Consider the following 144179-nt stretch of genomic DNA (forward strand, 5'->3'; position numbering starts at 1 on the left):
TCACAAAAAAATATAGATAATGCAGAAGTTACTTAAGGGTACATGTGGATTCCTGTAAATGTGCCAAAAAAAAAAAAAACAACAAAGTATGTTGAAAACTGCGAGGGCCTGAGTGCGATATATTTTTTTAAATATCGAGAAATTCTCTATCGTGTCACAGCCAAATCCCAAAATCGAATTTTTTTTTCACCAAAAGCAAGTCTCACCCTACCTTCACAGAACAATCATCAGCAAAATAATTTACATGTATTGCTACCTATACATTCTCAGTATGCATACACTGGCAACAAATGAGTGTAGGTTCACGAGTCACGTTCTTGTAGAAGCCAGTCGGGTGCCATAGTTACTGCAACTAGCCGGTGCGAACAAAACACAATTTCAGGAATAGCCATCGTCTCTGCATAACCTCTTGTACAGATGCATTCAACAAGCACTGCATAGGAACACGTTGCATGCGTGGCTTAGCAACATCCCCTTTGTGCTCAAGCCTCAATGGCCTTTTCCTGTCAGTTTCACTAATCTACGTCGTGTTGCGATCTCCACATCATATGGAATTGCAACTTACTTCAGGTGTGCCAACAAGATTTACTTTCAAAGTTGAAAGGTGCCCTATAAGAAGTCCTGTTTCTGTTGCCATGGCAAACTTAGTGATGGAGCACGTGAAAACATGCAGGCTGAGCTCACTAGCCTTGCAGGTGAAAATTTATCGTTGACACTTTTGTAACATTAAAAAAAAAAAACGAGTCTGGATGCTTTCTTCGTGATACTGAATAGTGCACACCACATCAGAAGGAAAGACAATATTGTGCCCTTTTTTTTGGACGTGCTTGTATGCAGGACCAATAATGACAGTGTGTAAACAAATATCTGCCTTTGTTAATAACGGCTGCATTCTGTTAAAGCAAGCAATTTTTACTATCATACATAGCAAATGTCAAACTGCTCATTGGTGACTCATAAAAAAAAGTTTCATAACCTATTCATTTCCGAACAAAACATGGCTTCGATAAAGCCTTAGCACCTCAGTGCAAAGGAATTTCGCGAAGATTTCGATTTTGCAAGCCACGATATAGTGTCAATGTTTTCAACCAACCACCTCGCTATTGCACATCCTTCAAGTAGATATGTGCCATGTCTGAAACTTGTAATTGTAACATGCTCACAATATCTAAGAATCTTCTTGAAAAACAAGCTAAACACTAGATAAAAATTAATGTTAAACCAGTATTGCAGTAATATAAAAATAAAACGAAAAAACTTTGTGTTACGGTATACGCTCTGAATCCCAAGTTTGTGTTCACCCCAAGTTTTCCTCCATGGTGTTCATTCAACAGTACACTGTATCCAGGTGGTCTGTTCATTTATATTTCTCCATGCTGTTGTAGCACCATAATGCGCATATTAGTTGTGAAACTCCCCCATATATCAAAACTCAAACAGGACATTGACCCCCAACACTAGGAATTAACAGGTTATTGCGTTACCTGTTAACAGAAAGATTTACTATTAAACGCATAATTTGTATAGTGTAAAGTGGTTTTCAGAGTTTCAGGTATGGCGAAGGTCAGCTAGCTACTAAAAAAGTTGAGCCGACTGCGTGTCCGGATTTTTGAACGCAGTTTTGCAACTCGTATAAAGAGCTACATGCGTTTCGTGTGCTTGGAAGTTGGAATAAGAAGTTTAGTTCGCAACAAACGCGGAGACTCTTGAAGTCGTACCACCTATTTATGTTGAGTGCAGCCGCAGAAAGCTATGTCGCAAACTCGCCTCATAAAGCGACGCAAGGTGTACCTGGATCGCGACCAGTTCTTTGAGGTTCTGGCGTCAAGCTTTTACAAACGAGTGAGGGACCACGCCGTAGCAACATCAAATGGTGCTAGCACAAGTCGCTGTAATGAAGACGACGACTCGGCAGACGCAACGGCGCCTAGTATTGTGCACAGTGACGACGATGGTGGCGGAGATGTGCCCGATTCCAGCGTACATAGTGATGACGACTGTGGCAGTGACAGCAGTGCGTACTCTACTAATGACGAAGGGCATGTATACAGCAGTTTCGTGGATGACGACAGGAAGGACAGACCAGAGGATGAGCAGGATTTTTTGTCTCAAATTTCCGGCTTCAGCCAGGAAACCGTGCCTGGCTCCCAAGTAACCAAAGCCGGTGCAATTGCAGCGGTCATGGCATATGCGGTTTCCCACGGACTGACTTGGACAGCACTCGGTGACCTGACTATGCTCATCAACTTTCTCTTTGGTGCCACTGTTTTACCGCGTAGTGATTACATGCTCCGGAAACTGTGGATGAGAGAAACAGAAGAAGTTTTGCAATACTTCTACGTCTGCGAAGCATGCAGCAATGAGATGACAACACAAGGCAAGGTGGCAAAGTGCGCTTTTTGCCAGCGCACTGGAAGCCTGCAGTCATTAAAAGAGCGAGGCTCTTTTTTCATAATCCTCAATCTGCACATGCAGCTCAGCTTTCTGCTCAAAAAAACAAAATCAGAGTTGGAACCAAATTCGGCAAAAGCGCGACAACCTCAGACAACAATAACTGACATCACAAATGTTCAGTGTTATCATGACCTACAAAAAGCAAGAAACATGGGGAATGATGATTTGGGCTACCATCATTAACTCTGATGGTAGCCCAGTGTTTAAATCCTCCAAGACATCTGTGTGGCCCCTACAATTCATTGTTAATGAGCTTCCACCACACCTGCGGCTGAATCATCCGGTCCTTGCAGGACTGTGGTTTGGGAAGACTCATCCAAATATGCAACTTTTTCTCGACTAGTTTGTTCGTGGAGTGAACAGTGCCAAGCCAGTCCAGTGGGTTCATAACAACAAGGTTCACTTGTCATGTCCATTTGCGTTGTGCTGCTCTGTGGAAGCGCCTGCGAGGGCAGGTGTTCAAAACATGGTGCCCTTCAACAGATACTTTGGATGCCCATGGTGCCTTATTATGGGTGAACATGTTGAAGGTGAGCACTGTATCGATTACTTCGTCTTTTGTAGAACTAACTGAGCAAAAAAAGTTTGGTGGAGGTGAAAAAATGGTAGAAGCCTGTGTACTGTGCGATGTTAGTACACTCTACAGAACACCAGATAGTCAAAAATTTCTGAAGCTTTTCACTAGGACGTCCCTCATAATGTAGTGGTTTTGGTACCTTGAATTCCAGGCATTATTTTTACTGAGGGAAAAAATAAACTCTTTGTTGGGGGCTGAAACGAACAGATAATGAAGAAAAAGAAGGTATATAGGATTATCCTGTTTTGGGGCACTCAGTTATAGTAACTACCATATATAGATGCGAAGAGGTGGAAAACGCAACTTGCAGCTAATAGGGACCAAACCTACAACGTTCAGCTACTGCGCCTGATGCTGTCACTGTGTCACTTACAGTAGTGGTCGTCATCCCATCCACTCTATTCGGCATTTCCTTGGATGTAATCGTGGGAGGGTAGCCAGCACTGCTCGTAGCCTTGACAGCAGGTGACTTTTTCTTGTCAGCGGCCATCACGTGCCATCTGATCTTTTTCAAATTCACAGTTAGCCTGTCATACTGCCTGGAGGCATCAAGTCTGCCCGAACTTTACCCCTAGCTGTGAATGAAAAAAGGAAGTGGAATTCAACTAGGGTTTCTTAACAGACAATAAAGCTGATGAAAGAGAATTGGCCCGTGATAAATTCCACTTTTGTTCATTCGGAGCCAACGTCTTGGGTGAGTAGACATGCCTTCTGGCAGTACGCAATGTATTGTTTGTCAGCTGCCAGTTTGTAATAAAACCATGCAATACATGGCGCCAGCGGACAAAGAAGAGCACATGTCATGGCTACACGCAGGGCAGGCTATTACTTGCATAGTTACATGAAAAAAAATACCCAGTAGAGTGAACAGGAAGACACCACCACTGTATCACATTTAGTACAGCATGCGGTGCAGTATTCATAGGTTGTAGGTTCAGTACCTACCAGCAGCAAGTTGTCGTTTCATACAAATGAATTTCACATTTATATCATAATCACCACATTACAGTTAACGACAAATAATGAACCTAAACTTTCAGTGGTCTCACTACCTATATGTTTCATTGTGTTTCATAACAAAGACATTGAGCCCTTGATCAATTCCTTTTTTGGTTTTGTTTTGGGAAGCTTGTTGACTTATGTAATGTTTCTCTTCATGTTTATTATTTTATAGGGAGCATGAGATATGTGACAAAGGAGCCTCCTGAAATGAGGACAACTGAGATTCTCAAGAGAGATATGAAACTGGCGCTTCATTACAAAGACATAATCAACAGCGTGAAGGGATCATCTGCATTGCTCAATTTGAAAGGTAATGAAAGGCTCAGTGTGAATTGTTTCTATGCTTAGCTACTGAACTGTCACAATTTGAAAAAAAAAAATTGTTGTAAAAAATATGTTGGAAATAAATATTATATCTCTTTTTGCGCCCTAATATGACCAGGATAGCTCCTTTTAAAGAGTACTTACATGAATTTAAAAAAATTCAGCTTTTTGCACTAGATGAAAGCTCAAGTGTCGAGAACCCAGAAAAGAGTGTTACAGTGCCTAGGGAATGCATTGCATATATTTTCAATACTGATTCCTTTACACCAGCAGTTTTGATTTGGAGAAGGCAGTTTCATAGTGATGTGTCAAGTGTGTCACGGGCAGATTTCAACCCATGAAATATGCACCTGCTGTCCTTTGATGTCAGTCAAACGTTGTTCATGATTAGTGCACTGTCGTGCAGTGCCTGGGACAATAATTTCTCTGATTTAGACTGCATGCAGGAACCAGATTTTGCAAACCAAGTGAGCTGGCTTGAAACGTCATAGGACTGTTCATGTAGTGAAGCTGCCTTGCAAACGCTGGGAGACGAAAGCTTTAAAAATCAAACTTAAATAATTATACGTGTTTTCCGGCTGCAGTGCGTGGAGAGAATTCACAATACATGCCAAGGAAACCAAAAGCATCCGTGTTACTGCACTTCAAAATTGTGTTAGTACTCCTTTATGCGAGCACTAAAAGCCATATAATTACAGTGGAGAAATCGTGTCCCCTGTCACTGTTGCAGCCTGGGATGGTAGTGTTCCACTACGACAATTATTACCATTTTGTTCACATTTGCTTACACTTGCTTTGATTCCTACATCATGGAGCACAGAGTATGGTGAATTTAGAATAAATATAACTGATAGATATGCTCTTAGATGCTGCCGAATGCATATTTTTGAATATACAAACTAAGAGGAAAGAAACTCCAGGAGTTTACATAATGTTTTGTACATTTTTAATTGATTAGTTATTATACTGAGTTGTATGTTTTCGATTCTGTATCAAGACTTTAACATGTCAGCCTTCTTGCATGTAATCTGCTTTTATCATTAAACTTTCATATTTATAGGTCATTAGGCACTCAGATTTCTTTGTATAAGTAACACAATGTTGAAAACTTGCTTTAAAGTCAATATGAAATTTGCTAATATATATGAAAGTTAATGAGTAGTCTTAGAATGTCTCTATCTTGTTAATTGGTTACTTGAACATCGTACAATGGCATATCAACTTTTTAATTTTCATATTAAATTTTAAATTTTTCTCATCATATGGCATTCCTCATATGATGAGGAAACAAAATATTTGAGTCAAATGCAAGCATGAAAAGTACTACAGTACTAAAGACAAGATGGCCAAACTGCAAGAGCTGCGAAAAATTGCATTTAGAAAAAAGAGCACGTTAACGATAAAATTGAAAGTTTTTGAAGCGACAAAGTTGTGATGAAGTCAGAAACTGTCTGGGGGCAGTGCCTTCCCAGAAGTTCTGATGGTTGTGTAGATATCATCAAAATGACTAGTTAAAGTGGGTGTTTTTCAATGTTTAAGCAAGTGCACCCCCCCCCCCCCCCTCCTCCTGAAAAAATGCCTGGCTGCACGTCTGCGGCAAATACATGCCATTCTTATTGGCTCTTGTTGCAGAGGAACTTGGGAACCATGGTTGTTTTGAGAACACAGATTTTTATGGCAAGCAATAGCATTTTGTTGACCAGGGGACTCTCGACAACGTGCACCTTCCAAAGTGGGACGTGGCATCTTCTAAAGGCGATTTCAACAAGCATACACTTTCAATTGAACTGTCAAGAAGCTGAATGTTAGTTCTCCAGTTCATGGTTTTTTAAATTCTTCAATCTTAAGTCACTCCTCTTTATTTTTCATGTTCAGGGTACTTGAAATACTGGATTAGAACTGTCTGCCCAGCAGGGACAATTTTTTTATACTGCACAAGACATTCAAAATGTTGAAGTTTTTTTGCTTTCTCGGGTCATGGCTATCATTAGATATTCCACCAACTTAACGACTACTCGACTTTTAATATTTCTTTATTTTTATTATACTGTCCATGTTTTTTTTGTTGTTGTTGATTCTGTTGTTAATTGTATCAAGTCGCACAATTTTTTTTTTCTAGGCTTGGACCTCGTGAGTTGTCAGAGTGTGGAGTACATGCATTGTGTTTTTCAAGGTGTTGCCAAACAGCTGACAAAGACCATCCTGTCTTCTTCAAACTCCCATGAGCGCTTCTATGTTGGTAATGTAGTACAATGAAGCAATATTTTTATCTGGCACTTTGAAGTAATATGCACTTTGTTTCTGTATGCTCATTCATTCAGGGACCATTTGGAAATCTGACTACATTGCTTGCAGTGCAACATCACTGCCAAAATTTCAGACCTTTTTTTAGTAGTCATGAAAAATGTGCAGTACGCAGTGATTACTTGTGGACAAAACAGAACACTGCTACAACGGCATGTAACTCTGAAGTTCCAATTTGTTTGGCACCGCTGCATCTTACCCATAGCTAGTCAGAAATACCTTTGTCTCGGTGCCCAAATGAACTATGAGGAGGATCAAAGGAACTCTGCATAATATTATTATTATTATTATTATTATATCATTGAAAAAGTGGTATATTCTACACTAAGCAAGCTCTTGAAATTAGAATAAAGGCACTATCATTGAATAAACAAAGGGAAAAAATGAGGTATTGTACTCACTAAAACTTATTATGTATTGAAGAATCGGTGCATATATATATGGGAGTAAGGTTAAGAAATCGAATACACATAACCCATAATGAGGTGATAATTAAAGTGACTGACAATAATCGTGTATTGGATCTTCTTATCTAGTAGTGTTAGAGGTGACATGTGCAATTCTCACCCCTTTAGCTGCTAACCAGAGCCCTTCATGGTTGTGCTAAAGGATGGGGATGTCACTGAAGGGTGGGTTGCTACTATTCACACATGATGTGATGAAGTTGCTTCCTGCTCTAGATTGCAATGAATAAACATACTGTGTAAGTGGATCGTTAGTGCAGCATCCTCTCTGGCCTATGCATACCCAGCCCTGTACAATGTTCAACAGTGTACAATAAGAATATTCCTGCCCCTTAGTTTGAGTAAGTATCCATAACACTAAGGGTGGTGCACAAATTAAGCATGGGTAAATTTTTCATTTGTTTCAATTTATTAAAGTTCTTGCCTTTGAAAGTACTCTGTGCTCTTTGAGAAACCCACAGCGCATTAGATATAACACACACACAACAAAGTTGTCTAATCCATGAATCCATGGAGAAAAAGAAGCCATGAGTGGTTTCCAACAAACGAAGATATTGTCAGTAATTTTATTGTCAATTCCCAGTCCACATTGTTCTTTCTGCCCTGTATGCTTTTTTTTTACATGAAACCATGAAGTGGTACATTGCTGTCTTGCCAGTACAATCACATGTATTTCAGCACAATGTTATAATCTTGGGACATGACTTTTTTACGAGCTTGTGGCAGAGGGGTGACATTTTGAGAGCTCTGCAGCAGCCTCTGAGCATGCTTTCCTTTAAAGTTTAACCTTGGATAAGGTCCCACTAGGTGGTCCAAATGGTGTAGAAGTACCCAGAATTGTGACTTGTTTTTTTATTGTAACACACAATGTGGTGATGTAGTTAAAAACTTAATTCACAGAGAAAGTTCACATCCAGCCATCTGCTACAATAGTATTACATGAAATCATGCTCACAATTAACCTTGATGTCAAGCTGGTATGTGCTGTCTACTTCAATGTAAGCACAATGTCTAGTCACATTTGGCAAATGCAGCTGCAGACAGGTAAATAGTAAATTAGTACCTTGTTACAACATGGTGTTCAGTCATTGTTTTTTTTTGTTGATTATTTACACCACTATATTTCTGTTTACAGGTGCACCTTCAATTTTGGCCAAGCTAGATTCACGTCTTCTTGCCATAAAGCCCCCACACTGCGTGACCAGGCTGCCACGACCACTGAAAGATCGTGGCCACTGGAAGGCATCTGAGTGGAGGCTATAGATATTATTCTATGCACTCCCTTGCCTTCACGGTATCCTGCAGCCTGAATATTGGAGGCACATGTCACAGTTCTCAGAAGCAATCCACATCCTTCTTTGTGAGAAATCAGGCCCTTGTGACATCGATAAAGCAGGTAATTTCGATTTGACTCTAACATTTGTAAATATTGCATTTACTTGAATATAGCTGGGGTGTTATCCTGTATGCAGTCTGTGATAGAATGCAATGGAAGGTCACAAGAGGAGGGGGGGGGGGGGGGGGGCAAATTGCCAACATGCGAAGGGCGAACCGAGCACCCTGAAAGAACACGACATCTTGGTCATCTGCTAAGAGAATGCAGACATGTACTGAATGCATGAATATACTAGAATTGTCTTGAGTGAACATCAATACTGGAGGGCATCGTTTTTCAAGGCTGGAAGCTGAATAGTATGCTGACTTTAAAAATTTATTTTTGTTCCTGGTTGATAAATTGCTATGTGCTTTCACAATCTCACGACACATTCGCTGGGAGCACCGCCGCATGAATCATTAGCACAGCACTGGAGTAAGCTAGACTAAAAGCTAGGTAATTTGATTCTGTGGCCCAAGTGCTCATGTTTAAATCTATTCGAAATCATTCATAGATCATTCTGTGTCTTCATTACTTTTGTGCCAATTCTTTGCCAAAATAATTGACAGCACTACTTCGTTCAATGTTGTGACGTCAGATCATTGTAGCCTCGACCAAACCCCTATGACGTGATGTTTGCTTCCTCGCGTCCTCTCATAGCATTTTATTCTGTTCTATCACAAATTTTGTGCAAGATAGCTTTCTTGATATCTTATAGTGTACTCTTGAACTTTGACAAAGTTGAGTTATAAAAAGCCTCGAGTAGGCAAAAATGTAGTGTTTTAAATTTGCAAACTACAGGCTTTTTGAGCCAATCTACTTATCTATCTAGCCACCTATGTCTAGGTTCTGTCGTGATCGCCTCTTTAACTTGTTGTAGACCAACGTTGGTATAAGTGGGTAAGAAAGTCTGACAACTGTCTGGTCATCGCACGAATATCATTAATATGTTGCTGCATACATCTTCAAACTTTTTCCTCTAGTCGCGTGTAGCGCATACCCTGTTTCGTTTTGCTGTTCAGAGGTTGAACTCCACACTGCCTCGGCTAGTCCTTATCAATAAGCTTTCCAGCGAAAAAAAAAAAAAATTATGCTGAATGGTACTCAAAAATGAAGTCTGAAAAAAAAACCATAATAGCACACTGAAACCAGTTGAAAAATCATGCCAATGTACAGTTTGCTTGCAGCAGTTCACACTCTCATAAAATGTTCACATGCCCACCTTCCTGTTTCTACTCTCAGTATATGCACTAGCATGTCATTTTATGTATGTCAACCTCTGGCTGTGTATCACAGGTGCTTATTCAGCCCGGTCTCTACTAAGAAGTCTGTCAGGAATATGTTCGCCTTTTTTCTTTAATGTGAGGGGCCGGCTGTCCAAACTTGCTAGTTTTTTCTTTACTTTTTCTCTTTCATTCGCATACTTTATGCACTTCAAAAGAATATGGCAAAAATTTTCTTCTGCATGAACACAATAGCATTCCGGTGAGTTGGATTGATGTATTTTGTGCAGGAAGCTGTGTATCCTACTTCCAGTCAAAGTCCGTGGATTAATGTCTCTAAATGTCGTGGGAGATCTGTCCCTATTGAAAATTTTCTGTGCAGTTCAACTTCATAAAGTACTGATTCCTTTGATTTAGGGCTCACAAACCACTTGTCTATAGAACAATGATTAGATCCTTGCATTATAAAATGTCGTATATCCATTCCAGACATAGGAATTGCTCAATCTCGTTTTTTGTTCAACGCTTTTTTTGGCAATGCTGTCAGCCTCTTCATTTCCCTTTATTCCTACCTGTATACCGTGGGCCGCGGTATGCAGGTATAGCCCGCAGGTGTTGACAGTTCTATATTTACCCAGGATTGGTGAGAAATGATATTAGTAACTTAAATGTGAGAGCGTCAGAATAAACTGATATTGGCTACGTTGAACCGTTGAATGTAAAGATAAAAAAAAAATCAGTATCTCAACAGGAATCGAACCAAAGCATTCTGCAAGGCACTCCAGTATGCTACCACGGAGCTACACCAGTTGTTGATACTGCATTAGGAAAAGCACTATGCAGGCACAAGTTTGGTGCAACTTCAATTGTGAGTGCAGTGCTGGTTATATAGTTTTCTAACAAAGGAATGAACATCACATATGTAAACCTATGAGACAAACACCATGTCCGGTTAACGTCACTTGTGGCTTCCGTGTTTGCTTCTCTTTTATAGCAATCTAATAAGCATTACATTTGTATTGCTATGATTCAGCTAGCTATATTCTTGCTCTACCCCGGGGGAGCATGCCATCGAATCTAACAAAAGTTACGTGAGTGCTGACGTTATGACGGACCCCAAGTTACTCAGTGTATTCACCAGTAGACCGCAATGTAGGTAGTTGACATTCCTAATAAATGCATGATGTGCACCCAGCTAGTGCCCTTAACGTCCATCCACCTAGTAACACTTGGCTCAAAGCGAAAAAAATGCAGCATAGACATTTATTTGCTTGCTAGCTGCTTCGCGTGAAACTGATTTCAATGAAAGGTGGATCTGCTGAATTTTTTGTCAGTGCCATCGTTTGTAGTTTACAGTGCAGCATGCTGGTGTGAAGCTTTATAACTCAGATTGATTGCAAACACATGGACTAAGGCCTATGAAACGTTTATCACAGAAGAACAATGGAGTATGCTTGTGCTTTTCCTCATGTTTGCCTCCTTTCAAAATGTTTCTGTCTTTTTCAGAGACACTCCTGGGTAATTTTGTTTCCCGCTGTGAGGCACTCTATGGTACGGCATTTATGACATTCAACGTGCACGCTTTGCAGCACTTAGGAAACTGCGTTCGATCACTTGGTCCACTTTGGGCACATACGGCCTTTGTCTTTGAGGGAGGAAATGGAGACATAGTGCGCCTACTATCTGCTGACCATGGACTGGCACAGCAGATTACTGAGCGCGTCATAATGATTCAAAAGCTGCATCAACGTATGAAAAGCCCTCTCCTTTTTTCCTCCGAGAAAGAACATTGCAAAACTCTTATTGGGTATCAACCACTGAAAAGTACACTAAATGTGTGTAATGTGACATTGCTGGGAAAAGGAGAAGAGCAAGCTCTTAATTCTCATGAGAGAGAGACACTTATGCACTCTTATAGTATCTGCATAACACAGGTCACAGAGTATGAGCGTTTCATCATGAGGAGACAAGTTTTCTATAGTACCACTTATAAGAGAGCATCAAAGTCGGACACCACATTTGTCAAGACAGAAAGTGGTTTTTATAAGCGTATTTAACGCATACTGTTTGTAAAAGAAGTAGACATGTGTGTTCTCTTCTGCCGGCCACCAATAATTGCTGATACAGCTGCAGTGCCTCCTCATGTGAAGGAATGCTTCCTGTCACCAGACAGAGATTTGGAGCTGTTGCTACCAGGAGAAGTGAGTGACTGTGTTCTGTACATAAATTTTTCACACGAAGAGAAGACCTTCATTTGCGACCTGCCTAACAAAATTGAAAGAGACTGAAAGACTTCACAAGTTTTTCACAGATGTTTAGCCTTTCGAGGAGTGAAGGTTGTGTCCCACAAAATTTTCTTTTCTTTGACAGTTTCAATAATAATAATTGTTCCAAATTAAGGTTCCAAAACCACAATTTCATTATTAGAGACACTGTATAGTGAAAGGATCTGGAAATTTTGACCATCCTGTGTTTTTTATGGTGCACCTAAATCAAACTACAAGAGCCTCAAGCCCATTTGCCTACATTGAATGCAGATGCTGTGGCCACAATGTGACCCCACGACCTGCGAATCAGTAGTCAAGCACCGTAACCACTAGACCAACGTGGCGGATATTTTGACAGTCTTGTTATTAGTGCCAAGGTCAATCTGGTCTGCGATCGAGGAATTTCAATAGTCTCTAAATTCCAAAGCTTGGCTGCGTAGTCAGTCATGTGCAAAACAATGTAGTACAGCAAATCAGCAAAGAAAGCAAATCATCACTAGTTTGTTGAAGATAACCGCTTCGATAGCTACTGCCTCAAGAAACGTCTGAAGCGGTAAATGTGTGAAGCCTGTTCTTTTATTTGAACACCACTGGATGATGCAATCACATCATCTCGGTTCTTTAGAAAAATAATGTACCTGTGTACGAAGTTGGTGTGTTTCGATTTTAAGTGTGTTGAACACAGCACTACTATTGGTGTATGTTTGTGTAAAAGTTCTTGGATATTCTCAAGGTTTCTCAGCAGTCCTCTGATGTTCCATTGTAGTATTAAACGTCTGAAGCAAGCGGTAAATGTGTGAAGGCTGTTCTTTTATTTGAACACCACTGGATGATGCAATCACATCATCTCGGTTCTTTAGAAAAATAATGTACCTGTGTACAAAGTTGGTGTGTTTCGATTTTAAGTGTGTTGAACACAGCACTACTATTGGTGTATGTTTGTGTAAAAGTTCTTGGATATTCTCAAGGTTTCTCAGCAGTCCTCTGATGTTCCATTGTAGTATTTGTGTCATTCTAAAGTTCTGTGGTGCTCTGTGTACAAGTGTTGCCTTAGGTGACGGGGCGTTTTGGGTGCCCTGTAATGAGGGGTTTTTCTTTTTTGGTGCGCTTCAAAGAGCTGTGCTTGTCCTTTGGCGTCTGAGGTGCCGGACGAGTGTGGCTTGTATTCATCACATCTCTGTGAAAGTGCCATCACAGGCAATTTCAGAGGTTTCGGACCTAGCCATGATTGCAGTGGTCCGTGGTCCGGCGGACTCCGAAGTCTGCTGGGCCTATTTGGCAGAGGGCAGAGTAGCACAGGTTACTTCAGCCTTGGGCGCAGATGGCGCGAATGTGCTCACACTGATGCGCTAGCCACAGATGCAGCAAAATGTGGCGCGGCGCCCTGACACGTCACATTGCTACAGTGTTAGAAACACTGCAGCACCAGAAAAGCTGTATTTACATGGTTGGTGCAATATGGTTAAGCTCGTGCACTGTAAGAGTAATGTTACCACTATTCAAGAATGCAAGTGCTTCTCTTGTTGTGCTCTGTGTATTGTACAAAGGCAAGCCTAAATTGATTTAAATATTGCTCATGTTACTGCAAGTACTACCACAAAAAGAAAATGTATCCCACTGTATGACCCATGTCACAAGGTGTAATGTGTATCAATAAATTCCGTGTGTCTCATGTAACCTTATATGAGAAAGTGAAGGGATTAGTTACCCTTTTATGGTTCGTCGAAAGAGCATTTTCCATAGATGGATCCAGAATTTTGGCCTGGGCATCAGGCTTCCATCTTAGGAGCAGGAAGGAGTAGGAATCTTCGTTGAATAGCTGTTTAATGGCTTTCTGTTCACATGCTGGAAGTTTAAAAGACATGCAATAGTTTTTTCTGAGGATAGTGCTTACGTAGGTTTACTTTTTTTTTTTCATTTGAACGGCAATCTTGCTATCTGGAATATCGGAGTTAAAAGAATGCTTAATAATCCATGCTTGTGCCTCTTTTTTTGTGATGTTGAGGTAACTTTTTCTTGCATAATGCTAGCACATATTTTAATGAATGTTGTATATACTGTAATTTTATTTGTTATACATCTTTCATTGTATGTTGCATATATACAGCGATTTCATTGTTATAGAATTATATAATTATATTTTCACTTGTGCTTTCAAGGTGTGTCTAAACATGCAACAATGTGTGTAACATTGTAATGTGTGATATCGTACTTTGTTCACAACGAGAAACAGTATCTCACTCCCTACTGCTGCTTAAGACATTGTTATAAATTCATTAGGAACATGAAGGTACATAAAAAACAAATTCAAACTGCCATGATGGCACAAAAAAATGCTAATGAAGTTGGTCATTAAGTTGGACTATGGGGGCTAAAATTGACAAGACTTCACTTAACAGGTGAACATTACAAAAGGGAACACATCTTCCTCTTAAACCATGCCTAGAACTGCAAGAGTTTGTGAGCTGTGACAGAGTTTGAGTGAAATACAGAATTATTAAAGCTATTCAACTGCTCCGTTATCCAAGTTTCCTGCTTCAAATAAAGTACTTGTCACCTAAAAAGTGTCTTTTTTAACTGTTCTGAATTCACAAAGTTTTCTTCTAAAACTGAGATTTATTTGCTGCGAGAGTTCGCGCAGCTGTTTCACCATTGGTATGGAAATTTGAAATGATTGACATGTGGGTTTTATCATCCCGAAACCACCATATGATTCTGAGAGACGTAGTTGTGGAGGGCTCCGGAAATTTTGAACACCTGTGGTTTTTTAATGTGCACCCAAATCTGAGCACATGGGCCTACAGAATTTTGCCTTCATCAAAAATGCAGCTGCCGCAGCCAGGATTTGGTCCCGTGACCTGCGCGTCAGCAGCCAAGTACCTTAGCCAATAGACCACTGAGAAAATTTTTAAATGAATGCTCGATTTCTTGAATACAGCATTATGTAGCTGTGTGGAGAGTGCTGAATAAAACTGCCTGGAAAACTTCACTTTGTGACAAACTGCTTCTTGGTGTAATAATCAATTTGCCAAGTGAGACAACCAATTTGTTGTTGGCTTTCTCTGCGCCTACTTGAAAGCATACCACAGCAGACACAAAGAAAAAGCAAGAACATTGGGTCAAATGTATCACAACTTTGTCATTCTAGATTTAAATATATGCTGAACACAATGTGCTTATTTGTTACTTATTGTTAACTCGTTTGCACATCCAGCGGTAAGTGGCAGCTTCAAGAAGCATTTTTAAATTGTTCACAAAATTTCGAAAATAAGTACAACAGAAGACTGCAATTGTGATGCAAATACAACATTGCAAAGTAGAATAAGTTTCACATGAGTAGCGATAATGGTTGTGAATTATTGTCGAGACATCAAGTTAAACATACATGTTGAAATCCTGGCAGTATTATATTTACCGAAAGCAACATCATTCATTTGAGCATTTTATTTCTCATTGAGTGCATGTGCAGGGATAAAAACAGCAAGGTATAAATTGGGTTGAAACAGCTGTCACGACTTAAGTATCAACCACACTACTTAATATTCTATAAGAATTGTCACCGAATATTTCCTTGGAAAATCTAGAGGAATATGTAAAGTACGATGAATGATATATATGTTTATGTGTGATATATGTGTATATACTCTGTGGGCCTAGGCACTTCATGCAAATTAAATATCTCCTCATGTCTGTCACATCAAACTATGTATATAAGGGCAAATTTTTAGCTTGAATGACCACCATATGCTATACATTCCAGCTGGGTATGCTATATGCCAGTCACTATAAGCCGTATCATCTGCTTAGTGCTTCCCAGCATTATCGCAATGGGGGCAGAGCTTCCCAGCTTGGTACACCATGTAGCCCAGTATAATGAGCAGCACCCACCATCTGCTTAGTGCTTCCCAGCATTATCACAATGGTGGGCAGAGCCTCCCATTATTGCCCACTATCTAGCTACTACTTTCCACCATCGTTTCCACTTTACCCATCTTCTGTACACCATGCCACCCAGTATGTTCCTGCATACCCACCATAATTTCCACTACGTCCCACAATACCCACCATAATTTCCACTATACCCACTATTATTTCCACTACGCCCACCAAGTTTTCCAGTATCCACCATGGCAGTTTTTCCGATAGGGAATTTTTATTACTTTATTTTTTCTTGTTCACGCATGTATTGGTTTAAAAATTTCGCCTCCTCATCGGCCTCCCACCGCCCGACTTGCTGCTGGTGGTGGTCCTGTCCACAGGCCCTTTATTACGGGATGTTTGATGACTCTCGCAGAATTGACTATATTTATTATGATAAATTGTTTTGTGAATTAGTGCTCGTAATCGAGGAGATGCAAAACGACGTGGCAAACTTAAATACAGTTGGCTGCATTGGTTTCTTCGGCACAGGTGTCAGGAATGTTGATTTTGACGGTTTATCAAAGTTTTGGTGACAGAAAGGTGCACTGCAACGTAGTCTCAGGGAACTTTTTTTTATGACACTCAGTGTACCATCACCTGACGAGGTAACAAGCAGGGCGCTTCAAAATACTGACGTGCCACCGCAATGGTCTAGGCGATCAGCACTTGATAAACGATGCCCAAGGGCAAGTGCCGACGGCGTTTTGCCCTGACGGCGTTAGCCCGTGTAACTACAAAACTGCTTGCCTGCCTTGCTGATAACACGCACGGCCTATGAAAGTACAGGAGCATTTACGTAGCAACGGACGAGAACAGCCGTATGTGTTCGCATTTAACAAAACAGCCGGCAATGCAGCAGCTTTGGCCTTCGGAGATCACAAGCTTCGTAAGAACACTACAATAAAGCTGTTTCTATTCATCGTAAGAACACTTCGCAGATGCACTGGGGTCCAATGCACGTGCGTCCAGTCACACGTGAACTGTGCAAAAGCATTTATATCATCGTCGACCTTGCCCTTCACGACAAGCAAAACTCGGCAACAAGGACACTTTCACCTCTTTGACAACAGCACGCTTGGCATTGCAATCTAGAAAATGCACTACGTCCAACAACAATAATCCACCCTTCATACTGAGAAGCTTTATGGCACACACACTCAGATGAAGCTGCGGCGCGGTGGACGGCCGCGCTAGCTCCAACCTCCAGGTTCAACTCGGCATCCAGCAATCACATGAAGCAGCGACGACAGAGTGTCTCCGGTCCTCCTTGAGGGCGGCCTAGGCCATGGCCACGATTTTGTCGGAGTTTTCACCACCACACATCGCAGGCAGCATGGCACGCAGCTACCATCTCACACTGTTTACCTTTAGCAGCCGCAGCGGTCATGCCGCCCCTGTTTTTAAAATATTTGTAATACGTGTTTAATTCACATATACTGGTTGATTGACTCGTTAAACACCTGCTTAGTAAAATTTTTGTCGGTTTAACGCACTATGCATTATTATTATTACATTTATATAGCTTTATGTTATAAATTTTAAAGTGACGTCACTTTCGTGCGGCGCAGGAGCCACTTCTGTGTGGGCACGGAGGAAGGAAAGGTGTGTGTGGGTCTTGCTGCAGCGCCGTGCGGTGCAGAAGACGCTGCGCATTTGAATGGACATCCCCCACAGAGGGTATGAGCCGCAAGTAAAGGGCAACAAGAACAAGACTTCCTATGAGTGGCAGGTTCAGTGAATTAGCCATATCTTATGATGATGTATTTCCTAACAATGCGAAATTACTACCTATAGTAATCTTCTGAATAGCATTTTGCAAGAGCACTTCAAGAGCACAAATCAAATTGGTTCCACGGATGTGATAGCAACTGATGTTTTGCAGTGTGAAGAAAAAGCCTGAGTAAGAATTTTTTTTCTACACAACTAGACTAGTCGTTTTCAGTTAGGCTTCCTGATTAGAGCCAAATAGTTTTGGCCGAGTTCTTAGCTGTTAAATTAGGTCTACGTAAAATTCCTTTAACCATCACTTCTGTGGCTATAGTTACAGATTCATTGTCGTTGTGTTCAGCACTAACTGCTTCAACAGATTCGGAAATTCTAAGATTATGGCGATTACTTGTTCCTCGTCATTTGCGAAACTTGCCATTAATTTGGGTGCCGAGACACAAAGGAATTGTAATTTTGAAGTTTCGGACTCTCTGGCGAGAGCTTCTCTGACAGGTACAGTTCTCTCTCTCCTTCCTGTTGTGGCGTTACTGCGGCAAGGTTCAGAACACGGGTTCAGAAAGTATGCATTACCTGTGTTTACTCAAAGTATAGATTCATCACTGCAGACTTCCTGCACCTACAGTTCTCTTGGAGGAGGATATGGAGAGCAGCAAGATAAGCTGAAGTTGCAATAACCAGAATGCGTTGTAGAATTCCAAAACTAAATTTTTACATGCACAGAGTGGGTTCGGCGGTCTCCCATTATTGCTCATATTGCAACGAACTCGAAACTATCGAACACTTGTTGTTGAGCTACCAACTTTTTTCCTTACACAGAAAACGTATCGAAATTATATTGCGGCAATGTGGTCTACCGGTTACGTCGGCCATTCTGCTATCATTTGGGGCCTTTGCGCTGGGGCAATAATATTCAAAGTTGTCGAAAGGTTAATATGCGACTCGAATAGATTTAGTAGGTGTATCAACTGCTAACAATTCTTTATTTAGTTTGAAGTTTATTTTACCACAGTGTTACACCATACAATGTGAGGAGTGGAATGAGGGAAAAAGGCTGCGATAAAAACGCAGCTTGACTAGCCCCGCATCCCATCAATACAAGGGAGAAAAAGTGACAGCATTCATAAAGTCCTGGAAACAACTAAACAGACGCATATACATAGTTTAAAGTGGCACGGATAAGAAATACTGCATACATAAAATTTTAAGAAATGTTGATAGAATCGCACTTTTTGAGAAAATACGAAAAAATAGAAATAAGCAGAACATAAAAACAAATCTTTGGAAATGGCTAAATCTCTCTTGCGTCATGAAAGTAAAAAAAAAATATTCGACATATCCTGTCGCGAAAGAAGGCGCAATCGTTCTAATGATAAATTGAATTTATTTATTTAGCCTTCCTAGTCAAAAGATCTTCAGTCTCTGCGAGAATACAGAAAATAGTACGACTTAAAATTAAAATTATTCCTAATTAACGTTACATTAAAAAATCGTTCCAAAATTATTTTAGCTCTTACTAAATAATAATCATAAATTCAGCTTGCATGATCCGCCCGACTGATGGCCGATTCCTCAGAGTGGGTAGATGCCAATGATCCAAGGAGCAGCATCATCATCGTCAAGACATCCTCGACCATAGCACGAATGGCAAATGAACAAGGGGGCCGATTCAAAAAGCTCGGACTGGAGCAAGCATGTCGGCGGGCGCTTGGAGACAGTCGGCATGTTGCGCTGACGCAACATACAGGGCTACAACCGGCGACCACGTCGCTTCTATGACCGTGTACGATACTGTTGACTGGTGGCGAGGTGAGTGTCCCAGGTTCGGCGAACCACGCGAGATCGCGAACTTCTCGCGAGTGGGCCGAGAGGGCCGTTACGTCGACAGTTCAGTGCAAAGGAAATACTTGATTGCTGAGATCCCCGTGGAGCCCTTGTGGGACCTGAACCACGGTTACGACACGGCAATACGACGAGACTGGACGCGGAAAAGAGTGGCTTACGGCCTATACCGCTCGGTTCTTCAAAACATTGATGTTCTAGCACAATCTCCTTCAAGCCAGACGAAATTCACCGAGGCAGCGTCGCATGGAGTGCACAGGTATGTGCTGCCTTTTAGAACTATAGCTGCCTATCGGCAACACGGTCTCTGCCGTTGAAAACTCCCCCGGTGGATAGGCGCTACCGGGATTAGTTCAAAAAAGGCGTGCAATCAATCAATCATTTATTCAATTTGTCGTTGAACAACCGTGAAGTCTTAGTGGAAGCGCACGCAAAAATTAAACTATGCAAATAAACGATGCAATACAGACACTATGCAGAAAAAATCATATAAAATGTGAAAGCACACAGTCAAAAAGAATTCGGCGTAATTGATGAAAAATAAAAAGACAAGACGAGAATCATAATATCAAAGTGAAAAATAAAGGGGAATATACACAACCTAGTAGAAACCTTCCTGAAGGACGGTAAAGCAAAAGAGTCTGCACATTGTGAAAAACTGTGTTAACACAGTACAGTGCTGAGATAAAAATGATGACAGTGGCGACAGAGATGAAATGATGACAGAGATAAAAATGATGACAGAGATAAAAATGATGACAGTGTCGAAAACAACAAAATCATGAAAGTTGAAACTTACTTTGTATTCTATGAACAGTAGAGTGATGAGGAAGTTAGCAGGTGTTTGGAATGGTCGATTCTTTCAGTTTAACTAACGCGGAATGCGAAAATTTACACAACTGAACATTAAAGGCAGAATTTCAAACCGTAAACTAGTTTTTACAGAGTATTTCTAGATTCGATCAGTGGCTTCACTGCCAGATTTAGCGATGCCATTCCAGATGACAGATGCATTATCAAGTTAAGGAAGACATATATTGCGTTTTACAATTTGTGGAAAACCGTAGGAGAAATGAATTCTCGAGAGATTCTGCAAACGCAGCCGAGGGAACTATTGCCTCAGAAAATTAGTGCACGGAAAGTCAAAGTATGAGTCCTCAAAATTCAAAACTCGAGCAGATGACATTATCTTTTGCATTTCACTGGCAGCATGTTAGGTGTGAGCAGAAAAATTTAGCATGCTATAAAAAAGAACACCAACTTCGCTGAATGCATAAACCTTACAGTGCCATAAAAACACTTTATACGCAAAAATGGTATGGACATGATATAGATATTGTGTAAAAATCACACGATAAATTTTTTGCGGGATAAACCCATCAATTTGATCTTTGAGGTATTCAGAGAAAGGTTGTTCTTGTCACACCATTCGGAGAAAGAACACAAATCTGACTGCAGCAAGCGAGAGTTGTTAACTGAATGAATTTTTCTGAATACCTTAACCCTTTCATTACCGCGCGAATTTGGTCATTTTCATGTGTCTCGGAAAAAGAGTTTTTCCCAGCTTGAAAAGTACTGCAGCACGCACTGCGCCGTACCACAGTTTGCACATATAATGCTCTTTCTAAAAAGTTATAATATATAGGAACAAAGATATTTTGGAATAAAGTTTGAAATCAAACGTGTAAATTTTTGTTCCCAGCTGGTCAACAGTGCCTTAAAACACTATATACGCATAAATATTCAAGACGAAGAAAATTCAGAATATAAATTACAAGGATAAATGACTCAGGAACTGTATAAAAATAGTAATTCTTGTACAAAATGTTTGTATTTACAGTGACAAAGAAAATCGGAACTGAGGCGTTGTTTTGTTTCTCGCGCCATGCGGTGAAGCATTGCTTGGTTTTTCGTGAGACACAAGTGAACTTTTCGTAAGGCACAAGTACTTTTTCGTGAGGCACAGGTACCTTTCTTGTTTTTCGCAATAAGAGTCTGCAGGTGACCAACATAAAAAAACACCCGTGATGTGAATAATTTTTCTATAACTCATATGTTCGCTGAATTTCACTATTTGCTCTACCTTCTTCTTTTTCATGAGCCATCTCACTTCGCATAGGTTGGCGTGTAAACATATGCATCACAGCATATTTCTTTCCGTATTGGCACATTGGATTAAAAATTAACAATATCATGCACAGTTCAAAAACGTTTCGTGCTGCTTCGTAGTGAGAGCCAAGATGTGCTTCGTGGTGATCTTCCTGTAGTGAGGAGAAGCTCTGCAGCCGGCACCAGCACACCGCGTCTCAACGACATATGGACCTTGCACGCAAGCATAGTAGCTATAAAATTGTGCGCAAAGGTCAGCAGCTACGCAATCACAGCAGAGGAGATGACGTTCGACCATGAATAAAACAAACGCATGAACGAGAGCTTCAGGCTCACGCAAAACATCGTCGCTACTAAACTTGAAGCTGAGTTGCTGTCATCATCGAACTCAAAGTTCGTCCTCCCTCAGTTCATGAGTGGTTGCAAAAATGTTTCGAGTTGTGCGTGACTTTCGCAGTGCAGGTGAGCACCCACACACACGTGCGACGACGATGCCATAGGAGCAACTAGTGACAAGTGGTGCAGTCCTGTGTCTGATATAACGATACGAGCCAAATAAAAGCTGCTGTAAAGTAGTTGGGAAGGTCATCTCTATACTTTATACATGGGCAGACCTTTGGGAATATTTTTTGTAGAATAAGTTTTTTCTGGCTCCAGCAACAGCTCTCTACTGAATGGCTGGCATAAATCATCATCATCATCATCATTTATTTTACCCTTAAGGGCCTCTCTCGGGGCATTACATAAGGGGGGGGGAACAATCCAAGTACAAATTTCAATGAAAATGCAGATTCATGGTTACAGTTCTTGAATTACTAAAACATACAGGTAGCAACAAAAAAAAAGAAAACAGAGCATGTCAAACGAAATATTCAACAGTAAATTCGCGGTCAAAAATATACAGGCGGCAGAGAACAAACAACAAAAAAAGACAAACAGCGATTAAGAGTCAAGGGTAGCTAGTAATAAGTCTCTAAATTTAACAGCAACTTGTTCGCTGACAATAGCATCCGTCAAACCGTTCCACTCATCGATAGCCGTAGGAAGAAATGATTTATTAAAAGCGTTAGTAGAACCGAACAGACGTTGGATACTCAGGGAATTAAATAGGCGACGAGATGTTACTCTAAACACTATATTACTGCATAATGTTACTGCTAAACACTATTAGATTGTGGAGGCAACCCCTTAGATTGATATTCGACTTGCAAATGTTCCTTTCAATACAGATCTGTGATGTTACTGTAGCATAACCATGAGGGGCACGCGTTTAGGTCAAATTCACCAGTCAACTGTTCTTTCGCAACAACACATGCACATTGGTACGCGCAAAACTTAGGAAACACCATCATGTTACCAAAAGGAGCTAACTCGAATTGATTCTGAAAGAAGAGGGGCTGTACTGAGGGGCTGTACTGACTACTAGGAAGTGCTGAGTGCACGAGAAACAATTTCGACATGATAAAATCGACGATTCAAAGCATCGATTACCGGTGATCGATTTGAATAGGCCCGGTAATGAAAGCGTTAATGTCATCAGCATACAAGAGAAAAAAAGAATAGAGAACTGCAAGAGAAGCATTGTTACCATAAATAAAATAAGAGTGGGCTTAACACCGACCCTTGAGGGATTCTACTAGTCGCTTCGTAAAGGAAGACGTTTGGTCATTTACGGCAACATAGCATGATCTATCAAAGGGGCCGTGTTGAAAGCTGTGGGACAGCCTCATTTAGCAGCGGAACCCGAGTAGCATTGATTTCGGAGACAAATTCAACAAATATTATAAAAGTTTGTGCACGGAAAGTCAAGTTATGAGTCCTCAAAATTCAAAACTCGAGCAGATGATGACAAGAAACGTTATTTTTCGCGTTTCGCTGGCCTGCTGACGTCAAAGACCACTTCTAATCACAGTGCGCGTCTCATTAAGGCATACCTGAAGTGTCACATAATGGTGGCCTTCCCACAATACTTCGCTGCCGCTCTTTTTGAAGGCGTCATGAGTATGGTTTCTACGAACCACGTGTGTCGTGTAGCAGATGCTCCCACGGTCCAACTCTTTAAGATGCACATACGCTTTGGGCGGGGTATCTTCTCGGCTTTCTTGCAAGACGCGTTCTATAGCAATGCCGGCACCCACCACGTGTGTACTTTTGGCTCGCTAAAAATGCGGCCTGTGTTTCCACATTCAGTTGCTGGCGTACCATTGCCTTGTTTGCCGACTATGTGTTGTGTTCAATGTTCTGAAAATACATAATTTAGAAGAAGGAATGACTTCTTTCAGATAAAGTGTAAAAAAAAGTTTGCTGTTTTTAGCATTCACTCCCATGGTGTAGATTCCACGTTATAAACATTGCAGGCTATTTGTCCCATCTAGCCAATAAATTGAATGGTTGTCCTTGTCGTCCCGTCACATGACATTACGTCACTTCCCATAACAAAAATAGCCGATGTGTGTCACCGTAGCCTGTGAGTTAAAATTATAACAACGTCGCTTTCGGCGTTGCTACTTGTGAATGATATCGGGGCATTCCACAGCTGTTGTGATGGCCTTAAGATACTTCAAGAGCCATCTATAATGCTGGAGTTTCAAGCTTTTCACTCACGATAATAGCCGGTAATCAGGTGTTCAAAATGGATTTTAAGATTAACGTTTGAAATCATGAAAATAGATGTTGCACACGGCATCAAAACATGCCACGAATGTCAGGCACAAAAAGCCAAATTCAAGCCGAGGGGAAATCATATGGTCGTGCCAACACACTCAAACGGTTCCTTTCATGTATTGCACCTCGACTTCTGCGAGATACAAAACAACAGCAAGTGCATTGGGAAAACGCAAGATTTTCTTGCGGCAGACGATGAGTGTACATGGTGTGTTCCTGCAAGGCTAGGATGCGAATTGTGTCAGTCGCTACTGGGAAGAAACATCTTCAAGATCGACAAAGCCGTATTTGCTGATAACGTACGAGCTTTCCGAAGCGACAAGCTCACTATGTTGGCCAGCAAACAGGTGTCGAGCTTCAATTTTCTGCGCCTTATCACGCCGAAGCCCACTCTTTCTCTGGGAGGGTGATACTGGGCCTGCAGACGGTCATTTCTCTCTACCCACAATTTAAGGAGGTTGGAAGTGCTCACTCGAGGTACTAGCCATGCATCACAATTGCTCCTACACAACCAGATTAGGTTGCAGTCCACATTTTGCGGCCTTTGGAACAAGTCAAATCCTTGGTGCTGATAAACAACTCGACATAGTCGAAAAGCGTCACTTCAAGAAATATTATTGCTAGCAGAAAAGCAGAGGAAGTACTGGTCAAAATTATGAAAAAACTATGGCAAGTGGTCTCTTCCAAGGATGCCGGATATCACACCTGCAGACATTGTCCTCTTGCGTAAAGGTCTGGATGTAGAGTTCTGCATTCATCGGTGCACACACAGTGCTTAAAATGGCAAAACAAGAAGAAGTCATGAAGACTGTGTACTGTCAAAGCCCGAGATGAAAAATTACTGCCATATCCACAAAGTGAATGATGTTAGAGGAGCTTGCTTGGAGTTGATCGGGTAACCTGGGAATCCACTGTATCGTTCCTGTACCACCATATAAAGATGTGGTGGGTATGCTTCTAAGTCAGCATATGCCTCATTTTTAGCATCTAATATGCCACAAAAAATAGTTGGGGAACCCTCAAGCTTCGCTGAACGCGACAGCAATATTCTGTTTCTGGTACGCGCACTTAGTGCGACAAGTATTTTCCAACTTGCTATGCGCCCACTACGCGGCCTCAAGGGTGCAGTAACGTGTGTGCCTTTTGTATTGGGTCACTGGCCTTAAACCATGAAGTCATTATGATAATCCAGTTTTCTGGCGCCTGATGGCAATGCACGCTTCTACTACGCATTATTACGGCAATAGTTCATCTTGTATTGTGAAGCCAGTTTTCTGGCGCCTGATGGCAATGCACGCTTCTACTACGCATTATTACGGCAATAGTTCATCTTGTATTGTGAAGCATGTAAAGAGGACGCATGCGTTTGTAATGCATGAAAGTTACTTTCACTGCATTTCTAAGCAGAGGAATGATGAGTGATTGATATGCGGGGTTTAACGTCCGAAAACCACCATATGATTATGAGAGACACAGTAGTGGAGTGCTCCGGAAACTACACCTACCGGAGTTCTTTAATGTGCACCCAAATCTGAGCACACGGGCCTACAGCATTTCCGCCTCCATCGTAAATGCAGCCGCCGCAGCCGGGATTAATCCCGCGACCTGTGGGTCAGCGGCCGAGTACCTTAGCCACTAGACCACCACGGTGGAGCTCTAAGCAGAAGGTATTTTCACTGTCGTCACTGTTCCCGGTCATTGTGCGAAAATTGCATCAGATGTTAGCAATGATTTTGAGGGGGTCTGACTGAGAAAGGGGCAGTTCCACAACTTTGTTCAGACAGGTGAAGAGTGGAGGCCTTGGGCTAGCACATCTGTTTATCAAGCAGTTAGTAAACAGGTTTTTCCTTTTTTGTGAGACAAGAAATTCTTTCCTGCTAAGAGTATGTCAAATAAGACTAGGCGGACTTTGGCCGAGTTTGCTGTGAGCACTCTAGTTATTACAGGTTCTCTGCAAGGTTACATCAAGGCAGTTCTGGATATCGTGCGGTTTTTGTGTGTCCGCTTTTCGACTGACTACTTGTGGTCTGCTGGAAAAAAAAAGTCAACAAAAATTTATGTGACACTGTGCTCTCTATCCCACTGTGCAGAGTGCTATATATAGCACCTGAGGGTCAGAATGTACTAATTGAAGTAAAATAATGCAGGTAGCCCCAAATACAAAAACATTCTTTGTTAAACTACACAATGAATTCCTCCCTGTAAGAACCTTCCTGTAGTAGCGTGGTTTTTATACGCATGGGGATCTGACTGTCTAATGTGTGACAGACCTTAAATAAGTGACCACGTTTTTCTACACTGTTGGGAAAGAGTAATTCTTTTGGGATCTATTTAGGAGGAAAATTGGAAAAGCATTTTCGTTATACCCTCATATCATCAGGCATTTAGCTGTTGGGAATGATAATGGATTACCTTCTTATTTAACCTTGATGACTTCTTTGCAGTGTATATGACGCTCTCTAATGGCTGGATTTCACTGTGACTCTGACAGGAGTCCAGCACGGCAGTATTTTAAAGAGAGTATCTGAAGGCTTCTCGGTGTAGAAAGAAAAGACGAATGTGTTCCTTTATGACTACAACGATTAAAAAATTTGAACCATGAACGAATATCAAGAAATCATATGCTTTAACAGTGCTTAATAGCCATAGTAATCATCCTGTCTTGTTTGTTGTCTATTGTGCCCGCAGGGGCGCCTGCGCAAGTAGGCGTTTGGTGTGTAGCGACACCACGGACCCGAGCTAACGGGGGAGTTTCTACTCCCTCCCACGCCTAGCCGTGCGTGGCTTTGCCGTGTCCGGGGAAAAGGGAATCCTGGGGGTTGAGCCGACGCTGGGTGATTGGACCTTTAAGGCCCCCGGCAGAGGCAACACACCCCTTTGGCCCCGGCTTCACGTAGACGGCACCCCTGGGCTGACCCACCCAGGGGAAATCGGCAGTCGCCTTTTCCTATCCCTCTCTCCCTACATCTTCGTCCTTATCTCTTACTATTTATCTGTCCTGTCTTCTACTCTTTTCCGTTTACTTCCAAACTTCCTGGCGGCTAGGGTTAACCCTGTGCAAATAGCCTATCTTGGCCTATGCGCATTGGGTTATAGCAGGGTTGTACGGCTGACGTCTGCAAGCTTTTAGCATCCGCAAACTTGCAGCGTCCCCTCGTTGGGCTCTGTGGTGGGTGGCCACCAACGCTGCTGAACAACATACAATTAGCATGCAGAAAGCATTTCCTTTACTTAGTGATCGTGCCTCCTCAAAGCGGGTACGCACCGAAGACATCAATTTTTTCATCCGGCCAAGACAAATGTTTCCTCGTTTCCACGTTATACACTGTGAAAAAACTAACAAGCAAGCCAGAACTGTATCCCCCTTCATAGTGGCTAGATGCTTAACCGAAACTCTCGGTGCTGGGTACAAGTTACCAAAATGGCCAGCGGAGATCTACTTCTTGAGATACGTGACAAAGACCAATTCGATAAGCTGAACACCCTCACAACGTTTGGAGACACACCCATCAGTATTACGCCACACAGGTCCATGAACTCATCTCGCGGGGTCGTATCGGACGTAGATTTGCTTGACCTGAACGAAGCTGAACTTCTGGAAGGATGGAAGAGCCAGAACGTGACAAACGTACAGCGTATTAAGATCAGAAGAGATCAAAAGGAAATCCCAACCAAACACTTAGTACTGACCTTTGCTTCGAGCGATTTGCCGGAAACTATTCAGACTGGGTACACAAAGACATCCGTGAGACCATATATTCCCAACCCCCGCCGTTGCTTCCAATGTCAGAGATATGGCCACGGCTCGCAAAGCTGTCGTGGCCGGAAAACTTGTGCTCTGTGTGGAGTTGTGGGCCATGCGTCCGACAACTGCGAAGCACCTGCACACTGTGTGAACTGTGGCGGTAATCATGCTGCGTACTCACGTTCCTGTTCTTTCTGGAAAAAAGAAAAAGAGATCATCACTTTAAAGATAAAAGAAAACATTACATTTAAAGAAGCAAGAAAAAGAGTCTCGCCATTTTATGGCCCCACATATGCTGATGCGGCGCGCCAGGGGGCAGTGTCGCACCAGCCCTCGCCACTCCTTCGGCCTGCACAGAGCGAGCCATTGGCTGTGGGGCCTGCCCGCAAGGCGGCAGTAGTTGAGTCTACTCCGCCTATTATTGAACAAAGACCAGAGACTCCAGGGTCCTCGGGTCTCAATGCCTCACCTCGCCAGGGGAGACCCAAGCTTCGAAAAACCAGCTCGCATGAGCGGACATCCAGTGCCTCCGAGGAGGCAATGGATACGGCGGCACCCCTTGTGCCAAAAGAACGGCACGGCTCTTTGGAGCGCGCCAAGAGAACTAAAAAGCTCATAACAGGGCCTGATAATAGCCCTGTTATTTGAGCTCGACCTTTCAGCTTAAACAAGTCACTCCCTTAATGTACACACAGCACTACTTTACTTCCAATATGGAAACACAAGTTATACAGTGGAACATCAGAGGACTGCTTAGGAACCTCGACGACGTCCAAGAGCTTTTATACAAACACTCACCTCAAGTGCTGTGTGTACAGGAAACACACCTAAAATCCTCCAATACAAATTTTTTACGTGCTTACGTCATATACCGAAAGGACCGAGATGATGCTGTTGCGTCATCCGGTGGCGTAGCCATTATTATTAACCAAGGAGTAGCGTGTACACGTTTACCACTCCAAACATCCCTTGAGGCAGTGGCTGTTCGAGCGGTACTTTTCAACAAACTCTTCACCATCTGCTCTTTGTATGTACCTCCCCATCACCGTCTTGAAAAACGTGAATTTCAGTCTTTAATAGACGAACTGCCTGAACCCTATTTGCTTCTTGGCGACCTAAATGCACATAGTGGACTCTGGGGCGATTCTCGCTGTGATGCACGAGGTCGTCTCATTGAACAATTTCTCTTCTCTTCCGGTGCCTGTTTGTTGAATAGGAAAGAGCCAACATACTATAACGTTGCCAACAAAACTTACTCGTCTATAGACCTCAGCATCGTATCACCTTCACTCCTACCCCTACTGAAATGGAAAATCATAAATAATCTATATGGAAGTGACCATTTTCCTGCAGTGTTGAGTTCACAAACAACATATGAATGTCCTCTACATGTTCCCAAATGGCTGATAAACAAAGCAGACTGGGAACAGTTCCACAACACTACACGTTTGAGTTGGGCAGACATATGTAGGTTAAACATAGATGAAGCTGTGAAGTACTTCACAGCTTTTCTAACTGACGCAGCAGCCAGGTGCATACCGCAAACATCTGGAATGCCCGGCAAACGACACGTCCCATGGTGGAACACGGAGTGTCGTAATGCGCGAAAGGAACAGAACAAAGCATGGAGATTGCTGCGCAACTCGCCAACAGCGGAAAATCTTGACACGTTCAAGAAAATAAAGTCTCAAGGAAGGAGAACGCGTCGGCAGGCCAGAAGAGAAAGCTGGCAGAAGTTTTTGTCAGGGATCAATTCATACACACAGGAGGCAAAAGTCTGGAACATGGTCGGTAGGATAGCAGGGAAACAAGTACACACACTTCCACTCGTAAACACTCAAGGTGATACCTTGGAAGATCAGGCAAACTTCCTCGGGGCACACTTTGAACGGGTATCCAGCTCGTCCCACTATACTGACACTTTCCAAAAATACAGGACAAGAATAGAAAAGCAGAAACTCGAACACAAATCCACTAGATACGAGGCATATAACCAAGCTTTCAGTCTAGCGGAGCTCCGAACATCTCTAAACTCCTGCAGCACTTCTGCCCCAGGTTCTGACCGTGTGGTGTATGAGATGCTAAAAAACCTACCAGCCGAAACACGAAAAACCCTACTTTGTTTGTACAATGCTATCTGGTTTTCTGGCACTATCCCTACCTCCTGGAAAGAGGCTATTATTATTCCCATTTTGAAAGAGGGCAAGGACCCTTCTTTAGCTTCAAGTTATAGGCCTATTGCACTTACAAGCTGCTTGTGCAAAGTATTCGAAAAAATTATAAACTGCCGACTTGTACATATCCTTGAAACAAACAATTTGCTCGACCCATTTCAGTGCGGGTTTCGAGAAAGTAGATCCACCACAGACCGCCTTGTTCGTATCGAGGCACAGATCAGAGACGCCTTCGTCCATAAACAATATTTTCTCTCTGTGTTCCTCGATATCGAAAAGGCGTATGATACAACATGGCGTTTCGGAATTCTAAGAGACCTGTCCCACCTTGGTGTGCGCGGAAGAATGTTTCATATTGCCACGTTCCATTTCCCAAGTTTTTGTTATCGTCCGAAAACACCGCACGATTCTCAGCGCAAACCGCGCCTGCAGTTTTCTAGAAGGTTCCGGACTGTAGTAGATCATTTCGATAAGATCACGCCCACTGTGCGAACGGTACAGATTGTTCTGGAAGCTACGCCACCGCCAGCGATAACGCTAGAACATTCGACGGCAAGAGTATAAATGCCGACGCGCTTCGCCGCTTGTCTGTTGTTGATCGAAGGCCGACGCTCCGTTCGCCGCTATCAGTCCGAGACTGCTATCTGTGCGAGACTGCTGCTGTAATTGGACTTTCAGTTTACCGGGCTCAGGTTCGCCCAAATAAACAGTTAAATCCTAACACGAAGTCTCCTGTCTTCGGCCACGTCACGACCCCGTGACATCTGGTGGAGGTGCTGCTTCGTTCATGTACCGGACGCCTCCGTCAAGCCGTGAACCCAGCCCACGTCGCGGAGAAGACACCGACACCAACCAGGAGCAGCGAACAAGCCGCCGACAGCAAGGGCTACCACCGGAGTACGGGCTTCTACCAGACAAGGCGCGGAAGACGAAGGCCACGACCGCGACTGCAGCGACAATGACAACCGCAGCGTCCCAGCCCACGATGGTCATGCATCAACCCAGGGAACCACCAATTTTCCATGGGTCATCGTTCGAAGACCCGGAGTCCTGGCTGAAGACATACGACCGTGTGGCCGCCCTCAACCACTGGGACCATGACGAAAAGCTGCGTCGTGTGTTCTTCTATTTGGAAGACACCGCAAGGACTTGGCTTGAAAATCGGGAGTCCACGCTCCGAACGTGGGATGTTTTCTGCGGCGCATTCCTTCAAACGTTCGCGAGCGTCGCTCGCAAAGAAAGGGCCGCTGCTTTATTAGAGACTCGGGTTCAGCTACCAAATGAAAATGTCGCCATTTTCACAGAAGAAATGACCCGACTATTCCGTCACGCTGATCCAGACATGCCTGAGGAGAAAAAAGTTCGTTTCCTCATGCGAGGGGTCAAACAGGAGCTCTTCGCGGGACTGATGAGAAACCCACCGATAACCGTCCAAGAATTTGTAGCAGAAGCGACCACTATCGAAAAGACCCTGGACATGCGCACCAGACAGTATAATCGTCGCCTGACTGCAGACTGCGCTGCTGCTCAAGCCAGTAACTCCGGAGACCTGCGTGAAACGATCCGAGCGATCGTGCGGGAAGAGCTGCGCAAGCTATTGCCTTCGGCCCAGCCTCAAGTGGATTCAATTGCCGACATTGTGCGAGAAGAAGTTCGGCAATCGCTTCAAATTCCCCACGGACCGCTGCCCGAGCCGGAAGCTATGAGCTACGCTGCTGCACTGCGCCACAATGCTCCTCCCCGTCCATGCCAAAACGCCGCCCCATCGCACTTCCGTCGACAGACGCCACCGCCGCCACCACCCCCACCGACGTCATACCGTTCGCCAGTGGCCCAGCGCAGTGCACCGAGGAAGACTGACGTCTGGCGCACCCCTGACCATCGCCCGCTCTGCTACCACTGCGGCGAGGCCGGACACACATACCGCCGTTGCCAGTACCGACAGATGGGACTGCGTGGCTTCGCCGTCAATGCACCGCGTCCACAGCCAGGAGAACGACCACGTGACATCGCCGACTACCTGACAGGAACTCGGTGGACACCACGAAGCCCTTCGCGTTCGCCGTCGCCCAGCCGCCGCACGTCACCGCGCCACCGGCAGTACTCTGGCCCAACGCGGGGCCGGTCTCCTAGCCCGTATCCGGGAAACTAAGGGCAGCAACCGCTGGAGGTGCGGTTGCTGTGCGACGAACTACCGAAGATCCTCCGACGACGACGACGCCGCGACGGAGCTTTCCGAACACAACGCCAGCCAGGCAAAGCCCTGACGGCGAAAGCTCATTTACCGAAGGTGGCCTGACGACGCAGCATGGAAGCAGCGGAACAAGCCGACGCAGCCGTGACCCGACGCCACGCCCTAACTGTAATGCGAGACGGCGAACTAGCGACCTCGACGTTCTTATCGACGGCCACAGTGTGACTGCTCTCGTCGATACTGGAGCCGACTATTCTGTCATCAGTGGGTCGTTCGCCGCGAAGTTAAAGAAAGTTAGGACAGCTTGGAAAGGCCCTGAAATCCGCACAGCCGGAGGTCATCTCGTAACGCCTGCAGGAATCTGCACAGCAAGAGTCACCATTAACGGGCGTATTTATCCTACAGACTTCGTAGTCCTACAGTGTTGCTCGAGAGATGTCATCCTTGGCATGGACTTCTTATGCCTCCATGGTGCTGTCATCAACCTAAAAACAAAGTCGATAACGTTATCACAGAAGAAGCACTACCGCCGCGCACGCCGTCAGGACACCATGCCTTGAATGTGCTGGAAGAACAAGTCACCATTCCGCCTCGCTCAAGCGTCATTATTGCAGTCGGTGCTCCTAAATCACGTGACTTGGAAGGCGTCGTTGAAGGCAGTCAGCATCTGTTGGTCACCCGAAATATTTGCGTCGCAAGAGGAATTGCAGAGCTGCGGGGAGGCAACGCAACGGTTTTGCTCACGAATTTCAGCAATGAGTACAAACATGTGAACAAAGGAACAACGGTCGCATACATCGAAGAAATTGTCGAAGCCACCAGTGCTTTCGCCCTCGCCGATTCTGCGGAACCTGCTCAGAGGAACCAAGCCCCTCCCATAGCTTTCGACGTCAATCCCAGACTTCCGAACGATAAGCAAGAACAGCTCAAGGCCCTGCTCCTGCAATACGAAGATTGCTTTTCGTCGTCATCGAAAATTCGGCAGACCCCAATCACGAAACATCGCATCATAACCGAAGAAAATGCCAGACCACTCCGTCAGAGTCCGTACAGGGTTTCGACGCGAGAACGTGAGGCCATGAAGAGACAAGTTGATGAAATGCTGCGGGATGACATTATCCAGCCGTCCAAGAGTCCATGGGCATCCCCCGTGGTGTTAGTGAAGAAAAAGGATGGGACCCTACGTTTCTGCGTCGATTATCGCCGCCTGAACAAAATCACAAAAAAGGACGTGTATCCCCTCCCACGAATAGACGACGCACTTGATCGGCTTCATAACGCCAAGTACTTTTCGTCAATGGACCTTAAGACTGGCTATTGGCAAATCGAAGTCGACGAAAGAGACCGAGAGAAGACGGCGTTCATAACACCGGACGGCCTCTTCGAGTTTAAGGTGATGCCCTTCGGCCTTTGCTCAGCGCCTGCAACGTTTCAACGCGTTATGGATACAGTACTGGCAGGATTGAAGTGGCAGACTTGCCTTGTGTACTTGGACGACGTCGTCGTGTTTTCCTCGAGTTTCGACGAGCATCTTCGGCGCCTTGAAGCTGTACTTCAAGCCATCAAGACTTCCGGACTCACACTGAAGCCAGAAAAGTGCAGATTTGCGTATGAGGAGCTCTTGTTTCTGGGGCACGTTATCAGCAAGTCTGGAGTTCGTCCCGATCCACGGAAAACAGCCGCCATCACCGACTTCCCGCCGCCCACTGACAAGAAAGCCGTGCGCCGATTTCTGGGCCTGTGTGCCTATTATAGGCGGTTCGTGAAAAACTTCGCCCGCATCGCTGATCCTCTCACTAACCTTACCAAGGCCGACGTGGAGTTTAAGTGGGAAACGCCGCAGGAACACGCTTTCCAGGAGCTTAAACATCGCCTCCAGACGCCTCCGTTACTTGCCCATTTCGACGAATTCGCCGAGACAGAAATACATACTGACGCAAGCAGCGTAGGTCTTGGCGCCGTTCTTGTGCAGAGGGCTGACGGACGTGAAAGGGTTATTAGTTACGCCAGCCGATCGCTATCTAAAGCAGAAGCAAATTATTCCACAACAGAAAAGGAGTGCCTCGCCATCATCTGGGCTACGTCGAAATTTCGCCCCTACCTCTACGGCAGGCCCTTCAAAGTTGTGAGCGACCACCACGCATTGTGTTGGCTAGCCACCTTGAAGGACCCCTCAGGTCGCCTCGCACGATGGAGCCTGAGACTTCAAGAATATGACATTACTGTCATTTACAAGTCCGGCAAAAAACACTCCGACGCCGACTGTCTCTCTCGTGCGCCTGTCGACCAACCGCTACCCGACGACCCGGATGACGACTACTTCTTAGGAACGATAACTACCGACGACTTCGCTGAACGACAGAGGGCCGACCCGGAACTTAAGGCCCTAATAGAATACCTCGAAGGCAGGACCGCCGAAGTCCCGAAGATATTCAAGCGCGCACTTGCGTCGTTCTTTCTACCAAACGGTCTTCTAGAAAAGAAAAACTTTTCACCGCTTCGAGCTAAGTACCTTCTTGTGGTGCCTTCAGCTCTGCGACCAGAACTCCTGCAGGCCCTTCACGACGATCCGACGGCAGGGCACCTCGGTGTTTCTCGCACGCTCGCGAGGATACAAGAAAGGTACTACTGGCCACGTCTTACCACCGACGTCACTCGTTATGTGAGAACATGCCGAGACTGTCAGCGACGCAAGACACCGCCGACAAGGCCAGCGGGACTTCTGCAGCCAATTGATCCACCTTGCCGACCTTTCCAGCAGATTGGTATGGACCTACTGGGGCCGTTCCCGACGTCGGCTTTCGGAAACAAGTGGATCGTGGTAGCTACCGACTACCTCACCCGCTACGCCGAGACAAAAGCCCTGCCAAAAGGCAGTGCATCCGAAGTAGCTAAATTCTTCGTCGAAAATATCGTCCTACGTCATGGCGCCCCAGAGGTCCTTATCACCGACAGAGGAACGGCATTCACTGCCGACCTAACTCAAGCAATCTTGGCATACAGCCAAACAAACCACCGCCGGACGACAGCGTACCACCCACAGACCAACGGCCTCACCGAGCGGCTTAACAAGACGATCGCCGACATGCTGTCAATGTACGTCGATGTCGAACACAAGACGTGGGACGCCATTCTTCCGTATGTGACCTTCGCATACAACACGGCGGTGCAGGAGACGACGCAGATATCGCCATACAAATTGGTCTACGGAAGGAGCCCGGCAACGACACTCGATGCCATGTTACCCAACATCACCGACGAAGCAAACCTCGATGTGAGCGAGTACCTTCAACGCGCCGAAGAAGCCCGACAACTTGCGCGTCTCCGTATCAAGAATCAACAGACGACCGACAGCCACCGTTACAACCTTCGACGACGCTTCGTGGAATACCAGCCCGGTGAACGTGTTTGGGTGTGGACGCCGATACGCCGACGTGGACTAAGTGAAAAGCTTCTGCGACGGTACTTCGGACCGTACAGGGTGGTTCGACGGCTCGGCCCACTTGATTACGAGGTTGTCCCCGACGGCATCACGAACTCTCAACGACGCCGGTCGCGACCTGAAGTCGTCCATGTCGCGCGCCTCAAGCCGTTTCATGCGCGTTAACAAACTGAACTAGTGTTTTTTTTTTGTGTTATTGTTGTATCGTAATTTATTCATTGTACTTTCTTGCATTATTATTGTACTTTCATCTTTAGTTAAAGCATCGGGACGATGCCTTTTTTCAGAGGGGGGCAATGCCACGTTCCATTTCCCAAGTTTTTGTTATCGTCCGAAAACACCGCACGATTCTCAGCGCAAACCGCGCCTGCAGTTTTCTAGAAGGTTCCGGACTGTAGTAGATCATTTCGATAAGATCACGCCCACTGTGCGAACGGTACAGATTGTTCTGGAAGCTACGCCACCGCCAGCGATAACGCTAGAACATTCGACGGCAAGAGTATAAATGCCGACGCGCTTCGCCGCTTGTCTGTTGTTGATCGAAGGCCGACGCTCCGTTCGCCGCTATCAGTCCGAGACTGCTATCTGTGCGAGACTGCTGCTGTAATTGGACTTTCAGTTTACCGGGCACAGGTTCGCCCAAATAAACAGTTAAATCCTAACACGAAGTCTCCTGTCTTCGGCCACGTCACGACCCCGTGACAATATAATCGAAAGTTACCTGTCAAACCGGACATTCCGTGTCCGTCTGGGCAGTGTGCTCTCTCAAACATTTGTCCAGGAAACAGGCGTGCCACAAGGTGGCGTGCTTAGTTGCACACTTTTTATTATCAAAATGAATTCTTTGCACTTGTCCATTCCCCGCAATATGTTCTATTGTACATATGTCGACGACGTTCAGCTTGGCTTCAAGTCATGCAACTTGGCCATGTGTGAGCGGTAGGTTCAGCTGGGTTTAAATAAGGTCTCCAAATGGGCAAATGAAAATGGATTTCGCCTGAACCCACAAAAAAGCACGTGTGTCTTGTTCTCTCGAAAGAGAGGCATGCACTCGGAACCTGACGTTCGACTGAACGGGCAACGTCTGTCCGTCAAAGCCGAGTATAAATTCTTAGGCTTAATCTTGGACAACAAGTTAACCTTCGTACCGTACATCAAGTATTTAAAAACAAAATGTTTAAAAGCCATGAATGTTATAAAAGTGTTGTCACGTACTACGTAGGGTAGTGATAGGCAATGCCTCATGAACCTCTATAAAAGCCTCATTCGCACCCGCTTAGATTATGGGGCCGTTGTCTATCAGTCTGCTACTCAAAGTGCCTTGAAGATGCTGGACCTTGTGCACCATTTGGGCATCCGCCTTTCTACGGGTGCGTTTCGCACCAGCCCCGTAGAAAGCCTTTATGTTGAGTCAAATGAGTGGTCTCGCTTCATCTGCAAAGAACCTACATGTCCTTTGTATACTTTCTTAAGGTGAAAGCAGACAAGAGGCACCCCTCATACTCTACTATTAATGACTTGTCGAGCTCCATTCTTTTTCAAAACAGGCCTTCAATGAGGCAGCCCTTCTCAGTTCGCCTGAAGGGTCTAGCTGAGGACACTGGAGTGTCACTCGAACACAGTTTAATGGCTCCTGTAGCATACCCACCACCGTGGCAGCGGCAGACTATAGACTGCGATGTGTCTTTTCTAGAAGTTTCAAAACATGCGCCCATTGCCCATATCCGAACATATTTCCTGGAACTTCTACACAAGTACACACGTCCTGAGTTTTTTACAGATGCCTCTAAGTCTAACTCCTCTGTGTCCTACGCTGCTGTTGGCCCTGCCTTTTCGGATGCTGGCCCTCTACATCCAGGCACAAGTATCTTCACAGCAGAAGCTTACGCGATACTTGTGGCAGCTAAACACATTAAACAATTACAAATACAAAAAGCAGTAATTTATACAGACTCCCTCAGTGTGGTAACGGCTCTGCACAGTCTTAAAAAACAAAAAAAGCCTGTCCTTGTCTCATTTTACTCCATATTTTGCACACTCTACACACTCAACCAACATGTTGTGGTGTGCTGGGTGCCAGGGCACTGTGAGATCCAAGGCAACGTGAGGGTGGATCAGCTCGCTGCGTCCGTCCACAAAAACACTGCCCCTACACCCATATCAATCCCGGTCCGTGATCTGAAGCCGTCTCTCAAACGAAACCTCAGGGACTACTGGCAGAGCAAGTGGGATAAACACACACAAAACAAACTACACGTTATCAAGCCACACCTTGGCCATTGGCCACCAGTATCAAAATCTCGTCTAAGAGAGGTAACACTAACAAGACTCAGGATAGGACACACATACACGACACACACACATCTTTTGTCCGGTGGTGATCCACCACTGTGTGACAATTGTGGTGAGGCATTTACAGTTCTTCACGTTTTAATCCAATGTAAACAGTTAGACACTCTAAGAAGACAACACTTTCCATTACCCTACCGACAACATATACCGTTACACCCCGCAATGTTTGTCGGTAGGGAACCACTTTTCACCCATAAATCATTGTTAGCTTTTTTAAGAGATTTAATTTTTACCACGTAATATACCCAGGCATTGCGTAGCGTGACCTCTCAAGAGAGGTTGCTGCTGCAGTGATTACGTTTAAAAGCACTTGCCTCGCAGCCCTTGGACACAAGGGCGCTGATGAGGCACGTGTGCTAGTGCCAAATATTTTTACATGTTTTTATTATCAAAATCTTTGTCACCCCTTTTAATATGCATATCACGCCACTGTCATGATCTTAATACTTATGTTTTTACCCTCATTATCGCGAGGAATTTTAAGGCCCCTATACAGCCACGCAACATATCATTGTCTCATCTCTACTCATCGAAATGGCGCTCTTTGGCCATCAACTGGCCCTTGCGCCACAAAGCACCACACATCATCATCATTGTTGTCTATTGTAATGTACTGTTTTGTCCCCGTGTGTAAATAAGCTGAACAATAAATAGAGAAAAGAGGCGTGGCTGTGTGATAGAACACCCGCTTGCCACGTAAAGTACGTGGGTAAGATTTCTTCTCAGACCCAGAATTTTTTATTATTTATTTTATTTACATCTCACTCAATTTTTTGGTCCCGCAAGATCAATATTTCGCTCACAACGAACAATGCGTATTCCAGAATTAATGCCAAACGACCTCTTGGACCAAAGTGTTCTTATTCTGATTTAACACTCACCTAAATAAGGTGGCCGGGTCTTTTAATAAATATTTTGCAACGATAAGAAAGAAGCTGGGCACAAGTACAAACAAAAAACGTAACTCTCTATTCCCTTCTATTTATGAGGATAGGTACTTTTTTAAAAGTACCGAAGCTGAAATTATTGCAGTTGTACATCAGATGTCATCACATAAGGCCATGGGACATGATAGAGTACCAGTTGAAATATTGAAGGACAATATCGAAACCTTAACGACGCGTCTAGCTGTTATTTTCAACCTGCCCTTCAAGACAGGCGTGTACCTTGAGCAGAGTAAGGTAGGGAGGTGGCACCAATCCACAAAGCCGAAAGCTCGGACAACATAGCAAATTACCACCTTATAACAATTCTATCACGTGTGAACACTCTTTTTGAGAAGCTTGTGGCCAAAAGAATGCTGGACTTTACTACGAAATACAACATTCTAACTCCTAGTTAGCATGGATGTAGAAAAATACACAGTACGGCTACTGTGGTAAGGTTTGTGGTGGAAATATTAAACTGCGTGAATCGATAACCAATTTTTCCTCGGCCTCTTCCATGACATGAAAAAAAAGAAGCTTTTGAGTCATTGGACCACAATATATTGTTTAGAAAACTTGAACGCTAATAATTTATAGGAATATCTTCAAAGTTCTTTTGTAGTTATTTGTCCAAACAGTCGCCCCGCCCCGGTGGTCTAGTGGCTAAGGTACTCGGCTGCTGACCCGCAGGTCCCGGGTTGAAATCCCGGCTGCGGCGGCTGCATTTCCGATTGAGGTGGAAATGCTGTAGGCCCGTGTGCTCAGATTTGGGTGCACGTTAAAGAACCCCAGGTGGTCGAAATTTCCGGAGCCCTCCACTGCGGCGTCTCTCATAATCATATGGTGGTTTTGCAACATTACACCCCACAAATCAATCAATCAATTGTTCAAACGGTCTCGGTATGCACAAATACTTGGTAACAAACTAAACAGGAAGCTTGTTGAAACTGGTGTGCTGCAAGGTTCGGTACGTGGACCAATTTCGTTCTCCATGTTCATTATTGATTTTCCTCTCTCCTTAAACCATGTGCAAGCAGCTCTGTATGCAGATGACACTGCTTTACTCATAGCTCTCTTCAGAAAGCCACATCACTAGCCAATGAGGAGCTGCAAATGACTTCTCAGTGGTTTAAATAAAACTACATATTAATAAATTAAAAACAATTACATTGTTTTCACGTCTAACCGAAAAGTGGTATCTGACATAAGTGGTGTGTTCACCGGGGGAAACTCCCATTAATAAAGAAAATGCATATATTTATTTCTTGATTTACTTGTTTATTTATTTCTATACCCTAAAGGCCCAATTGGGCATTTTATAGGGGGGGATGTAAGTGAATACATACGTTTCAAGCAATACGAACAGAAAACAGATTAATTACCAAAGAGTAAACCATAAAAAGGAAACAGTGAGTAAATCGAATCATAGCATCAAGTCAAATACATTTACCAACACTAATCGAATACATATTCATTAGTACAATAATAATGAAAACACCTATGAAAATTACATGGAAGAACACTAAGTATTGGGAGCGAAAACAGCAGACGAAGCGAGGGCAATCAGACACAGGTCAGCCATGTTCTTCTCTATGCAAATAGCCCTGAAGCATAGAGTTAAATATGAAAGGATCTGTTATTTCTGCGATGTTAGGTGGAAGAGAATTCCATTAGATTATGCGTAATGATAATGGCAAATTTTGAAACATTTTGTTCCTAGCAAAAATGGGGGCCACTTTGTGTGCATGATCGAGGCGGGTTGAAGTATGAGGCGTTGGAAAGATATGAGACTGGGCTAAGGATGAATTGCTGTGATAAAGTGAGTGAAAAAACCATAGTCGAGTATGTTGCCTGCGCATGGCAAGTGTGGCAAGGCTAAGGTCCGTTTTCAATAAAAACTTATGTAACGTGAGTAGGATGATGAGATGAACCGAGCAGCTTTATTCTGCACCATTTCGAGCATGTTAAAAAGACCGATTTGGTGCGAAAACTTTTTCTATCGGAGAGCTACCAGTTGCCAAATAATTATTATTGAAATGTATGTATATGTTGCATAATTTGTATTTTTTTCTATTATGACCGTATTTGATTTTGTGATCTGTGATGGAAGTAAATGTGTAAAGATTCTACTTGCTAATTAAACCACAACATGCCTTGTCTATAACGGATCCTTATCTAGCCACGTTGGCTACGGATCCAGATGTTTTCACAGAAATGCGTTGTAAATAATTTTGAAAAGTAAAGCATTCTACTTCATTTAAAAAAATCTTTGATAGTGTTGTGAACTTCAGCACTAGAAGCCGAAGATTCATCATGATTCAGACTAAACTGAACATTCCCACACAAAAACAATAGCAGCGAGAAAAAATGTCCACACAAGGCTTCGGGGCATGCAAGCAGTTTTCTGCTTCCATGCCCCGAAGGCAGTTGCAAGGTAGTTGGTACTGATCACTAACCTGCAGAGTGAAGAACATCAGCGTGAGCCCTAAATTGTTAACGCGATAACAGTAAAGAGCTCATTTCGCAGAAATTCCAACGTCAGTGTCAGCGTCGTTGGTTGGCCCCGCCGCAGTGGTCTAGTGGCTAAGGTACTCGGCTGCTGACCCGCAGGTCGCGGGTTCGAATCCCGGCTGCGGCAGCTGCATTTCCGATGGCGGCGGAAATGTTGTAGGCCCGTGTACTCAGATTTGGGTGCACGTTAAAGAACCCCAGGTGGTCGAAATTTCTGGAGCCCTCCACTACGGCGTCTCTCATAATGGTTTTGGGACGTTAAACCCCACATATCAATCAATCAAGCGTCGTTGGTTGTGAGCGAAAAATTGTCTTTTTTGCTTCATCGAAAAATTGAGCATCGGTGCATGACAAAAAAAAATCGGGAAAGATGCAAATAAGAAAATTTTGTGTGCCAGGAGAGATCTATCTTGAATCGGGTGGTTTCTAGTGGGGATTGAACCAGGGTCATTTGCATGGCTAGCGGATGTTCTAACACCAAGCCATACGTCCGTTTTTTTTGTAATATTTAAAGCCACTTGTCTGCTTGAGAATGCAGGGAAAATAACTTCCCCGGCTTAGTAATACGATGAAAGTAACTTTGATGCTTTAGAAACACACATGTCCTGTATCAGTGCTTCACGATATGACATGAAATATTGCTGTAATAATGGATAGTACAAGAAGCAGAGTCCTTCAATACTTTACTGGTCGTGAAGCTTTGCCGTAACTCGATGGGAGAGCTTTGTGTGCTCTGAGCGGCGGCCGCGGGGGGTTGCTGCGTCACCGCGCGGTGTATCGGGCAGATCGGAGGGACGCTGGCTGCTCGTGCCGCTATGGGGTCAATGCATAATGCTACGCGTGGCAAGCCATCACAAAGTTTTTCACCGTATGATTACTATTGTGCCTAATGTCCTGTACCTGATGATTGGGAAGGGTGCCATATACCTACTGGGTACCTGGTTGTCGATCCGGTTACCTAATAAATATGACGAAAAAGTCTCAGAGTTCTCGCTGCGTACAGTGATCGGCGGAAAAAGTGGACGCGTGCAATGCCACGACAGTGAACTGGTGGTTTCACATTTGTTTCCCTGAATGTGTGTGTGGCGTGTGCGAAAGGCACTTCTATGAGAGTGGCATCATTCGCGTGGACCAGTGGCTTATCGGAGACATTGTTGTCAAGTCACCAAGCGACGTTCCGAAACTTTTGACAACTCTGTGTCAAGAATTTACCACAGCCTCACAGCGTATTTGTATAGTGGAAAAAGATGCAGAGCTTGCCTACCTACCAAGCGTCAATGGGAATCGACAGCGAGCTGGAGAGTTTTGAGGCTGCATCGAACTGTGCGTGAGCTCTCTTGACATAGCTGCAATGAATAATGACGCATTTAATGAAGTTGAGCATACCGGCCGCCTCTTCTTCTTGTCTATGTCTGTAGGTAATACAGAAGCCCGATGACTGAAATGCTCACCGTTTTTGTTTACACAGGCACTGAAATGTCCAAAAGAGGTGATATGCCAAACAGGTCGAGCTACATGCAGCTCTTCACAGCTTGAAAAAATCAATGCAACAGAGACTTCAGCGCTACCAATAGATGTTTGCTAGGGTGGCGGCGCAAGAGCGGTTGCACCTCAACAATGCTGTACGAAACTTGCACAAGCTGTAAAAGCGGGCAGAGTTAATTTTCGATATCAATGCATCATGAGCACGAGAAGATAAGTTTTTGCGTCACATGGTGACGCCTCTGGTGTGGGACCCAGTCGGTAAATTTTCACGTTTCAGGAGTGATGTAAGACATTCTTCTCTACACTCTTTATTGTGAGGTATGAAAAAAAAGCTCAGCCTGCACCATAACCATACCAATCATGCCAATCAAAAAGAAAAATTAGTAGGGTAAAGCCAAGTGAAATTTAGAGGGGGAAGCATGTGCAGACGAAGCGGACTGCGCTCCCAGTCGAACCAGACAAAAAAAGCTCTTTGTTTGGTTTAAAATGTTGTTCTTGCTGTTTTTACTGCTAACATGTTTGGCGGAGCTTAATCTTCAGTGGTGAATTCTTGTGGTGCGCATCTTAATGGGGCTGTCTTGAAGTTCTTGCTTTTCTTGTTTGCTGCGAGAGTAGGAGTGTCCTGTTGATTTAAACTTCTCTTCCAAAATGGGTGCTCTGTAAAACTAAAATACTTTTGATTACTGCCACCCCCTCCCCCCACCCCATTAGTGTCAAGTCGGTTTGCGTACTAGTTTCTTTACTTTTTCCTAGTAGTAGATGTGGAGTAGGTAGAGTGGAGATGTGGAGTAGGCGTAGAGTTGGATTTATTCTTGAATTTTTGTTTATTTTGATATGTAATGATAATTAGGGGATTTAATGTGCAACAAAATGTCGAGTTTCTTAAAATATTAGTGGTTGACTTGTAAGTATTCATTACACTTTTTTCTAAACTTCAGAGACATAATTGCATGATTATATTTCAGAGGAAGAAAATTTTGAATCGTGTCAGATGGTCCTCGATAGTAAGAATATGACCCTTTGTGAGGGCAATGCATAGAGTTCTCAGCACTTTTGCTTCAACTTCCTTTTCTTTCTTTCTTTCTTTCTTTCTTTCGCTCTCTCTTTTTCTCTTTCTTTTTCAAGCCTTTTTTTCATGTCTTGATGTTTTTCTTTTTTTTCTGTTCTCGCTCTGTTGTCTTTTTTTCTTTCATAAAGCAAAAATCTTGTCGGGTTTTTTGTTTTCTCCTTATTTTCTTTTTACTTCTTCTCCCTCTTTTCTTTTCCTGTTATCGCTCTCTCTTTTTCTCTTTCTTTTTCAAGCCTTTTTTTCATGTCTTGATGTTTTTCTTTTTTTTCTGTTCTCGCTCTGTTGTCTTTTTTTCTTTCATAAAGCAAAAATCTTGTCGGGTTTTTTGTTTTCTCCTTATTTTCTTTTTACTTCTTCTCCCTCTTTTCTTTTCCTGTGCTTTTTTTTTTTCAAGCATTGTTTTTTTTAACATGTTTTTTTTTCTTTTACATTTATTTGAGCAGTTTCAGTTTGATAGTACCTAGGATAGACAATCAACTCCTATTAGTAAGAATTTTTTCTTGTAGAATATGTTAGGAGAATCGCCTTTACAGTAAAAACAATAAAGAAGTACAGGAAAGACACTGCATGAGTAAACTACACAGCAGAGTAAAGGACAGAGAAACTACACTGCATGGCCAACCAAACTTAGAACTTGCTATGGCACCATAGTGATAAATATAATGCAGAACAAAAACAGAAACACGAAATAAAAAAAAATTTCATATGAAGTATTACTTGACCATCATTATGTGCTAAATTAAAAGCACTGACTTATTCGCGGTGGCCGTTGGTTTAGTAAGTGCGAGGCAATCTTAAAATATGTATCTTCATATATAGCCTAGAAGGTTGGATAAGCGCTGTCAAAAGTTGCAACCACTACACTTCCGTGACGCGTCAAAAACCACCAGAGCCATTGATGAACTCTGGATTGTACACAAATGTTCACTAGATGCATCAGGGAAAAAAATAAGCATGTTTTTATGGAGGTAGCATATCTAACAATAGAATCTGCGTGCCGTCAAGTTTCTAGCTTCAAGAATTCATTTGACGCTGAATTTCACTGCATTAGAGCTTTCTCAAATTTCCTGACATCTCTATGAAGACGTATTAATGATTCACAGCTCCGGTGCGAGCCGTACAGTTACAGCGCCGTGGCCGCTCCAATGTCACACACTGGGTGAGGGTGCCCCTAGTGGTTGCTCCTGTCTGTCAAACTTTCGCCGAAGCTTCATGACCAGTAAAAGTAATAATTGACTCTATTACAAGTGTACATTGCCATCGGGCATCAGAAAATTCGATGTCATAATGACTTCATGGTTTAAAACCAGTCACCCACTACTGAAGGCATGCATGTTACATTGCACCATCAAGGCCGCATAGTGGGTGCATAGCAAGTTCGGGGTCATACGATAGGTCTTTGAAGTACGCACAAAGAACAGAATATTCTAATCGCTTACAACTCCTAGAGGTAAAGCTTAAGGGTCCCCTGATTGTTGATGTGCTTCGATCGCCGTTAATTGGCAACTGCAGAGTGCTTGGTTTTATACGGTATTTAGTGGGGCTGTCGATGCTCCTACAGCTACCAAAATTGAGGCAAAGCAAGACAGGGCAGGAAACCTTGAAACTAATCATAAAGGCAATGCCTGCTGTAGTTTTTTCACTGCTAGCGCAAACGCTCGCTCCACTCCGCCTTAGTTTAGGAAATGGTCGTGATGTGACATGACGTAAAGAGTGTGGCTGCTACCGTCACACTACGTCTGAGTTCTTTCGCAAGGAGATGCGATAGATGTGCCCTCCCTCGCTGATAGCATTCATATGTCAAATTTCTTCTTTTGTGCTCCTGTTTAAGGGGACAGGGTAAGCAAAATTATTGAAAAAAAGCATGTTCTCATATTGTGTTATTTAAATTCTATAGTCTGTTCTATCCAGAATTAGTCGTTAGCTTGTCTCAGTTGTTTTTTTTTTCTCTAAAAGTGACAAATTTCAAAACTTGAGCGGTGACCTGTCATGCCCCAATTTTTACACACCAAGAGCTTCCTTGTATTCCAGGTGTCATCGTCCTATGGAAAAGTTCCAGTTTGCAAGCTCGAGTGCATTTGGCACACCCAGAAAAGAATAGGCCCAAAGCTGAAAAACAAAAAAAAGTACATAGTGGCATCAAAATTTCTTTTTATGAATTTATATTTGACTGGAAACGTCTTAGTAGTGTCAGAATTAGTAAGAAATAGATCTATTATAATTTGGCCTATATATTTTCATGAAGTCAGCTTGAACGACATGCACAAAGATGTGTGGACCACATCTTCTCACATGGCATCAATTGATATTAACATTGCCCCGCCACGGTGGTCTAGTGGTTAAGGTACTCGGCTGCTGACCCGCAGGTCGCGGGATCAAATCCCGGCTGTGGCGGCTGCATTTCCGATGAAGGCGGAAATGTTGTAGGCCCGTGTGCTCAGATTTGGGTGCACGTTAAAGAACCCCAGGTGGTCGAAATTTCCGGAGCCCTCCACTACGGCGTCTCTCATAATCATATGTTGGTTTTGGGACGTTAAACGCCACAAATTAATCATTGATATCAACTCATCCCACGACCTGTGCTTGAAGGAAGCTGAAAGTTGGTGCGATTTAAACAAAACCCAGTTTAAAGGTGAACGATTCGTTCGTAAAGAGCACCTTCTCGCATCAGTTATTAAGGCAGGTAAACTATATTATCCGGAACTAGCTCATCCCGAATTACTTGCTAAATGTATCTATGGGAAAACTAGAAACCCTAATGAGTCCTTGAATATTTGTGTGTGTTGGGGGGCGTTAAATCCCACATGTCCATCAATCAATAAAATTTTTGTGTTGTAGCACACTCAAAAAAAAAAAAACGTTTTTCTCGGACACTGAAAAATGAAAATATGCACTCTTGATGCTGTGCACCCTTTTAAAGATGACAGTATAGCCTTTGTGAATGCGCTGAACTTTTTTGGAATTTTGCCAGGGCACTGCCTGGTGAGAGACCTAGGCACCCTTGAGCTGCGTCAACAGTCATTAGTTGACAGGTCTGCACAGCAGGTGATAAGGAAGGGTCACCAGGCAAGACGTATAAACATAAAAAAATGACATTGGTGATGTGTATCTGGCTGGTGCGTATTGAACAGGCCCGTCAATTTGCTGTCATCTCGTGCTACTTTTAAATTATAGGTCCTTTTTAACTTGATATGCAATTATTCGAAAACATGCTTTTTTTGTTCGTGTTCTATTATCTCAGCAGCCACAATATCTAGAATCAAAATGTGGCTAGTATTTACATATAGTAACAGGCTATATGGTAAAGCAGAATTATTATGTTGTGAGGAAGCGCTCTTTTTAAACACACCTATTTTTTTTATTGAGCGATAATTATGTATCCGAAGTATATACTTACAAAAAGTAGCATTACAATTTTCACCGCCAAATCTGCTTCAATGAAAAGAGGAATGGCTTATGATCTCAATGATAGAAAAATATTTACTGTAACTTTTAAGAGTATCGAGTGAAAGGTACATAAACTTTGCCTAAAATGCATGGCTTTAGTGCTCACTCTGTTCCCTTAATGCTCGAAGCGATGCCAACATCGCGTCACAGTGCCCACATGGCAGCTTCTAAAGGGAACGCATTCGGCAGTGTCACAGTGGCGAGTCTCCGTTGGTTTCGCGCTTGGCGCCAGGAACAGACACGCTATATCTCGAAACAAAATGCTTTAGAGCCAGTGGGATTGCGAAGATAATGATCAGGAGGAATGCAAAACGCCACCCTATGAATCTCTACACAAGTGAACAAAAGATTACTTTATCTGATTTTCGGTGTTAGACACCACAAAAAGGGTTCTCTCCATATGAACACGAAGTACACGCAAATGCAATGCCATGGGCTTGAGGAAGACAGGTCTGGAGGATAAGGTGGTGAATGGTCTGATCAGACGCATCTGGCTGGTATTGAAAAAATAGAGCAGGCGTTGCAACAGCAATTGAGCCACTATAGGCACCCGGCAATGCAGTTTACGAGATCTGATGGTAGCGCCAGAACACACAGTGTAGCGAGTAGACGTAGCAAACCTGAGTCTTCCGATGCGTAGCCTAGCGAGCAGACGCAGCAAAACCGAACTTGCATGTGCACATCATTTGCTTTTTTAGTTGTGAGCAAGGGGGTCACGGCTGATTATGTAAGCGCCCAGGAAGCGTTCTTTAAAAACGTGCCAAAAAGGACACTGACACTTCAGCGTGTCACTGTGTTCAGCGAGCGTTCCATTTTCTTAGTATCCCTGGCGGTTGGTACCAACACTGCTGAGGTGGCCCAAAGAGCTTCGTCGCGCCCTCTGATATCAATGTCGGGTGTCTATAATCCAGGCGAAGTGAAACCGCGGACACATCCGGGAACACAGCTCTAACATATTTACATGGGCGGCCTGGGTCACGAATTTGGCTGAAACAACCTCCTCGTGGTTAACGCTCCTTAACTATATACTATTCCTCCTAGGGACGGTAGTAAAACCTCAATCTAGAGCTCAGAACTGGACTTGGCTTTCAAAAATGAAAGATTCCTCAATCTCTCGCTCTCCGGGGCTGTAGGTCTACTGGCAAACGCAGCTGCTCAAGGCAGTTGCGAGCATTTTCCGCAGCCAACTGCACCGAAGATGAAATGCATGTGTGTTGTTACGCCTGCGAGTCCACACCGAACTTCAATGCCTCTGCAAAGGCAATCTCTGTCAAGGCCAGCAGTCGAGTCCGCTTGATGCGATCAACCCTGCGACATCACGAAGCGGCGGCGCCGGTCTGTCACGCAACGCACAGAGAGCTCCCTCAGCCCACGAGCCCGGTGAAGCAATCGGCGCCTTCCAGTCTGGCGAGTCTTACGTAATGCGTTGTGACGTCACTCGTCCTTGGGTGCAACGACGCGCAGCAGCTCCGGATTTGATGAGCAAGACGCGGCCCAGCGATGGGCCCCATTAGGGGATTCTGACATCACGGCCAGCGGCGGTTCTGGTTGGACGTTGGTGACTTCAAAGGATCCACCCGGTGCCTATGTCGCCGGCAGTAGACCTATGTCTCAGAGAAGCCTCTCGTTCTTCGAGCACTTTTCGCAGTCGGCGTGCCCAGTGTCCTTGGCAGCAGCGAGTTTCGTGGCACCCATTGTGACCTCGTCGAGGATATGCTTCGTAACAGAGAGAGAGGCGGACGGATGCATGCGAGAGAAGACATCTCGGCTCTTTGAGTCTCTAAGCTGTCAGCCCCAGTGCCGAATTTGTAACGCTTCTATTTCTGTGCTGTACGTAAACCTTCCCTTAACTCACCGTTGTTTCGTCCGCTCGTCTATCACCTCTGCGCCGAAGCAGTCGCGAGCTGAGTAACACATGCTAACAAACGGCTGGAGACCTTGGCGGTGGAATTCGGAGCAATGACGCCTTTGGGACCGTGTTGGCGTCTCGCTTTCGTAACAATGTCAGCCTCTGTCACTATTGTGTTTCCATTCCCATTCATACTGCAATGAAATTGGTGCCATCTGGCGCTCCAATTAAATATAAAATGTGGCTAAGTCAAAAGCAAATTAATAGTCATTTTAGATGGCAGAAGTTATTTTTTCATTTTTCTTTTAAGACACAAACATAACATTTATCATTCCCTTTGGTGGCGATGAATAATTTCATTGAAGGAGCTGCCATTTGAAGAGAACTGAAAATGCGAAGACATTCGGAATAGTCAGAAAATCAGATTTCGTTTGCGTGTTGTATACGTTGTGTAGGACTTAGAGGAAGTACAATCATATTTCTTATTTTATAGTCAGCATCTTACTAATATTTTGAAGTTTTGATATGGGTCAAATATTGTTTCGTATTCCGAACGCTATCTAAAGGGCCAGTTACGAAGGTAGTATGATAAATATATTTAGGTCAAAGTCTTGGGTGTCTCAGGCAGTGCGAAAAAAATTATCAGAATCATGCGTCGATATCACAGGCCTTCAAAGTTGTCGCATTAGTATGACCTCAGCAGGACATGACGAGACGTTACATGATTAGATAATCAGGTGACATCGTCGGCTGGCCAAAGGTACGCCGATCCTGGAGACCTTGCAAAACCATTCGAATAAAGGTTCTACGGCCTCCAGTCTTGGTGGCAGTGCATAACCACATTATATGCAGAAACATTTCTCGAGGTAGATCGGTGCAATCGAATATGATGTGCAACTTAGGCTGGGGTCGTCTTAGGCAAATGCGTGAGAGCTTTATTTTATTTTTGTGGTGACAGCACAAACAGGGCTTCAAAGCCAGGAACCCAAATCTATACGCATGCAGTTCTTATTACACTTTGTGCACAATTACACTTGCACAGTGAATGCTCTATTTAGCTGTCATCACAATGTTGCTATGTGCAAGCACATACCCGGAGTGACACTAACCAAAACGTAGATCGTAATGTATTTACTGTTCCAGACATCTGGCTTGAATAAAGTCAGTTGTCATGGATGGGGATGACTGGTTACCCCAAGAAACAGCCAACTAAAGGGCTGCTGTTCACTGCCTCTACTATCTTCACTTTTCCTCGCACCTTGTGTTATCGGTTGTCAGGCTTGCTCAATCCCTGATGCACATATTCGCCCGGATTTGTGTGAATGCCACTGGATTGACCTCGAGCTTAATACAGCTTCATTGTTGAATGGCGTCTTTTGCGGTTCATACTCGGCTTGCACGTTGGGCAAACTTGGCGTGGTGGCTGCATGTATTGTCTCTGTCTGTGGGCGCAGTTCAAAAGCAACGCCTTATGAGCAATGGCGCAGACAGGCGTTTGCGCACACGCGACATTTTACGTCGAGCTTTAGCAGCTTCGAACATGAAACATAGATTATTGTCACTCTAAACACCTTGATCAAATCAACATGTTCATTTTCGCAACAATTTTGTTTGGGCCAGGTCGGAACGAGCCGGGCAAACTTCTGCTGGCATAGTGAACACGTGAGTCTTATTCTCAGTAAATAGGCCTACCTTGAGTGGTGTAACTTTGAGTCGCATGCACTGGCTGACACTCACGTACCACAACATGCTCTATTTGTCACTGCTTTGCTAGCCCTGTTTCATGGAATAACGTTAAACATGCTACCTTGCTTGGCAGCTCCAATTAAGAACCGCGCTAAATAAGCTGAATTCAATAGTATGAATCACAATATAAATGTAGTCACTGCCTTCTTTTTAGTTGCAGAACAGCAACTACTGAAATAGTATAGATACTGTTGCATTAGCAAAGGAGTTAATTTATGTACAACTTGTGCTTCTTACTGTGAATGCGATTTACGAGACTATAAAAATTCTACCAACATTGCAATTGTTGTCAAACAAGCTAGACTTTCCTAAATGTGGTGTCGGTGTGTGCAGCCCACTCCTGGACTTTGTGATCTGTCGGTCTTCTTCAGTGGCGCAACTTCTGAGGACGCCATTCAGCGAGAGTGCTTGGGAGTTTATGGCTTGCCGTTTCCGGGGCGCTGTCCACCTTCAGGAAATGATGACGCAGAAATGGCGCGAGGATCGCTATCGCCAGATGATGGATTCTCGTGAAGACCGCACCACTTACTGGGGCATGAAGTTCCCGCAGTACATGGCCAGCTGTGAGTGTTCACACTGCCGATTTTCTGTTTCTAGTATTCTACACGTCGATGCATTTACCATCTCTGTTTTTGTTAACCGTATTGTTCGTCATATGTTTGAATAGTACTCTGCCAAACTTGACAGTTGACGGTCAATAGTTGCGGGTCTTACTAGAAGCAGAGAGCTAGCAGTACTTGCTCACTCAGGTCTGATTCTGTTTGAGTAGAGTCCACGATTTCTAATGACCGGCGATTTAGCCTCGTTTTATATATGCTGTCCTCTAACACTGGCACCATCTCCTAGGGTACCCTAGCCTAGCACTTCTGCCCTCTAGCTGGCAATATTGATTAACTGGCTTGTTGATTGATTGATATAAAAATTAATCGTGAACTGGAAGACCATAAAGAGCAGGTCCTACTTTCTGTTTAGTCTCTGTATTTCGTCGCACTTATTTATCATGAATCGATGGTTGAACTCTGCTCAGGGGCGTAGACAAAGATATTTTCTGGGTTCAAAGAGGAAAAGTGTACCTCCATGATTTGAAGTGCAGACAGGACAAGGAAATGGTCATTTTGCACCATATATGCCATGATGAAAGCAGAGAGGCCAGTGCGATACCAGAAGTTTGAAAATCAAGAATTCTGCCTCATTTCTTTTTAGAAATAAATGTTCGTAACCCCTGAACCTCAATGATACCTTGTCAGCCTCTATATTAACTGTATTGTGATCGTACGCTTATTTCCTGTACTTTTTATAACACTCATAAGTGAGGTTCTACTTACTACAAGCTTGCTTTCTGTCGCCAAGCCTTTTGACAAGGTAGCTCCCCAAGAATCTACATTAGGAGTGCGGCTATGTCTAATGTCATTTCCGACTAACATAGGTGAATTCATAGATAACACAAACTGCTGCACAATTTAGAAAGAATTTCTAAGATATATATTGTAAACATGAAGAGAGAAGGATAAAGCGTGCTCCTGTCTCATATACACCTCACGCGCGAATTCACTGACTCGTCTTGGCCCTACGTCACCACTGTCACTGTTATTCACGCATATTGCCCCACGCATGCTGTGCAGTCGAACCCGGCACCACCCCTGACGTGCAAGCAGTGCTGAACGAGATGGAGGAGTACAAGGTTGTTGTGCGCAACTGCTTTGGGTCTCACGCGCTAGTGATGAGTGCCACGATGAAGGCGGTGGACCCTAGATACGAACCGGGCTCCACACAAGGATACGTCGTGTTCCGGACGAACCAAGTGCTTTCTACACATAGGCAGCACATTAGGTTTGGGTGAGTTCTGTATACATTATGACACCTAAAGCAACAGCTTAACTCTCATAGTACAGAATCCACCTAAACAGTGACGTACAAAGGAAATTGCACTTGGCAAGAGCGCCCAACGGGCCAGATTAGCTGCCGTTTCCTGCTGAAATAATCAAGAGCCGACGCTTTAGTCATGCCTAACAAGTTGTGTCGGACGCTAAGTCCTTGTGCTGTAATTTAGGCCCGTTGTTAACGTCAGGTCGCAGCTGCAGAAAATAGCAGCATGCACAGCCACGTGCTCCACTGCTTTATACAAATGTAATTTAGTACGCACACTACTAATATTTTCGCGACCATTGACGACTACGATCATCATGAGAATTTCGAAGAAACTATGTTATGCCGACTGTGCTTGTCATCAACAAAATAAATCGCAACGTATCCATGGAGAAATGATGATAAGAGGTCAAAGCGTCCGTATGTTCGTCTGTTCTTCTGTCGATTCATTCGCCTGTCTGTCTCGCCATCCATCAGTACAATCGTCAACTGTACGAAACTGTCAACCATACGGGAACAACTAACGCCATCGAGTGATAATATTTCCAAGGGCAAATAGACACGTCATCTAGTCAGCAATTCCTGAATATAACGAGGTGTGGTTGCATGCTACTGCTGCTGCTGCTGCCGTTGCCACCGAACAACAACAACAGAAAAGGGAGAGACCCATGGCCCAAGGACCTTCGCTTCTAAAAATGCTCGCCGTGTAGCGAGAAAGAGTGAGTGGCAGTAAACGGCAGCGAAGGGAAGGCATGCTCACGCAGGCATGGTCCGAAAGTGAGTTTCTTGATTGAAAAAATTGGACGCGTATCTGCGTGTTTGCTGCAAACGCCTCTGAAAGACGATAGTCGTCTGCCTGCCTTTTTTCGTGCAAAGCGTCGCATTTTCAGTGCCGCCTAAAGAACACTAGAGTCTTCAGAATTGCTTATCCACATAGCATGTAGTCTATAAATTAGTTTTTATATTACAGGAGGATTACAAGGAGGGTTCAATTTAAGTTGAAAACGACACAGCAAGCAATGGAATGGTAAATGATAGAGGAAATCTTAAGGGACAAGAAGAGGGCGGAGTGAGTCTGGAAACAAGTGTGCGTTAGAGATATCATAGCCTAAATTAAGAAAAAGAAATGGACATGGGTAGGCTACATAGCTTGAAGACAGAATCACCATTGTTCCAATAATAAGAATCACAGACTGAATTTCTAGAGGAGGCTTGCGGGTGAAGAAGAGACAAAAAGTTAGGTGAGCTGATCAGATTAAGTAGTTTGTGGGTATAAATTGACAGCAGCAAGCACAGAACAAAGCTGATTGGCGAAACATGGGGAGGCTTTTGTCCTACAGTGGGCGTAGTGAGGCTGTTATAATAATGCTGATGATATTTTCTAGTCGACGAACACACCACCTAATGCATACGATTCGATGTTGCGCCTCATATATGCGTGATTTTTGGTTTTTGATCAACAGTGATGGCTAGTATCAACGCAGCCACCAATTCAAGATGACCTGGCATTCAGCAAGTGCCTAAACTTTGGACGAGTAGCTGAGTCATGTGCGTCATACCAACCGAGGGTAAGACAGACAATTTAAACCAAAGCGTGGGCGAAGCCCCGGAGGTACATCAATAAACGGTGAATCCTCCATAGGTTCTGACTACTTGGTTATCAAAGACGTGATGCTTTATATGTTCGTCCATCTCTCTGCCTGTCTGTCTTTATGTCGGTCGTCCTGTCTGTCGGTGAGTTCATTCTACCGTCTGACTCTCTGCCTTTATGTATGTCTGTACGTCTGTACATTGGTTGGTCTGTCTTTCTGTCTGTCTGTCTGCCCATCATTCTGTTTGTCTGTCCATCCGTCCATCTCCATACCACTAATGGTGAATTCCAACCTCCCTGTCCTTCCTCATTTATTCCTCCTGCTCCTCCTCCTCCTCCATTGGGAGAGCAGAAGCACTCAAAAGCACACTGAAAGTGCTGTCTTTAGAGCCGGCGTGTTTCAGTGGTTGAACAGGTGGAATAGCACTGTCATCCATTGGCAGAGCGAAAGTGCTTTTGCTGCGTCGAGGGCAGCCGGAAGCAGTTTGTAGTGCTCTCACGTAAAAAGCGAAGTAGGTGCAGTACGACGAGCCATGTGTCACTGGAACGACACAATAACCGCGTTTTTCTTCAGCCGGCGAGTGCGGCGACAATGGTGGCAGCCATGCGTAGTTTCAAACCATGGTTTCACTGTCTTGTACGGGTGGCGACGATGACAGCTGGATGCCTCCCAAATGCGTCATTGCACAAACATACTAGGTAGTAGGAGAATGAAGAACATGTGGCCAACCAATTTCACAGGTATTTTGTCGCTGCCCTAGAGAGAATATGCGGCAGCTTGGAATGTTTCGATCACATGGTTTTCCGCTTTTCACCCTCTCACCTGCTCTCCGGGAGCGTGCTGCATTCCAGGGGCAGATCGAGTGGCCCTGCTCTCAGTATTCTGCCCCCCACTCCTCACTGCCCTGCCCCTCTTCTCCTGTTCTCTCAATGAAAATCGCCGTAAAGCACACCTCTTTTATGCATCGGAGTGAAGCAAGCACCGCAGCGCCATCTAGTGGCACTCCAGGTACTAGGAATGGCTACAATGGAAGACCAGAGACTAGCCTACGCTCTAAGGAGCTCTGCCCTTAAAACCGCGTGTTGGTTACGACATATTGGACTGAAACAGCACGAAGGACAAAAGACCAGACAGAGAAGGACTTATGCCACAGCGCAGGCTTACATCAGAAGTTCATTCGTCAAACGGTGCCTTATATACCTGTTCACTACCACTGAGCTACACCAGTGCTTGTGCCTTGTCAAACTTGCTTTAGGCTGGCTTGATGTCGGGAAAGCAATCGCGTTATTACGACTTATAAAGCGTTTTACAACAGCGAAACAACATCCAAATCGCAAAAATTAGCGTAACGAGTGGGCCGTGCGATTATCCAAACCATCACAAAAGTTTGTTCTTGTGCCCCTATTAACTGTGGCACATACCTACTTCAGCCATAACTGCTCATCGTAGTCAGCTGCTGCATAAACAATTGGCACAATATTCCCTGCAACTGTTTAGCAGATGCCACGCTTCTCAGAAGAATGACTGAAAATAGCATAGCGAATGCCGGCCTACTACCCAAAAGTTTATTATTATAGCCCTAGTGGGTACCAAGCAAGTGTGCTTGCAGTAGTTACCCAATGAGTGTTCTAAATAGGCTCTGAAAAGCCGCTCTTCTAGCTTTCGCTGTGGTTGTGCTGCGCCTATCACACAGGCCTTGTGTTTTTTATTCTTAAATAATGCACAAGAAAAATGTTCCATCAAAACCATTCTGGAATTCAAAATCCCGCGCCTATATATACGTGGTGGCCAGTGAGTGGCAATGCAGCGCGATCAGTCGTTTTTTTTTTTTCTATCAAGAAATTCGCTATCAGACGCTGCTTGCTTCGGCGTTGCGAGGCGAGGTAGAAGTGGAAGCGTTAGAGAGGAGAGTGAGGGGTCGAGTGTGTATTTGCGCAATGTGGGCATGATCATGCAGGGAGAAATTCCTAGAAGAGAGTGAGGGAAAGCGAGCAGAAGCCTGCAGACGCTGTTTTCCGACGTTGCCATGCGAAGAAGCGCAGTAAGTGTGGTCACGCTGGACACCGGATTGAACTAAACCATAAGATGCTTCACTTCTAGAACAACATCGACATAATGCGTACCGGTTATTCTCTTCAAGTTATCGGCGACGCCGTGAATTCAAGGAATGATGGCATACTTTCTTTTTCCTGGGCTATTTTCATGAGTCAGAGTGGGCATCTCTGGAGTCATTATTTTATTCCTTGAACAGACGCGCAGCCACTGCCATCATTATGTAAGATTGATAATCAGAATCGCTGAGGCGATAAGATAACTTGCCACTGGCATAACCTGCCTGGGGCAAGTTATCTTTTAGTCCACTTTACTTTCTTCGTATTTACATTACAATTGTATCGAATACCTGGCAGAAAGAAAGAAGTATAAACTGAAGCAAATAAGCCCTTCAGTTTATACTTCTTTCTTTCTGCCAGCTATAATGCAGCACTATCACTTCGCTGAAAAGAACAAACATTCAGGAAAGTTTTAAAAACCAAGCCTAAGCTTATTCACATAAGCAGCCATTTCTAAGCTCAGGCAGGACACCATCTTTATAGATGTTTAGTTGGGGCACGTTTCACATATATTACTTCTAGAATACACCGGAATAACTTTACGAACAGGTTTCACATTGGTTTTCTAGCGTTGATGTTGCTAATATCTTTCGGACAAAATTTGGAAAATATATTTTGAATAAAGTGTTAGATGCCGCAGTGCAAGGCTGCGGCATCTGGCAATCGCTACTGGGTCGCCATGCAGAATTTTCTGAGCTTGGGGAAACCGAATCCTGCTGAGCTCTGGGGACACCCTTTTTGAAAGAGCCGACAGTACGAAAAAGTAAAATCTACCTCTTAGCACGCGTTACGATCTGTTAGGATGGAACGCGACTTTATTTCAAGGACGGTTGACGTGGTATGGTGGTTTTCTCAAAGCAGAGGCATCTTCTTTCATTGCTTTTTTTTTCTTTCCACGGAGTGCTGAAGGGCACTCATGCACTAAATGCTGCAACTTTTCCTGATGATATCTTCTTAAAGGCGTGGGCTGTTTCCGCTCACTTTTAAACTTTTCGTGGCTGCTCTAAGTATTGCTTACAGTAATCAACACGGTGGCTCCTGATAATAGTTCAGGCTGAGCGCCCTAAAACATCGCGACCACAGCCGAACCCTCGAGGCCACATGTATAATCGTCATAATCAGTTTGTACAGTGTCATTTTTTATTAAAGGGAACACGGGAGCGCGTGGCCTGCGCACTGCGGCGGCTGCAGGCAGCGTGTTCAAGTGAAAGCGAGAGCAACCACAGTCTCTTTTCGCGTCATCTCGCGGCAAGCGAAAGAATCATTCGTTGCTGATATGGAACCAGCGGCAACATTGCGACCATATCAGCAACAAGATTGCGACCATATCAGCAGCGAATGGTTGTTTTGCTCACCACGACATGACACGAAAGGAGACTGTGCTTGCTCTCGTTCCTGCATGAACGCGCTGCCAGCACCCGCCGAAGCGCGCAGGCCACGCGTCGTCGTGTTTCCTTTCATAAAACTTGACACTGTACATGGTGGCGCGCTGCTCGACCGGCATGTGTCATTGTCGTCCTATTCATCAACCACCAGCTCCACGAGCACTTGTGGCTGGTTGATTCGTTGACTGGCTGGGCAGCATACTTGGCTAGTTAGGATGGCCAAGCTAAGTAATCTATGTCATGTGGAGACTGATGTAAGTAAACCTTATCTTTTAAGACAATGCTAATGAAGTCACGTAAATCTAAGACCGTGCAAAGTCCGTAATAATCAACGTGACATAGGTACGAGCCCGCTAATTAATGCAAGTTAGACCTTACTCACTACTACGATGCCTATAGGAATGAGCTCATTAGGATTATTTTGATGACCTCGATACTAGCCCCGCCGCGGTGGTCTAGTGGCTAAAATATTCACTCGGCTGCTGGCCCGCAGGTCGCAGGGTCGGATCTCGCTTGCAGCGGCTGCATTTTCGATGGAGGCGAAAATGTAGTAGGCCTGTGTGCTCAGATTTGGGTGCACAATTAAGAAACCCAGGTGGTCAAAATTTTCGGAGCTATTCATTACGGTGTCTCACATAATAATATGGTGGTGTTCGAATGTTAAACCCCGCATATCAATCAATCAATGATTAGCTAGATACTAATCATAACATTGATATTTTAACTTGAGGCAATTGTTGCCATCGTAATAAACCCATACAAATGAGGAAAAATCTGTTCGATATTGACATTAATATTAGGTCCGAGCTAGTGTGCTCTTAACTTCAAGGTAACCGAGACGATTGAACACACGACCGACACAAAGAATAGGTGGATAGCAAAATCGTGGCTCAGGCAATGGATTGTGGTCCACAGAGCCGATCTGCACCAGCTTCCGGTTCGAGGCGCCGTAATGCCATGCGGGCATTCTTGCCAGTAGCGGCGTTTTTTTTTTTTGCGTGTTTCACTTTGCACTCATGATGCCCTTCTCTTACAAATTGCTGCGTACGACTTCGGAGTGCTGTGCAGCGTAATCGAATGACTATTGCTTTCACTACAAGACAGTTATAATCGTGTGAGAGGTGACTTTTTCATTGAAGTGGCTTGCATCTCCGCACACATGCTTGTTGTTTTGCAGCGAAGGTTATATCGTGCATATTTTGTCACATGAAAACATTTTCTGCGCATCATGAAATCGCGAAATATTCGTTAACTTGTTTTCCCGTTGCTCATGTACCCGTAAAATGGTTTATCAGCTTTTGGGTTGCAAAAATACCATTATTAATGTGTTTTGAACGCTATAAATGAAACATGCTCCTAGTTCTCTGACTTTTTTGACGCCTCTGAATGTCTCTTTAAATAAGGTGTCATCCCTCACAGGCTCGAACAATGCTTTTAATGCATGCAAAATTATCCACAATCAGCGTACAGTTGTGCGAGATATAGCCTTTAAGGCTATGAATCAGAGTATAACATGACCTCTCCGCACTTCACGCTTGCAAGTCTCATACAACAGAGACGCTATATCATGCTACTCGTTGTTTCAAAGGCGACTTCGATCGTGTCGCGTCGCACGATACCATTATTTGAGTGCCCATTTCGTTCTGTGGGATTTTTACGCACTCACCTGTTTCAATCACTTTAACAGAGATTTAGCAATGTAGATTATACAACAAAAATAAACTATATCCGCATAATTGATCGCGCAAACTACGGGTACATAGGTAGACATCGTACGTATATTCCCATGTGACAGCATGTGAACATATGTGTGAGTGACATTAAAGTGTTCTCGGTAAGTGTATGCGCTCGAAAATATTAAATCGGGGTGACTCTGCAAAAGATTACTGCGTGTTTCAAAGCATATCCGCTCGCTGTGCTCATAACCCATCTCTCAACGTTCCTCGTTTTTCCCATGTCCACGTCTCGCTTTGTTCCCTAAAATGTGTGAAATATCATCTATCTGTTCGCGAATAAAATTGAAGAACGCAATCATTTGACAAGCGGCTGCAAAAGCGTCACAGTATAGCACGTTATTCCAACCCGATTACACTGCGCAGCAGGCACCTTGAATCACAGAAGAGATGGGCTTCGAACCGGAAGCTCCATAGCAGACGACATGCCGTTTTGCTATCCACCTATTGGTCGCATGTCTGCGTGCTTTGCAGCGAATGTCGAAATATAATAGTCTTCTGTCTGGAGGCATTGCCTGAGATACTGATGTCATCTGGTAGTATTGTCTGGAAATGAAAGCTTGTGTAAAACACAGAGCCACTGCTAGGTGGCAGCAGCGTATTGTCTCAGCGAAGAGTAGGAAACACCCTCTTTTTCTTTCATAACGTCGAATTTTCAGCGCAGTGTAAGAAACACTAGGTTCCTCAGAATGACGTCTATGCATTATGAATTGTGTCTATGCATTATCTTATAAAAGAAATGTACCACCTAATACTTACGTATGGATGTTGTGCCTCAGATATACGTAATATTTTATTCTTGATCGACAATGTACGAAAGTATGAATGCAGCAACCAGATCAATCTGGCTGGGCGTTGAGGGATTGCTTAAACTTTGGCTTAGTGGTTGAATCATTTTGAGCGACAGACAGACAACCAAAAAAACAGGCAAGCAAAAACTTTTGAATTGAAGTGTCCCGAAAAACACTGTCACCTTTAAAACTAGGTGATCACAAGCTCCTCTAAGGCTTCTTTCTTGCACAGGTAATGCATGCTGATCAAATTATTTTATATACAAAAGAAGCTGCTACTTAGCATTCCCTGCAAAAAACGTTTAACAGTCAAACTAGCATCATGGCAGTGACGAGTCAACTTGAGGCCTTTTCAGTATCAGCAGCTTTGTAGCCGAGTTGACGACGCATCAGTATGCTTCATGGATAGACGTTCGTGGCGGAGATCGGCTCCGCCCACCGCATTTGCTCTTAACAAGAAGCAGTGTTCACGCTTCTATGCGAGTGAGGGCCCCATTCGTCTATCACCCTCATCTTTTAGACTATGCACACAAACGCAGAAGTAAAAAGTGAATCGTCACATGGCTACCGTGTCTCACATTCAATTTCACCCCACTCAGGACGCAACACTCAAAGCCACGCTGCAACCATGATGCTAGCGCTCCTAGTGATAAGCTGACTGTTTATTTATGCGCAATGTTTGACGGAAGCGAAACGAACTGCCCAATATTGCAGCGTGTGCACCCTTGCTGCATCCGAGAGTGGGAATCTTCCTGCTGCTAGTGGAATGAAATAAGCCTGCCCGACTTGGGACAAGTACCCACGAGCATGCCTGTGGAAGGGGTGGTGTTGAGTTAAAGAGATGGCAGGAATCGCGCTGACGCAGCTGCATTGTTAAAATGTTAACAAAGAGGCTGCGCTGACGTGGTCGCATGCAGTGTTTCTTTGGTAACCACCGCAAATGCCCCTCATGCGTTTCAATGCTACGCTTGTTCTTGTAGTTTTTTTTATCAACGCTGTTATGCACTTCGCACTGTCTTCGCCCACGAACGGGGCAGTGGGATCTTTGAGCTAACTTTTGTATATAGAAGCTCGAACCATCTTGCACAGCATGCAAGGTCTGTCTAATAACGAATGCAGTGGTTCACATTCTGCCTTTCTTGCCCCTTGCGCAGGAACAAGCTGCTGGAGTGGTGGTCCGTTTCGGTACCTATTGGCGTCCCACGCATATTGGCCGGCTTCCGCAATAAAGGTGGGATCGTGCAGAGCGTCGAGGAGTTTCAAGTGCACGAGATACCCGCAAAAGCAAAGGTCAGTTGTGTGTCCGTTTTAAGGAGCTGCTTACTCATTTGGCTACTTCCAAGTAGTTAGCAGAAGACTATACGAAAACCACGACGCTTCGCTTGTGCCATGAAATCGTGGCATACCCTACGTTTCCTTACCACGCGCCTGTATATAGCCTATGATCAATTTCTGTGTGAAATGTTCACATTTATTTTGTGGTCATACCTGGAACCAGCATTGCTGCTACAACGTGATGAGCTTCTAGCGAGAACTGTGTAATCGCGTTCCATCCTTTTAGCTACGGTTGCGTTGGAGCAGGGCAGCATGGCAAACCGGCAGATCCGTGATTTAAGTGCTGCTGATAGAGTGAAGCTAGTTGAACAATCATGAAACCTTTATTAGATAATATTGACGGTGCCAAGTGGCCCCCGGGATGCACCAACAGACGTCGGTCACGCCGGTACCACTTAGCTTTGTATTCTACAGCACTTGCGCTTTGCTCATTAAGCGTCGTGCTCAGCGTGTCCACTCATGCAAGGAAGAAGACAGATGCATCATGTTCCAATCAGACTGACCCCATCTCGTGGCCACAGGCACTCGTTGAACACACTTTGGAAATCAGGATGTGGCAGACAGATGCATGGACGGACGAACAGATTCATGGATGAATGCACGAATAGACGGACGAGCAGACGCATGCACGCACGGATTCATGGACCGACAGATGCACGGGAAAGTATGGGCGAATCTACGTTTTCGCATGTTTCACTTTTTGATAGGACTGGACAGAGACGATGAAAGAGATGGAGGAAGACAATTAAGAGAGGGGTAAGAACGGTGATGCCGCGGGTAGCTTTGACGGCGGCTACGGCGATAGTGGGGTGCAAGTCTAAAAAGCTTCGCTTTCGAAAAAATTGGGGATCCTTAAGCCTCACCTTACGAGTTGAACGCGATAACGATAATTTGTTCTTAGAGTGCATTTCAATCACTTATTGTGATAATTTGTCTGAATAGTGCATTTCAAACACTTAGTGCGTGAAGTTTAAATTATCGATTACAAGAATGTAATCGATAAAGTTGACATTGGCTTGTGCCAGTGAAGCTATATCATATGGCTTTGTTATGATTAATATGCAGCATGTTTTAAACCACAGACAATGTGCTCGTGAATTCTTTTCGAACTTGCTATGTATTGACTACGTGACCTTAAAGAATAGGCGCTATAGTGACTGTATAATTTGTAGTGGGCGGGCTGCTTTAAACCACGAATTGATTATGATGTTCACTCTTTCTGACGCCGGATGGCCATGTACCCTTGTACCACGCAATATTACTGCAATAATACTGTAATAATACTGCAATATTACAAGTTTTACTGTAAAGTATGTCGACTGGACATGCGTGTTCATGAACCAAGAAAATTACTTTCACTACGTTTCCAAGCTGAAAAAAGTTTTCACTGTAGTACCAAGCTGACGCGTGGCTGTAATGTATTAAAAAAAAGACGTGAGGTTCTGTGGTAAAACACCTGCTTGTCATGCCAACTACCTAGATTAAATTCTTACTAGGAACAGATTTTTTTTATAACCTATTTTATTTTCATCTTTTGAATATCGTGGTAATTGACAACATGATGATCCTTCGCTCAGAACCAACCACGCCGATGCTGGAATTTTCGTAAAATGAGCTCTTTAGCGCTAGTACGCTAAAAACTTTATTCAACTTTGCTTAGCGTACAGTGATGCGAAAGTGAAGCTTGTGCCTCGCAGTGGGTTTGAGTCAAGTGGTAATGACGTGGCGCGGAGTGGATGACTGAATTGTAAGGAGTGGTGGAATTAGTATTTGGCGTCGGGGTGAGTTGTGGGAGTAGTGAGTTACGAGAGGTGTCAGGAGGGGCACCTACCCGTTTATATTCTTATCTATAAGGAACCTCAGACATGAAAGCCTCGACCAAGAGCCGTTTCACTGTTGAAAAATTCAACCACCTTCGCTTGGCGTACACTGTAATAGCTTTCAAAGAACCCGTCGTTTCGCAAATTAATATAGCTGCTTTAATGCAGTGGGATTTGGATGCAGTTCAACTAAGCCAATGTTTCGTTAACCTCCCTTCATTTCCTCTACGCTTCTTTCAAGCAGTTCGCCTTACTTCTACTGTACGAGAAGTATCATGCAAGACTACCCACGTCAACACTGACGGCTCCGTCCTGCCGAGCAGCTCAACAGCGCTAGTCGTGATTCCAACCCGTGCCACAACCATCAGATTGAGGACAGATCATGCAACAGCATCAACGACAGCATAGCTTTCAGCATCTGTTGCTGCGCTGCTTATTATTAACAACAAGAGGATGCAGCGGTGGACGATGTTCTGCGACTGTAAGGTGGCACTGCAGTCACTTCTGTCAAGTATACGCCGCGGTCCGCACGAACAGTTGGTTTTTGAGACCGCAGGAATTCGGCAACACATGACAGAGAAAGGGCACTATAATATATTTCAAAGCCAATTCACTGTGAAATAATCAGTAATAAACGGGGCGATCCAGCTGCCAGTTCAGCTCACACAGTAGACCTTAACCTATCATTACCTCTCTTGAAACAACAGGGCTGGGAAGCTCTGCATCTTTGCTCACCGATGCGCCATGTTGCATTAGAATGAGTCTCATTTTACGCATGCAAGATTACGCATCCTTGATTCGACAATAAGCTTACGACTTCCATTGAGACTCCGACAAGGTGATGCAACTGTTCTGGGCAGACTATGGTTGGGCATCGCATTTACCCGTCTGTACGCCTTCCGCATAGGGATGACCGACACTGCCGCCTGCGCACACTGCGCACACGTCCTGTGCGACTGAGTGGAATATAGCACACAGAGGCAGCTTGTGTCAGAGCAAAGTATATGATGAGATCGTCTAAACTCATCTTTGCAGAAAAAGGCCTCGCTAGCGCTACTGGGCTTCTTTTTAACTACTGGCCTATCTGAACGACTCTGTATGGATCGATTTCGCGTCTGCGAGTTTGTGTCCGTGTTGTGTTCTTATTTTTTTTTATCTCTATTTTTTTACCCACTGTTCCTCAACACCAGTGCAGGGTAGCATACCAGAGCCTAGCATCTGCTTACCTCCCTGCCTTCCTTTTTCTTCTTTTCTCTCTGTCTATCTTCTCTCTCTGGACGGAGTGGGCTTGAATAAAGTAAAATAAAGCGTGAATGAAGAGGAGTGTGGATGAAGTGGTAAGGATTGCGGAAGCAGTAGTAAGCATTAATGGTGAGTAGCGGGATCTCTGAAAAGTGCGAATAATGGGAGGAGGGGCACATAATTGTAGTGTGATTTCCACACTTTCTTGGAAACATACCCGCTTATAATCTACGGTGGCTCCCGTACATGAAAGGCTCTACTCAATACAGCTTTGCTCTTAAAAAATAGGTTGCGCCTCCATCATTTAGGACTCGCAACCTAATGGACTGCGCCAAGTATTTTTTTTTTTTGTTTTGATGCTTAGGTCGTGTGTGAGGTTGTTCTTTTTATTGCAAAAATATTTCGATGCAGTCACAAACTTTTACATCGAGAGAGGCAATGATAACACTGAAAAGTTCTTGGAACATCTCACGTTTGTTACTGTGTGCGAACTAACCGAACAAGTGTGCACACTGAATGACAACTGCATTCTAAGAACAAACTTCATGTTCTCTCTTGCGCATGCACACCACTTGGCTGACAATATATCAACTGGGATCTCTGGTGCAGAGCCAGACTCGAAATTAATTTCACTGCTTTCCAGAGTGCCACACAGCCTGCGCACTGTCACTGCACAGAAGGTCACTTTGACTTTTTGTCCTGGCTACACTGAAATTCATCGTGCGGCCGCACTTGATATGTCTGCTGCGAGCAGGGATCAATGAAATTAAAGAGTGTAACCATAGTGTCGCTGCTGATGAGTTCGCTCTGTCTAATGTTCTTACAACAAGCTCACTAAGCACACATGTCTAGGCAGATGGAAGTTTCCCTTCACAAATAAGATATCAACGTGCAGCCAGTCGGTCACTTTACGCTTGCTTCAGACGAGCTTCTAGCACCTGCGCATGAAGCACTTCGATCCGTGTGCGTCGACCTTCTTCATGCGCTGGTGGTATACAATGGTCATGTGCGTGAACTGTACAGTGAACGTATAGCCTTGAACCATATGCTATGCGGTTGTGCCTTGTGTTATGTTTATGCCACAAGGAACATTAGTATAGAGTGTTCAAAAAGTGTTTCACTACAAAATGACTTGGTGCTACAAAATGGTCTTCGGCGTGCAGCCTCGAGCTCTGCATCCTCACGAGAGGCGCCTTCTGCGCCTTGCACCTAGCCGACTTTCCCTCAAGACCCCTTCTTTGGGAAATAAAGCTGATGTCCACTACTTGTCGTCGGGAAGGCGCTTAAGCCACGTTGTTTTAAGAACTTCAAAAGCCTTCCTGTCGAGTACACAGCGAACAGGAAGGCATGGTTGACATCGAACACTTTCGCGGCTGGCTGCAGCAGTTGGACCAGCACTTCATGTCGAAGGACCGCAAGATAGTTATGGTTGTTGACAACTGCAGTGCCCATAACTGTACAGTCGAACTGAAGAGCATCAAAGTAGTTTTTTTGCCGCCCAACACTACGTCTGCTCTTCAGCCGATGGACCAGGGTATCATTCACTACGTGAAGTCGAATTACCGCAAGCACCTGCTAGAGCGAATAATCCTATGCTCAGAAGCTGGAAAGTTGTATCAAGTGGACTTACTCGGCGCAGTGCACATCATCGCCCACGTGTGAAAAAACACTCCGCTGCAAGTCATCGCCAACTGTCTTCAGCACAGCGGTTTTGTGAGGCCCAACATGCAGCTGTAGCTGACGATGGCATCGAGGAGGTGTCAGCCGAGTCCAGCGACGATGACTGCCCGACTTTCGATGCTGTCCTTCCCACAGATGTGACCTTTCAGGACTACGTCGCGATTGATCTTGGTGTCGCCACGAGTGGTATCCTGACCGATCAAGAGATTATTATTGATGTCACGGGCGCCCATGAAGACCACGATTCCGACGAAGAATCATGCGAGGAGATACAGCCGCGACCTCATCGCACCTCACGGGAAGTCTCGGAGGCGCTGTTAATATTAGAGGACGCTTGCCTGAACACTTCTGACAGCTTGCGTGCTGTTGGCCATTTGGAACAGTTAAGAAAAATTGTGATGTCAGCCGGAATCTGCGCGAAAACGCAGACGACAATTACAAAATACTTCAACAAATAAAGGTATGCTTCTGCAGCTTGATTTTAAATGGTTGTTTTTCCTGTTCATTTGTTAATTTGGCATTCGGTTAATTTGGACAGTTTTTCCGGCCCCGTGAAATCCAAATTAACGAGCTTTTACTGTAATAAGCTGGGGCACTCTTCATTTCGTGATACGACCAACCAAGTGAAAGGGCTGATAAACATTATGAAGTTGGCTTCCACGACATAAGTGCGCCTTTCTTAAATAACTGGCAGATGGACTATCATAGATATCTTTCTATGGCCCGGTTGTTTATGTATTTTCAACATTCACATTCATTAGAGGTACTAGAATAAGCAGAAAAAATGTCTTAGAAGAAATTTCGGCATTGTTTTTATGGCCACATTAGACTTTCACCACCTCAAACGTGGTTACTCTACGCTGTGCTAAATTACTTTAGGTGCCGTCTGTCTACTATTTAGACTATATTTAAGTGTGCCAAATGCATTTTCTGCTTTGTCTCTTGGCCCAAATGACAGGAATGTTGCCATTCCCCTGAGGAGTTGATTAAAGAATGAGACAAATTAGGATCGTATAATTGTTTTATATTCGTTTCTTTTTAATTATTTGCTGTTATTTATTACTTTGTTTTTCCAACTGTTCACCTCAATATTTATATCTGCACTTTTTATTCATCTGTTTTTATTATCATTTTTGATACATTCTTGTTTCTTTCATGTTTAAATAGACATCTAAACTAATACTTAAGACTTTTCTTTAACAACAACCCAGTTCTTGCCCAATCTCCAGCGTGCGTGTGTGCCCTGGTTCAAAGATCCTACTCTACTCTACTCACACTGCTTGCGATATACGAGACCATATATGTAAAACAAGACAATTGTATGTCCCACCACACAGCTCACTTGAAGTGGGCGAAGCTTGCAGCCTTAGATAAATTCAGGTTAACACCTATCCAAATTAGAAGAAGCTGCCATCACATAATGCCTAAAGTATATAAGATCAATGGCCGGATGAGGAACGACTAAGCGGCACAAACATGGGGATACTGGAATGAACCTATGGAGGTGAAATCGCCTCTCATGCTTACGATGTTGAGGATCATCAAGAGACCATCCTGGCCCACACTGACCTGGAGGCACAAAGGGCTCACCACCAAGCTGGATGAGCAGCGGCAGCCACTATTGTTATGAAATAGAGAACGCATGCCTGATATTTTCTCTTCAGTTCTTCTTCAACAGCGAAAATGTGCCGAATGTCGTTCCTTGTCTTGTATGACGACCCAAGAAACTCAGTCAGGTATGCGCTACAGCAGCTCAGAAGACCCGCCACCAAGCAAAAGCGAAATCAACTTTCCTCGCGAGCAGGTACACTCTAAATCACCTAAAAACTAACATTTTCATGAGCATGACAACTCAGTTCCAACGCGGTTGCTTTCTCTTCATCCTCGGCTTGCCTCTGAAAACGAGTATGTTACATTACAGAGCATGGGCTGCACTGACTCGAATGCACAAGAAAACGATTACAGAGGCGAGGCAGAAAGAGAGAAAGTCAGAGATATAAATTAAGAGAAACAGTGGAGTATAGAAAAATGAAAACATAAATATTCAAAAGACACATAAAAGAAATTGAGAAGAGAAAGCTATAAAAAAACAGACACGAAGTACAGAGAGTAAAACAAAGAGAAATACAAAGAAAGCGAATGAGAAAACACAGGAAGAGAGGGAAAAGATATAAAGAACGAGAAGGAGAAATCAAGCGTGGTAGAAAGAAATAGAAAATATCTGTGCTAGACACTTAAGACAGTAATAAATTGAAAAAAAAAACAGAAAGAGAAAAAGTAAATAGGGACAATCAAGGCAGCCCATCTCCGCTATTCCTTCAGGCTTGGCATCAGTAGTGCATAGCTGCTCTAAGGTTTTTAAAGGGCGAAGGTCCTAAAGCCGTGGGCTTGTTCTTCTTCTGTGACCGGTTCGTGACCGCCTAGCTTATGAATGACTCAGCAGGTGGCGCTAGTGTGAGTGACAGACAGAGACGGACGTACAGATAAATCGAGAGACAGACAGACTGATGAACGTAGAGACAGACAGACAGTTGAATTGTTGGACGGACAGACAGACGAATGTGCAGACAGACAGATGGAGGACGGATATACAGACAAACAGACAGAAGGATGGACGGACAGACAGAAGGACAGATGAATGGATAGACAGACAGATTCACATTACCGATAAAACTCTCCGAAGCTTTGCACCACATCATCACTCACTCCGTGGTATGCTGTGATATTTAAATATCTTCAACAGCTTCGCTGTTAAGGGAGCCTTAATTTGTGCAAACTCTCGAGTTTATGCCATAGAAATTTTGTACATCCCAGAACTCTCCCCTGGCCGACCACAATTGAAGAGAACAGCTATAGCCTAACAGACGAGTATGTGCCACATTGATTTTGGCGGCCTATCAGAAAACTGTCGTCAGCATATACAGTTGACTCGTTAATTAAAACTTCAAGGGACCTCACAATTTTGTTTGAAGTATCTAGAAGTATGAATTATCAGAAGTTCTCAATTGATGACTCGGGGGGAAGTCACACCACACATTATGTTTAGGCATTGATTTTAGCATTTGTAAATATTTTGTCAAGTACTTCTAAGCCCTAACTGCATGCTGTGCACAGAAAGCAGAGTTCCGAAGTCCACAAGTTTATTACACATTTACGGCTGATCACAACTCTTCAAGAAATAGCGAATTGCCAACAGCTTCATAGCTGTAGGTTTGTGCCTTCAGCACAAAGCTTTCTATACCAGTTGAGAAGCATTGCAGTTCACCATGCGTGTCTTTTGTTTCAAATATTTCTTTACTTGCAAAGCCTTTTTTATTGAAAGCCTCGCGTGCTTATTTATCATTTTTAGACATTTATGAATATATAAGGGCTCAAATTTTAAATGGTAGCAGGGAAGCAGCTGATATTTTTTGGTATGGACCTGCAAAAAGTATAAATTAAGCAAGTGATGGAGTTTAAAATAAGAGGCTTCCAAATACATTAAAAATTGAGAACCAATAAAAAAATATCATTTTGCTTGAACTAACCGAAAGTATGAATTACCAGAGTTTGAATTATCGTGAGTCTACTGTATGTTTCATGCTAATCCGGTAAGTCCCTTTAGTTATCAGTGCTACACTAAAATGTAAGTGGGCAAGCTTAAGCCCAACATTATAGGCAACGGAAAAGACAACACCAAATGCGAGTGGGCCTCGAAGCAATTGAAAACCCACGGCAACAACTACCTGTCCAAATCTATGAGATCTACTAGCATTCAGCTCTACGCTGAACACCGTCCACTCTCCGAATGACTAACCTTGACTGATTAGGGTCCCAGATTTCACTGACGTACTTTATTGCGTGGGCCGTTGTTAGGTTAAATAAGCGGATGGTTTCAGTTATTGCGAGGCTAAATGCAATTTTCTTCGTAGGAGCCAAAAATATTTTCTGCACTTTCACATACTTCTGTAGCGTGGATGGACCATTTTATTATCTTGGATACACTTAAGTATCCCAGCATATGAAATGTGGAAAATACTGGTCAGTTCACTGCATATATGAGGTCAAAGACAAGATTAACATTACTGGTTACGCATAATAAAACTGTTTAATTCTAAATCATTTTCATTTTTCATTTGTCGCATCATTTCGCATCATTTCCATTTGTCGCACCTATGCCTAATAGTGCTGCCGTGCCCTAGGCAGTTTTGTGCCCTATGGAGTGACATGTGTGCCTGTATCAAGGAATTACTGTTGCTCAGTGGCGACATTGAAACAAACCCGGGACCCGATATGAACAAGATCATGAAACAGCTTCAAGTAATTGCAGATGACATAAAAGAAATAAAAGAAGAACGTTTAAAATCTATTGAAGCAAAACTTGAACAAGTAACGTTACTGGAAAACAAGATCACGTCCTGTGTCTCCCAAGTAATTAATCTTCAAAAAACTGTTCAATACTTGGAGTTCAAAATAGACGACTTAGAAAACCGGTCTAGAAGGTCAAACTTACTTGTGTATGGCGTACCGGAGGAGGCAGACGAACACCCCGAAACCCTCGAACAAACTATAAGTGAGCAGATACTTAAGAACATACTAAAGATCAAACCCGTTCCAATAGAAGAATCCATAGGATAGGAAAACAAAACGCTTAAAAACCTAGACCAGTGATGCTGAAACTCCTCGACTTCCGAGACAAAGTAACCATTCTTAGAAACTGCACGAAACTAAAGAGCACCACTTTCTCTGTTAGAGAGGACTTCTCAAATAGAATAAATACATCAGAAAAAAGCTTTGGTAAATTGCAAAAACCAAAAAAGAAGCCGGAGACAAAGTATTTCTGGTCTATGACAAGTTAAAAATGAATGAAGATCTGTACCGATGGGATGACGATACAAATGATATTGTGCTCGTAAGCGCTGGCCGTCACACCATTAACCATGAAAAAAAAACGACGAAGCGGAAGCATCAGGCGAGCCACAACGCCGCAGCCAACGAAAGAAATAACATTTCTTACCATAAACACCGGCAGCATGCTTCAAAAATTAGTATCGCTTGAATCCTTACTTCTTGGAATTGAACCTGACTTCGTAGCTTTGACAGAAACGTGGCTGACAAATGAAATAAAGGATTTTGAGGTAACACCCCCCAACTACGTCATCTTTCGTAAAGATAGGCAGACACGCGGTGGAGGTGTGGCCATCCTACTTGAAAAAGAGCTTTCCTTTGAAATACCTCCTGAGGTTATCGGAGTCGAGGCAATATTTTGCAAGCTTCTCTTCCCTTCTCGCCCAGTATTTGTTGGCTGCGTTTATCGCAGCCCATCTTCAGACAAGGATAGCTTGCAGGCATTGCACACGTATATGCATCGGTATGTTCTCGGAGCCAGGCTAATTTTGCTCGGCGACTTTAACTTACCCGATATAAACTGGCGAACAATGCAACACAACAGCGCATGCACGGATGCACTCATTCACATCATGTTGACATTTAATCTGTCCCAAATCGTAAAACAGCCTACCGGTATCCAAGGGTGCTGTTCTAATATACTCGACTTGGTGTTCTTAAGCGATCATTTTCCTGCAGATAATGCACAGGTTGAAATTCTTGAGGGCATATCAGACCACGAAGTTATTCAGGGCTCCGTTTCTATAGCTGACATCCCTATACCGTCCAACTCCTTTTCTGCCTATCTTGACTTTAACCATGCCGATGACACCAGTATACTTGATCATCTTTTCCATGAACTTGCTTCATTTGAACTACTTGCGAATGATTCAAACACAAATGTGGAAATACTATGGGCAAGCTTCAAATCAGTCGTAACACATTGCATTCTTAACTATGTGCCATCTAAAACAAAGAAAACACGAAAACATAATCCCTGGATAACGCATGAAATTATTCATTGCAAGCGTAAAGTAAAGCGCCTCAGAAAAACTTTGAAGGCAAAACCTTCTCCACAAATTCGGAACAAGTTGAGTCAAACTATTACTAAGATGAAATCCCAAATAATCCAAAGCAAACTATTTTACAAGTACGCTACCCAACTTTTTGAAAACGTCTCCCCAGAAGTTCTGGAACTACCTTAATCTCAAAAACCGTATTAGGCCCGCGGCCCTGGAAGAAAGCAAAGATAAAGCAAACTCACTAAATAACTATTTCCAATCTGTTTTCACGATTGATGATGGAAATGTGCCTGATGTTGACATTTGCAACACCCGACATATTGAACCACTTGTGACAGAGTCCGGAGTGCTTAATTTGTTGTTAAAATTAGATACTAAGAAGGGTGCCGGTCCCGATAACTTGTCAAATGAATTTCTTAGGCGATATGCTGAATGGGTAGCCAAATACTTGTGTATACTTTTCAATAAGTTCTTATCAACCTGTTCCCTCCCCCAAGAATGGAAAATCGCTAAAGTAGCTGCTGTTCATAAATCTGGTAGCGAAGCTGACCCTTCAAATTTCAGACCCATTTCACTAACCAGCACAACTTGCAAACTACTGGAACACATTATTCTTAAACATCTAACGTTGTACCTTGACCAGAATCACATCTTATCGCCACTACAACACGGTTTTTGCAAAGGACTATCTACAGTTATCCAACTGGTTGAACTAATTCACGACATCTCCCTCAATGTAGACTGTACAAAACAAACTGATTTAATTCTATTAGATTTCTCAAAGACGTTTGATCGGGTGCCACACAAAAAACTTATAAAAAAATTAGAAGCAACGATAGGCGCAGGCCCACTTACTGACTGGATCAACAATTATCTGAGTAACCGAACACAGTATGTGCAAGTCAATCGCGAAAGTTCTACCATAGCCAACGTTACGTCAGGTGTACCGCAGGGCAGTGTTTTGGCCCCCATTTTATTTTTGATCTTCATTAATGATTTACCTGCTGGCATTGGTGCTAATGTGAAGCTTTTCGCCGATGATTGTATACTTTACCAGGAAATTAACGCTTCAGGAGATCATGTAAAACTGAACAATGTCTTGCAGTTCATATCTAAGTGGTGTGCTCTTTGGCAAATGACCCTGAATGTTAAAAAATCTGCTCTCTTGAGGATAACAAGAAAAAAGCAAGTATCTGAATTTGTTTACGTTATAAATAACTCTCCACTTCCGGTAGTGACTGAACACAAATATCTAGGTTTAACTTTAACGCAAGATTTTAGATGGGATATCCACGTTAGTCATGTCACATCAGCTGCATTAAAACGGCTGTTTTTCCTTCGTAGAAGTCTCGCTTCTGCGCCACCTGAAACGAAACTCCTAGCCTACAAAGCATTCGTCAGACCTGTCTTAGAATATGCAAACGTCGCGTGGTTTCCCTTTACAAACAATCTCATAAATGCCCTTGAACGAAAAACAACGAAAAGCGATAAGATTTGTCTATAACAAGTACAGAATAACTGACTCACCCACAGAACTTTTAAAAAAAACAGGTCTCTTAACAATAAAAAACCGCACTCAACTGGCACGTCAGAAATTCCTATATCAGTTAGTTCACCAACAGCTAAACATAGACAGTTCAAAGTACATGTCATTTAAAGAAACAAGGCCAACACGACAAAAGCATTCTCAGACACTGAATGAATATCAGTGCCGGACGGACTGTCTGAAATATTCTTTTTTTCCACTAGCAATTCGCGAGTGGAATAACTTGCCAATCATTATAACAAACAGTCAATCATTGGAAACTTTCTCATCCCTGCTCGAATGTTATTTATTGTCTTCAGAATTGACAAACTCTGTTTTTTTCTTGTCCACTGTTTGAAGTGCTCACTATTCTTTTTTTCAGTACTAGTTGGAATTGATGTCCTATGCTACTGAAGGTATTTTAGTGGTACTGATGTAGTCATCAAATGTATTTCTGTTGGCTTTGTCTCACTCGTTATTATAATAATTCAGTGAGTACCCTCTGTATAAATCTTGCCCTTTCACAATGTATGTGCCCTTCCTGCAATAATCGCTAATTGGGATTGGCAGTATATGTAAATAAATAAATAAATTTCTCTGCTGTCTGAAGAGCATCACTGAAACAAATGTTAATCTAATCTTTTGTACGATTTGTTTCTTTCTACAGTAAAAAATTCGCGGTGAAAAGTCATACCATGAGGCTGCCATTTATTTCAGAGGCGATTTTATTGATATACTCCAAGAATACCACAGGGCCCGACACTGACCCCTATGGGACGCCACGTTTAAGAGCCCTGATTTAATATGGTTCACTTCTACGTATTGCGTTCTGTCATGAGGGTGCATGGTTATCCATTTCACTACTTTCTCCTTGATTCTCATCACTGTCAGCTTCACGAGCAACTATGTATGAAGCACTTTGTCGAATGCTTTCCACAGATCAAGATAAATGACATCTGTTTCTTTTTGTTGAAAGTCATGGCAAAGCCACTAACCATTTCAAAAAGCTGCGATATTGTGGAAAGGCAGTATCGAAATTCATGATGGTTGGCGATATTGTGTTTCATTTTTAATGTAAACGCGAGTTGAATGAGATACAACACATTCTAAAAGGTTGCAGCATACGTAAGTAAGCGATATCGGACGAAAAATTTCATTTACCTGCCTATCACCAGATTTTTGCGCAGGTATATCTCTTGCCTTAAGCCTATCATCTGGAATGCAGTATTCTGTGCATGATTCGACAAATAAAATCCTTATCTAATGGCTAAACCATTCCTCGTATCCGCGGAGAAATGCGTTATCTATCTTACCTGGCCCTACTGAGTTTTTAGGTTAGTATATATCAGTAGGAGCACAATTTCTTTTTGTGGGACTTCATCTACTGGCATCTTTGCCGAGTGAGAAAGTCTAGACAAAGTGAATTGTGCCTTAGATTGTGCCGGGGTACCAATCAATTTCATTAGTAATATAAGCAACCACTGCCGGGTCAGTAAGCAAAAATTTAACCACTACATTGCTGAGGGACTCTTTATCTTTTTTCGTCGCAAGACACCAAAATTTGTCATGAGACGTCGTCATAATTGTTGACATAGTTTAATGGTAACATTTGTTTCTGGCTTCAGAAATCATAGATCGTAGGTGCGCAGACAAATCGCAAGGTCTTTAGTTACTTTCCGGCTGTGATGCTTATTCGGCACTTCCGTTAAATCATTTACTTAGTTAACAAAGGGTTTCGCTTAGCGTTCCTTTTTTTATTTTTGCATAGTTTGGGCTTCTTTATACAATGTAAGACAATGTCAGTGTTCTATTGTAATATCTGTTTTTGGTTTGAGCTTTCATAGAACATAGGTGCGCAGACAAACTAAAAACTTTTGTGTGGTCTTAAGTCACTTTCCGGCTGTGGCGCTTATTTGGCACTTTAGTTAGATGATCTCCTTTCTTATTCAAGGGTTAGGTTTAGCATTCCTTTTTTTGGGATGTACAGTACACTCTCATTCAACTGAACCTGAAGGGACTAGTAAAATGTGTTCCGTTTAACAGGAGTTCCGTTTACTGAAAGATTAACAAGGCCACACAATTCAAGAACGAAACCAATCTTGCCAGAAGTATTTGTTGCATTTAAGCAGCAGCTCTTTTAAACAGATTTCTGTTTACTGAGAGTCTACTGTAGTAGGAACCATCTTATACAATGGAAGACAACTAGCTTAAACAATTCCCTCATTGGCGTGACGACACCTTGAGAATAAAAACTCTTGAGAATAAATTATTAGTAAACAATGATACTTGTGTCATCGGCAGCAAAAAAGTTGGGAAGAATCGTGAGTGATGCTATGAACTAAGAAATAACTCTGTGATGACCTGAAGTATAATGACATTGGCTGATTTGAGCATAGTGCGTTCGGGAGTTACACGTCACAGACATCCCGACATTACTGAGTGAAGACTCGGGACGGCTCTGAAAAGCCACCTGTTCACAGTAAAAAAAGTTCTCAAGGACACAACACACGCATAACGTTTATTCTTTCCTCGTGCAATCTATCAATGCCTAGCTTTTAGTACTTTTGTCGGGACAAGAAAAGTGACTAGGCGCTTGTAGTGTGCGGCAAATCTTTGTGACTAAACTGGTACTAGACCGATTTGAAAAGTTATTGCGGTGGTCGATCCGTGAAAAAAAAAAAAAAAAAAAAAAATGTGCTTCACTTATTTTATTTCATGGCTACTTCAAAATATGTTGCAGAGCTCGTTTAAAAGAACCATGAAAACAATACTGCACGGGATGCTGACCATGGTAAAAGCATCTTCGACGACCTCTCTAAAGGAAGTTCTTATTAATGGCTTCCGCGGCACCTTCAATGATTGGGTGAAGCATTGACAAAGATCTTATAAACTAAGGGATCAGTGCTTTGAAAAGTATTGAAAACATTTTAAACTGACATTGAAAAAATAATTTCTAAAGTTGTAATTGCAGAAACTTCTCAGACGTACCCTGTATGTGGTATCTTAAATATTGCAAATATGTTATTCACCTTTTGCTTTATGCAGGGCATGTGGTCGGACGACGTGTGCTTGGGATTCCTCGACCAATTTCTGTGCTTCCTTAAAGATCAAGTCCGAGAGGATGACGGGAAGTAAGTGCCAGGCGTTGAGGCCACATAGCGTCCACTGTTCCAGACATGCGCTCCGCTCCCCGAGCCGCAGCACAATTTGCACCGCCCATTAGATAAAGTAACTCTCTCTCCATGTGGAAAAAGTTGAAATGGTTGGAAAAATTATTTCAAGAAGCATTGCACGTCGCCTGGTGCGTTCACAACAGCATAGAGTAGTGTTTTGAAAAGAACCACGTGTTCAATACGCCATTTTAGACAGAATTTTCGTAGCTTACAATGAGATGCTCACTTGCGTTTACTCACATAACAACAGCGTTATATTTCATAAGTTTTACAATATGCCTTAGACACTGCATTGCGAGTGTGTCAACGTGCACGTACTTTGTATAATTATATGCTAACTAAGCGTACGCCGAAGGCGAAACCACATGGGCCAAGTTTTTCAGTCATTTTGATGCTGCTGTTCATTGAGTGCTTTTAGCTGTACACAGTATTTTTGTAACATTGGTGCCTACTGACTTGCAGGACGGTGTACCACTTCGAGTACCAGCCGCATTTGCGTAAAGTTATCTGCACCCGCCTTCCAGGCACCGACGAGTGTGCCATCCTGCCCAGCTGGTACCTTCAGGCACACGACAGGAAGGAACTCTACAGTACGAGAACACAAGACGAACCCCTTCTCTAGCTTTTAATCGCATGTCTAGTCTATAGCGAACTGCTACGAATGTATCCCAATGAGTCTCAGAATCAAAATTACTGGTTAGGAGTGTCTGACAACACAGCCTTCTGTTCACTTCTAACTCTCTATCAACTCTAAGAATGAGAGAGACAAATTTGGCACCAGTTATATTGTTCCAAAGTGCACTAGTAACGTTCCCATATTTCTAAGCGTTCGACAGCTGAGCTGGTTCGTTAATGCTACTTCTGGAAACGACAGCAGTACTACGGAACTTGAGGAAGAAGACTAATGTACATAACTCCAGTGGTGTGGCCGTCCAGCATTGCCTGCGTCTGCTTTTTTTGTGGTGCCCAGTGTGTTTTCACTGGGGTTTCTTCGAGCTACAATATTCACTACACAAAAGACTTGCGTGCCTTCGGATACTACCCGACTTTTGAAATTCAATGTTTTGTATAAGTGTTATCACATGACCTCTTCGAGACGGTCGATCACGTCGTACAGTCTTGTGTCTAGGAGTTGTTATCTCTTTTTTTTCACATTTGAACTACTGCACGTTAGTGTGGGCGACAATGACTAAAACTGATTTATGAACAATTTGATCTCTTCATAAAAATATGCTCCATATAATATATAACCTTCCTCGCAGACAGACAACAAGCCAGTTATTCATCTAACATAAAATCATAAATATTCACAACGTATACTTTTACAGGTTTTTACTCCACTCTTAGGTCGAACAAAAAGGTTTATCTTTGATCACAGTTTTCGCTTCCATGAAACGTCAATCAAAACACCTACCGTCATCAGCAACCTTGGATGCTTTCTCATGCAAGAACTAAGTTTAGCAAACAAAATATTTCTGATGAGCTACCCTTGCAGGTAAACAGACTCTATTTATCATGGGTTATCACAGCAGATATCACCCTTTCTCAAATTCTTAATAACAGTTCTGACAATTAGGATGTTATCTTCAAAATTTGTTGCTAACAATTAGTAAAAACAATAAACAGAAACAAAAGGGATGAAAATGCAATCGCCACTTTACGTAAATGATGTTTAGTGTATTTGTGATTTACATATTGTAACTTTTGATATACATTTATATCTATTGTTGTGACACTGTGTGTGTATGTTTTAGTTTTTATCACCGCAACCATCTGCAGTGAGTTTGAAAGCTTTAGAGTTCCTAATTTGGTTAATGTTTGTACTTTTGTCAGCTGTGGCGTTTTCTTGCCACCATCGCCACTGCTTTATGTATATAGGGCGTCGAGAACTTAGTAAAGCATATAGTCACATTTATTTTCACCACCTCCATCAACTCTGTATTGGGGCAAGTAAAAACATTATTATTATTATATTGTTGTTGTTGTTATCTTGAATCTTTGTGCACAAGTATGTCTTCGTGAACGTATAAACCTTTACATCACAAATTACCAATTGTATTGTAAGCCTCCAGCGTTATGATATTTTGGCAGTGAAGTTAGCTTTTATGAAGTCGCATGATTGATTGAGTGCCTTTTGGAAGATACGTAACTCTCGAATAGACTACTGATGTGTCACTTTTTTTGTATTTCTGGGTTAGGTATGCTGCACGGGGATGATGATGAGTTAAGGGCACCAGTGTCCTGCATAGTTTGAAGTGGTTGCTTTTCTGTTCGAAGTTCTTCAATATACTTGCCTGCATAAGCTACATGCTTCATCTTACTCATGGTTTAAGCCCTGACATCACGAAACACATCTACAGGTTTGATCAACCCTTTCAATGTGCTGACGAGATCCCGACGAGATCCAGCTATAGGGGGCAGCATTGTGGGAGGGTGGATAGGCAGTTGGAAGCGCGTCTACTAAAGTACGCAGCAGCGCTTTGCTGCCGGTGGTTTCATTCTATTGTCAGCAAATGAAGCACGTTGTTTGCTGTGTAAATGCGATATACACGACCTTCACTATATCAATATGCACGAATTTGGGCTAACATTCCTATTATCATCAAAATCACTAGCCTGACTACGTCCACTGCAGGACAAAGGCCTCTCCCATGTTCCGTCAGTTCACTCAGTCCTGTTCTTGCTGCTGTCAATTTATACCCGCAAACTTCTTAATCTCATTTGCCCGCCTAACAGTCTGTCTCCCTCTAACCTGCTTGCATTCTCTGGGAATCCAGTTAGTTACCCTTAATGAGCAGCAATTATCCTGTTGACGCGCTACATGCCCGGCCCATGTCTGTTTCCTCTTCTTGATTTCAACTATGATATCCTTAACCCCCGTTTGTTCCCTAATCCAGTCTTCTCTTTTCTTGTCTCTTAAGGTTACACCTACCATTTTTCTATTCATTGCTCGCTGCGTTGTCTTCAATTTGAGCTGAACCGTCCTTGTAAGTCTCCATGTTTCTGCTCCGTAGCTAAGTACTGGCAGGATACAGCTGTTATAAACCTTTCTCTTTAGGGATAGTGGTAATCTACCTGTCATAATTTGAGAGTGCTTCGCAAATGTGCTCCACCTTATTCATATTCTTCTAGTTACTTCAATATCGTGATTCGGCTCCACGGTTATTACCTGCCCTAAGTAGACATAGCGTTTTACAACTTCAAGTGGACTATTACCAATCTCAAAGTGCTGCCCTCTTACGAGGTTGTTGTACATTACTTTCGTTTTCTGCAGATTAATTTTAAGGCCCATTTATCTGCTCTCCATGTCTAACTCTGTAATCATGAGTTGCAATTGTTGGAAATTCAATGTCTGCGTCGAAGAGCAGGTTACTAAGGTACTCTCCATTAACACTTATCCCTAACCGTTTCTATTCTAGACCTCTGAAGACCTCCTGCAAGCACGCGGTAAATAGCATTGGGAAGATTGTATCCCCCTGCCCTGCACCCTTCTTGATTGGTATTCTGTTGCTTTCTTTATAAATCACTATGGTAGCAGTTGATTCCCTGTAGATATCTTCCAGGATGTTTATATATGCTTCATTGACGTCCCGATTCCGCAGTGTGTGCATGACTGCTGTGAGAGAGAGAGAATTTATTTACAGAAAGGTAGAGAGGTCGGCCTGAGCTATAGTTTGCTCTGGCCTGCTACTCTACACTGGGGAAGGGTAACTGGGGAGTGAAAGAGTGATGAATGATGATGGTAAGGTAGAGAGATGAGATGTTCTTATTAGGCTGGGTAACTCTACAGACGTGCATCCAGTTCAGTGGCTTCGTATAACCACATGTGTGCTGCTGGCGTCAGGCCAAGGACCTAACACAACCTCATCGGTTAATGGTCGACTAATATATCGGCCAATCGAAGATATCAGTTGCTGACGTTCGCTTGCATATGCTGGACAGTCGCAAAATATATGTTCGAGCGTTTCTGGCAACCGACAGTGACCACAATTGGGACCTGTGTCATTACAGCCAATCAAGTGGGTGTAACGCCTCTTGTAAGCCACACCGAGGCAAATATTGTGGATAACGAATGAGATGCTTCGCTTTAACTTGTTAGGCATACGGAACTTCATTTCCGGGTCCCATTTGTGCAGCCGCTTGTGCTGGTGTTCTGGTTTCTGCCAGTGCTCTAAGATGGAGTTGCGCATTACGCGTCGAAGTAGGATGTTAGTGTCTTGTCGAGAAAATGCGATGCACACTTCCAGGGCACTATTTAAAGCTCTCTTAGCTTTAGCGTCCGCCGCTTCATTGCCCATTATGCCACAATGAGCAGGTATCCATTGAAATGTTACATCATGTCCATTTTTTGCAGCAATGCCAAGAAGCTCTGCTATTTCAATCGATAAAGTATGATATGGACCTTGTCTCATGAAGCCATCGATGGTTTGAAGAGCAGCTTTGGCATCGCACAGTATCGTCCCTTTTATGAGCGGGTTCTGTCGACATGAAACGTATTGCCTCCCGAAGAGCAACAAGTTCCGCGGCTGTTGATGTGGTCTTGTGATCTATCTTGAAACATCGAGCTATCTTCATCTCCGGGATGACAAAGGCTGCGGTGGAGGTACGCGACGTGGAAGATCCATCAGTATATACGTGTGCCACAGCGTCATACATAGTGTAGCGGAAGCTGCTAAGCACCACCGCATTCTTTTCTATCCCGTCTGCAGCCGGCCGTCGACAGCGCGCCTACTCGCGGCGCCAGCTCCTCCTCCTCCGTGTTCGGGGAACAACGTGTTGTCGGGGCCGGCTCCGGGGATTAGACCGGCTGCATGCTACGTCTGCTCGCTCGGTGGCCCCCTTTTCCTCTTTCTTGTAGAAGAACGCGGGGGTGCCTCATTCTCTCCCTCGTCGAGGGGAGCTCTCGTCACTCGCACGGAGTGGAAATAAACAGTCTTGCCCTGCAACTCCAAACCTGCTTCACGTCTCCTTTCTCGGCTGCCTCCGGCAGCCGACATTTCCGGCCGCTACAAAATTGGTGACCCGAACGCTTCAACGAACACGCCGCGATGAGCTCCGACGACAACGCTGCTGCCTCCACGCCTGCGGTCATCGCCACAGAACTGAAGCTACCAAATTTTTGGCCGAAAAATCCAAGAGTTTGGTTCAGCCAAGTGGAGGCCCGTTTTCAACTCCGGCACATCACCTCGCAGTCGACAAAATACCTTCACGTCGTCGCAGCCCTGCCCCCCGAAATCGCCGACGCTGTCGACGACATTTTGGTTTCACCCCCCGCGCAAGAAGAATATGACACCCTCAAAAAGACGGTGCTGGACTGCCTCGAGGCGCCTGAAGAAAGCAGACTGCAGCAGCTCTTGTGTCGCGAAGAGCTGGGCGACCAACGACCTTCCCAACTGCTGCACCGTATGCGACAACTACTCGGTGGGCACGCGCGTCAGGACGGCCAGCTCCCACTTCTTCGTGAACTTTTCCTGCAACGGCTCCCCCAGTCGGTGCGCGTGGTTCTCGCGGGTTCAAATGAGACGTCCCTTGATCGACTAGCGCAACTTGCCGATCGCATCACGGAATACTCAACTCCAACCTTTGCGCCCATAGCTGCTGCAAGAACACATGAGCAACCAGATCGACTGTCGCGCCTTGAGGAGAAACTGCAACACCTTACCGAGACCATGCAGAAACTTGTGCTATCTGGCGCTCCCCAACAGGACGAGCAACGACGCAACCGATCTCCTTCAAGACACCCAAGCTCTTCCCAGAGAAGCCATGCACGAGATACACAGGACGGAGTTTGCTGGTACCACCGTCGTTTCGGCACGGGTGCTAGCCGCTGCACTCAACCTTGCTCGTTTCCGGGAAACGCTCCGGCCAGTCGTTAACGGCGGCTTACGACATCGGCCCTCCACCCAGCCGCCTGTTTTTCGTAGTCGACCGCGTAAGCAACTCGCGCCTGCTAGTCAACACGGGAGCCGAAATCTCTATTGTCCCGGCAACCCCCGAGGATCGCCGACGTAGCAAGAACACATCGTCGCTGCAGGCAGTGAACAACACTGCCATCGCTACGTACGGCTTCCGCTCGCTGACAATAGACGTCGGACTCAGGCGCCTGTTTCGCTGGGTCTTCGTGGTGGCGGATGTTAATTTCGCCATACTCGGAGCAGATTTTCTCAGCCACTTCAACCTGGATGTGAGCGTACGTGACCGTTGCCTCAAGGATAACAACACATCCCTCAAAGTACGTGGTTTGGAGTCAAACATCTGCTCATCTGGCATCTGCGCCTTCCAGCCAGTATCAGCCTACCACCACGTCCTGGCCGAATTCCCCTCGCTCACCAAGCCCCGCAACACGGAACAGCCGGTGAAACATAACGTGACTCACCACATCGTCACCACCGGGCCGCCAGTCACCGCCCGGCCACGACGGCTGTCCAGCAAAAGGCTTCAAGCTGCACGCAGGGCGTTCGAGCATATGCTGCAGCTGGGAATTGTTCGCCCTTCGTCTAGCAACCATTCATCGCCGCTACACATGGTGCCCAAGGACGACGATTGGCGCCCGTGTGGTGATTACAGAGCATTGAACGCATCGACAACGCCGGACCAGTATCCTCTGCCACACATTCACGATTTCAGCGCGCGGCTGGCAGGTACGAAAATATACAGCAAGATCGACCTTGTAGCGGCATACCACCAAATCCCCGTCGAACCGCAGGACATACCAAAAACAGCCATAACAACTCCGTTCGGCCTGTTTGAGTTTGTCCGCATGCCCTACGGCTTGAAAAATGCCGCACAGACCTTTCAAAGGTTCATGGATGAGGTCACCCGGGGTCTTCCTTTCATCTTTGTCTACCTGGATGACATTTTGGTGGCCAGCAGAACGCCTGCGGAGCACGAAGAGCACCTCCGCCAGCTCTTTCAGCGTTTGGATGAGCACGGTCTGGTGTTGAAACCTCAAAAGTGCGTGTTTGGAGTAGAGGCGCTCAACTTCCTCGGCCACCACATCACTGCTGAAGGCATTATGCCATTGGAATCGAGGGTGGAATCCGTCAAGAAGTTTCCAGCTCCAACATCTTTTCGCAAGCTGAGGGAGTTCCTCGGGCTCTTAAACTTCCACCGGCGCTTCATTCCGTCTTGTGCTCGAGTGCTCCAGCCATTGACCGACCTGCTGCGCCGAGACGACCAAAAGGCACCAGAATTTTGTTGGTCTGACGAACACCAGAACGCTTTCCAGAAAGCTAAGGACGAGCTAGCCGCGGCTACCCTTCTCATTCATCCACGGCCTGAAGCTCCTACACGCCTCATGGTGGACGCTTCCTCCACATCGGTCGGAGCAGTGCTGCAGCAACAGGAGGGCGCCCAGTGGAAGCCACTGGGCTTCTTTTCGAAACGTCTGAAGCCTGCAGAAGCACGGTACAGCACTTTTGGAAGGGAGATGCTCGCAATATATTGTTCCATTAAGCATTTCCGCTACTTCCTCGAAGGCCGTGAGTTCTACATCTTGACAGACCACAAGCCCCTCACCTACGTATTCAAAAACAACAGTTCCTCCTACTCAGAACGAGAGATCCGTCAGCTCTCATTCATCTCCGAGTTTTCTACAGACATCCGCCACGTTCCCGGGGTCGAAAACGAAGCAGCTGACGCCTTGTCTCGCGTCAATGCTTCCAGCACAGAAGTCCTGGACTTCGAAGCTATGGCCGCAGCTCAGCGGGACGACCCCGAGTTGACAAGACTGAAGGGAGGGGGATCTTCACTCGTGCTCTCGGAGGTTGCACTTCCCTACGTCCAGAGCACGATAACCTGCGATACCTCCCAGGCAGCACCACGACCTTTTGTCCCACTGAACTTTCGCCGAGTGGTATTCAACACTTTCCACTCCATCAGCCACCCAGGTGTCCGTGCCACCCAGCGGCTGATAACACAACGCTTCGTTTGGCCCGGAGTCAACGCGGACGTGCGACGATGGGCTCGGACATGTGAAACGTGTCAGCAAGTGAAAGTGACTCGCCACAATCGGGCTGCACTACAGGAATTTCGGACTCCTGAGTCGCGGTTTGACCACGTTCACCTTGACCTCGTGGGACCACTACCGCCCTGCCAAGGATTTAGGTACCTGCTCACATGCATCGACAGGTACAGCCGGTGGCCCGAAGCTATACCAATTGCGGACATATCAGCTGAGACCGTCGCGCAGGCCTTCATTCAAACATGGGTGTCCCGCTTTGGCTGCCCCGCCCGCATAACAACTGACCGGGGACGGCAATTCCAGAGCAACCTCTTTTCCGCACTTTCAACGATCCTCGGCACGAAGCTGCAGCATACAACCCCCTACCACCCCGCCAGCAACGGAATGGTTGAGCGCTTCCACCGGCAACTCAAAGCCGCACTGGCAGCGAAACTCGACCGCCAGCACTGGGTGCAGAAGCTCCCGCTCGTTCTTCTTGGCCTACGCTCAACGGTGAAGGAAGACCTCGGCTTCAGCGCAGCGGAAATGGTCTACGGCTCAACAGTGCGCCTCCCGGGAGAATTCTTCTCCGACCAGACACCTTCCGCCCCAACAGCCTCCGATCACATCGAGAAGCTGCGCGCATGGCTCGCGCAACTCAGGCCAACAGCACCTCGCATCGCCCGCAACAGGAAAGTTTTCACTTTTCCTGACATGGACTCTGCTACCCATGTGTTCGTGCGACACGACGCAACGAAGCCGCCCCTTACTCCGCCGTACGATGGCCCATTCAAAGTTTTGGGACGTACTAACAAAACCATCGCAATCGACGTGCGGGGGAAACGAGAAGTCGTCGCCGTTGACCGCGCCAAGCCTGCTCATATTGAAGTTTCCATTCAAGCAGCCTCTCACGTACGATTTCAGTGCTAACCATTGGACTGTGACCTTTCACTATTCAGCCCGTAACTGCTGTCCTTTAAAAGCTCCGCAATCTAGGGGGGGAGCCTTTGTAGCGGAAGCTGCTAAGCACCACCGCATTCTTTTCTATCCCGTCTGCAGCCGGCCGTCGACAGCGCGCCTACTCGCGGCGCCAGCTCCTCCTCCTCCGTGTTCGGGGAACAACGTGTTGTCGGGGCCGGCTCCGGGGATTAGACCGGCTGCATGCTACGTCTGCTCGCTCGGTGGCCCCCTTTTCCTCTTTCTTGTAGAAGAACGCGGGGGTGCCTCATTCTCTCCCTCGTCGAGGGGAGCTCTCGTCACTCGCACGGAGTGGAAATAAACAGTCTTGCCCTGCAACTCCAAACCTGCTTCACGTCTCCTTTCTCGGCTGCCTCCGGCAGCCGACATTTCCGGCCGCTACAATAGTATAAATGTGCTGCAGTGTAAGTTGCTTTAGGCCGATCGATGATACAAGGGACTTCTTCATAATCCCATTAATCTGAAGTATGACAAGTGGTGTATTTCTACTGAAGCAAGTGCCTTCTCGTAATCTATGAAGGCTATGTATAGTGGTTCACTATATTCAGAGCATTTTTCTATTACCTGGTTGATAGTATGATTGTGGTCGATTGTTGAGTAGCCTGTTCAAAATCCTGCTGGTTCCTTTGGTTGATTGAATTCCAATGTTTTCCTAACTTTGTTAGCAATTACCTTTGTGAATACCTTGTATACTATGGAGAACAAGCTGTTCGGCCTGTAATTCTTCAAGTCCTTGTCATCTCCATTCTTATGTAATAAGATGATGTTAGCATTCTTCCAAGACTGTGGTACTCTTCCCGTCAGGAGACACCTCGTAAACAGGGTGGCTAGTTTTTCTAACAGAGTCTGTCCTCCATCTTTCAGCGGATGTGATGTTACCTGATCCTCACCAGCAGCTCGGCCTCTTTGCATGCTGTCCAAGGCTTTTCTGACTTCTTCTATCATTACTAGTGGGGGTCATCTGGGTTACTGCTAGTTCTTATAGTATTAAGGTCGTGGTTTTCCCATCTATTCTACAGCTCTCTGTTAAACTCTTCTATTTTAACTACCCTATCCACATTGGTAGTTATTTTGCCTTCTTTGTCCCCTAGTGCATACATCCGATTTTTGCCTATCCCATGTTTCCTTATCACTGCTTTGACGCTTCCTCCGTTTTTCAGAGCGAGTTCAATACTCTCCATGTTATACCTTCTTACATCGGATACCTTACGCCTATTAATCAACTTCGAAAGCTCTGCCAGTTCTATTTTGTCTGCTTTACTTGAGACTTTCAAGCTTTGACGCTTCCTAATGACATTCTTCATTTCCTGGGAAAGCTTGCTAGTTTCCGGTCTAACTACCATGCCTCCAACTTCCACTGCACACTCCGTAATGATACTCGTCAGATTATCATTCATTGTATTTACGCTAAAGTTGACTTCCTCAATAAGAGCCGAGTATCTGCTCTGAAGCGAGACTCTGAATTCCTGTACTTTCCCTCAGTGCTAGCCCACTGATTGGCTTCTTGCGTATCAGTTTCTGTCATTCCTTCTTCAAGTCTAAGGGAATTCGAGACCATACCAATCTATGGTCACTGCGTCGTACCTTGCCAACTACTTCCACAACCTTCACGACGCCTGGGTGTGCACTCGTTATAAAGTCTATTTAGTTCTTATTTTCGCCATTAGAGCTCCTTCGTGTCCACTTGCAGTTTTCTCGTTTTCGGTAGAAGGTATTCAAAATTCGTAAATTATTGCGTTCTGCGAATTCTACTAGTAGCTCTCCTCTGGCGTTTCTAGTACCGATGCCATAATCTCCTACTGCCTGGTCTCCAGCCTGCTTCTTCCCTACCTTTGCATTAAAGTCGCCCATCACTATAGTATACTGTGTTTTTACCTTACTCATTGCCGATTCCACGTCTTCATAGAAGCTTTCAACTGAAGCGTCATCATGGCTGGACGTAGGCACGCAAGCCTGTACTACCTTGATCTTGTATCTCTCATTGAGTTTAATTACAATACCTATCACCCTTTCATTAATGTTATAGCATTCTTCTATGTTGCCATTTATGTTTCTGTGAATTAGGAACCCCACTCCCAATTCTCTTCTGTCAGCCAAGCACCGATAGCAAAGGACATGCCCATTCTGTAGCACCGTATAGGCTCATCTGTCCTCCTAACCTCACTGAGCCTTATTATATCCCATTTAGCACGTGTAAGTGGGCCTGCAGTCCGGTGATGAATAACGTTTATTGTGGTTGAAACGAAGTAGATATAGGCAAGAGTGGTGACGTAACAGGTCACGTGATTTTGACGAAATGGCCGGTGACGTCGAAGTCACTCAGCCATGCTACATCTCCCTTTTCTTAGGGAAGCAAATAATTACACTAGTCTTTCTGTTTGTGGGTAGCGGCAGGGCTCCCGGCGTGGCCTTGCGCTTCTCCGTAGCTCTTGAGCAGGCTGGGCGTCGTCTAGTAGTTCGGACCCGTCACGGGGTCTCTCTTCGGCATGTGTAGGTGCGTCTCGCAGATGCCCGCGTGTGCGTCTAATTTTTTGGCCCTCTTCCGTCTTCACCACCACAGAGCGCGGCGTCTCAGCTGGCCTTAGAACGACCGCAGGTGTCCAGGTCTTTTCGTGGGTATCGTATGTAGTTGCCCTCTGGCCAGGTGATAGAGGTGGCAGGTGCCTGGAGCGGCGATTGTAGTAAATCCTCTGGCGTTGGCGGATTTCCTGGAGAGGGGTATGGACGACTCGGTTGGGCACAGTTTCCGGCACCAGATGGCTTGATGGTACGGGCAGCTGGGTCCTCGTCTGCCTTCCCATCAGTGACTGCACAGGGGATTTCAAAACAGAATCTCGCGGTGTATTACGCCATTCAAGCAGAGCCATGTGGAAATCAGGCGTTCTAAGAGAGCACTTCTTTATAGCTTTTTTACTTCTTGCACGGCCCTCTCTGTCATACTATATGAGCGTGGATGATATGGGCTTGACATTACGTGGGTAATGCCGAGCCCATATAAAAAGTCTTTGAATTCTTTGCTGTTAAATGGCGGCCCATTATCGCTGCACAGTTAAGCGGTAATCCATGAACCGAATAAAGTTCTGTGCACCAAGACTTCAGCTGATTAGCCGTGGTATGGCGAAATTCCTTTATTTCAAAAAAGAAGAAATAGAAATCAACAATAATGGCAAACTGTCAGACCCCGTAAAAGAATGGCTCCATTCCTACAGCTTTTCAGGGCAAGTTTGATTGATTGATTTGTGGGGGTTAACGTCCCAAAACCACTATATGATTATTAGAGACGCCGTAGTGGAGGGCTCCGGAAATTTCGACCACCTGGGGTTCTTTAACGTGCACTCAAATCTGAGCACACGAGCCTACAGCATTTCCGCCTCCATCGGAAATGCAGCCGCCACAGCCAGGATTCGATCCCGCGACCTGGGGGTCAGCAGCTGACGGGGCAAGTTTGGAACCTTGTGGCTCAAAAGCGGCATCTTTGCGTTTTGGGGCTGATGCTTTTGGCACATTTTGCAGTTTCTGCGAAATTGCTCTATGTCGCTTGCCAGGCAGGGCCAGAACATGATGCTTCATGCCTGCGCCTTCATCTTATCCGCTCCGGGGTGTGCGACGTGCAAAAGAGCCAATATTTCTGCTTTCATCGAACTTGGTATGATCACCTTGTTGCTGTGAAGTAGGAGCCCGTCTTGTGCGTGTATTTCCTCCTGATAAGACCAGTATGGGCGGATGGCTTCTGGAACCTCTTACTTCTTGTCAGGCCAGTTGGTCAGCGCATATTCTCGCAGCTTGGGGAGAACGGTATCATTGTTGGTTTCTGCGAGAGTACTTTTTAGGCGGGGTTCCGAGGCTGAAACAAATTCCAGCACATCTACTTGAAATTGCGCAGTTTCCTCGTACTTGCTCACTGTGCTCGGAAAACGCAACAAAAAACATCAGCGAGAAAAAGATATGTGCCTGGCTTACAAACCAGTTTAATCGGATAGCGCTGCAAGGTCAGCCTAATGCGTTGCAAGCGAAGGGAACACTGATGCAGCGGCTTGTTAAGTATTGGTACTAAAGGCCTCTGGTCGGTCTCTACAATCGCTTCTGCCTGACCAAAAACGTAGCCATGGAACTTCGTGCAACCATGCCCCGTCGCCAACATTTCCTTCTCAATTTGTGCATAGTTTTGTTGCGCCTCTGTGAGGTATCGGGACGAAAAAGCGATGGGGCGGCTGTTTTGCATGAGAACTGCGCCGACTCCTAATTGACTTGCGTCAACCTAGAGAATGAAAGGCTTTTTAGGGTTGAAGAAAGCCAAAACGGGTGCTTTCGTCAAGGATTGACGCAAGGTCTCAAAATTCTTTTGCTGCGCCTCCGCCCAAACCCATGCAATGTCTGTACGCAACAGTGTTTCAAGCGGAGCGGTTACCTCTGACATGTTGGGAATGAATCGCTGCACGAAATTCATCGTACCAAGAAATACTTGCAGTTCTTTCTTGTTCATCAGTTCCGGTATTCCAAGTATGTCTTGTACTCTCTCCGGATCAAGGCGTAGGCCTTCTGTAGTGAGTATGTGTCCCAGATACCGGACCTCCAGCTGCAGAAACGCACTCTTCTTGGGGTTAAGTCGGAGGTTGTGCTGTTGACACCGGGATAACACAAGTTTTAAGCTGCAGTCGTGCTCTTCTTTAGTTCTGCCCCATACTAATACGTCATCCATCACAACCACCACCAAGGACAAGCCTTCCAAAACGTGGTGCATTGCTGCTTGGAATATTTCTGGGGTCGAAGCTATTCCGAACGGCATGCGAAGGAACCGATAGCGACCATATGGAGTGCTGATGGTGCAAAGCTTGGAGCTCGACTCGCTAAGCCGAATTTTCCAAAACCCTGACGCTGCATCAAGCGTGGAAAAGAATCTTGCTCCGGCAAGCCTAGGAGCGACATCCTCTAACGTTGGCATGGGATAGTTTTCACGGAGTATGGCTTGATTGAGCGATGTTGGATGCAGGCAAATTCGAACTTTGTTTCCTTTAACAACGGCAACCATAAGGCTGGATCATTCTGTAGGCTGTTACCTTTGTTATGACGCCCTCATCCTCCATACGCCAAGTTCCCCTCTAGTCTTGTCCTACAGGGCCACGGCGACTCTTCAAGCTGGTACGACGACGCCCACGGCGCCGGGCTTGAGTTTTATTTCGTACTCGTAGTCCTTGAGCTCACCCAGTCCTGTGAAGACATCTGCGAAAGGTTGGGCTGGCTGGTAAAGTTTATTGTCATCAATGTTCTGTACACGGCGGATAAATTCAAGGCGTTCGGCTGCTGAACCACTCAGAGTCACTGGTACACTTTGCTCTATGATGTAGAATGTTTCCTGGACCACCCTCTCATTGGCTGAAAGCCGCAGCTGCACTCTTGCTTGGGTGGTTGCCTTGTGGCCGAAAAATGCTGTTAGCGCGACCCGGCAAGCTTGCTCTGGAAGATCCGGTAGCTTTGCAACGTCCCTCCTTGAAATGACGCAACAATTAGCCCCCGCATCTAATTTGCAAGTCATTGGTTGGCCTTCAATGTCCACCGTCGCGCTTCAGTGGTCTGTGTTGATTGTGTTCACCGTGAATGTTTGCAGAAAAAAATCGCCGTCTTCTGCGCATAGTTCCCGTAGTTCTTTCTTCTTGTGAGGAAAGGTTCGCGCAGGAGTTGCTGATTTGCATGCTCGGGCAAAGTGGTTGAATCCTCCGCACTTATTGCATGTTCTACCGGTAGCGGGGCATTTTTCGCCGCGGTGTGCGCAATAGCCGCGGCTGCGGCAGGCATCCCATTTCTTTGCGACTGCGTTAACTGCCGTGTCTTCCGCTGTCTCCGCGGTTTCACTGATTTCACGAAACTGCTGTTTCCTTTGCTCTTGCGTACGACAGATATCGATAGTCTTCTTGTACGAAGGGTTTTCCGCAATCACTTTCTGCTGCTAGTTCTTGTCACGAATATCCAGAATAATACGACTGCGCAGCATCCGGACTTCCATTACCCCAAATTCACAGTTTGTGGCTAACATTCGTAGCTCCGTCAGCCACTCATTGAAAGGTTCGCCTTCCCTTTGGTTTCTGGACCCAAATAGAAATTCATGATAGGTCAAGTTCGTTTCTGGCTTTTAGAACTCTTCAAACTTGGCAATTAAGACGTCTACGTTATTTTTGTCCTTTTCAGCCTCAAACGTGAAGGTGCTGTATACCTTCCTTGCCTCTGCACCGATAATCACTAGCAACGTGGCTGCTTGCACTTCTTTCCGCTTGTTTTGTCAACTGGGTAGCAGTGAAAAATAGCGTGAACTCACTCTGCCAAATTTTCCATGCGAGCCAGGTGTTGCCCGATCTGTCCAGCGGCTTTGGCAGCAGCAAGATTGTTGAGGGCGAAATCGCTGGCGGCGTGGCCATTTCAGCTAGGCACCGCTGCCACCATGTAAGCGGGCCTGCAGTAGGGTGATGAACAACGTTTATTGTGGTTGAAACGAAGTAGATATAGGCAAGAGTGGTGACGTAACAGGTCACGTGATTTTAACGAAATGGCCGGTGACGTCGGAGTGACTCAGCCATGCTACAACACGCTGTAGCTCCTCGAACAGTACAGCTAGACTTGCTCGCTAGATAAGATTCTAGCGTTAAACGTTGCCAAGTTCAGGTTCCAATGGCAGCCTCTCAGGATCCAGATTCTTAGCACCCTATGCTGCGTTGCAGATCTTACCGCCGCCGTGTTCATTTGCTTCGCAGCTTCTGGGGACTGAGGGCCGTGAGGTAATCGAGGTATGCACGTGGGAAGTTCCTATTATGTGCGAGAGAAACGGAAACTGCCAATCACTGAGTCGTTGGCCGTCGGTCACAGTCGAGTTCAGCAAGGTGCTCAATGTGTTCTCTTGCTCTGTTTGTACATTTTAAAATTTTGCCAACTTTTCAAAGTAAGTTTAATAGCATTGCGCTAGAATTACGTATATATTTTTTTTATTCACAGCACGCACATAAAAAAGAAGTCTGTATTTCTGCGTAATAACACAATAAATAACTTGGTGGACTCCGCTGATGGCTTGAATATTTGTGCCGCTATAGAAATGCATGGCTTAAGGTCTTTTTTATCGCTAAACGGTTTTTGCAGACGCTCATCCTTTGGAGTCTCAAGAGTATTTAGAAATGGCGAAAACCAGACGAGATTGTGTCGCTGAAATTCAGCATTAACACCAATTAATTTAGTACTTTTTTTGTTTAGGGCAATGGCAGATGCACTATGTGATGTGCTTTAGCAACAAAGTGGCACGCACATTGAAAAGATTTTATGTAATTTTCGGTACCATGATTACACAAGGCGTAGTTCTGACACGTGCATGCACTCATTTATTAGAGTATGTAGAGGTCTTAAAAGTTGGTATTCAATCATCACTGATAAATCAGTTATAAAATACAGTGTAGACATGTAAGGAACACAGTTGGAAAAAAGACAAATAATGCCTCACAAGGTGCCTTCATCTATCCCAGTCAATAAGGCGCTCAAGGAGCAGTAATGAACACAGGGTAAAACAGTATAAAAAAAAAAGAAGTATCCGCACTCACGGACACCAATGACACTGCGCCACGAAATCGACATGGTAGGGCTGTCTAAGAACCGCTGCAGACAGCAACATAACTTTCTTGCAGCATTACCTAAAAAAATAAATTGGTCAAACTGACGACTTGCGACATGACCACTTCCCAAACTGCCCGTCAATCCAATACGCCACCAGAACAGCTAGACGGTGGCGTGTAAAGCGACTGCAGATTTGCGGCAACGAGCTCCCTCGTTATCACCATTACACTACGGTGACGAGACTCCTCACAGTAGGCATTGCTTTACGGCACGGAGGAAGGAAAAAGGTAAGGAGAGGGCATGCCCAGCTGGCGCAGGGCGTAAAAAATGTGGCGGAAATGACATCATGGCGGCCATATTCAGTAGGCGCAATGGCGGCGTTGTTATGGTTACGTGTTGCGCAGTGAAGCTGGTCTAGCAGTGAGCGGCCGCGGCTGGCGGCGGAATGTGTGCCTCCGCTGGTCTCGTGCTGAGCCGTGGCGGACAATATCTGTGCTCGGCGCCGCGTTATTGGTTACGCAGTGTTCGTCTGGCTGTTACATTACTCTTAGCAACGTTTACAAATCTCTTTGTCCATCACGGGTTTTCAACAGTGCGTAGAACAAGTGCATATCCATGTGTCGTGCAGCGGATGACGCGGATGAAGCAGTTAGTGTTCAGCGAAATGGCGTTGGGCACCATGACGAAGCTGAATGACGACGAACGCCTTGCAGGTCAGTGACGGTTGAGCAGTGCTCCTGCTTGTGACAACGGACGACGCTGTTGAGCCCAGCAAGACGCCGTGAGGACCATGTGCACATACGTAGTTTCGTGTTGTGTGTGTACAGTAACAACTTGCATGTGCGTATTAAAACACCTTTTCTGTTCCGCTTGGTACACTCTCCACCAGCATTGCATGTAATCTCAACGTAACAGCAACCATGTTCAACTGTCACTAGCACCGTGCTCAAAGTCACCACGGTCGCAGAATGCTGACGCAGGTGAGTTTCACGCGAAACACGGACACAGTGGCAGGACGCTGCGTCAGTCGCGTGGCGGAATGCAACCGTAGAAGGCGCACGACCGATCGTGTTGTCTGTACAGTTGCTCAATTAATGACGTGAAAGCACTCGCCGTTGTCAGTGCATCTAGCGCGCGTTCTTTCGTAGTTGCATCGTTATCAGCGAGCTGTTACTCTTTGTTATTACTCGGACGAAGCAATTTCGCTGAAGGTGTCCCGCTGGCTCTGAGTGATGAGCCCAGTTCCATTAGTTTAGGATCGTCACGACACACGCGCTGCGCAGCCCACGTGCTTTCCGAGCAGGAGAGGGAGTCGCGCCTTCTGCTTCGCATTCATATGTAAACAAGAGAGGAGAATTCGCCTACTCAATATGGCCGACTTCCGGCTTCATCGCGGCTTCACAACGAGTGACGTCAGGGCCTCTCCTTACCTTTTCCTTCCTCCGTGCTTTACGGTGACGGGACCCCGTCGCTATAGCTACATCGCTATTTTGACGGCCCCGGCACTGTTGAGATTTCACTACGGTGACTCACTTTAGCGATAGTACTGCGCTGACTGGCCGCGTCACTGTAGTTCCGATTACACTTCGCTGACGAGCCTCCTCACTCTTCTGAGTTCACGGGTCCCACCACCATAGTCACTGACGCTGTTTAAATTGCTCCTTTGGCAGTCAATCGACCGTTTGTGGCATCTGCGAGATATGCAAAGAAGCATAAAACTACCAAATTTGAGATAATCGTGCTCCAATTGCAGCTATGGGTGACGGCAGGGGAGCAAGCCTGTGTTGTATCACAGTAAGAGGAAGGAGTTTTGAGAGGCAGATACTGGTGTGACTCGGGTAGCTGGTAAGTTCCACCTTATGGCACCCCCCGATTGATGCAAATGACTGCAGTCTGTCTCAGCAATGTTTGTTCAGTGATAGGGGCATCACGAAGTACTTCATAATATTACCGCACAGGGCTCTCGATTCGGTATCAGAATATGACAAATAGTTATAGCTGATTATATATCTCGGGCACAAGACCACCAAGATTAACGTGGCAAAGGCAAGATGGGTGAGCTTGCATTAACGCACGTAGAATAACGAAAAGAGAAAAGAGCTCCGCTTAAAATGTCTGCATTGCCTTAGGTGGCAACCTATAGTGAATGCGCACTAAACAGCTACAGCAGGTTCCACTTAAAAATGTATGGTAAGCAGTGCGCTGTAAGCACACGCTTGTCTTGGTGAGTAAACTACGTATATATGTACGTACACCAACCAAATAAAGCCGTAGTCTCGGATCTTCTGCGCCGCTCAGCTACACTCACGAGGCACGCCTACCCGAGGCGATCAGGAGGCCACGTCGTTGGCTCCCTGTCTAGGGGCCTTTTCAGGGCTCCCTGTATAGGAGTTTTGGGACGGCATCTCACCTAAGGTAAGTCGACTACACCTGTAGCCTGCGTGCAATGGCTGAAGTAGTGGCGAGGCGCTGAAATATGGTTGCGAGCTTACCGAAGAGGAGCGCGTTGCGTAGGCGTGCGCAGAGTTTTCGCTGATGGGGCGGGGGGGGGGGGGCAGCGAACGTTCATCGCAGTGCCCTCAACCTCTCCTAAGTCAACGTATTCATCAGATCTTGTGCCCCATCTCTTAATTACTAAGAAGACGCACTGTGCCCTAATGAATGTTTGAAGCAGATTTTGCGCCCCCCTCATAGGTGACTAAATGGGGGTGGCTGCCCCCCTCGTGCGCACCCCTATGGCGTGTTGGACGGGTATCAAAAGTCCCTGTCAGAGAAGTGCTTGCTGCACACGGTCGATGAAAGCGTGGGGCGCTTTCCCTTTCTGAGTTTGACTGCCCACCTCTACCTCAGTTTCAGGAAGAGTAGGACAGAATAGAATAGGATAGAGTAGAATAGAACCCCACTATTGCACAGCACTCGCCGTGGAGAATATCGGCTGCAGTTTTGAGAAACAAAGCGCTGTGCTTTTAGAATGAGCATTGAAAATGGACACCCACGGTTGTTAGAACAGCGTTGGTAGCCACCACACACAAGATAACATATTGAACTGGGTCTTTGTCCAGTTTTACCACGACGGGGTTTTTTACACTGCGCAGTGCATCGAAAGCACGCGAATCCTCGAAGTGACTTCATACAATCGCTGTTCGCAGCGCCTCCATTGGTCGCACCCAAGGCCATATTTAACTCACGTGTTCCTGGGAGCATAAACTACTAATCGGGTGCGTTTTCTGAACACGCTAAAAATGTGTTGCAGGGCCCCTTTAAACTGGGCCTGACCTGGAAAACTTTCTCAAGTAACCATGGATTGGATTTACTAAAAGAGCCTATTGGCTCACGAATTGAACGCCATGAAAACTTTAGAAATCCGTCCAGTGCAAACAGAGTTACTAAGATTTGTTGCCTGCTGCAATCGCGTTCTCTCTTCTCTTCTGCACAAGTGTTGCGGTTTGTGCTAAATTTGGAGCAAGTCACAACCTAAAATTTTCTGGCAGTGCGACATCTCGCTGCCCTAACTATAACGGCGAACACTTGGCAACGGACAAAGCATGTCCCACGCTAAAGAAAGAAAAATGGAAGGTCCTGAAAGAGGATTCTTAAGAAATGGCATTACGAGAAAATACGCCTAGTCATAGCACCCATCAAGTAGCTGGCAACGGCACAAGAAAAGATGCACCTGTACGTCCGAATAGTACAGTCAGAGTGAATCGAAGCGACGGAGGGAGTTGCAATTTCAGCATTTCGGCAACATCGTGGCCGGCGCTTCTATCAAAGCCGTCCGACACAACCTCCTCAAAGGTCGCGCCTCAGAAAATTTCGGAACCAGCTTCCGCCAAGGTCATGTCTGCAGTAGAAAATACTGTAAACGGGGCGCCAGAAACGGCTCCAGCCAACGATGATGCCCATCTTGTCACCATGCCTAAGATGCTTGTTAACGTCGTCAAATCTCTCACAGCTGGTCAACAAACGCCAGCAGCATTGGCCGCACAAGAGCTTTTGGCGGCTCTCGTTCCAGTTCTCGACAATCCTCACTTAAAGCAACATGAACATCCGTCGCAAGCCCCGTCCCTATGTGCTGCAATGGAACGCCAAGTATCTACGACCGCGCTAAGCTGGCCTCGTTCTCAGGCTCCTTGCAATGAAGAATCCATTGGATCTTATAGCTCTCCAAGCAGCCAATGTTCCCGGTTACGTAGGCGTTCACAGCAATACCTGATGCATGGTGATGGCGTGTGCAGCTTTCCAGTATACAGAGACCACGCATCTACGAAATGCTTCGAAAGCGTCATTGCACATACGATCTCATGTTTGTTTCGTAGTGATTAACGCACGTGACCTCTGCGAAGCCGACTTTAAATGTGTAGCAGTTGATATTAGTCTGAAGAACACAACTATGACTGTGGCAAGCATATTTTTTCAGCCAGCGCATTCTTCGGTCATCACATTGCTGGAGAGCCTGGTATCTCGGTGTGGTTCGTCATTTCTTCTGTGTGGAGATTTCAATGCCCCTCATCCTCGTTGGTGTTGTCGTCCATAAGACAATCGTGGAGTGAAAATTAATGAACTTAAACATGATCTGCTTAATGAAGGCTCATTCACGTTTGTCGGCAGAGGAAAGGAACAAACCACCGTTGATCTTGCCGTATCAACGAGAGATGCGCGTCTTTCTTGGTCAAGTGAAGCTGACCCATGGGGTTCAGATCATCTGCCAATATGGCTGGTTCCAGAAAATTCTTCTAGCAGCCAAATGCTGCCACCACAGTGACAAATCGGGACAAGTTCCATCAGCTGATTGCAGGGGCGCCATCACATGATAACTTGTTCAAACTAGTGAGTGAGTGTCTATAGCAAGCTACAGTACGACAACTGCGAAGCAAATAGAAGCCAAACTCTGACGTAAAGCTCTCGAGACAACGCGCTTGTCGACGCCGTGGTTACAGGAGGGCACAGCGTTCCAAAACAAGCTCTGATTAGATATTTTATAACCAATTAGATGCAGCCATCAGGTGGCACACAGAACAAATTCGTCGAAGTAGGAGGGCCGCATGTGTAGCACGTTGCATATGGCGAGCAGTTTTGGGTGTGTATGGCGCATATTGAAGGCCCCCGAACACCTAATGTCTGCAAGAACCCATCTACAGCATTGTGCATCATGACTGGACGGTCTCCTAAAATTCTTGCGGAAGATTTTGCCAATATTTTCACCTGTCCTATGTCAAGAGACAATGCCAGTCATAATTCTGTAACAATTTTATATGGACGTCCATGCGAGATGGGGGAGACACAATTTACTCTAGTCGAGCTGCGTCATGCACTTAGCCTCTGTTACGTTCGCACTACCTAAGGCCAAGATGGTGTCACGTACCAAGCATTGCGAAACGTCGATGAGGTCTTTCATCGAAGTATCGTGGGTGAATACAACTATGTGTGGCGAACGAATCTGATCCCTGCTGAATGGAAATCATCTGAGGTGAAACCTATTATAAAGCCTGGTCGCCCTGAACAACACCTGAAATCATACCGGCCAATATTACTAACTTTTAATGTTATGAAGCTGATGCAACGTATGGTACTGTTTCGTCTGCACGCCAGATTACAGGAGCTCACTTTTTTCGCTGTTGTCATAAGCGGATTTAGTCGGCACCGTTCAGCCCCCGACCGCATAGCAGATCATATGACATCGCTTGGATCTCCTCGAGTAAACAAAATTTAGCGTATGTTCTATTTCCTGACATACAGCAAGCGTCATGCGGCAACAAATACAAAAGCAGTACGGGGTTCAGCCGAAATACGCCACTTAAAGTGCGTGAGTGCTCTTGCAGCTCTTTTTTTTTTTCATTTTTGCAGCCCAAATACACGTGGTGTGATGTGTGCGCAATCTCAAGCAAACTCTTAAATTCAAGCATGTCAGGAGGTTCATATGGGGGGATGTGAGGGGGTGCACACTGCGGTCTCAGCAGAGACAGTCTTTTTAGTGTAAACCATTGCCTGACTATCAATTCGTGGTGTGTTGCAATTACGACTTTCGAAGTGCGAAAGCGGGAAGGTTGTACAGAAGTCATGTATACCTTAGTGTATACATGCTTTAGGGAGACCTCAGTGACACAACAAACAATGCGGCTTTAGGAGCACTGGGTGTATTTGTCACGTTTTACAAGGGCAAGCTTATCACGGTGAGGCATTGCCGCTTAGCCTTCGTTGACAATCAGAGGGGTTCAGCATACAAAGTGAAGTTCCACGCAGTAAATTTCGGTAACCAGACGTGACATTTGGAGAATATTGCCCAGTGACGACTCAGAAAAAAGTCGCCTGTTTTGAAATTGACTTTGCAGTGAGGGCGTAGGCGTTGGGAGGGAAGGAAATTCAGTTATTTGTATCCACATGGGTGCGAGTACAGGGTTCATGCGCTTCAAAGCGCCCTTTCTGTAGGTTCACTGAAAGGGTTAACTGGTGGAGAAGGGAGCACGCGAAAAGGCCGGGTTGTGCAAATCTAGAAACTGGAATGCGGGGTGACTGCCCTGATTGTGTGTATATAGGTCGCGTGAGGCGCGCCTTCAGTGCTTGAGTAGGAGGGGAGGGGGTAATAGGATGGCTCGCACATATAACTTTACCCTTGCATTCTGTCTCTTTATGGCCCATAACGACACGTTCCGTGGCTTGCGTGGCTGCAGGTGTGGTGAGGAATGCTGGTGGCCAAGTTTTTTACGCGTACATAGACTTCCGTAGCTATAGGGTAATATAATATGGATGTTAACGGTGGTAGCTGTAGACAGAGAGTGGGAACAGTCGTCAATGTGACGGAGCGACGCAACTCTGGGTTTGAAGTCGGTCCTTACATTCGCAGAGGTGACGCTTGAACTTGCTATTGCAGCACGGTGGAACGAAAAACCTTAAAATATGGATGCATAGGTGGAACGAAAAACCTTAAATAATGGATGCATAGGTCCCACGAGATATCAATGGCACCTAAGCTCCGTTGATTGTTCATGGAGTTTCAAATACAGTACGATGTTTTTGCTTGAAACATTTAGCTCAGCAATTGCAAACCAAGCCATATATACCCCAATAGTTTTGTCTTGCGAACATCTTAGACGTACAAGAGTTCAATATCTGGCGTGGAATTTCTCGCATGCTCCGGGAAACATATCTTTCATTCATTTTCTTTTATGTTACGAAATGTCATCTGAGCTATTGCGAACATGGGAGTAGCGAAGGGGGATGGTTCAGACCCCTTTCTAGAATTTTTCAATTCCGTTTGCTTACAAAAGCAATGCCTCTATACAAACACACGCAAAAACTTTCATAAATATAATCAACCCCCCTCCCGCCTTCGAAAAAAAAGTGTGGCTACTTTTCGGAGTGCGGGCTAGCCTTGGCTCCATATTTCGTCGGGGGTCATTTTTGAGTATTGGTTAGCATACCGTACCATTGAAGTAGCTCAACTCGCAACATGGTAGCGAAGTTTCTAATGTGTAAGCTTCTTTTCTTGACAACCGTGATCAGTTTTCCACTAAGCCAATTAGGCCACCTTTGCGCACAACTTAAAATTGATGGTGGCTAGCCTACTTACGCACATACAATTTTATGAGACAGTCTCTACCTATGCGGGTTTCTTTTCGTTTATAGTGGTTGTTCATATACGTTATTAACGCACCCACAAACAAATGCAGAATAAAAACTGGTATCATGATAGTACTATACACAAAGTATCTCGGAGATGCTAGAGGTGTGAAAACATACTTGCTGATTCTTCCCAATGTTGCAATATCACCGCTGTGATACTCGAAGAACTTGTAGTTGTACGATGAATTCAGCAAAAGGCACTGCTTTCTGCAAATAGAACTTCAGTGTCTAAGGTTTGAAGGTACAGCTTCGAAGTCAATCGGTGCGCCCAGAATGAGGTGGGGATGGCGGGCGCGGAGCTAATATTGCCACTGGGAGTACTTTGACAGCTGGCAAACACTTCTAGAAGTGCAAACACGCCTACGATATGAAGCTAGCGATGACCCACTCTCAGCATGTGATCCACCCAGAAGGAAATGAAGGGAAAGAGAAGTGAACCTTTGGCGTTTCCACTCGATAGAAGGGCTCTGAGCCCCCATCAGGACGCATCCCCAGAAATCGACGGGGATCAGACTGGCAGCCGGTACTGATCTCACAAAAAGGCTAGCGAGCACGAAGATCCCTATTTTTGTTGCATCTCGACGACTCGTATGAATCACCAAGGCCATCGTTTTTTTAATATTAGGCGTAGGTATACCCTGGAAGCACGTATTCTGCGTAGCTGTCCATTCGATCAACGTCGTATGCCCTGCGAATTCTCGTACGTTCTTGCTTGTATTTCTCTGAACTGTTCATATGAAATGCTTCTTCTAGTAAAGTGGCAAACTAATTGTATAATTAAACTTCTACATGTAAGTGTAAAACCTCTTCATGGCGCTATCTGCAATACGATTTGTGGTCATCATTATAAATACAAGCCTCCTCTTTGTTTGAAGTTTGTATGAGGTGATAAAAATGCATGCACATGCAGAATTGAAGGGTCTCAAGTATTGCCTCGTGTATCACGCCATGTTGTACACAGGGTCATAGAGTTTCCTAAATATACACCAGAGGAAACTCTGGCGCTAGTATATATGGGAGTTCTGGGTATGATATGGATTTGTCTTGCCTTCGTACTTTACGTTCCTTCTGGGTTAGCGTGGCTTGAAGTTGCTTTGTCATGAAACAATTGGCAAATGTTCGGCAGTTACGCTTCACAACCTTACTATTTTAGGCTTACCACTTCGAATCGGGTCACGAAGTGAAAGACGGTTTGTTCTTTCGTTTGGAAGAAACTAAAACGCAGCAATAAACGAAGCCACAAGTGTGTTCGCCACCCGAAAGCACGAAGACTAAATCCATGTCATACCCGCAATTCCCATGGTCGCTGAACAATCGCAGTGCCAGTGTCTCCTCTGGTTGATTTTAGGAAACTTTATGCACAGGGCGATTGCGTTTATTCATTGATGCACTGAGAAGAATCCTCGCACGCCCACGCTCTAGGCATTGTGCTTGAAAGTTCGCTGCTTTCATGTTTACACAGTCAAGACAGCCAAAATCTTCGCAATGTTACTTCGTGAGGCAACGAGCACTCATCTCTTTCTATCACCAGCTGGTAGTAAAAGGTGAACGTCATCATTTTTGCCTACGCTTTCAACCCGTTGCCAGAATAGTGGGCAAAGCGGAACTATACCACGCCACATCAGGAAGGAGCTTGGTGCCAGTCCTGATTGCTTTTCACGCGTAAATATCCTAAGCACTAGTTTTGTTTGCAGCCGGACATTTTGCAGCAAGCACTTGGCAGACTTCTGGCAGATCTAGTGGGAAGAAATATGGCTGTGGTGAAATTCGCAATGCTACATGCCCGCTTAGAGCAGTCACTAAGATTCATTGCCTTATCCTGAATAATTGAGCTGCTATAAAGAATAATTATCAAAAACCTTGCTTCGTTCTTTACAGAATAGCTCTCGGCAATGCCAGGCTTCACGTATACGTCCCCTTGCTGAATTCTAAGGAATGCATAAAATTCCAGATTTGTAACGAGTGGACGTCTGTGGCTTTTCTATGCCAAAGACATATGCCCCAATCAATCGTAATCATGGAAGCAGCCTTCTATTCGCAATGGCTAAGCTGCAAAGAGGCGTGCATGCTGGCATTTGGTTGCAGTATCGTTATAACGCGCGAGAACGTGCCTTTGCATTTTGGTTATTTCAGAGTGCATCAAACATAGCCTACCAATACGAGTGGCTCCGCAACGATTTATCGTCATCAGCATTAACGTCAGCAGCGGTTGCTACCCCGAGTATTCACCTGCACAGCTTCCTGTATGTACACTGGTTGCATTTTTAGTACGATTGAGCCCATGGTAGACACATACGTATGTGGGTCATTTCTGGACGAAAATAAAGCTTTTATCATAATCATCATAACGGATAAGTTTCATAGACTTGTCAGCCAAGCACAAAGGGCTCAGTCTCAATTGCTCATTTTGGTTTTGAGCAAACCATTTTCTTTTCACCCCGACATTTCAAAAAAGAAATACAAGCCCCAACATAAAGTCAGAATTGCGTACTTTTTCCTTCTATGTCAAATCAGGGGTAAGTTATGTGGTGGTGGGGAGGGGGGTATGCATTCAAGAATGGTTTGTACTCTAGGGTAAGCATTTCACAACCTAGGTCAGTTAGGACGTCCGCTACCCAAAGCCGTTATCCTGTCTGAAGACCTTCGGTACAACGTTAAGGCTTGGGTAAAACTATCTCTCCACTGACTTACTGCATCTCATTAGTTCTCACAGTACATGGGGCCTGTGTGGGGCCAGTGACAGTACATTGGGCCTGGGAATAACACAGCAATCTAGTCACTTCATTATTTTATCGATAAAGATTTCAATTTATCATCAGCTATTGAGCTCGTCTGAAAAACGCACAAGTGCAGCTGCCTTGCGCATATACTCGGGAATGCCATGCGTTTTATTTTGTTTGTGTTATTTTGATTCTGCGGTAGCTGCTAGTGATGATAGTGATAGATTTATTTAAACCACTTAAATGTTAGGTTAACTGAGTAGCGCGAAAAAAATTTGAAGCACGAAAGGAAGACAATTATTACAGTCTGTCTGCTCTTCTAGTCATCTTCTTTCAGCGCACGTGTTCTTGTAATCGCTTATATGTGTATACTTTCTCGAATAAAGTTTCAGTTGTTAGTACGTGCTGTGTCCAGGTGTCTTCTGTTTGTACTTCAATTTTTTTCGTGCCACTAAGTTAACAAAAATCACCAAATGGCTGAGCAGTCCGTGCTTCTCCTTGTATGCTAGCGGTGTTTTTCGTTACTGTTACTACGGGAGTCGTGAGCCCCCGATCACTGAATACCATCTGGACTTCTTAAGGCAATACGGTGCTAGGCTCCCATCGTTACGTGTGTCGTCAAGGATGTGATCTCTCATCACTTATGACGAACGTAACTCTTTACCAGATACATTAACTCGGTCTCGCTCCGTCGAAAAGTAAATGTTTGCTCCCCGTCCTCCACATATAAACACATACGATGACATCTACCAGCGGCCTCAATCCTCATACCCCAGGAGAGCGACTACACCACTTATCCGAAAGGGGCAAGAAGAAAATAAAAAGACTGAGACAAACACAGCTCGAAAAGCATTGAGAATAAGTAGCAGTTGTATGTTGCAATCCTGAGAATCGCGGCCCACGCGGAGGAAATAAAATTCAACAAACCGCGGAAACCAAGCATAAACGTTAGGAAAGACTAGAAGTCGCGCCAATACAGCGGTATAGTTGTTTTCCTCTGCCGCGCACTGGAGCTGAATGTTATACGGCTGTTTCTTCGTGAACGAAGCAGCGGTGAATCAATAAATAATGCTCAAACTTGCAGTAGATGTATAACAGCTGGAGTGGTTTCCACTCGGTGGATTGCTCGCGATACAACCAGGCATTGTTTTGCGCCTGGAGGCCAGCCTCGCTTTATTGGGCGGATTGTTCTTCCGACGGAGCTAGCGCCTTGCGATCAGTCTGCGTTGTGTATCCTTTAACATCTGTGCAGAGTTCCTGTGGTGTATCTGGCCACTTAGATGGGTTGTAACATTGCCTCGGGAGTAAACAAGTGATATACACATCAGCATGAAAAAGAAAGAGAAAGAAATTGTTCGTCAAAAGGGGTGGTTGGTCGGCACTTTTGATCGTTTGCGGATCATGAAGTGCTAAGGCTGGTACGCCTTCTTTTTTTCCCTACTGCAATTTTTGTTTTAGTGAGCAGTGATTTACACTCCTGATTGCGCTTTTAACGCTGGCAGTCTCAAGCAGCGGCGCCTACTCAATTTTGCTTGTTTCATCTTTCGACGAAAGGTTTGTGGTAAGGAGTCTGCATTTTGTTCTTCCTGGGCTGGCGCTATAAGCAAACATGGAAAGGGTACAGGTAAATATATTTCATATAATTTCGTTTTACTTCATCACATAAAGCAATTTACGAATTATGAATGTTCGGTAATGTACGTGAGCAAGAGGCCAGATAATCATTAGTGCACCTACTAAAAATGAAGTGCAAATACGAATTGGTTTTGTAAAAATTTGAGCACAAAGACACTATACTTATCAATATTACATAGTATAGCTACTTCAACGTTTTTTTTTTCATATTTCTCCGGAAACCACTTATGCTGTAAGTGCACATGCTTGTTTCATATTGCTGTGTATTATGCGGCAAACACAGGGACAAAATCTTTCATTACAAAAAGAAAAAGACGTGTACCATCTTTTTACACAATTTTCGTTGTGGAAAAATCACAGTTGTGAAAATTAGTTTAGCCACATCATTGGGTATCCGCACAAAAGCTTTGTGTACCTAGCTTTAGCGGTTAAAGTATTGAGTAGTAATGAGTAGTACCAGAAACGTAATTTCAACGCAAATAATTACAATAGCAATCGGGGCAGTAAACCAACAGAGGTTATTACAATCCCTGAAATCAAAGAGGCTGCTACCAGAAACTGAACCAGAAGCTTTTAGCACTAGTGCTTCATCAAACGAAGCTAGACTATTAGTTTACTGAGGCTCTGTAAAACTTTAACTAACAATTTATGACCCGGAGCTGGACATCTTGTACGTGATGTCTTGTATGGGTGCACGTGATGGCGGCCGTCAGGTCTCCTTCTTTCTTGAATTACTGCAACGGAGGGCACTGCCAGAGCATGTGACTCAAAAGTGAAATTCAGCTAGACATAACGGGCAAAGGGTATCATTGTCGGGGTGGTGCATGCTCAGAAATCCCCTAGAGGGGCAGGACCCCATCTGGAGCATGTCTATAGCATGCTTGCTTAGTATCTGTTGAGCTTTTAGAAGGGGAATATGAAACTGTTTCTCAGCTCTGTAAAATATGTGATCTCGCGAAAAGTAGCAAGATGATCACTGTGGGCGAGCTCTCTCGAGCTCAATCGAGATACCATCCCATAGCGACATATCAAACTTCGCTGCATATTATCTTGCTAAAAAGGTTCCATGCCTTTTCCGTGATAGGAACGATTCGGCCACGAATATCACTGGACTAACTAACGAAAATTGTTGTCATCAAATTTTGCAGTGTGTTTTCCCGAGGTTGTTTTCCCATTGCAATACAACAACTTATTTCAAGAATTTACCTGCATTATTCTCGTGATTTATCCTTGTGCGGTCTCCCGTGTACTTCCGCTGTTTGGAGAGCAAGCCAGCAAACGTTTTCGTGCGACATTTCCTGAATTTGAGTTGGCGATGCCCCAGGTCTCACTTGGTAGACTACTTCTCCTTCTAGCAGCATTAGCGAATCATTCGGTCCTACCCCTCAATATATGGTGGTTTCTATTCTACGAAAACTGGCATGTTCACTGGAATGAGATGAGATTGATAAGAATCATTCTAAAAATTGATTGATTTGTGGGGTTTAACGTCCCAAAACCACCATTTGAGTATGAGAGACGCCGTAGTGGAGGGCTCCGGAAACTTTGACCACCTGGGGTTCTTTAACGTGCACCCAAATCAGAGTACACGGGCCTACAACATTTACGCCTCCACCGGAAATGCAGCCGCCGCAGCCGGGAATCGAACCCGCGACCTACGGGTCAGCAGCCGAGTACTTTAGTCACTAGACCACCGCGGCGGGGCAAATCATTCTAGAAACATGACTGCATATCAATGAACTGAATGCTGATGAAGGAGCGAAGCTCCATTGATGGATTGGTAAACAAACGATATAAAACAATGTTCGTGAGAATGTTTCACACCAAATGAGCAATGTGTACGCGCTAGGCGCCCTGTGGCGAGCCTCGATGGCACTGGTCGAACATCGTGAGGGTCTAAAGAACGTCGCTCTTAAAAATAACGTACCGCATGGCATGCGCTTATGTTTCTTTCAACACGAAACAGAGATTGTACTAGATTGAAAAAAAAAACTACAGGAAATGGCTCGCCAAGGGGACCGATATGCATATAGTGTGACACCACATGACATATAATGGTAATGAAAAGTCGAAGACCTTACAAGAGAAATATTACTGTAGAAAAACAAAGAACTGTTGCTGACGTTGCATAGAAGTTGCCATAGGTTCCAGATAAGTTCCTTTTAAATTATCTAACTAATTCTTTTCAAAAAACTTCGGTGACGACCACACAACAGCGGTTACTATTTTTTAGGCTTTCATGAGGTCGCGCAGTTGTTTATTTCAAGATATTTTTTTCTCCTATGTCCCATATATGTATCAAACTTGCCAATGTACGAGTATATGTCACATAGTTCACCCTGAGTGGTTGCCTGCCTTTCGCGCAAAAAGCTTGTTCCCGGTCACCTCATCGCTGCTACTGCACTCAGTGTATATATTCCTGTCAATAAATAGCGCCGGTAAATTGTGTTATGATTTTTTCTTGTCAAACATCATTATTTTATTAGTAACAAGTTCATTCGCTCCAAAAGCATACGCTACAATGCGCCGGAGGTCTTCCAACCGGTTTTTTAGGGGAGCACTTACAGGCGGCAACTTTGTTTGAAGCATGTCGGCGTTATTCAGTACCTAGCACTCAATAAAGGCATCGATAAAAGAGAGAGACTCCGCATGTTCTCGCCCTATGTATACGAAAAGTAAGAACAGGTAAGCACTACGTAACATGCGCATAAAATAAGTGGCCAACACGAGTGGTTCAGAGCCTATTTGTGAGGCCACATTCTGCATCGACGTGCCTTAATTCACATTTCTGCGCTTGTTGGAAAGGTGAGCTATAGTCTTGTATTGTCGACCGTTAGTCTGTCGTGCGCGCCGGGCGTGGTGATCATCAATATCGGCCTTAATGATTGACAACGATTATCTAGAATCACGCAAACCTTTATTGATTACAAAAAACGGGTATTCCTAAACTATGGCCTCGACATCGCTGTGAAAACAAATTCATCCAGCTGAATATTTACAAAAAATAAGTATGTTTTGTTGGTCACTTTGGTACAACTTTATTAGCGGCAGAGTATTTTCGCCTCGACATATATAGTTCCTTACATAACAGCCCGACCTAGATAGAACTTTCAGGAGTGATCTGCACTGTTTAACAAAACAGCCTGTCTTCCTAGTACGAGGTATGTGTCTTGATACCAGAGCTGCCTTTTATGTCTACTACAGATATAATGTGAAATTTTACGTTTGAGAAGAGGCAGATGTTACATAATCTTGTGACTTTTACTCGAATAACACTGGTTCACCCACAAATTTTCTCGTTTGTCCAGCGTCTGCCAGAACTTCCATTTCCTGCTACAGGTTGCTACGAGAGCTTCAGTGTGCCAGCTACGCTTCCATTTGCTGAAAGTGGTCGCTTGAAATACCGACGTATTTAGTGATAGAAGCGGGTTTTCCATTGGCTTGACTGAGTACCGCGTCCCTTGCCGAATGGGACACACTAGGGCGATGAAAGCATCTGTCAATCACAACGTCGTGGTAAGGACCCTCTGCCTGCGCTTTCCGGCACTGCCTGCCTGAGCCACTAAAAGCTTGACGAATAAAAGAGAGAGACGAACGTTTCCTTTGTGCCCCATCCACTTCACCCTCTGAATCCAAGCGCATCGGCAAGCATTAAAGTTGCACAAGCTGCGCGCCGGCTGCTGTAGTTTTTCTTTTGTGCATCTTTCCTTTTCTTGCTCCTAGTTAACGTCTCATTGTGGCATGGTGCTTGGAAACAGCCGATCACGGAATGTGTACACATTAAGTGTTTCTAGCAATTTACTTCCTTTCGCGTCCCAGTCTCCCGAGGGCGGTAAGCCTTCTGTACCGAAGAGAGCCCCGTACGTCTTCGAGTACGGTTCTCTATGGTCCATACCTTCGGCACGTTTTCGATTTTTTTATAGTAATGTACCAATGAATATGTTTGTTTCTTTAAAAAGGAAACGCTTCGCCATGAAACACAATTAGCGGGAACTCCCCAGAGGTAACGTGAGCTCACGCATGCTAAATCGCTCCACGTGATTTATGTAATTCTTTGAACCTTGTTCACTTGAACCTAAACTAGGATGAACTAATAAGAAAACTTGGTTTATTCTGAATTGCGAGGAGACCGTTATTTATTTGCCGGCAAACTTAAATTGCAGGCAAGAGTAACCGGGAAAATAACTCTTATGCTTCCTGAGGTGGTTATGTCTTGTACTGTTTTGATGGATACCATAAGAGCAAGTCTTCGCTGATAAGCACATTCTGCGCCTATATGTGACTGCATGTCACGAGCTGTCGATTAATGAAGGCAATAATTTGGCTGATAACGTGTACTTATGGGACTATTTTGACGCTTTTAGCAAAAACCTCGCAATAATTTCATGATATTGCACGTAGTGAGACAACATAAATTACACAGAGGAACAATGGGAGGCACTGCTGTGCAGTTCAGTCATTGCTGATCAGCGCTGGCTGGTCCAACGGGCAGAGATGATGGCTAGGGCCAGCGGAGCCCTGAAATAGGGGCTTGACCTATTGGAATGCTCCGCGTTACGTGCAAATAAAGTTATCTCTCTCTCTCTCTTTGCACGTGGTGAGAACCGTGAGGCAACAGCAAGTTGGAAAAGTTGCTTAGGTTATAGCGGTAGTTGTTCTACGCCAACAAAGCTGGCTGTGTACGAAGCATCGCTTTTTTAAATTATAATACGCTGCTGAGGTTTCTGCAGCAATAACAAGTAACATCCACGAAATGTTCTGGATAATTATTCAGGTAATCTTGTTGAACTGGTGATCGCATGACAATCTAAGGAAATTTACGTTAAGTCATTAAAAGGAAACTTTATGCAGGAACCAACGAGGATATACTAACGTTCTCTCACCACTTTTCTTCTCTTGGACGTCACAAAAGCGAGTTGCCATTTTTCGAGCTCCTATGCGTTTTTGGTGTTTGCTTAATCAGTTCTGTAGCAGTCCCTGCCGACAGGCTAAATGTTGTGGGTGCCCCGATCTTGCACCCCGAGGGAGTCGCAGCGCGAGAAAAATGACAAATGTTACACGAACGCAGAGAGGGAAAGGACGGAAGCACAACCCCGCACACAAACCACGCTTTGCTTATTCACCGCTCGGTCATTCACTCCTGCAGCAACCATCTTATAAAAAGTGTGGAAGCGACTTTTCCGCAGCGAAATGAAAGGATGAATAAATGCAACTAATTAGAGTTCAATACTTACACGAAAGAACTTTATATATTCAATCTACACCAAATGTGTTCAAAAGTAAGTTTGAAATTAATAGTGGAATAGGAGCAAAGGTACTGTATTGCAAAAAAGGAAGAATAAGACATTATCTAGCCCAGCTGTCCAGCCTGTCTTGGCTGCGTTAAGACAGTGGAGCTGCTTCAAATTTGTTACGTTTCACGGACCAGATGTATAGGCCTAAAATGCATGCTACGCGTAAAATGCTGGGAGCGGCTGTTGCGGCGTTGAGACATTTTCGGCTGCTGCCACGTCTGAGCGGCTTTTGTGTTTCTTGTTTTTTTTTTGGTCCAAAATCTTGATGGGAGCCGACAGATCGATTTTTTTTCAAAGGACGGTCCTCCTATCGAAACGTCGGCCAGCCAGTCTGCGACACTCCCACTGCTCATTTCATGAATACCCCACTTGTTTTTTTGTGTTTGTATTGTGTTTCTTTTCTTTTATTCTTCTTTTTTTCTTTTTTCTCCTTATCTAACGTTTTGTTGAAAAAACTCGTAGCAAGTAGAGCTTTATGTTTGGCCAGTGCGTGGATTCCACGTCCACCCGTTGCGAAAGGTGTGCCACCAAATCATTATCATCATATTCGGCTGAGTGCCTAACGCGGCATGAAAGATACGTAATGACTAAAGGTAACAGGAATGCAGATGTAATAAAAAATAGGTCACTGTGGAACTATAATAGGTATGACGTGGGAGAGGGATTTGAAAATGTGTCCTGATTCCGGGTTTGACGTTCGGTAATGCGGCCGTGTGTATGAGATCAGAGGTTCAAGCAAGATTGGAAATTAAACAATGTGGCATAGATAGACTTGCGTTGGGAGCACACGGGAACACCTCAAATCAGGAAGTAGAGGGTGACGTGGGATGGACATCGTTCGAGTGCAGGGAAGCAAGCAGCAAGATAGATTTTAGGAGCAGTAGGGAAAAATGGAGAGGATTGTCGGGCTGGGAAATTTTTAGCTACTTGTACATGAAGAATGTTGATACTATATGGAACAAGCGAACTTGTAAATTGTCAAACAAATATTTAGGAAACTGCAGAACACCAAGCCTCAAGGAAACATTAGCTAAGAAAAAGGTGAAGGAAACAAAGGAGGATTGGTTGCTTACTAAATCATCACTGGAGACAACCAAACCTTCAAGCAGGAAATTGCAAAAGAAAAGAACTACGATGATTCTCGGGGTAGTTCCCCGCTGTTCGAGGCCAGAACGGGAGTATTGAGTACCAAGACGTACTGAGCCGAATACGAAAGCACAAAAACAGCATGTAGTGCGCGTGGAGAGAAGGAGGAAACGGCTGAACATTTGATAATGTTCTGTAAAGGGCTCCACTCTATAGTTGCTAAGACTGGCGTGGAACTTTCGGAAGCATTGGGGTTTAGGCACAGTGAACGCAAACTAGACTTTAAACACGTGGAAATAACCAGGAGGAGGCTATACTGATTGATGGCTACAATAAAGGCGCGAGTGAAATTCAATCCTTAAACACATAATAAGGGTACTTAATTTGATGACTAGGTGACGTGAGCCACTGCCTGATCTCAAGACCACAGCTGGTTCCATCCATCCATCCATCCATCCATCCATCCATCCATCCATCCATCCATCCATCCATCCATCCATCCATCCATCCATCCATCCATCCATCCATCCATCCATCCGTCCGTCCGCCCATCCATCCGTCCGTCCGTCCGTCCGTCCATCCATCCTTCCATCCATCCATCCATCCATCCATCCATCCATCCATCCATCCATCCATCCATCCATCCATCCATCCATCCATCCATCCATCCATCCATCCATCCATCCATCCATCCATCCATCCATCCATCCATCCATCCATCCATTTATCCATCCATCTATCCATTCATCCATTCATCTGTCGGTTTGTCAATTGATGAGTGTTACTCACAAGTAGCAATATTCTCCAAAAACCCCTTAACCCGCCTGCTCTCAACACCGTTGAAGAACGCCCAATAGCTCCGTGTCTGCAATTCATGACCGTTATGCACTTGACTCATGGCAGCGGCCAGTGACGCATAATAGGGCAGGTGGTTAACGCATACTGATCGATGTGGCCAACATCTCGCAGTGCCAGCTGTGGAACGTGCTCAAGAACGCTGCCTTCAAATTACACATCATGAGCCAGCTCGTTAACAAGCCTTCATGTAGCAAAGGTCTCTCCAAGAAAGACCCCATGCACTTCAGAGCAAGCTCCTCTAGCATCGTTCACTTTGTGGATACGGTGGGGATTTTCGCCTACTCACCACAGTGTGATATCGCTGATGAACTAATATGCTATGGCGATTATTTTGTTCAGTAAATTTTAAAAGTAAATACCAGTCGTAGTAGATTGGCTTTCTCAAACTGTCTTCAAGTGGCATGAAATCTGGTCTTTTTAGTGACAACTTGCCATGTTACGTACAAGCTTGGTGTTGGCGCGTATCTCAAGTGAGCGACGAATAAGCAAAACCAAGGCGCCCGTTTTCTAATTCACACACCTCAGCTGCGCTTTCTCATCTGGAGACGAATCTCCCTATGTCGAAGTCCTAGGCTTCCAATGTAAACAAAAAAAAATTAACAGATAGAAAAGTATGCTGCCAGAAAAAATCATGTAGTATAATTACATTTAAAAAAAGAAGAATTGTGAAAAATAGAGCATAGATACACAAAGGAAGCGACCAGAGTACCGGACACGATGCACCAAATAAATGTTTTCAGCTCCTGAACCTCCCTACTCCGGTTGGGCAGTCGGGGCATAAGACACGTATGTAGACACAAAACTAACGCGGGGCCGCTTAGAGAAAGGGCGATGACGCCGAAAACGGCTTTTCATGGGGGTTCCGTCGGAGGTGAGCAATCTGAGTCTCATTGTTGGCCTCGGCTCATCGGAACGCTTGAGCACGCGCCGATCTATTCAAGTCCCACAGCGATGATTCGTTTCCCACCCCCCACCCCCACCCCGGTCTGCTATTACCACACTCCCTGCATTGGCGGAAGAAGCTTGTCACACTGTGGGCGGAAAGCTGATGCGAGTGGGGGAAATGGATAGGGGCGAGTTCATATTTATTCCTCAGCTCGGGAGGGGAGCAACTATTCCGACCGAGCAACAGGCTGGACACCGGTCTCTCGTTATAACGGCACACGATACTCCCTCTACCATGACGTCATCTTCACACGTTTCGCAACACTGGGGAGTCTTTCTTTAGGAATTCCCCTATAAGCAGTAAAAATCAAACTCCGGGATATTTTTGTGCCTACTTTCCTGTGTTTTCAACACAGACCTCCACCCAACGTGCTCTAGATCAGCCAGACTTTGTGCTTCATACTTTGGAATTTTGCTGCATCACTTTACGCGAATTCCCATTTAAGGCGAAAGTCTTCAATGCGGCATCAAACTGACAATCTGCTTCATCAACTCGAGTGTTGTGAAAAATTATCATCACGAATTAACGTGCAGTCATGGTCTTAAGAAAACAAAGATAACGCGTTTCCTGTGCTCTGGGAACCTGCAGTTGCAATATCACCCACACAATTCAACTACGAATATATGTTATTGCATGCAACTTTTGTGACTTATAAAGAAATGGGCATGGGATAACTTTGCGCGTGCTAGAACTGTCTATTACAAATGAACGCCCTGAAGGTAATCATTCAAAAGCGTATCAACGATGTATTCTTAGTAAGGAAGCGCCCTGAGAGGCCTAAATGACGCCATTGTTTGCCTCGCCGTTATCAAGCGTAGATCTACCTACTTCATTTTGCGGCAGCGCTTTCCTGTCGTATCGCAGCTAATCGACGCTCGTGTATCCACCTCCCGCGCTTCGAGAAAACAGTACCGTCATTGAAGGCGTTTTCTGAGTGAATGTTCCATGCGCTGTTCGGTGCGTCAGTTTCAATTTCGCTGGCTAAATTAGCCAGATTTCATCTCCCCACGGGGATTACCAGTGGCTGGCTGCCTTACAGAAATTTCAGAGGTGATATAGACAATTCGCAAGAAGGGCTTGAATTCACCCCTTAATGTTGACCGCTTCTTTCCACTGGTTAATAGATTACTGGGTTATTGTTTTATAATTACTGCTGTAAGTAATGTTGGTACGCATCTTAGTATGCTTTCCGTCACAAGAAAGGGAAGGCCCCAGGTAGGACACAGATGCCCCTTTCTGTAACCTGCCCGCCCTTCCTCCTTCTTTGATTGATTGATATGTGGGGTTTAACGCCCCAAAACCTCCATATGATTATGAGAGGCGCTGTAGTTGAGGGCTCCGGAAATTTCGACCACATGGGGTTCTTTTACGTGCACCCAAATCTGAGCACACGGGCTTGCAACATTTCCGCCTTCGTCGGAAATGCAGCCGCCGCAGCCGGGATTCCTCCTTTTTTTCTCTTCCTCCTTCTTCTTTCTGTAAGTTTTCAATAATAGTGGTTACATTTTTTGAAACACGCAGCATACTTGGATGATTCCAATAAAGTTCGGTCCATATAGCCTAGAGTCATGGAGTCGGTAAAATATTACCCATTTTTCGTGTTCGCAGTCTCGCTCGATCACAGCTAGCTCCGAATTTTTACTGCATTACTTGATCTCAGTGACAGCCCTAGAAATTGTCCCGCGGAACTATTGTTCTCCTGCCGCACTAGAAAGACTCGCGCACCGCATGCGACCCGCGGGCCGTGTGTTTGAGATCTCTATTGTAGATTGTGCACGAGTGACGAAGGTGCCGAACGTATTAACACTGGCCTCTCTAAGCGCTCGCTGTGAGCTTTCCCAAATTATATAAAGCCTGGATGCATGGGTATATTTATTTCGAAAATTACCCACAATTTTTTTCCGATAAAACTCATTAATATTAATAAATATACTTAATAATAATAATATTAATAATAATATTAATAATAATAATAATAATAATAATAATAATAATAATAATAATAATAATAATAATAATAATAATAATAATAATAATAATAATAATAATAATAATAATAATAATGAGGATACGAAGGCAAATTCTACCTGCGTCTTATCAGTGCAAGTTGCAAGTTACAAAATGCACTGGTTTAAGTGTTTTACACGATAAATGCAACGAGGAATGAAAGCCATAGCAAAATCCGAAGAAGCCGGCGTCGGTATAGCAAGAATCTGTGTCCTGGATATTTGTGTGGAAGCCTGTGTAAAAAATGTATTATATGCAGTAAGAGAGGAAATGGTGAAGAAGCAAGTGGGTTCTCGTATATTCCGCGGCCTCGTGCTTCATACAGCACGGGCCATAATCTAATTGGAAGGCAGAGTGTCTTTATCTGTACACATATCTTGGTTGAAAATGCATGCTTATTTCTAACCGTGGCTACAAAGGGCGTACGGTGAGTTCTGATGATCTGCCAAAGTTTCTGGGAACTTGAAATGGTAAGATTGAATGAATAGACACATCATTAATTCAATGAATACTCTGCTTTTAATATAAATATACATTTATGCAGACAAAAGAACAAGCTCTGAATTGCACTTTTCTTCATTCCTGTCACGTTAGCCTGAATTTTCCTGAATATGACATTCACAAATGAGATCATCGTCCTTTCATATTACCTGTCCGAAGAAACATTTTCGGAATACACTCTAGCAACGAGGTTAGCAATGAGTAAGGCTGTAAGAGGTGTATCAAGACATGTTTAATGATGCCCATACTTAATCTTGCCCACTTATATTAACAAGAAAGAGGAATTTTTTAAGAGGTTAGGAGATGACAAGAACAAACTTGAAATTTGGGAAATAATTTGTAGGTTAAACAAATATCACGGAGGAATAACCTTACTGCCTCCTTAGGTGTATTCGTTCGGATCGCGTTTTGATGAATCAGAATATTCCACAAAGTTATGTATGTAAGCATTACACATTCTAAAGAAAAAAATTGTTTCGAAAATGGCAGGAACACTATTGACACTAATGGATGATAGGCCCCGCCACAGTGCTCCAGTGGCTAAGGTACTCGGCTCTAACCCGTAGTTTGCGGAATCAAGTTCAGGATGCGGCAGCTGCATTTTCGATGGAGGCGAAAATGCTCTAAGCCCGTGTGCATAGATTTGATTGCACATTAGAGAACCCCTGGTGGCCGAAATTTCCAGATCCCTCCACTAGGGCGCCTCTCATATTCATATGGTGGTATTGAGATGGTAAATCCCACATATCAAATGAAGTAATTTATGATAGCTCAGGCGTGGTGGCCACGGAAAAACGTTGCCTGGAGGAGAGCAGTCAATTCTAGTTTGTAGATTGACAGCTTGGTTTCGCTTGTTTTGGGAAATGGTGCATGCACTTGATTGGAGAGATTGAGCTTTATTGCATATCTTGGTTGATAGAGTGTTCGCTGCACACTGGGACTAAATCCCTCGACAGGATTGCAAACATCTCACACTAAAAAAAAAAAGTTGGCCCCGTATCTCCATGTAATCTGTAAATGACGTCGAAAGAAGATATCTTGCGTGTGGAAAGAGTAAACAAAACGTTTTTTTCGTGTTCTGCGCAAAAAATTGGTGAATGGTATTCCGGAGGCACTGCATTAGAGTGCCTCGAGCGTGCAGCGGAGGCGAACGAGTGTATCAGGTCCCGTCACACGTGAGACATGAGCGCCATCTGGCAGTTTCTTTTAGAAAACAAAGCGCGTGGCCGTGCGCGGCTGTCTCAGAGGTAACAGGGTGTAGAACGCGAGGCGACGGGTGGGTGCCACCACCATCTCGTCTTAGCAAAGCGTTGAAAACACTCCCCGTTCTGCGCAAGAGTTGCATGGTAAGCGCACCGTGATAAGCGCTACGGTCCTTCAAATTACTTATGTATGCGTTTTCTAGTAAGACATGCATTTGCAGAATATATGCGTGTTATTATGGTGCCCCAGACATGCACAAAAATTGCTTTTTAATCGACAGTTGCACAAGCATGAATGTTCAACCTTGAGCAACATTGGTGGTCGCTGCGGATGGGGTCGGCCGTTTCAAGTACCCAATGCCGGTAAGAGTAGACAAACAGACAAATGTACAGAAAGACAGACCAATATTTTTGCATCGAAGGTCCTCAAGAAAGACTATAGTGTCACCGTCAACGCGAGCGTGTAGTCAACTTCATGCAGGGAACACCTACGCTGATCCAATCATAGAAGAACCGCATCCGCCGTTCCTGTTCGTGAACCCACCTCATTAATGTATTGCTGAAGCTTCTGCATCAAAGTTCAGCATGCTTCAGATTAAAGGACATATTACGAAACGACGCGTCTTCTGGCTTTGTGCCGTGAAAAGTGAAGCAAACGCTCTATTAACTATAGAAGGGACGCAACGCATTTCTCGAGGCCGATCACCAAGTGCATGACAACGTTTTGCTAGGTTGTCACACCTGTTATGCGCACAGGTTTTGGGGCTGTCCCTCCTGAAAGCCTAATCAACGACAACGTGGTGACGCGCAACGCCTTGCCTCTTGTATCGTATTCGTCCAGCTTCAATGATATGCTGGTCCAGTTTTGTCACTCTCAGTCAAATTCGTGTCAGCAGCCATACTGACTTTGCCATCTGATCTCATTGGGCAACCAAAGCCTACGGGCATCACACAATTCTAGGGGCCGATATTTAAGCAGCAGTGCACCTCCAAGCACCCGGTGCACGACATCACTCTAACTATATTCTCACAACCATTATACTCACAGGTCACATGCCTACAAGCTGCGAAATGTTACCGAATTCATAATCGTTGTATGGTAGCGGTGACATCGCCCACAAGTTGTGCATGTGTTTTGCAAAAATGCTTTGTGTGGTTGGATTCTACTTCTGTTGCTGTATCGAGTGTCGCCTGAACGCTATATGGGGTTGTCGAGAGTAACCCTGGCCTAAGAACCAACGTAGCACCCACAGGTGCTGACAGTGCAAAAATCGCTGAAATTAATGAATTCATTAAAACCGTGGAACTGAAGCAGACAATGTAGGTTTCTTCGGGAAATAAAAGTTGTTAAATAACAGAAAAATATTCTGACCACATCGGTGCAAGCCATCAGTATTGCGTAATAATGAGCCGAGCCCTACACCAAAAACAACCCGTTCATTCCACTACTCGTGCCTCAACTTCCTCTTTCTGCTCTACGACGCTGTGCTTTTTTTGCCGCCCATCCACAATCATCAGCAACATATTCCCCAGGAGCCAAGCAAGTGGATTCTGACTGAATTCCTTCCAGAATATACAACTTTTGAACAAGTCGTTTGATTTCCTGTCCAAAGACTTATCGCACAGTACAAATGTGCGCATTACTCTTCATTGGTGCACTGACATAACACTGTTTATCTATCGTGCCACTCGACATGCCCTGTAGTCCCGTACGAGCACGTAGCCTGTTCACACACAAACAAAATCACCAGCACGCAGCCGAGCCATTTCGCGAACAGGGCCATCGCACACGAATTGCTGTAATTGCAGGTCGGACCACTTCTCTCGAACTCGTCGCCACGCTGAAAGACGCTCATCATAGCGCGTGTGGCAGAGAAGGTTCTTTCTTGTAAATGCATTGCAGTCTGAAGAGATAGTTCTTTGCACGTTCTCTGAGCAAGCAGTGTAATCGTCTCAGTGGTTACAATTTTTCAGAACTGCTGTCCAGGTACACAGAAAGTTTGCTATTGACGACCGTTTGAACTCCGCAGGTTTTAGTGACCAGTGCATCGGCGTCGAGACTGTTTTTCCCAAAGAACCATCTCACTTCAGCTTTTGTAGATCGGATGATGCTCTAACCAGCCTCCCTACCAAGAAATTCTGTCGCCCACAAACTTCCAGCTGACGCTTGCCTGACATCGGAATACTGTGAGCATCTGCACAACCTCAACGTTGACCTTTTAACTGTTCAGTGCAGATCCTTCTGGCAGAGATGACTCAGCGCGTGCGGTGAAGCGTCAAACACAGCACGACGACTTGTCATGCCACCTCGGTGAATGAGTTTGTGAGGAAGGGATGCATTTTCCCATGGCTGTAGTTGTTCCTTAACTCAATCTGCGTGCTCTTCGTTGACTTTCGCACTAACTGACGAGGCATTTATCTTCAGCAGTTCGGATGTTTCTGGGAAACTGTTGCACTTAGCTTGCGCGTAGCGCTCGGCTGACTTTTGATTGACGCTGCCTGAAGGTATCTCTGCAATTTACAGATTCGGCGGCCCGTGGGTCCATCCACATTCATTGTGCTGTCATCAGATGCCCCCAGTTTTGGCAGAGCCTTGCCCTTTCTCTCGACAGATGGTTTGTTTTCTATGAGGTCGAAACGCCGCGTCACAGAAGCTTTGCAGTCAGGAACGAATGTCGGGCTGCGATTCCAGCAGGTACCAGCAAGTGCCTACGCCGTTGGTAAACGTCCCACTGGTGCTGGCAGGGATTGGACGTCTGCCTCGATTATAAAACGCCAGAAGTTCGTCACGAATTGTCCTGGCCTGCTTTCCTCCCTGATCTCTACTTGGGTACGCAAAAAAGTAAGCATTTATGCTGCCTGGCGAGCTCTTTCTTCAGGAGTCACGATGATGGACGTATCCAGCGGCCCTTCCTTTACATTCTGGTGAGAGTATTGCGAGGTCTTCAAGCAGGCGCTTCATTAGCACGCGGTTGAGGACAACGTCGTACTGGCCAGGTGAGACGTTCAAGCCAGAAACTCGAAACTGGACCTAGTCGTAAAGCGGCCGAAGGTTCTCAACATGCGCTGAAGACTTCACCGGTGGTAAGGTGAGAGATGGTTAACGTGCTAGTTAATGAGCAATTCGCTCCGACCAAATCGCTCCATCAATGCCTTGATCGCGATGCTGTAGTTTTTTTTTGTCAGTGAAATGCCTTCAAAAACTCTCTTCGCCGAACCGTTCAACTGCAGCTATATAAACTTCTCGACTTGCGAAAGGTCTTCGTTGAAGTGTATGGTAGCACTAAATTGATCCCAAAAGAACTGCCAGTCGCGAAGTGCACCTGAAAACGCAGGGATCACTAGTTCTGGCAGGACCACTGTGCAATGGCGTGGCATGTTTCCTTGACTGGGTGTCACATGAGTTACTCGAGGTAAAGAGGCACTAATCTCGTTCTGGGCGGAGGTACAGGCACTACCAGCATCAGAGTTCAGTGACCCACCCTCCGACCTTGCAATCCTCGTTGTTGCTGCTTCGCTTGCTGCCTCTCGGAGAAAGAACCGCGGTCGGGACGCAGCCTAGAAGAGGTATCGGTCGTACTTTTCCGTGGCCTCGAGCTCATACACGTCAGCGTCGTCGTTGGAGATTTTTTTGTTTAGGCTGGTGAGTTAGACGTTCTTCTGCATCAGGTAGGCTACGTGGCATTCCACTTGAGAAGCATTGGAAACAGAGGACTGCAGCTCGTCAGTCAGCAGCGTAGTAGTTCGCGTGGCGCTGGCCCTGACGACGCCTTGATTCTAGCGCAGCCGCTCAATTGATGCCGTCGGCGCGATAATTCTTAGAAGGGCGTGGCCGGCGGATTTCGACACTAGAAAGAATATCACTTAAGAACAAGCCAGCAAGGTGAATCTTCTAGAGAGTGATACGCATTCTCAGAAAAAGAGTGATACGAGCGATGCAGCGTCCACTCCCGGTACTCTTGACGCCCTTCGTCATGATCTGGTGAAGCTGATAGGGTGTCACTTGTTAGCAGATGAAAAACAACCAAAATATTTTTGGCCCTGCTGAATCAACCAATAAGGTATGGTTCAAGTCAGAAGACAATGTTAGAGAAGCCGTGGCTGCAAACTATATAAGAAAGTTGCTAGAGTGGGTCACAGCAACAACCTTTGCCAGACAATGAATAGAAGTCTATACCCTTGTTTAGACGATGGCGTTCCAGACACTGCGATCAGACTCAACTCCGTCTTTAAGGTATAAAGCAAAAATACTTGTTTAACTGCGTTCGAAAGCGCTGTGCTGTCACTTGAGCGTCCCCGCGTCCCTCGCTCGCGCTCTTCTTCTTTCTCGTTTCCTTGTCCCAGCCCAGAACGTGAAAAATAATCAATATTCCCGGCCGCGCAAAGTTAAACACATAGTTCAAGTGGGTACATTCTTTGTATTGGCCTGATCGCAAGGTGACCGCCTTGCAACTTGATCTTGCAAGAACGAAGGAGACCGTCTGCACTGAGGTACACTTCCGTGACCCTTGCAAGCTTCCATAGCTGGCGTGGAGTGTTGTCCGCATGCACGAGAACGATGTTCTCTTGCTTCAGTGCTGTATTTGATTTCATGTCGGCAAAGTGTGCAGATCGTAATTGCAACAGGTATTCTTTTTGCCAACGCCTCCAAAAACTTTCAACCAGCAGCTTCCTGTAGTTGTGTCTGCGTATGGCGTCTGATCATTTGGAATTACTGTTGACTTCGTCAGCAGTCGTATACGGTATGGAAGTCAATCTTCGTCCAAGGAGTAGTTCGGCTGGCGTCAAAGTGCAAGGTTTTCCTGCATCTGACTCGATGAAAGTCAGAAGCCTAGAGTTTACGACTGCTTCGACCTCCGCCAGCACTGTCGATATTTCTTCGTAGTTCAGACCAGCTTTGCCGATAATTTTTCGCAGCGGAAGCTTCACTGATCATACAAGGCGCTCCCAGCATCCACCCCACCAAGGAGCATTTGGTGCTATAAACTTCCACGAAATACCGTTGGTGCTGAGGTGACCAGCGACGTCCTTTTCAGAGAACATTCGGTTTAGCCGCTTTATGTCTGCCGATGTCTTGTGAAAGCTTCGTGCGTTGTCAGAATAGATCACCCTAGGTAATCCTCTCCGAGCTGCAAATCGCCGTAGGCACAGCAGGAAAGCCTCGGATGTCATTTCCCAGACAAGCTCGAGATGCATGGCTCTAGATACGGCGCACGTAACAAGTGCAATGTAGCACTTCGTGTCCCCTTGCTCCATGCGTGCATACAGAGGGCCCGCGAAGTCGACTCCTACAACTTCGAACGGGTTCGTTGGTGTCACTCGATGACTTGTTAACGGAGCAGTCTCAGCAGTTCCTGGGCCCGCACTGAAACGCTTGCATATATTCCAGCCATGCAGCACTCTTTTTACCAAAGAGCGAGCTCGACAAATCCAGTAGCGTTCCCGAAGCTGCGTAAGTGTATCTCTAACTCCTCCATGTAAGACTTGAAGATGGGCTCTATTTGCCAAAAGTGTCAAAAAGTGGGGACTTGACGGCATTATGATTGGGTGCTTGACATCTTGTGTGGAATGCATGAGAGATAAACGGCCTCCAACCCGAAGAATTCCGTCTTTGTCTATGTAAGGGCGTTGTTCAGCGATTCGAGATGTAGACTCGACTGGTTGGCCGTTGGTCAAAGTGGTGAGTTCTTCAAGAAAGCCTTGCTCTTGTGTACATCTTATCCAATACCGTTCAGCATTCAGGAATTCTGTTGCCACGAGATGTCCTGTATGATTACTTCTTTTTCTGCATCGGTCAGTAAATCTGAAAATCCACGCAGTGACTCTGAGTAGCTGTTGAAGCCTGCTGTACCGTTGAATATCAATTATCGGAACTGAGAAGCGTGTCATTAGTGCGACGTGGACTGTTGTAACTTCACCTTGGGTGGTTTCCGCTATGTCTAGTTCACAGAACTGTAGGGGCCATTCAGACATCGGTTTAGTTAGCCACTCGGGACCATGCCATCATTTTGAGCTGCACAGCAGTCTTTCAAGCGTCGCGCCACGTGTGAGTAGGTCAGCCGGGTTGTCCGTTCCAGGACAGTATCTCCACTTTGATGGATCTGTAGTGCACCTAATTTCATTGACTCTCTTGGCTATGAACTGTTTCCACTTTTTGACGTCACCTTTTATCCATGACAACACAATGGCGGAATCTGTCCACATCGTGTAGTCAACTTGAACATTCCTCAAAGCCCTTTTCACGTATGCCAACATTCTTGAGCCGATTAAGGCAGCCAGCAGCTCCAATCGCGGCAGCGTTGTCTCCTTAATGGGTGCTACACGGGACTTCGCAATCAACAGTATTGGCTCCTCAGTACTTGATACGACGTATATCGCTGTTCCGTATGTCGCTGGACTGGCATCGCAGAAAACATGTACTTGAAGCACATTTGTCTTCCTTGCTCCGCCGCCCACATAGCGAGGAACGACGACGTCTTGCAGTTGCGGCAGCTGGATGACCCAATCATTCCATTCTTTTGGCAGGTCATTAGGTAGTACTTCATCCCAACCAATTCCTCGTATCCACAGTCTCTGAAACAATATTCGTATGGCAATAGTATATGGTCCTACAAATCCCAACGGGTCAAATATTCTTGATGCTGACTGCAAGACAAATCTTTTTGTACCCGTCTGTGCTGTCAAAAACCGGAGTAGATTTTCAACCGAAAAGTTGAATTCATCCTTTGCAGGATTCCAAACCAAACCCAGCACCTTGACCGACGTTTCGTGAAGAACGACCATCTCATTACTAGTAGATTCCACTTGATTTTCAAGCGTGCGCATCAAATTTGCTGAATTTGTTGTCCATTTTCGCAATGTCATGCCGGCCGATTTCATTAATGTGCGTGCTTCTCGGCATAGTTTAGCGGCTTCCTCTTCTGTGTCGGCACCAGTGACTAAGTCATCCACGTAAAACGACTCGGCAAGAGTTTGCGCTGTTTGTGCCATGACAGCCGGTGCTTTTTTCACGTGGTAGAGAATAGTAGCTGTCAGCAAAAATGGGCTACATGTAGCTCCAAAAGGCACTCGTGTCAACCTCCACTCTTGCAGCTTGTCCTTGGATAAATCTCCTTCTGCAAACCAGAGAAAGCGGAAAGCGTCTCTGTCGTCCTCTTGAATCGCAATTTGAAGGAATGCCTTTTCTGTGTCCGCGATAACTGCCACCGGGTGCGTTCTGAAGCGTAGCAGAATTTGCACGAGGTCTTGGTATAAGTTGTCACCCTTTTGAAGGCAGTCATTAGGGACTTGCATCCTTTCGCATGTGACGAAGCGTCAAACACCACTCTCATTTTCGTCGTCAGTGCTTGTTCACGCATGACTTCCTTGTGCGGCATGTAATATAATTTCGTCACCTCTGGAGGTACGTCACTGACTACTTCTGCGTGTCCTGCCCTCAAGTACTCCCTTATGGTACGGTCATACGTTTCAAGCAGTCCTTTTCTGGAGTTGAGACGGTTGACAAGCTTGTCCAGTTGAGTAACGGCTACTTGCCTGTTGCTTGCAAGCTCGAAATTATCCTTCTAAGGGAGGGTCACTTCATATCTTCCGTTTATAAAGCTAATCGTTTGCTCAAAATGCCTCATAGTGTTGCTCATTTCAGGTGGCTTGTTTATCGTTTCCGTAATTCCTATGTTTTCAAGTTCCCAAAAGGAGCGCAAACTCTCGTCGGAATCGGTAGCTTGGGCTTTTAGCACGCACACCATCATTTGTGAAGTAGTTGGGCGGGACCCCAAGTGCGATGTGCTTCCCTGGAAGGTCCATTTAAGCTTGGAGTTCCGTGCGATCAATGATTCGTTGCCTTCGCACCGTGAAAATTCGCCGGTCAACACTTTCCACACCTGATCGGACCCGATAAGTACGCTGATACCACTCTTAGTTATGATAGATGGATGTTGGAGCTCATCGGCAACATCGTTTCCCAGCTTCTTGAAAGACGCAACGAAGGCTACGTCCATTGCAGTCTCTGCGGTGTCTTGGCAGATGCTTGGGATCTCTATTGCAGTTAAGACTATTTCCGCGTCGGAAAACTGGCTTCGCAGTCGTAGTTCTACTATGCGACGCCTCTTAGCCTCTTGGTCCGATGTATTTGCGAAAGTATTGAAGGCTATTCTAGTTGCTCCCACGCTTTTCAGCTTGAGGTGCTTGGACAGATCTTCAGTTACGAAAGTCCTCTGACTGCCACCATCGAAAACACCTCGTATGTAGCGGCAGGTGTCATCATTCATGGCCCATGCTCTGAAAGTCTGAAGAAAAACGGAAGTGGTAGAGTCTTCCTTGACGGGTCTTCTTCCAAGCGATGCATAGACTGTCGTAGTTCTTTCGCAGTTCTTGTTAGCATAGTCTGACTTTCGCGAACACCTATCGGGATCGCACATGCTTGTAGCGTGTCGAGCTTGGCATTTGGAGCAGGAAATCCTCTTTTTGCAGTCCCGTGCCCGATTTCCTTTGGTGGTGCAGCGGAAACACCTTTTGTCGTTGGAAAGCAGTTCCTTCTTCTGCGTCAGTGACAAGTCAGCTGTGCAGGCTTCCGATCCGTGATGGCTGGACGAGCAGAATACGCAGTTGTCCTTTTTTTATCGTACCGAGTTGCTGTGAAGCACAGATGACGTCGGTTTCCCACGCCGAGAGTACGTCGACTGACTGGCCACGGGGAGTGTTCCATGTTCTCGTCCTTTGGCATCCTTAAAATCACTCTTCTCCAGACTTTCCAGCTCGATACACAGGAAGCTGAGCACACGGTCCAGTCCCACGGGTGTAGCTTCAGCTCTCGAGTCATATGTCAACTGGACGGCACATGATCGATGATACTGCACGACTATATCCCGTGGAAGAGCACGCAGTAGGATGTCGCACAGCATTGACGAAAATGACGACTTGTGCACACCCAAAGTCTCTAAGCCTCGGATATTCACGAGAACTTGGTCGTACAAGCTGCGCAGCGCTTTGGTGTCAGTCGATGAACGGACAGGGCTTAACATCCGTAGCTTGGCAAAATATTCTTGCTCCAGGCGCGTCTTGTCCCCAAATCGCTTCTGTAGCATTTTGATGGCGTCACTGTAGCAACTTTCTGTCGTCGGAAGGCCCGCAATTACTGATGCAGCGTCTCCTTTAAGATACGGTCGCAGGTAATGAAACTTCTCTGTGGCAGTGATGCGATTGTTACTATGAACAATTTCGTAAAATTGTTCCCAAAATTTGGTCCACTTGCATAGGTCTCCAAAAAAAGGAGCTATTGTCAGTTTAGGCAATTTAACTCCAGTTCCGTCTGATGGTGCTACGACTGTCTGGGCAACTGTTTCTTGAGTTCCGGTCGATGTCCTTAGCATGCAATCTTTCTTGCTGAGAATATCAGCGAGAATGCGCGTAGCAACGTCCTCGTATTGTAAGACAGCGTTATACTCGACCTCGAACTCCTCGTCAGGTATATGCGGCTCAATCTTGTTGTTCAGGTTTTTAAGCTCTTCGTTATTAGCCTTCAGCCTCTCATATATGAAGTTGAGCTGGTCATAGGAGACAGAGTCGTTAGCGAGGAGCTCACTTGCCTCGTTTATAATCCTCGTGTTCTGTACTCGCCGCGACGTCCGCTTCGACTTCAGACGCTCCATGCCGCTGCAGTTGACTGGTAGCCGTCCGTAGGGTCCTGGTTTTCAATACCAGTTCTTCGGTGTCTTGTGACTGGTGCCGCGCGAGCGTGCCGGAGCACGAGCGGCCCGTGCCCGCGGAGAGAGACGATAAGCACGACAGCTGCTCAACTAAAAAAAAGGGGCCTCCACTTTATTCGGGGCAGAATATATACAATCTCAGGGGCGCCACATGCTAGTGGCAGCCGAACTAAATGACTGAAGGGTGGTGACCTCTACATCTCCCCCCTTGAAGACCAGAGGGAAGACGGAGGACGCCAGACACTGCACATCACAAGTTCAGGCGGTTCGGAGGCACAACACGGCGGCCACTACGTGTTCGTGTCACACCATCACTGCGGTCACCGTCAGCAGGGGGCAGTCCAAGGGAATCGGGTGGTTGCACTGTAGTAGTTCACTGGGGTTCCAGAGGGGGCAGTGTTCGCTGTGGCTCCTGCTCCTCAGACGGCAGTGGTTCCACTTTTGGCGCAGGAGGTGCAAAAGGCACTAGGTGACGCTGGTTGCGTTGTAGGACGCCACCCTGCTCCGTTTCCACGACATAACTTCGTGGTCGGCGTGCTGGGCTAAGCACTGTAGCTTTGACCTGATCAGGTCGTACCCAGACACACTGGCCTGTTCGGAGCGATGACAGATCTTGAGCTCTGTGATGCCTATTAAAGTCAGCGGCCTGTTTCTGCTTGTAGGCTGCATCATTTCTCCTCATGTCTTTCCTCGATGGCCAGTGAGGACATAACTGGGAGTCATGTTTCGGCACTTTGGTTCGGAGTTGTCATCCCATCAAGAGCTGGGCCGGGCTGAAGCCATTGACTCCTGGGGTGTCCCGGTAGCTGAGCAAGGCCAGGCGAGGGTCTGTTGCTTTGCGAAACAACTCATTGATGGTCCTGACCATTCTCTCCGCCTCTCCGTTCGATTGCGCATAGTGCGGGCTGCTGGTGACGTAGTCAAGGCCGTAAGATGCCGCCAATGCTGCAAACTCACGTGAAGAGAACGGTGGACCGTTGTCTGATCTCACTTCTCGCGGAATCCCATGCCGAGCAAAGATGCTTTTGAGAACGTCGATGACTGCCTGAGCCGTTGTGCTTCTCAAGGTTACAATTTCAGGGTACCTGGAGTGGTAGTCCACCACGAAGATGAATGTCTGGCTGCGGAGGTGCAACAGGTTCATGCCGACAAGTTCCCAGGGACGTCCAGGTAGGACCGTGGAGACCAGGGGCTCTGCAAGGTTCACCCGAGTGGAAGCACATTGCTCGCAGTTAGTTACCAGAGAAGTAATGTCTGCCAAAATGCCAGGCCACCAAATGGACTCTCGAGCGAGAGCTTTCGTCCTGTTGATGCCTTGGTGTCTTTCGTGCAACAGCGTCAAAACTGCCGGCCGAAGAGAATGCAGGATGACCATCCTGGCGCCTTTCAGTAGAACACCGTCGCAGACAGAGAGCTCGTCTGCTGCTGAGGCATACTGGGAGAGGTGCAGTGGCAGTTTGGACTTCTGTGGCCAACCATTCTGGCAGAAGGAGGTGAGGGCTCTGCATTCGCCATCAGACTCTTGTGCTTGTCGCACGTCCTCTGGGCTTAGTGGCAAGGCTTCTGACATGCCGCTGACCACTTGAGCTACAAACAATTCCACGGTGTCCAGGGTTAGGGACGCCTTTTGGGTGATGCGTGACAAGGTATCTGCCGTAGCTAACAGCTTTCCTGGCACGTGGAGCATTCGGAACTGGTATCGCATGGTCTTTAACCTGAGCCTCTGTATGCGAGGCGGCAGCATGTCCAGCTCCATTTTGCCGAAGAGAGAAACGAGTGGTAGGTGATCTGTCTCAACATCAAAGGTGATGCTGCGGACGAATTTGTCAAACCGTTGGATAGCCCATGTTGTTGCCAACGCTTCCTTTTCTGTCTGGCTGTAACGCTGCTCTGTCTCGGTCATTGATCTTGAAGCAAACGCAACTGGGTGGCGCTCTCCAGAGGGCCGTGTCTGCAGCAAGACTGCGCCCAGTCCGAATGAGCTTGCGTCAGCCGAAACTGTGGTGGCGTATGATGGATGGTACTTGACCATGCAATGGTCTGATGTCAGGAGTTCTTTGATTTTCTCGAATGCAGCATTTTGTTCATGCTGCCACACCCAAGTCGCAGACTTGTTTAGAAGTGCTCTGATGGGAGCTGTGACCTCTGAGATGCAAGGCGAAAACCGGGCAAGATGATTCACCATTCCGAGCAGTCGCCGGACACCTGCGATGTCGGTTGGAGCCTCCATGGCTTTGATTGCTTCGTCCTTGTCTGGACTTGGCCTGATGCCTTGTGCTGAAACGAGGACTTTTAGGAAGGAGACTTCGGAGACACCAAAACGACACTTGTCTTGGTTCAACGTGATGCCTGCTTTTGCAAGGCGAGACAGCACCTGGCTCAGTCTGGCATCGTGCTCCTCGCGGGTGCGCCCAAAGACCAGAATGTCGTCTATCATATTGGCGACTCCTTCCTGGCCCTCCAGGATCCTGGCCATCTGTTTTTGGAAGTACTCCGGCGCGGAGGTGATGCCAAAGGGGAGCCGGCAGAAGCAGTATCGGCCAAATGGGGTGATGAACGTTGTGAGCTCTTGGGAGTCTGCAGATAGCTTAACCTGATGAAAACTGGCTGTTGCATCCAGCTTGGAGAAAACTGTTGCGTCGCCAAGGAGGCCAAGGACTTGCTCTACAGTTGGTAGGATGTGGCGTTCCCGAAGGACCACCTTGTTCAGCTGAGTCAAGTCAACGCACAGCCGGTAGGAACCATGGGCTTTCCGTACTACAACGAGACCAGAGCACCACGGGGTTGGGTTGTCGACCCTGCGGATCACGCCTCCTTCCTCCAGTTTGTCAAGCTCGTGACGGACGACCCCGCGTAGCGGGATGGGAATCCTGCGAGGCACACTTAGGGAGAAGGGTACGGCGCCAGGTCTCAGAAGGATAGTGTACTCGTCCTTGAGGGTGCCCAATCCCTGGCAGAGCTCAGCACGCAATGTTGCTTTCGGAGTCTGAAGTTCGTCGAGAAACTTTACAACTTTCAGAGCTTGAAGCGCCGGCAGTCCAAGAAAAGGTACGGTGAGAGACTGGATCACGTACAAGCGCTGAGAGCTCATTTTTTCGTGCCACCTTCGGCACCAATGTTTAGACGATGGCGTTCCAGACACTGCGATCAGACTCAACTCCGTCTTTAAGGTATAAGGCAAAAATACTTGTTTATTTAACTGCGTTCGGAAGCGCTCTGCTGTCACTTGAGCGTCCCCGCGTCCCTCGCTCGCGCTCTTCTTCTTTCTCGTTTCCTTGTCCCAGCCCAGAACGTGAAAAATAATCAACACCCTCTCTGAGCAGCTTTGCCTCTTCTTAGACCTGTCGGGGCGCCATTTCAAAGAAAAAAATTACTCCCAAAATTATTTTCACGTTACACGTTTCACTCCATATCTGCTGCGCCCAGTGATGTTCCTTGTTCTAGCGAATATTCTGTTCCGCGGACTTTCAGTTAGGTAAACTATTCACTTGGGTACCTTGAATTTAATTGATTGATATGTGAAATTTAGCGCCCCAAAACCACCATATGAATATGAGAGACGCAGTAGTACGGGGCACCGGAAATTTCGACTTCCTGGTGTTCTTTAACGTGCACCAAAAATTGAGAACACAAACCTACAATATTTCCGCCTCCATCAAAATTGCAGCTGCTACAGGTGGGATTCGATCCCGTGACTTGCGGGTCAGAAGCCGAGAACTTTAGCCACTAGACCACCGCGGCGGGGTACCTTGAAGTTAACTCAAGTGAGAGTTTGTTGCAACGTTTCTAGTTCGTTTCTAATTTTTGTGAGAGAGGTCATGTTGATTTTGTGGAATAAATAAAATAAGAGCTTTAGTGCTTTGAAAGCTGCTACGGCGAATTCCCCAATGACATAATTTCTACATGCCCCTCGCGCTCTTTAAAAAATGCATTTCTTGTTTTGACGATCACTGGTGAACACTCATGGGAACTCTGAGCTAATTCAGCCCTGGTATTTCAATATTTGCAAGACTTCGTTCTATTTTAATTACGCTATATCTGTTATATGGGTTTCACATAGGAGCCCGCATTTATTCACCATCCTTGAACGAATTGGGTTTCTTAAGGCGGTAGGTCACCTTCAGAAGTCATTCTTTTTCGCAAAAAAACTTTCAGAGTTTTATTTTTTTGCACGCCCAAACATTCACTTATATGTTGCAACAAAAATTATCCTCCTAGCGTCATCACTTTGCGAGTTACAGCAAGTTTTTTATACCCTATGCTCCTATAGCAAAACCGAAACCACATTTCCAACTGTGGTTTTGGTTTTAAAAAAATAGCATTCAAAAGCAAGTGTTGTTTCATCTACATTATTGCTCTTAAAAATACTTTATGCATTTTATTGTGGTTGTTATATAATATGATGTCATTAAATACAACTTCGTGTTTAAATGTCTTCCTTATTCTCTGACAACAGCCACAATGGGGACGCACGATGTTCGTCGGAATGTTTGTTGTTTGCCTTCGTCAGGCTTCGTCAGGCTTCGTTCTGCATTTGTTCCACGTGTCAACGCTACTAGGGCTGTATCGTTAGGCCACATGGACCACATTACGACCAGCATGGGGAAGTGCAGAACACTGAAGACGAGGAAGCGTAAGTTTGCCGGAAATCGCTACACGACGACGAGGCTGCCTATTGACACAGACACCGGTATTTCGGCGACCGCGGAAAAGCTTGGGGACATAAACAAGGCGTACCAGGCTCCACTAGAGAAATCTGCGCTCCAAGGGAACAGAATAATAGACATTGGTATTTTTTCTTCAGTGTTTTCATCGCTGGCATGTTCCGAATGCATGAACACAACACTGCAGCTCGAGCAACGCTCTCACCAAGGGATATGCTCGGGTTGTGCGGTCGTGTGTACTGACTATGGGTTCAAGCGCTCCTTTCATACGTCCAGAAACGTGGGTCGTGCCCATGAGAACAATTTACGTCTGGTTTACGTGATGCGCCAGTTACAAAAAGGGCATGCTGGTGTGAAAACTTTTTGTAAAGTGATGAACATGCCTACTCCTCCACGTCACTCCGTCTACGACAAATTGTCATCTCAGCTTTCTGCAGCGGCAGGAGAAGTGGCGTCGAAGTCGATGACTGATGCTGCCGTGGAAGTTCGTCGTGTTGTGGGGAGTGCCCAGAGTGGTGTTTCAGGTGATGGCACGTGGCAGAAGCGTGGCCATTCATCTTTGAACGGTTGTGTGTCCGTGATTTCTGTTGACACGGGAAACGTTATTGATGTGTGAGGCCCTATCTAGTTCGTGTAAGTCTTGTAAAACCAAAAGCAAGTTGAGGCAAGATAGTGCTTCGTACGAGGAATGGAAGGCGAACCACACTTCCTGTCAAGTAAACTATGAAGGAAGTGGTGGCAGTATGGAGACTGTTGGTCTATACCGAATATTTGAAAGGTCGAAAGGCAAAGGAGATTTGAAGTACCTGAAGTACTACGGCGATGGTGATTCCAAGAGCTATGCTGCTGTCAAAGACATGTATGGAAAGGACAGTGCAGAAACTGGAATGTATTGGGCATGTCCAGAAGCGTGTTGGCTGCCGCCTCAGAAAACTGAAGAAGACAGTGCGTGGACCCGGTGGTAAGGGAAAGCTCACTGATGCCCTCATTGACCGCCTGCAAATATACTATGGCATCACCATTAGGGCTTATGTGGGGAACCTTTCTGCAACGAAAAAGCTACCCTTGCCAGTCTTTTTCATTGCAGCTCTAGCGACAAGCAGCTGAGACATAGCCTGTGTCCACTTGGACCGAAAAGCTTGTGCGGATACCAAAAGGTCGAAGCACTCGGCCAAGGGAAATAGGTACACAAAGGAGGACTTCCAAATGATGTGCTCAACAAAGTTAAAACTGTCTACAGTGATCTGTGCTCTGATGAACTTCTAATGTAGTGCCTTCATGGAAAGACTCAAAATGGTAATGAGTGTTTTAATGGTTTAAAATGGCAGCGGGCACCCAAAGAGGTCTATGTAAGCTTGCCCTACAGTAATCTTTGCCTTGCATGATGCTGTGGCACACTTTAATATTGGCACTGTAAGCACCCTAGATATTCTGAGGCGAGCTGGCATAGAACCAGGGTACCACACGACGAAAGCTTGTATCACCAGTGATCACCTGCGCATGCACAAGGCTAAACGCAAGTTAGCGGATGGGACAAAACTGGCCAGGAAGAAAAGACCAGCAGCCACCCGAACAAAAGGAGTCAATAATGCTTCCGCAGAAGGGTCCAGCTATGAATCTGGTGCATTTTAGGCCTGCATGCCAAGATTGTGACCCTTTTTACAAGCTCGGAAATCTTTGTTTACGTTTTTCTGAAAATAACAATTTGCTCCAAATGTTGTGACGCAAACTTTCATAACGTATTTCTCAGCGTACACTTTGAACTGAAATTTTGCACAATGATTTACAACATATATATCTGTGCAGTGAAGTAGAATAAGAGAAATCAATCGAATATTTTTCAGTTCATAGCTGAATTCAACAGGTTCAGTATAAATTGGCTCTTTTGCCCCGTTTCTTTGTTTTTTAGCATGACTGAATTCCTTGATATTCACTGCATAATATTTATTCTAGCTCACTGCATAGCTCCAGCCATTAGTTACACAGATGTCAAAGCTTTACTGAATAAAGCCCCCCATTAGTCACTTATCACAGTTGGCGTGGTTAGTACTTCTAATGCAATTTTTGACAAAGATCACCTCTCAATAAATAAAATTCATTATTTTGCACTTTGGATAGCTGGGTAAATAAATAAGACATGCTGGTTTTGAGAAAAAAGTCATTTCAACGCTGCCTGTCATTAAAAAAAATTTTTGTTTTTGAGTGGCCTAGCACCTTAAATTGAGGGTTGTTGGAGGGCACTACCACCATTGTACACTTATATAGTGAAGTGACACATTTCGAGCGTGGTGAGAAAACAGCCGATTGGTATGGGAGCTTCCCGAGAACACACCTCCCAAATATTACAGCGCAGCCCTCGACCTGGAGTTTCCAATGAATTATCCATGTCAGCTAACGCTTGCTTTCTCTTTTATCGACAATTACGCTACCGCTCAAAATCACAATGTCTCAGGTCTACTATAAGCTCTGGGCTGATTTGAGCATGGCACGGTCGGTCGTTACTGGGGCCGCCGCAGAAAGCCACGACTTGTCCCCGCATGCGTCTGCGATTACTCTGAAAAGTCGCGAATTCACAGAATAAGAAAGGTGCTCAAGGTCAAGCGGTGCGCGTGACGCACTTTCTTTCCCTGGGCCCTCCCTCCCTGCTTAGCTTTCAGTGCTTTCTTCAGAACAAAGGAAGAGAGATTGGGATTGCAACTTGCGACAAACGTTTGTGACTGCACTCGCACTGGACAGGTTCTAAAAAGATTTTGCGGCAGTGAATCCATCAGTTTATAGACTAATTTAAAGAATTCATTACGTGGCTAATTAAAAGTGGGTGTTAGGGCCCCTTTGACACACATTTTGCAGATTAAAGAAAGAATAGTGAAAATTTCTATGTAACTCGAAGCAAAAAAAAAAAAAAACGTGGAGAATACAGACAGGAAGAGGCCGCGAAAAGTAGCTTAAAATTTCGGAATAATGTTTAGAGTTATCTAGAACACTGGGAAGTTCCGCAAAAGTATTCTAAGTGGTGCTATTGAAAGGACAGAAAATACCGCACCAATTAGGTTAGTGTCTCGTAAAAACAGACTTTTCGACCAGTGTTTTCATAAAAAGTTAGAATGAAATACCAACTTTTGTTGACACATAGAAATATTTACAGTTTTTCACAAGATTACTTTATGCAGCCGATCTTTAGATGGCGCTAAATAATAATTAACTGACTTTCACTTATTCGGAACTCATTCATCAACATTCTGAATGTCAAAATATAATGCTGAAAGAGTAATATTGAGATATATTTGTGCTATTCTAGCTTAGAGAACGTTTCACTGCACATTGCTCTTAAATTCTGCAGCATTCATTTGCTGCAGCTTTCGTTACGTTCAAGATTTAAGTGTCTGGTGCCCTATAAGCCCCGCTTATCCTTTGTTTGCAGATTTTGTGTGACGTGATCACACTCTAAATCAAATGGTGAATAGAGACCTGAAAGGAGACTTGCTATCCTCTAAACCAGGCTAAAATAAACGGAGGTTGAAAGCGATGTAATTATCAGAAATAACTCAAACGTAATTCTCATAGCTACCTTCAAAGTCGCAAAAAAGATTTAAAAAACATGCGGGTAAAAGCCGCTCCACGCAATGCAGTGCGCCCCACCACCTCACAAAGCGCGTTGTTGCTCCTGTCACCGGCACTTTCCCGGTGCCACTCATGCTGTATCTCAAGAACGACACAGTCTACCGAAACTGCGCACGATACGTATCTCACACGTCGATAATGCGCAGTGAAACGTAGTCCGCTTGTCGTGCACACACTGTTTCGATTTCCATAAAAAGATTCTATTAGCGCCGCGAGAACCCTGCATGAATGTTTCAATAATTGACGTCATCAAAGGTTTTGTAAATGGAGTATTTGGAACTATACGAACGGTAATAGCCGGGCGCTTAGAGCTGTGCACATCCACAGTTTTCCCAATAGTGGAGCTGATTCGGCATACAATCTACAACTACACCAATCGCTACACACTTATTTATTATCAACATGTTCTCAGTGTATGTGCATTGTCACAAAGGCCATATAACATCAAATGTCGGAGATAATACACGGTGAGTTTTAAAGCAAACACTGTATTCTAGCGTGTTGCCTAATACATACTAATGGCTGGATTCAATGCAGAAGAAGCCATGATGACCATGGTGCTCGTTGAATTTAACGACACTAGAAAGCCTGCAACTGCTTGTACAGTGACTGATATCAAGAATACTTGCGAATGCAAAAACTAACTTGCGGGAGTTTTGAAGCTGCATGGGCTCTTTGGGCTATGTTACATAAAATATTTTGAGATGGAACTCACAAAGCTAGCCATGCGCAATGTTCTTGCTCAATGTTTGCAAGTGACAAAATCTGCGATAGTTTTATCTTTGGTAAAAATAAAGGCGGCTATGTACAAATTTATGTAGCAAGGCCTTGAAAATGAGATCACGGTTATTTTTACGATCAATTCCACTGAGAAAGTTGAGATGAGTTTCTATAAAAAATAATCAAGTAAAAAATTGCTCTCCTATTACTTACAGAACAAGCCTGCCGTATGTATATATATATATATATATATATATATATATATATATATATATATATATATATATATATATATATATATATATATATATATATATATATATATATATATATATATATATATATATATATATATATATATGCTTATTCACGCTGGCATATTGGAAAGAACGCGTGTCTCATGTTATTGGGCTCTCAATCTCAAATCCATGACTACAACCATAAATTTTCCCATTACTGCGTCCAAGCGGCCTGTCTTTGCTTTACCTCACCTAGTAAAAACTTGAAAACTAAAAGTTATTTCATTTCCTTTGAACTCTCCACAATCTAAAATTGGTCTCGTTTTTCATTATTTATTTTGTTGTTTCAACTATCTTTCTTTCTCTTTATTGGCGCAGTATTTATTATTATAGAAGGATGTAGTGCACTCTCCTTCAGCCGAATGCGTGTTCTATAAAGACGTATTTGTTAGTTTTTCTAAAATTTTACTTTGCACATCACCTCGGCTCTTGGCTATAACTGTCCTGAACTATAAATGTTTCAAGATGAACAATTTCATTGCCTGGTGATGGCTGTATAGGTCGTTTTGATTTTTTAAAAACTAAACGAAAAAAACAAGACACGATGACAACACAAAAAGTAGTTTTATCAACTCCTTGAGACCAACCTGCTACATTTTTTAAAGCTGAATGAACGAAATATTTGCAGAGCTTTATTCAATAGAACAGATTGTTGGGAGAGCTACAAATTCAATTTGAGTTAAAGTGCGCGAAAAGGTGAGTATTGGAGCAAACGAACAACAGAAGCACTTGCGTCGTTCGTTTCTTCGAATGTCTACGTTTCTCGCGCAGTTTAACTCGGATACTTTTATGTCATGAAATTTAGGAGCAGCGGTTGAACGCGGGAGATGTAAACTAGCCTATTTGAACAAGTTGGTACATTTGCATATATTTTACTGATCTGGTTATGAGACACCGTAGAAAGCAGGGAAGAGATAACACCAGTGTGGGCTCATGGCGGAAGGTCTATCAAGGTTTTTATGTAGCATGTAACTGAAATATAGAATCATAAAATATTAGGGTCACTCAGTAAGACTATCTCAAGCCATCATAAAAAGAGCCAACGCATTTCGTGCACAATATTTGAAGTACTTTTCGGAAAATCCTATTCTTTGTTATGTGATGGTACCGGCGCCTAGCTTACGCGCCTCGCCTGAAAAGACCACCCTCGCTCCTCTTTCTTTCTGGTAGTGGGAAAGCTCATATGCGACAATCATCAATTGTGGCTTACAAATTGACACCAGCCTTCATACCATCAACACATGTTTTGTACTAAAACTGGGCGGTGCACCACGCCTTCACAATTAGGTATATATAGAGATTCGTGGGATATTGAGACAGCGTCATATGAGAGTTATAGTTATGGTGTCATTCTTATGTTACGTGCTATACAAATATACGCAAATTGATACCTTTGCAAAATCATCGTCGGAGAATAAGAGGCTCATGCTAGCCAGATTTCTCATCGGGTGGCCCACGTGTGTATTTTGGCCAGTCCGCGATTCTATATCAGTGTTCTTTGAAACAAGAAAATTGAAGAGCACGGCTCGCACTACTGGCCTACCATATCAAATGAGAGAAGTTTATTGTGCAAGTCCGCATCATCGCACGCCAGAGGAACACCTTTCACAAAGAAGAAATATGTGCGATCGTTCTGTTCATCCTGTTCATACCCTTCATTGGGACGTTAAAATGATTGCGCTATATCAATTTGGTTTGCTAGTGTTTTGTAATTTGAACTACATGAGCGAAATACAAGAACTAATATTCATCGATAGGTCCCCCGTTTCCTTCATTGTGCCTTTTTTGTTATTGCCCGTTATCTACCCTATAAACACTCGTTTCCAGAAAGGTGCTAGGAGCACGACCAGCCTGTTTATGCGCTGTTTGAGTTGAGGTATGTTAACACCTTTTTGGAAATCTTTTTAAATTTTGATCCTAAACATATTTTTTGTGTCTGCCATAAAAGCGCTGTCTAAATCACGCTTCAGGTATGTTGGGAAAGTAAGTACACTCTATTTACAGAAATCACCCCAAATCACGCAAAGAGCAATAAGTACCAATCTTGTGGTACAAAACAAAACTAGCTTGGCAGCAATGTAGCTTTACAACGAAGCTGCGCAATGAACTATAAAGTTTGTTCTACGAGGTCATCGAAATTGTGTTGCTTCAGCTGGTTCCATTTCAGTCGAAACCTAAATTGATTGATCTGTAGGGTTTAACGTCCCAAATTGATGTGTAGGGTTTAACGTTCTAACAAAACTAGACGAAGGCCAGGCTCAAATTCTTTCCGAACTGAAAACGATAAATGAACGACTAACAGCAACCGAAGTAACATTAACAGACCTTGCAACTCGTATCACAAAATCTGAAGAATTGTGCGCATCTATCCCGGAACTTCTTTCCAGCGTAGGAACTTTAACAAAATCATCAACCGACACAACAATCCTGCTCTCCAATATGGAAGGCAGGCTGAACGATGCCGAAGATAAGTCGCGTCGGTGCAACCTTCTTTTTTATGGAATCCCCGAAAAAGAAGAAGAAACTTGGGCAGACAGTGAAGGGTTTGTTGCTGACATTTGAAAGAAGCACATCAAAATTAACCTTGTGCCGAACGATATCGAAAGAGCGCACAGAATCGGAAAACGTCAACCAGAAAAACCACGTCCAGTAATTGTTAATTTCTCCCAGTTCAAAATAAAAGAAGCAATCTTATCTAACGGCTTCAAACTAAAAGACACGCCGTACAGTGTAGGTCAGGATTATTGTTTCGCTACCCGCACTGCCCAGAGAGAGCTTCTACGCTTGGCACGTGAGCACGGCGGCCCTTTCAAGCTTCGTTACAAGAAGGTAGTTATCGAAAAAAAATCGTACCACTATGATGCAACCCGAAAAGAAGTCAAAGAAATTTTTCCACGCGGCAGCTAGCAATTTCACATCCCAGTAAATGTATCGCCAGTTGCCTCACCCTCTCGCCATACCCAGAATCACCCCGCCAAACATGCAAATGACGTCAGCTTTTCTATTCTCTACACAAACATAAGAAGTATCATGCCGAAACGCGACGAAATATGTACCATAATTGAATCACCTGATTGTGACGTCGTGATGTTGACAGAAACATGGCTTTCTCCTTCCATCAAAGATTCTGAAGTTCTTTCATATCTAACCAATTTCGCATTGCATCGCCAGGACCGTTCATCCGGTCGAGGTGGTGGCGTGCTTATCGCTATTAAACATACAATCCGTCACTTCGTTATTAGCATTACCAGTCCACTGGAAGCCCTTTGGGTAGCTTGCGAAAGTTCCCATGGGCTGATCATACTAGGTGTCTGTTACCGCCCTCCCAAATCAGAGCCCAACTTTAACATCAACTTTAACGACACCCTCGACAAACTTCACAAAATGTATCCCCGTGCAAAGTTCATAATTTGCGGGGACTTCAATTATCCGTCCATAAAGTAGTCAAACAACGTTTCCCTTCGCAGCGGTGAATGCGGCGAATTCCTAGCCTGTTTAGATAACTACCAACTAACACAAGTAATAACTCATGCCACCAGAGAAACATTACACAGCTCTAATATATTAGACCTTATTCTAATGTCGGATCCAAGTAGCCTGCATTATCTCCATTACCTTAAAGAAATAAGTGATCACAAAATTATTCTTGCCTCTTTCAGTTTTACTTTTCCAGAAAATAAGCCTACACCAAAGCAGATAAAACTCTACGGTCGTGGCAATTATGAAAAGATTAACAGCGAACTTGAACAATTTTACATTTCGTACGAGCAGGGATTCAACAAACGCACCATATAAAATAATTGGAAGTTGCTAGTCGAAAAACTCAACCAACTAACTGATGAATATATTCCAAGAATAAAAATTAAAAACAAAACATCCGCTCCTTGGTTTAACAACGCGATTAAAAACTGATAAACCGGAAAAAACGCCTGTTCAGACGTGCCAAAAAACAGAACCAACCGTCCCTACGGAAAGAATATTCCGACTCCGTACGATGCCTCTCGATTAACATTCAAAACGCGAAACGCGATTTTTTTCGAACAACACTACCAGACATGCTCAAAAATAACCCTAAAAAATTCTGGCAAACAATAAACCCAAGAAACATCTTGCCGATAACCTTATCCGGTACTAATGACAAACCGCTCAGTGACGTAGATTCGGCGAATGCCTTAAACCATGCCTTTTGTTCTGTTTTCACTCGTGAGCATAACTTTTTTGCGAACTGCGGAGAGACCCTTGAGTCTATTATAAGCGAGCCAATGTCACCTATTGAAATATCTGCAAATGAAATAAGTAACGTAATTAGAAAAATGAAACTCTCATCTGCAAGTGGAACTGATAACATCAACAGCAAAATATTAAAGAATACACAACTGATAATTAGCGCAGCATTTCAGCTCCTCTTCTCTCAATCACTTTCACAGGGACAGGTACCGAGTGATTGGAAACTCGGTAAAATCACTCCATTGTTCAAAAATGGTAACAAAGCATCCCCATATAACTACCGGCCCATATCGCTTACAAGTGTCCCATCCAAAATTATGGAGCACATTTTATTTACCAACATCATTAATCACCTTGAGCAGCACAACTTCATTCGCCCTTCCCAACATGGTTTTCGTAGAGGCCTGTCGTGCGAGACACAACTTGCTGCCTTCATCCATGACTTGCACACAAATCTTGACCGGAACATCCAAACTGACGCCATATTTCTTGACTTTGAAAAGGCTTTCGATAAAGTTCCTCACCACCGCCTTATGACCAAACTTTTTTTGCTTAACCTCGACCCATTCGTCTTGTCCTGGATTAATAACTTTCTCACTGACAGAAAACAGTTCGTCGTCATAAATACAGCCAGGCCTCAAATCTCTCCCGTCCTCTTCGGTGTTCCCCAGGGAACAGTACTTGGCCCCCTGCTTTTCCTGATTGACATCAACGACCTTCCACACTGTATTACTAACAATATAAGATTATTCGCCGACGATTGCGTTATTTACGCAACAATCTCTAGTCATGAAGACCAAATAGCTTTACAAACAGACTTAACAGCTGTTCAAAATTGGTGCCACAAGTGGCAGATGAGTTTAAACATTTCCAAATGTAGATCAGTGTCTTTTCACAGACGTGCTAATCCGTTAGTGTACAACTACACCCTACATAACAGTTTTCTACAACTGACTAGCTCGTATAAATACCTTGGAATACATATCTCAAGTGATCTATCATGGACCCTCCACATCAATCACGTCATTTCAACAGCTCGTATATCTTTAGGTTATATCCAAAGAACCCTGAAGTTTGCTCCCAGCCACTTAAAAAAATTAGCTTTCACCACAATAATACGCCCCAAACTGGAGTACGCCGCAGCAATTTGGGACCCACACCAGCATTATCTCATCCAAAACCTAGAAGCCATCCAAAACCGCGCTGCCAGATTCGCCTTTCCCGATTACTCATCGTTCACCAGTGTAACAGACTTAAAGAAACGTGCCGCATTCATTCCCCTTAGTCAACGCCGAAAAACTGCGCGGCTCGCATTATTCCACAAATTCTATCACGCATTCCCATCCAGCATTTACGTCACCCAACGCCCACATTTCTCTGATCGTTGTTGCAACACTATGCAAGTACATTACCCTCGTCCCAAAACTACCATATTTGCAGAATCTTTCTTCATTCGGACAGCTAAGGAATGGAACGCCCTACCGGAAACCATTGTTAGCATTCAGGATGCAGAAGCCTTTAAAAATTCCCTGACAACCATCACTGAACTGTAATAGCTAACTGAACTGTGACCTACCATGCTATTTCTTGTATAACGGTTTCTAGTGTCATCTCCCTAGTATGGCATGTATGTATATTTTGTGTACTTGGCAATGTTTCGAAACCTTTTAAGTGGTGCCTGTTGTCACTGAAAAATGTTTTCATCCAGAGTCCTCAAACAAATGTACCTGTTACCGCCCCCCTCTTCTTGTATGCCCACCCCTCATGTAATGTCCCTTCTGTTAGGGACCCTTGAGGAAAATAAAATAAATAAATAAATAAATAAATAAGTAAATAAAACCACCATATGGGTATGAGAGACGCCGTATATTGAGGGCTGCGAAAATTTCGACCACCTAGGGTTCTTTAACGTGCACCCAAATCTGAGCATACGGGCCTGCAGCATTTTCGCCTTCATTTGACACTTTATGGAATCAAAAGTTTTCAGTGGTTTTTATTTATCCTAGTTCATTACGTAGGATTATGTTCCACAAAAAAGCATGGGGAGCTTTATTAAAAATTGTTGGATAGCTTAAATGTTATGATTTATCGCGCAAGAAAATACAAGATAGTTTTATGAATGTTTTATATACATCATTGGAAAGATTTGCGACGCTCAACGCCACCAGGCTCGTAGCTGGGACATTTTTATTTTTACTCTTCGCGAGGAAACAACTATCGGTCATTTGGAGGGAGGACATAGGCTGTAGCGACCAAAGTAAGCGAAGACAACCATTGAAGCGTACCCGGGATCTTCCCGGGGAGGCCATTCATGCAGCTTTTTGGGGTGGGTGCCTCTACAAAGCCCTTCCTCTGTTTGACAAGAAGCAAACGAGCCGTCTCGTCTGTGCGCTTCGTTGGTCGCGATCATCAGGCATCGTTCTCGTTTCCTTATTGAAGCGTAGAAGCTAAGCGACGTGGTAAGACCTTCGGTGATCTTATTTTTCTGGTGTTTGTTCAGGCACCAGGCGGAATGGGAGTTTCCTTACTGCTGTGTGGAAATGTAATCATTGGTGACACATCACCGGCGGTTGAACTTTTGCTACGAAACTAGAGGACTAAGAGAAGGGAGAACTTGGTAAGGCGTATTCGGAAAGCAGACGTCCGTAAAAGTTTCTCCTCTCTTTATTTTTGTCAAGAACGACAGAAGATGAATATTGATGAGGCACCCGATGTTTGTAACACATAACCAACTGTTTACCACATGCAATTAAGTGGAGGAGTGCATATAGTGTTTGATGTAGTGTTTTATGTACATTTAGAGTAATAATTACGCCGTAGGTTGGCGAGAGCTTGATGATAGGTGGGGTTAAACGTCCCTGGCAAGAGCTCAAGTGGAAGTAAAATTTCATGACGGACCTGATGCATTAATGGCTCTTCATAAAAGGCTCAAAGTTTTTTTGTACATCTGACGTTAGAAAAAAAAGGCAGACACCCTAGGACGTTATTGCGGTTACCTCCCTTCATGCATCCCTAAGTACACGGGTGGCTTGATTGGTGCACTTAATTTCTTGTACTTTAACGCAATCGGGAAGGTGCGTGTAATATTTATTGTTGATGGGTAATTTATGGTCACCAATATTGAGTTTTGGTGAACCCGGCTGAGCTTAATTGCCTCATTCAGAGAGTTCTTTTCAAGCTTTGCCTTGTTGCGGTTGAAAAATCTTCACTGGATCTGATTTTCTTATCCTTTCGTT

The 144179-nt window shown here is 44.8% G+C and overlaps 1 protein-coding gene and 1 pseudogene across 2 annotated transcripts; both read left to right on the forward strand.

The window, feature by feature from the left end:
- Window positions 1-2390: 2390 nt before the first annotated feature.
- On the forward strand, window positions 2391-12797 carry LOC119184763 (uncharacterized; annotated as a pseudogene).
- A 6255-nt stretch (window positions 12798-19052) lies between these two features.
- LOC119184762 (decapping and exoribonuclease protein) lies at window positions 19053-79303 on the forward strand. 2 transcript variants are annotated; one of them, XM_075884361.1, is made up of 7 exons: window positions 19053-19737; window positions 51066-51107; window positions 51525-51754; window positions 52814-53027; window positions 61824-61959; window positions 77205-77290; window positions 77795-79303. In XM_075884361.1, exons 1-7 carry the CDS (start codon window positions 19331-19333, stop codon window positions 77952-77954), a joined length of 1275 nt encoding a protein of 424 aa, XP_075740476.1. In that variant the 5' UTR covers window positions 19053-19330; the 3' UTR covers window positions 77955-79303. The 2 variants fall into 2 exon arrangements, with proteins under 2 accessions (XP_075740476.1, XP_037289954.1); XM_037434057.2 differs by lacking the exon at window positions 51066-51107 and having other exon boundaries at window positions 19063-19737.
- The last annotated feature ends 64876 nt before the right edge of the window (window positions 79304-144179 follow it).

The sequence above is a fragment of the Rhipicephalus microplus genome, unplaced genomic scaffold (assembly GCF_043290135.1).
Source record: "Rhipicephalus microplus isolate Deutch F79 unplaced genomic scaffold, USDA_Rmic scaffold_28, whole genome shotgun sequence".
Taxonomy (NCBI): domain Eukaryota; kingdom Metazoa; phylum Arthropoda; class Arachnida; order Ixodida; family Ixodidae; genus Rhipicephalus; species Rhipicephalus microplus.

What these genes read in the sequence shown, in the direction of transcription:
- LOC119184762 (XM_075884361.1), top strand. Translation starts at nt 19,331, where the DNA reads ATGTCGGCGGGCGCTTGGAGACAGTCGGCATGTTGCGCTGACGCAACA. An exon ending in TCTGCTGGCATAGTGAACAC is followed by an intron (nt 51,108 to 51,524) that starts GTGAGTCTTATT and finishes CGGTGTGTGCAG; the next exon opens with CCCACTCCTGGACTTTGTGA. An exon ending in AGATACCCGCAAAAGCAAAG is followed by an intron (nt 61,960 to 77,204) that starts GTCAGTTGTGTG and finishes TGCTTTATGCAG; the next exon opens with GGCATGTGGTCGGACGACGT.